The sequence below is a fragment of the Eleutherodactylus coqui genome, chromosome 7 (assembly GCF_035609145.1).
Source record: "Eleutherodactylus coqui strain aEleCoq1 chromosome 7, aEleCoq1.hap1, whole genome shotgun sequence".
Lineage (NCBI taxonomy): Eukaryota > Metazoa > Chordata > Amphibia > Anura > Eleutherodactylidae > Eleutherodactylus > Eleutherodactylus coqui.
In genome coordinates, this window is record NC_089843.1 from 25,908,561 (window position 1) to 26,052,739 (window position 144,179).

The 144,179-nt window shown below is 47.3% G+C and overlaps 1 protein-coding gene across 1 annotated transcript; it reads left to right on the top strand.

The window, feature by feature from the left end:
* Positions 1-31,175: 31,175 nt before the first annotated feature.
* On the top strand, positions 31,176-98,799 carry LOC136573449 (vomeronasal type-2 receptor 26-like). The gene is made up of 3 exons (XM_066574738.1): positions 31,176-32,036; positions 40,607-40,730; positions 97,895-98,799. The coding sequence occupies exons 1-3, from the start codon at positions 31,176-31,178 to the stop codon at positions 98,797-98,799; spliced, it is 1,890 nt and encodes a 629-aa protein (XP_066430835.1).
* Positions 98,800-144,179: the final 45,380 nt, after the last annotated feature.

The following is a 144,179-nucleotide window of genomic DNA, read 5'->3' on the forward strand; positions in this document are numbered from 1 at the left end:
CACATGAGCTTATTTGCGCTGCATATTACACATTAGTAATACACAGGGCTAAAACCAAATTGACTCATATTGGACCATTCAGACCTGTGTTTTTCATGTGAATGTTTTATTCATGTGCATAAAATACCAGCATCTCCTATTTTGGTGTATATTACGCACCAAAATAGCTTAATAAAGTCAATGGGATTGAGTAAATAGCAGTGAATAGACAACACGTGTATAACTGATTCATTCCTGCTGTAGCTTTATCGATTACCAGGCACATATTAGCAAATATCTGATCGAAGAAACCACACTTCTGTTTTTGGAAAATTTGGCCATAGCAGCCATTTTATTACAAACACATTGTAGAGACTGTGGATGTGGAATGACTGTGTCAACCTACCGGGTAGGTGAAGATCCAATCCAGCACGGCTGACAGCCAACCCCAGCGTGGGAGGTAAGATACCAGATGAACAGCCCCATATATGGATAAAAACTAGGAAAGGTATCTTGTCCTTAACTGAAAACCAGGAGAAGGAAACCCCTCCCTATAAGCTGAGGACTTATCCCGATAAGGACGACTCCACAGTCTTCCTCTAGGTGCTGACTTACCCTGGTGGGCCATAACTCCTATAGGACAAAGATAGAACAACAACGGGGAGTGCAGAAACAAAAAAGGAATGAGCTAACAATGATAAACAGAGAAGTGGACAATGGTAATAACAGACCACAGAGTACATGAACAAAGAACACAGAACATAAGCAGAACGCAAGGTAGCACGCTAACTGCCAAAGCAGTGGCTGAACATGAAGTAAAGGGAACAAAGTTTAAACAACACCGCAGCAAGGTCTAAAAGGTCCAGGTCAGCTATATAGGATGGTGATTAGAAAGAAGTATTGGCTGAACAGGAGACCAGAAGCTATTTCCCCTAGGAGTGCCAGAAAAGTGTGAAAATAAGCTCTGGGAACAGAAAGAATGGAACAACGCCCATGTTTGCAAGACACAGAAGCAGAAGATTGTGTCTGACCAGTGCACCTAACAGTACCTCCCCCCTAACGCCCCCTCTTCCACCTGCCGATTCTTTGCAGAAATTTCTGAATCCGACATGGAGAATTGATGTTCTCAGATGGCTCCCATAACTTCCCCTCCAGTCTGTAACCCTTCCAATCCACTAGATAAAAGGTTTTGTTCCTGACCTTAAAATCAAGAATATTTTTCACCTTGAAGATGCTCTCCGAACTTACCCAAGGGGCATCTGGTCTGGGATTTTTGGAAAATGTATTAAGCACAAGTGGTTTGAGGACAGAGACATGGAAGGAGTTGGGGATATGCAGGGAGGGAGGGAGTTGAAGCCTATAACAAACAGAATTAATTCTCTCCAACACTTCAAACGGACCCAGACATTGTGGGGCGAGCTTATAAAATGGAACTCTCAGCCTTAAACGTTTGTATCAAAGTTAGTCCACAGCACTCTTCTGGTCTTTTATGTGTCAGGTGATCAAATCCTTAATGCCCGTCACTCTGAGAGTCTTGAGCCAAAAGACTCCTGCACACAATCCACTATCAATAGAGTGAGTGACTGCATGCCAGGTGTATATTTTCAATATAATTTATGGAGGAATAAATGATATTGAAATTATATGCCTGGCATGCAGTCACTCACTCTATTGATAGTAGCCTTATACGTTTGGAGAAAGGCTACACTTTATCCCCTGGGACAAACTGTGGGGGGGGGGGGGGGGGGGGGGGCGATGCCGGCAATCAGCAAACCTCTTCATGGAAGCGATTGACTTCTCCTGATTAACCTTGGTCTCCTGCCAAATCTTTGCAAAACTCTTTGGTGAAGAAGCTGCTGCTGCAACCTCAGAAGTCGCGGAGATTGGCAGGGGAACTCTGGGTTGATGCCCATATACTATGAAGAAGGGAGAAGTCTTTGTGGAGTCGCTGATGTGCTGATTATGAGAAAACTCCGCCCAGTAAAGAAGACTGACACAATCATCCTGGAGAGCATTGGTAAAATGGTCAGGATCTGGTTGGTATGCTCCACCTGCACGTTAGACTGTGGATGATAGCCCGAAGAGAAGTCTAATGATATATCCATCAATTTACAAAGAGATCGCCAAAATTTTGATGTAAATTGTGCTGCTCTATCTGACACAATATGCTCAGGAAAGCCATGGAGGCAGAAAATGTGATGAATGAATTTCTCGACAATTTGACTGGCAGGCAGCAAACCGGGCAGAGGCACAAAATGGTCCGTTTTAGAAAATCAGTCCACTACTACCCATATAACAGTATAGCCACTGGACAGAAGTAAATCTGTAATAAAGTCCATGGAAATATGCTGCCATGAAGCCTAAGGGCGAGCACCCACTGGCGTTTGCGTTTTCCGCGGGAAAAAAAGCGTTTTCGCGGCGTTTTCGCGGCTTTTCCATTAATTTCCATGGAGAAAAATAAGGACACATATGCAACTGACAGTTCCTATGTTAAAAACGCAAACGCAACGCAAAAAAAACGCCAGTGGACAGGAACACATGTTATCTCTATGCCTGTGCAGGAAAAACGCAAAACGCAAAACGCAGGTAAAAAAACGCCAGTGGGTGCTCGACCTTAGGTATGAAAATGGACACAAGAGCCCTGCATGTCTCAGTTTCTGTGGTTTATACTGAGCGCAGCAGGTACAGGAGGACATGAAATCACAGATATCCTTCATCATGGAAGTCAATTAGTATGGACTGCAAATTAACTTGCTAGTCTTGCGTTGCCCAGAATGACCAGCTAATTTGGAACAGTGACCCCAGGATAAGACACCTCTTCTCCTGGCCTCAGGCATGAACATCTTTCCTGGTGGGATATCCTTAACCCAAAGGGGAACTATGGTCACCAATTTTGCAGGTTCAATTATGAATTGCTGAGCCACTTCAGTGTTGTTACAGTCAAATGCTCTGGATGGTGTGTCAGCCTTAAAGGGGTTGTCCCGCGAAACAAAGTGGGGGTATACACTTCTGTATGGCCATATTAATGCACTTTGTAATGTACATTTTGCATTAATTATGAGCCATACAGAAGTTATTCACTTACCTGTTCCGTTGCTGGCGTCCCCGTCTCCATGGTGCCGTCTAATCTTCAGCGTCTAATCGCCCGATTAGACGCGCTTGCGCAGTCCGGTCTTCTCCCTTCTGAATGGGGCCGCTCGTACCGGAGAGCGGCTCATCGTAGCTCCGCCCCGTCACGTGTGCCGATTCCAGCCAATCAGGAGGCTGGAATCGGCAATGGACCGCACAGAAGACCTGCGGTCCACCGAGGGTGAAGATCCCGGCGGCCATCTTCACAAGGTAAGTCAGAAGTCGCCAGAGCGCGGGGATTCGGGTAAGTACTGGATGGTTTGTTTTTTTTATGCCTGCATCGGATTTGTCTCGCGCCGAACGGGGGGGCTATTGAAAAAAAAAAAAACCCGTTTCGGTGCGGGACAACCCCTTTAATGTTTTGCAAGATAGAAGAGGGAACAGCACACCAGGGATTCTTTAAAAAATATAAATGGCACCAGCTGGTGCTTCCTTTATTTTCAAATCTCCATAAGCAACAACGTGTCGGCCCAGTGTTGAGCCTTTTTCAAGCAAAGAGCGTTTCATTGGGAGGTGATATTGCTGTGCTGCTGGCTTGTTTCATTTGCTTTTTAGCCTTAAAGGGGTTGTCCTGCGCCGAAACGGTTTTTTTTTTTTCAACCCCCCCCCCCCCCCCCGTTCGGCGCGAGACAACCCCGATGCAGGGACGTACAGAAAGCTTACCGGAGCGCTTACCTTAATCCCCGCGCTCCGGTGACTTCTATACTTACCTGTGAAGATGGCCGCCGGAATCCTCTTCCTCAGTGGACCGCAGCTCTTCTGTGCGGTCCATTGCCGATTCCAGCCTCCTGATTGGCTGGAATCGGCACGTGACGGGGCGGAGCTACACGGAGCCGGCATCCTGCACGAAAGGCTCCATAGAAGAAAGCAGAAGACCCGGACTGCGCAAGCGCGGCTAATTTGGCCATCGGAGGGCGAAAATTAGTCGGCACCATGGAGACGAGGACGCCAGCAACGGAGCAGGTAAGTAAAAAACTTTTTATAACTTCTGTATGGCTCATAATTAATGCACAATGTATATTACAAAGTGCATTAATATGGCCATACAGAAGTGTATAGACCCACTTGCTGCCGCGGGACAACCCCTTTAATGTTTTGGTCGGCAGGCCGAAAATACAATATAAAATCAAACCGTGCAAAAAACAAAGCCTACCAAGCTTGACAGGGGTTGATCAATTGTGCAGTCTGAAGATACATCAGATTTTAATGGTCGGTGTAAATTACGATGGTATGCAAAGGTCCCTTCAGCAGATACCTCCAAAATTCCAGAGCCATCTTGATAGTCAGTAACTCATAGTCCACTATAAAGTAATTCTGCTCTGCTGTGGAAAATCACTTTGAGAAAAAAATGCATGTCATCTTCTTGTCAGATGCCCCTTTTTGCAGTAGGACTGTCCCTGCACCCAAGGAAGAAGCATCGACCTCCAGAAAGAACTGCTTTTACAATCTGGCATTTAAATCACTCAGAGATCAAGGGAAAAGGGTATTTACTAGAGATGAGCGAACGTGTTCGTCCGAACTTGATATCCGTGCGAATATTAGGGTGTTCGGGATGTTCGTTATTCGTAACGAACACCATGCGGTGTTCTGGTTATTTTCACTTCCTTCCCTGAGACGTTAGCGCGCTTTTCTGGCCAATTGAAAGACAGGGAAGGCATTACAACTTCCCCCTGCGTCGTTCAAGCCCTATACCACCCCCCTGCTGTGAGTGGCTGGGGAGATCAGGTGTCCGCCTAATATAAAAGTCGGCCCCTCCCGCGGCTCGCCTAGGATGCCTTGTGAGTTAGTGAGGGACAGTGCTGTTTGTACCGGAGCTGCTGTAGGGAAAGAATTTGTAGTTAGTGTAGGCTTCAAGACCCCCAAAGGTCCTTATTAGGGCCACTGATAGCTGTGTGTTGGCTGCTGTTAGCAGTGGCAATTTTTTTTCTTCTCAAAATCGGCTCTGCAGAGCGTTGCACCCGGCATTAGGGACAGAAGTGTTGCATAGGCAGGGAGAGTGTTAGGAGTGAGTGTAGCCTTCAAGAACCTCAACGGTCCTTTCTAGGGCCATATTTAACCGTGTGCAGTACTGTGCTGGCTGCTGTTAGCTGTGCTGCATATTTTTTTTCTTCTCAAAATCGCCTCTGCAGAGCATTGCACCCTCCATTGATACTGCAGGGAAAGAATTGTGTAGGCAGGGCCACAACACAGTTATTATTCATTGAATATACGCAGTGCGGCCTTTTGGTGGAAAAAAACTGAAAATAATTCTATTTGTCCTGCCTCTGTCCATCCTAAGGGCGGTGGACACGTGTCGGCTGCGTGTGCAACGTTTAAAAATCAGACGCACCCAGCTACGTTTTACTCCTGGCTTCGCCATTTGCTTTCCTTAATTTGGAAAAAAAATACCTGCTCTGCCAGAGTTATAATAACTCTGCTACCCTCACGTTCTGTGACACATTAGCAGGGCCACAGCACAGTTATTAAACTTAGATTATTCATTCACTAGAGGCAGTGGGGCCTTTCGTTTTCAAAAAAGGGAAAAAATTATATTTGGCTGCAGTCTTGCGCCAATTTATTTCCTGCCTGTGAAATCAAATCACTGGTAATACAGCATGCTGAGGGGTAGGGGTAGGCCTAGAGGACGTGGACGCGGCCGAGGACGCGGAGGGCCAAGTCAGGGTGCGGGCACAGGCCGAGCTCCTGATCCAGGTGTGTCGCAGCCGACTGCTGCGCGATTAGGAGAGAGGCACGTTTCTGGCGTCCCCACATTCATCGCCCAATTAATGGGTCCACGCGGGAGACGGTTATTAGAAAATGAGCAGTGTGCGCAGGTCCTGTCCTGGATGGCAGAAAGTGCTTCGAGCAACCTATCGTCAACACGCAGTTCTGCGCCGTCCACTGCTGCAAATCCGAATCCTCTGTCTGCTGCTCCTCCTTCCTCCCAGCCTCCTCACTCCACTACAATGACACCTGCTCAGGAGCGGGAACACTCCCAGGAACTGTTCTCGGGCCCCTGCTTAGATTGGGCAGCAGCGGTTCCTCTCCCACCAAAGGAGTTTATCGTCACTGATGCCCAACCATTCGAAAGTTCCCGGGGTCCGGGGGAAGAGGCTGGGGACTTCCGCCAACTGTCTCAACAACTTTCTGTGGGTGAGGAGGACGATGACGATCAGACACAGTTGTCTTGCAGTGAGGTAGTAGTAAGGGCAGTAAGTCCGAGGGAGCAGCGCACAGAGGATTCGGAGGAAGAGCAGCAGGACGATGAGGTGACTGACCCCACCTGGTGTGCAACGCTTACTCAGGAGGACAGGTCTTCAGAGGGGGAGTCAAGGGCATCAGCAGGGCAGGTTGCAAGAGGCAGTGCGGTGGCCAGGGGTAGAGGCAGGGCCAGACCGAATAATCCACCAACTGTTTCCCAAAGCGCCCCCTCGCGCCATGCCACCCTGCAGAGGCCGAGGTGCTCTAAGGTCTGGCAGTTTTTCACAGAGACGCCTGACGACCGACGAACAGTGGTGTGCAACCTTTGTCGCGCAAAGCTCAGCCGGGGAGCCAACACCAACAGCCTCACCACCACCACCATGCGCAGACATATGATGGCCAAGCACCCCACAAGGTGGGACGAAGGCCGTTCAGCGCCTCCGGTTTGCACCCCTGCCTCTCCCCCTGTGCCCCAACCTGCCACTGAGATCCAACCCCCCTCTCAGGACACGGGCACTACCGCCTCATGGCCTGCACCCACACCCTCATCTCCGCTGTCCTCGGCCCCATCCAGCAGTGTAGTTCAGCGCACCGTCCAGCCGTCGCTTGCGCAACTGTTGGAGCGCAAGCGCAAGTACGCCGCCACGCACCCGCACGCTCAAACGTTAACCGTCCGCATAGCAAAATTCATCAGCCTTGAGATGCTGCCGTATAGGGTTGTGGAAACTGAGTCCTTCAAAAGTATCATGGAGGCGGCGGCCCCGCGCTACTCAGTTCCCAGTCGCCACTACTTTTCCCGATGTGCCGTCCCAGCCCTGCACGACCACGTCTCCCGCAACATTGTACGCGCCCTCACCAACGCGGTTACTGCCAAGGTCCACTTAACAACGGACACGTGGACAAGCACAGGCGGGCAGGGCCACTACATCTCCCTGACGGCACATTGGGTGAATTTAGTGGAGGCTGGGACAGTCAGAGCCTGGGACCGCTCACGTCCTACCCACCCCCAGAATTGCGGGCCCCAGCTCGGTGGTGGTATCTGCGGAGGTGTATGCTTCCTCCACTAAAGCACCCTCCTCCTCCTCCTCCTCCTCTGTCTCGCAATCAAGATGTGTTAGCAGCAGCATGTCGCCAGCAGTCGGTGTCGCGCGGTGTGGCAGCACAGCGGTGGGCAAGCGTCAGCAGGCCGTGCTGAAACTACTCAGCTTAGGCGATAAGAGGCACACGGCCCACGAACTGCTGCAGGGTCTGACACAGCAGACCGACCGCTGGCTTGCGCCGCTGAGCCTCCACCCGGGCATGGTCGTGTGTGACAACGGCCGTAACCTGGTGGCGGCTCTGCAGCTCGGCAGCCTCACGCACGTGCCATGCCTGGCCCACGTCTTTAATTTGGTGGTTCAGCGCTTTCTGAAAAGCTACCCACGCTTGTCAGACCTGCTCGTAAAGGCGCGCCGGCTCTGCGCACATTTCCGCAAGTCCCACACGGACGCTGCCACCCTGCGCACCCTGCAACATCACTTTAAGCTGCCAGTGCACCGACTGCTGTGCGACGTGCCCACACGGTGGAACTCTACGCTCCACATGTTGGCCAGGCTCTATGAACAGCGTAGAGCTATAGTCGAATACCAACTCCAACATGGGCGGCGCAGTGGGAGTCAGCCTCCTCAATTCCTTTCAGAAGAGTGGGCCTGGTTGGCAGACATCTGCCATGTCCTTGGTAATTTTGAGGAGTCTACCCAGGTGGTGAGCGGCGATGCTACAATCATTAGCGTCACCATTCCTCTGCTATGCATCTTGAGAAATTCCCTGCAAACCATAAAGGCAGCTGCTTTGCACTCGGAAACGGGGGCGGTGGAAGACAGTATGCCGCTGGATAGTCAGGGCACCCTCCTGTCTATTTCTCAGCGCGTACAGGAGGAGGAGGAGGAGCATGAGGAGGATGAGGAGGAGGGGGAAGAGACAGCTTGGCCCGCTGCTGACGGTACACCGGCTGATTGCCTGTCATCCTTTCAGCGTGTATGGCCTGAGGAGGAGGAGGAGGATCCTGAAAGTGATCTTCCTAGTGAAGACAGCCATGTGTTGCATACTGGTACCCTGGCACACATGGCTGACTTCATGTTAGGATGCCTTTCTCGTGACCCTCGCGTTGCACGCATTCTGGCCACAACGGATTACTGGGTGTACACACTGCTCGACCCACGCTATAAGGAGAACCTGCCCCCTCTCATTCCCGAAGAGGAAAGGGGTTCGAGAGTGTTGCTATACCACAGGACCCTTGCGGACAAGCTGATGGTAAAATTCCCAGCCGACAGCGCTAGTGGCAGAAGGCGCAGTACCGAGGGCAAGGTAGCAGGGGAGGTGCGGAGATCGAGCAGCATGTACATCCCAGGCAGTGCAACAGTCTTTAAGGGCCTGGCCAGCTTTATGGCTCCCCAGCAAGACTGTGTCACCGCTCCCCAGTCAAGGCTGAGTCGGCGGGAGCACTGTAAAAGGATGGTGAGGGAGTACGTAGCCGATCGCACGACCATCCTCGGTGACGCCTCTGCCCCCTACAACTACTGGGTGTCGAAGCTGGACACGTGGCCTGAACTAGCGCTGTATGCCCTGGAGGGGCTTGCTTGTCCTGCGGCTAGCGTCTTGTCGGAGAGGGTGTTTAGTGCGGCTGGGGGAATCATCACAGATAAGCGTAGCCGCTTGTCAACCGACAGTGCCGACAGGCTAACACTCATCAAGATGAACAAAGGCTGGATTTCCCCAGACTTCTGTTCTCCACCAGCGGACAGCAGCGATACGTAAGCAATACGTAGGCTGCACCCGCGGATGGAAGCTCCGTTCTCTCTCACCATCCAAAACGGGGACATTTCTGCTTCATCAATCTGTGTCTAATATTCCTCCTCCTCCTCCTGAAACCTCACGTAATCACGCTGAACGGGCAATTTTTCTTAGGGCCACAAGGCTCACTCAAATAATTTTTCTGAACAATTTTTATAAGTTTCAATGCGCTTAAAAGCGTTGAAACTTTAACTTGAACCAATTTTTCGTTAAACTGGGCTGCCTCCAACTATACTGCTGCTTCAGAATTGTTACTGGGGCCTGTCTTGAGTGCTACTATTGCTGACATGGAACGAAGACTGCGCTCCCGCTATACTGCTGCTTCGGAATTGTTACTGGGGCCTGTCTTGAGTGCTACTATTGCTGACATGGAACGAAGACTGCGCTCCCGCTATACTGCTGCTTCGGAATTGTTACTGGGGCCTGTCTTGAGTGCTACTATTGCTGACATGGAACGAAGACTGCGCTCCCGCTATACTGCTGCTTCGGAATTGTTACTGGGGCCTGTCTTGAGTGCTACTATTGCTGACATGGAACGAAGACTGCGCTCCTCCTATAATGCTGCTACTGATATGTTAGTGGGGCCTGTCCTAATGCTACGGCTGAAATGTTACGAATTCTGGGCTCTGCCTATACCGCTGCTAATGGTATGTCTCTGTGGTGTGGAAACAGAGGCTTCCCAAAGACATGATGGCGGCGAGGCCATTTCCCACCAACGCGGTTACTGTTAAGGTGCATATAACCACGGACACGTGGAGAGGACACGTAGTGCCTCAAAAACATCCCCCTCCTCCTCCAACAGGGAAAACATTCTTGGCAAATGCCTTTGCATTGGTTCGTCTGGTGGCAGTCCAAGAATTTCACCTTTACCGACACAACAAGAGAGCCCCCACACCATCCCCCCGCCATGGCCCACTTAATCCTGGCCGCATTCCGAAAACCAACAAAATACAACCGTGCTACTAGGTCCGCAGTCACCACCACATTACCACCAACGCGGTTACTGTTAAGGTGCATATAACCACGGACACATGGAGAGGACACGTAGTGCCTCAAAAACATCCCCCTCCTCCTCCAACAGGGAAAACATTCTTGGCAAATGCCTTTGCATTGGTTCGTCTGGTGGCAGTCCAAGAATTTCACCTTTACCGACACAACAAGAGAGCCCCCACACCATCCCCCCGCCACGGCCCACTTAATCCTGGCCGCATTCCGAAAACCAACAAAATGCAACCGTGCTACTAGGTCCGCAGTCACCACCACATTACCACCAACGCGGTTACTGTTAAGGTGCATATAACCACGGACACGTGGAGAGGACACGTAGTGCCTCAAAAACATCCCCCTCCTCCTCCAACAGGAAAAACATTCTTGGCAAATGCCTTTGCATTGGTTCGTCTGGTGGCAGTCCAAGAATTTCACCTTTACCGACACAACAAGAGAGCCCCCACACCATCCCCCCGCCACGGCCCACTTAATCCTGGCCGCATTCCGAAAACCAACAAAATACAACCGTGCTACTAGGTCCGCAGTCACCACCACATTACCACCAACGCGGTTACTGTTAAGGTGCATATAACCAGTCTGACTGGGGCATGCAGACACCTTGACAGAATGAATAGTGTGTGGCACATAGGTTCCCCATTGCTATGCCCACGTGTGCAGCTCCTGATGGTGGTGGCACAGGATTATATTTCTCATTGCTTCTGTACAGCATTGTGGGCTATCGCCCCGCCCCTTTTAAAGAGGGTCGCTGCCTAGCCGTGCCAACCCTCTGCAGTGTGTGCCTGCGGTTCCTCGTCATGGCAGACGCACTTCTAAATAGACATGAGGGTGGTGTGGCATGAGGGCAGCTGAAGGCTGCGCAGGGACACTTTGGTGTGCGCTGTGGGGGGGAGGGGGGGCGGTTGGTCAGCATGTAACCCAGGAGAAGTGGCAGCGGAGTGTCATCCAGGCAGTGATTGTGCTTTGTTGTAGCTAGTGTGGTGCTTAGCAAAGGTATGCCATGCTAATGAGGGCTTTTCAGAAGTAAAAGTTGTTGGGAGGGGGGGGGGGGGGCACTCTTGCCGGTATTGTGGCTTAATAGTGGGACCTGTGAACTTGAGATGCAGCCCAACATGTAGCCCCTCGCCTGCCCTATCCGTTTCTGTGTCATTCCCATCACTTTCTTGAATTGCCCAGATTTTCACACATGAAAACCTTAGCGAGCATCGGCGAAATACAAAAATGCTCGGGTCGCCCATTGACTTCAATGGGGTTCGTTATTCGAAACGAACCCTCGAACATCGCAGGAAGTTCGTTTCGAATAACGAACACACGAACATTTTGGTGTTCGCTCATCTCTAGTATTTACCCTTAATCGTAATCGTGTTCAGACTACGATAGTCAATATAGATGAAAGAGATGGCAGCATCCGTGGTGCAATTACAAGTTGATTTTATTCCTCCAAATGATAGTAAACTTTTCGACCCTTTGTGGGTCTTTTTCAAGAAAAAGACTTGAAAAAGACCCACAAAGGGTTGAAACGTCTATCGTTTGGAGGAATAAAATCAACTTTTAATTTCACCATGGATGCTGCCATCTCTTTCATCTAAACTGATTTACAATTGGGGTCCTTTTCTGGATCAGGACCTGCATGGTGGCCATGAATACGTCTGTCTGGCTGTATTGAATTGTGCTGTTGGCATCTTTTCTGTTTATCTCAGACTACAATAGTCAATACAGGGATGTAGCGATCCGTCCTTTTTCTGACAAAGCGCAAAACAGCTCTGGCCCGAGATGAGGACTTAATGATAAACTCTTGCAATGTTCTCCTTAACATTTTCGTCTGTGCGCTGGGTCTCGGGCAGGGAAAGAGGGTATATTTTACCTCGAGGAGGCACGGAACCAGGCACAAGGTCAATTGGGCAATTGTTGGAACAATGTGGTGGCAGACATTCAGCCTCTTTCTTGTCAAAAAGGTCTGCAAAACTATGATAAGGTTCTGGTAGACCCTGGAGGTTAGATGGTAAAGTAACTTAGTAGACAGGATGTACAGGATGCAAGCACTTGTTATAGTATATGGTGCTCCAGCTTAACACTTTGCTGGTACTCGAGTCCAAGGTGGGGTTCTGTAATCTGAGCCACGGCAAAGCTATGAGTGGAGAGCTGTCTGCACCAGACATCAACAGCAGGGAAATCCTCTGAGAATGGAGAGCACCAATCCTCAACTCCAACGGCTCTGTGGCAAACTGGATTGTCTCAGAGAGAGTACTACCATTAACAGTAGTGACCATCAGTGGTTTCTCGAGATGCCGGACAGGAAATCAGTGGCAGTCCACCAAAGCCTGTTGGAGGAAGTTGCTGGCAGAGCCGGAATCCAGGAAAGCCGCTCCTGACACCTGGGCATCAGAAAGAAGCATGGATAAAGGCAAGTTCAGCCTGGGAGAGGAGCAATCCTCACCTAGAGTAGCCTCTCCAACTGACCCTAGACTGAGGAGTTTCCTGGTTTGAGAGGGCAAGCGCAAACAAGGTGACCCTGAGATCCACAATACATGCAAAGGTTCCTAGAACGTCTGTGTGCGCACTCCTCCTCAGATGATCTAAGCTGATCCACCTGTATAGACTCAGGATTGCTAGACTAGGTAGTGGTTGGTGGCGAGAAGAGTGGTCTCTGAAGGCGAGGAGCCAGACAGATTGACCTCCTCTCTTGCATAACTTCCCTGGATCTCTCTTGGAATTGCAGGTCAATCCTTGTAGCCAGAGAAATCAGGGTATCCAAAGAAAAAGGAACCTCGTGACCCGCCAACTCGTCTTTAATGCGACCACCTCAGCTCTGAGGCCAAAGTTAGAAACTGAATAGCATATTGCTCTACAATGAGGTTATTTAGCCGAAGATGCAACAGGGCAGACATATCTGAAGATGAACGACCGGGCTCGTTAAACACCTTTTAAAAGGACACAATGAACAGACCGAGGTTATTAACCAGTGGATCATTGCGTTCCCAGAGGGTATTGACACACACCAAAGCCTGACCTGTAAGATGAGACACTATGCATATGATTTTGGTGCGATCGGATGGGAAAAATTGTGGCAAAAGTTCAAAGTGCAAAGTAAATTGATTAACAAAACCGCAACATTGTCTGGGATTCCCTTCATAGTGAGGTGGTTCTGCCAGGCAAGATCCAGAACCAAAAATGGTATCTGCCAGTGGAGGCAATGGAGCTGTTGCTGCAACAGCGGGGGACCACAGTAACACTATGGCAGGGAAAATATCAGAAAGAGGGGTACTTACATTGTAAAGATATGCCAAAATTTGCTCTTGCCTCTCACGTGGATGCATCATCTCCTGGAATAATTCAGAAAGACCTGTGTGGTTGTAGTCAGCGGGATCAATGGCTGCAGTGCACTGTAAGGACTGTGGATGTGAAACCACTGAGTAAACCTACCGGGTAGGTGAAGATCTGATCTAGCATGGCTGACAGCCAACCCCAGCATGGCAGGTACCAGATGAACAGCCCCATCTCTGGATGAAAACTAGGGAAGATATCTTGCCCTGAACTGATAACCAGGAGAGGGAAACCCCTGCCTATAAGCAGAGCACCTGTCCTGATAAGGACGACCCCACGGTCTACCTCTAGGTGCTGACTTACCCTGGTGGGCTAGAACAACTATAGGACAAAGATAGAACAACACCGGGGAGTACACAAACAAAAAAATAACGCGCTGACAGGAATAAACAGAGAAACGGACAACAGTAATTACAGACCACAGAGTACACGAACGAAGAACAGAGAATATAAGCAGACAGTAAGGTAACAAGGTAACTGCTGAAGCAGCAGCTGAACATGAAGTGATGGGAACAAATCTTTCAACAAGTCTGTTGCAAGGTCAGAAAGGCCCAGTGCAGCTATATAGGATGGTAATTAGAAAAGGAGCATCAGCTGAACAGGACAACAGAAGCTGTTAACCATAGGAATTCTGGAAGAGAGCCAATAAGCTCAGGAAACAGAGAGAATGGGATGACGCCCATGTTTGCCAGACATACAAGCAGAAGATTGCTTCTGACTAGTGCACCTAACACACATTTACATAAATTAACATAAACAAACCCAAATTAACCATCCAATACAAGAGGTAGTCCTTTGACCCCCAACATCTGTCACCTCACCATTTTAAAGGAAATGTATATACCAAATACCTCCAACCGCCTCCAACTAACTCGGAGACTCACTAGCCTTTACAAGACTATACAATCCACCATTTCTGCAGGGACTACCCCCTGTCAGAGCCAAGAGGTGACAGACCGAAGACTAATCATTAGAGATGAGCGAACGTACTCGTCCGAGCTTGATACTCGTTCGAGTATTAGCGTGTTCAAGATGCTCGTTACTCGTAACGAGTACCACGCGATGTTCGGGTGACTTTCACTTTCCTCTCTGAGACGTTAGCGCGATTTTCTGGCCAATTGAAAGACAGGGAAGGCATTACAACTTCCCCCTGCGACGTTCAAGCCCTATACCACCCACCTGCAGTGAGTGGCTGGGGAGATCAGGTGTCACCCGAGTATAAAAATCGGCCCCTCCCGCGGCTCGCCTCAGATGCGTTGTGAGATAGCTGAGGGACAGTGGTATCGTGTTGGAGCTGCTGTAGGGAGAGTGTTAGGAGTTAGTGTAGGCTTCAAGAACCCCAACGGTCCTTCTTAGGGCCACATCTAACCGTGTGCAGTACTGTGGAGGCTGCTTTTAGCAGTGTTGCACATTTTTGTTTTTTTGGTATATCGGCCGTGCAGAGCATTGCGCCCTGCAGTAATAGTCCAGGGACAGAAGTGTGGAGGCAAGGAGAGCGTTAGGAGTTATTGTAGGCTTCAAGAACCCCAACGGTCCTTCTTAGGGCCACATCTAACCGTGTGCAGTACTGTGGAGGCTGCTTTTAGCAGTGTTGCACTTTTTTTTTTTGGTATATCGGCCGTGCAGAGCATTGCGCCCTGCAGTAATACTCCAGGGATAGAATTGTGTAGGCAGGGCCAGAAGACATATATTATAGATTGAATATACGCAGTGGTCCTTTTGAAAAAAATATTTGAAAAAAATCTATTTGGCCTGCCTATCACTCTGCTCAGTGTTCTGGGTCCGTGTCTGCTGGGGGTAGTAGTTCTCCAAATAAATACGCAGCCAGCTAAGTGTTACAGCAGGCTTGCGCCAAATTATTTCCTGGGGTTCCGTAAACGAAGTCAGCCTCCTACCACAGGCCAATAAGCGGCACATTTAATTACAGCGTTCTGTTTCTGCACTACTGCTAATACACCATGCTGAGGGGTAGGGGTAGGCCTATAGGACAAGGACGCAGGCGAGGACGCGGAGGCCCAAGTCAGGGTGTGGGCACAGGCTGAGCCACTGCGGTGGCCAGGGGTAGAGGCAGGGCCAGACCGAATAATCCACCAACTGGTTCCCAAAGCACCCCCTCGCGCCATGCCACCCTGCAGAGGTCAAGGTGCTCTACGGTGTGGCAGTTTTTCACAGAGACGCCTGACGACCGACGAACAGTGGTGTGCAACCTTTGTCGCGCCAAGATCAGCTGGGGAGGCACCACCACCAGCATGCGCAGGCATATGATGGCCAAGCACCCCACAAGGTGGGACGATGCCCGTTCACCGCCTCCGGTTTGCACCACTGCCTCTCCCCCTGTGCCCCAACCTGCCACTGAGATCCAACCCCCCTCTGAGGACACAGGCAGTACCGTCTCCTGGCCTGCACCCACACCCTCACCTCTGCTGTCCTCGGCCCCATCCAGCAATGTCTCTCAGCGTAGCGTCCAGACGTCGCTAGCGCCACAGTTTGAGTGCAAGCGCAAGTACGACGCCACGCACCCGCACGCTCAAGCGTTAAACGTGCACATTGCAAAATTGATCAGCCTAGAGATGCTGCCGTATAGGGTTGTGGAAACGGAGGCTTTCAAAAGCATGATGGCGGCGGCCCCGCGCTACTCGGTTTCCAGTCGCCACTACTTTTCCCGATGTGCCGTCCCAGGCCTGCACGACCACGTCTCCCGCAACATTGTACGCGCCCTCACCAATGCGGTTACTGCCAAGGTCCACTTAACAACAGACACGTGGACAAGCACAGGCGGGCAGGGTCACTATATCTCCCTGACGGCACATTGGGTGAATTTAGTGGAGGCTGGGACAGAGTCAGAGCCTGGGACCGCTCACGTCCTACCCACCCCCCGAATTGCGTGCCCCAGCTCGGTGGTGGTATCTGCGGGGGTGTATGCTTCCTCCACTAAACCACCCTCCTCCTCCTACGCAACCTCTGTCTCGCAATCAAGATGTGTCAGCAGCACGTCGCCAGCAGTCGGTGTCACGCGGCGTGGCAGCACAGCGGTGGGCAAGCGTCAGCAGGCCGTGCTGAAACTACTCAGCTTAGGAGAGAAGAGCCACACGGCCCACGAACTGCTGCAGGGTCTGACAGAGCAGACTGACCGTGTGACAACGGCCGTAACCTGGTGGCGGCTCTGCAGCTCGGCAGCCTCACGCACGTGCCATGCCTGGCCCATGTCTTTAATTTGGTGGTTCAGCGCTTTCTGAAAAGCTACCCCCACTTGTCATACCTGCTCGGAAAGGTGCGCCAGCTCTGCGCACATTTCCGCAAATCCCACACGCACGCTGCCTCCCTGCGGACCCTGCAACATCGGTTTAATCTGCCAGTGCACCGACTGCTGTGCGACGTGCCCACACAGTGGAACTCTACGCTCCACATGTTGGCCAGACTCTATGAGCAGCGTAGAGCTATAGTGGAATACCAACTCCAACATGGGCGGCGCAGTGGGAGTCAGCCTCCTTAATTATTTACAGAAGAGTGGGCCTGGTTGGCAGCCATCTGCCAGGTCCTTGGAAAATTTGAGGAGTCTACCCAGATGGTGAGCGGGGATGCTGCAATCATTAGCGTCACCATTCCTCTGCTATGCCTCTTGAGAAGTTCCCTGCAAAGAATAAAGGCAGACGCTTTGGAATCAGAAATGGAGGCGGGGGAAGACAGTATGTCGCTGGATAGTCAGAGCAACCTCATGTCTATATCTCAGCGCGTTGAAGAGGAGGGCGAGGAGCATGAGGAGGAGGGGGAAGAGACAGCTTGGCCCACTGCTGAGGGGACAGATGCTGCTTGCCTGTCATCCTTTCAGTGTGTATGGCCAGAGGAGGAGGAGGAGAGGGAGGAGCATGAGGAGGAGGGGGAAGAGACAGCTTGGCCCACTGCTGAGGGTACAGATGCAGCTTGTCTGTCATCCTTTCAGCGTGTATGGCCAGAGGAGGAGGAGGAGGAGGAGAATCCTGAAAGTGATCTTCCGAGTGAGGACAGCCATGTGTTGCGTACAGGTACCCTGGCACACATGGCTGACTTCATGTTAGGATGCCTTTCTCGTGACCCTCGCGTTACGCGCATTCTGGGCACTACGGATTACTGGGTGTACACACTGCTTGATCCACGGTATAAGGAGAGCCTTTGTACTCTCATTCCCGAAGAGGAAAGAGGTTCGAGAATGATGCTATACCACAGGGCGCTGGTGGACAAACTGATGGTAAACTTCCCATCCGACAGCGCTAGTGGCCGAAGGCGCATTTCCGCGGCCCAGGTAGCAGGGGAGGCGCGGAGATCAGGCAGCATGTACAGCACAGGCAGGGGAACACTCTCCAAGGCCTTTGACAGCTTTATGGCTCCCCAGCAAGACTGTGTCACCGCTCCCCAGTCAAGGCTGAGTCGGCGGGAGCACTGTAAAAGGATCGTGAGGGAGTACGTAGCCGATCGCACGACCGTCCTCCGTGACGCCTCTGCCCCCTACAACTACTGGGTGTCGAAGCTGGACACGTGGCCTGAACTCGCGCTGTATGCCCTGGAGGTGCTTGCTTGTCCTGCGGCTAGCGTCTTGTCAGAGAGGGTGTTTAGTGCGGCTGGGGGAATCATCACGGATAAGCGTACCCGCCTGTCAACCGACAGTGCCGACAGGCTTACACTCATAAAGATGAACAAAACCTGGATTTCCCCAGACTTCTCTTCTCCACCAGCGGACAGCAGTGATACCTAAGCAATACGTAGGCTGCACCCGCAGATGGAATCATCGTTCTCTATCACCATAAAAAACGGGGACCTTTTAGCTTCATCAATCTGTGTATTATATTCATCATCCTCCTCCTGCTCCTCCTCCTGAAACCTCACATAATCACGCCGAACGGGCAATTTTTCTTAGGCCCACAAGGCTCAGTCATATAATTTTTCTAAACAATTTTTATACGTTTCAATGCTCATTAAAGCGTTGAAACTTGCACCTGAACCAATTTTTATTTTAACTGGGCTGCCTCCAGGCCTAGTTACAAATTAAGCCACATTAACCAAAGCGATTAATGGGTTTCACCTGCCCTCTTGGTTGGGCATGGGCTATTTTTCTGAGGTACATTAGTACTGTTGGTACACCAATTTTTGGGGGCCCTCGCCTACAGTGTAATCCAATTAATTTTTTGCCCACCTGCATTAAAGCTGACGTTACATCAGCTGTGCTGGGCACTGCAATGGGATATATTTATCTACCGCCGGTGGGTTCCAGGGAGCCACCCATGCTGTCGGTCCACACGGAGTTGTAACTGCATGTGTCCACTTCTAAAGAACCTCAGTCTGACTGGGGCATGCAGTGTGGGCCGAAGCCCACCTGCATTAAACATGACATTACCTCAGCTGTGCTGGGCACTGCAATGGGATATATTTATGTACCGCCGGTGGCTTCCTGGCACCCACCCATGCTGTCGGTCCACAGGGACTTCACAATAGGGAGTTGTACCTGCCTGTGTCTATGAATTAAAAAGCCCGGTCAGGTTGGGGCATGCAGTGTGGGCCGAAGCCCACCTGCATTTAATCTGACGTTAGCTCTGCTGTCCAGGGCACTGCAATGGGATACATTTATGTACAGCCGGTGGGTTCCAGGGAGCCACCCATGCTGTGGGTGCACACAGAATTCCCATTGCGGAGTTGTACCTGCCTGTGACTATTTATAAAAAAACGCGGTCTGACTGGGGCATGCAGACACCTTGACAGAATGAATAGTGTGTGGCACATAGGTTCCCCATTGCTATGCCCACGTGTGCAGCTCCTGATGGAGGTGGCACAGGATTGGATTTCTCATTGCTTCTGTACAGCATTGTGGGCTATCGCCCCGCCCCTTTTAAAGATAGTCGCTGCCTAGCCATGCCAACCCTCTGCAGTGTGTGCCTGCGGTTCCTCCTCATGACAAACGCACTTATAAATAGACATGAGGGTGGTGTGGCATGAGGGCAGCTGAAGGCTGCGCAGGGACAATTTGGTGTGCGCTGTGAACACTGGGTCGTGCAGGGGGGGGGGGGTTGGGCAGCATGTAACCCAGGAGAAGTGGCAGCGGAGTATCATGCAGGCAGTGATCGTGCTTTGTTGGAGGTAGTGTGGTGCTTAGCTAAGGTATGCATTGCTAATGAGGGCTTTTTAGACTTAAAAATTGTTGGGAGGGGGGGGGCACTCTTGCCGCTATTGTGGCTTAATAGTGGGACCTGGGAACTTGAGATGCAGCCCAACATGTAGCCCCTTGTCTGCCCTATCCGTTGCTGTGTCGTTCCCATCACTTTCTTGAATTGCCCACATTTTCACAAATGGAAACCTTAGCGAGCATCGGCGAAATACAAAAATGTTCGAGGCGCCCATTGACTTCAATGGGGTTTGTTACTCGAAACGAACCCTCGAGCATCGCGATATTTTCGTCCCGAGTAACGAGCACCCGAGCATTTTGGTGCTCGCTCATCTCTAATGCTATGTTCTCCCTTTACGCAAAACTATATGAAAGACTGAAAGTAAACGATACGTTATCCCAGCCATTCAACATAACGAACGGCACACGCCAGGGATGCCCACTCTCCCCCACATTATTCATCCTCACTCTAGAAATAATCCTCCAAGCAGTAAGACAAAACCCAGATATTAAGGGACTAGAAATCGGCAGTGACTGTATCCAATCAGCAGCATTCGCAGATGACGTGCTATTCCTGATCACGAACCCCATACAAAGCCTCAATAACCTGAACCACATACTGGATCTCTATGGTAGCTTCTCCAACTTAAAAGTCAATAAAAACAAATCAGTTCTACTGAATATATCTCTACCTCCCCACAGAGCCGAAGAAGTGAAGAAAGCTTCCCCATATGTTTGGGCAGAACGCTACAAAGATTATCTAGGTATTAAAATCACAAACAATCTAACAAATCTCTATGAGAGCAATGTGGGACCGTTACTAACAGAAATAGCAACACTTCTTTCTGCATACAACCTGCCTATTATTTCTTGGTTCGGAAGGAAAAACCTCATTAAAACCTACATCTTACCTAAAATCCTATACAAGCTTCAAATGCTACCAATACACAACCCCAAATCCTTCTTTAAGAAAATTAGAACACAATTCTCATGCTTCTTCTGGAAATATAAACGCCCGAGATTAGCATGCTCATTCATGTCCAAGAGTAAGCAATATGGTGATGTGGGGCTCCCTAACATGCTGGATTACTACAAGGCAATAAACTTGAATAGGTGGTTGGACCTAATATCCCCGTTAAAAAAACATAAGTTGAGGGAAATAGCGCATTTAACCTATGGCAACAACTTCCTCAGGGACATGTGGCTCCCCAGCCCTAAAATATAGCGCTCCAAAGGCTTTGACATATTATTGAGAGGCATCTGCGAGACCTGGGACTCCCTATCACACGAACTAGCACCTCCACCATCACCTTGTATGCCCTTAAACTTACTTCCTTTGGAATATTTTTGGGGGACTCTCAATCCATGACTTACAAACTAGGTATACAAATATCAGATGCAGATCTCAAAATAATATTCAAATTCTCCTACGGCATCTCACCATGCGTACGCCTTCAAGAAAACCATTATAAACTGTTATCCAGCCGGTATAAGACCCCCGAGTGGCTCTATACCTACAAACTCTCAGACTCAGGTGCTGGCGTTGCCAAGAGAACCCAGGCTCATACCTACACATCTGGTGGAATTCCAAGGAAATAAAACCTTTCTGGGCAGGAATTGAAAAGGAAATCGCAATAATTCTCAAAAAAGCCTTCCGATTATCCCCAGACATGATAATACTGAGCAAACCGAATAAGACATTTAACCCTCAAAAAGACAAATTCATCTCTTTCATGTTAGCAGCGGCAAAAGCACTGACCCCCCTCTATTGGGGAAGCACAACCTCTCCTTCCATAAAAATGTGGAAAGAAAAGATGGCTCAGCTTCACCAGTTTGAGGAGATCCTTAGCTGGACAAACTCAACATACACCTCCTTCTTAAACATATGGTCCCCTTGGGTAACCTACAGATCCAACACTACAACAAAGACTGAGGCTCCAAGGCTTGGAGTCCCCCCGCCTCAACGTAATCAAATTAAAGTACATACGATTATACACCCAACCGTCCCCCAGTAATCAAGGAACCAGACACACAGGATAAGAGGTTGATAGCTCCCATGACCCTTAGCCCTAAGACATAACCAATTCTCAACCCTGCACAAAATATTTCCCCCGACTGTCAGGGTAATTTCTGCGTACAGCACCAATCAGGCCCTCCCCAATGCCCCGCTGCCGGCGGTAAAGAAGAGACACCACACACGGAGGTCTGGTATAGTTCCTCACACGGGGACATGACTGCGCACTTTATTACAGATTACATGGGATCTTATACCCTTTGGTCTCATAACTAGGAATGGGTGATGGGCTCATTGGCTCAAATTCACCGCATAACCATATATGTAAAGTCCGGATGTCCGGCCTGAGACAGTGAAAGTTATATACGTAGTTGAACAGTCGTTATCTTGATACGGCGCCTCTGGGAAAACAGCCAAGCACGCGGCCTTCGTGTCTGGTTCTGTATCATCTCTGAATTTCTGGACACATCTCTCTCAGCCTTGCAAACTTTTGGAATATCTGATGTAAGGCGACATATAAGTTTTTTTTCTCATTTTAACTTTGAATAGAACTTGCATACAGGTATAAAAGCATAAAAAACATATGGCAATATATACATATACCCTCACAAACCCCCCTAAAAACTTATATGGAGATCGAGCACCAGACCTTGCACTCTTCCTCGGTCGCCTCTCCCTTGCGTCAGGGTTTCCCCACTGCCCGTAAGTCCCTACTCCTAAAAGGGGGGATCCCTACCCCACCTCAGAAGGAGGCCATGGATTCCCTGGGCTTATTTCCGGGCTTCCATACCCTCTATCTGTACAAGTTAACACCCCGCAGAGTGTGCCCTCGCTCGAACCTAAGGTCTTCTGCACTAACCCTAGGCAACTGGGAATTCCACTGACAGTCCATCTTAGGAGATCGGGGCAGGAGCAGTACTAGTACATTTCTCCATTCTTCTGGTAACGTACGTGGTTGGCATTATCGGAACTGGCTCTTCATCTTTTTCAAACAAGGGAAATGTTGGTGTCATATTGTCCAGTCCCTTACTCATACTCTTTTTGATCAAAGGGATAATACACATACAGGAAGTTACATACCCCACCTCTTTCTACTAAAATCATATCCAGGCTACTCTATTTTGGAACGCCATGGATGCAGTGGGCCCTAACTGGTCCGCTAACCCTTGCAAAGCATCCCTGGTGTAGTTTACAAACCTCTGCTGATTGTAATAGATATAATTCATCCAATCTACATTATTAACAGTGACAATAGCAAATAAGGAATTAAAACCTGCTTTAACCTGATTTCTAGAATTAAATTCATCTGGCACCCCCCTTGGCACTCCTATTGCATCTATGTACACATGTGGATCAAAGTTACAACCTGGTGTCTCAACTTATCTCTTAGCACGATGCGTTGTTGGATTGTGTAGTCTTCATATTGCACATTTGATTGTATTAATTTGTTGTGATCCCTGAAACAGGGGGCTAGTGTACAGTAGTCAAAGGTGTGTGTTAGAGGAATTGTACCACATTATAGCATGTAAAGGATATGCAGGATCATGAGTTTTTGCAGTGCAAAGTGTGGATCCAAGTGGGCTTTCCTTCAAGCTTGACTGCAGTTGGGGTGGTGAGCAACATCTGGTAAGGACATTCAAACAGGGTTTCTCTCTCAAACTTTTTCACATAGACCCTGTCACCTGGTTTCAGATTGTGACACTCATCTGTAGGACCTGGGAGAAAAGCAGAGACTACAGAATGCATTATTGACAATTCCTTGGAGAGGCCTATGACAAAATTAACAAGAAAATCATTCCCCAGACTCTGCTACTGAGGCATTTACCCTCCGGAGAAAAAGAAAAACTAATGGAAGACACTCAATTCAAAATTTGCCCGTTTTCTTCATTGCCTTTTGTATCTACTTTCCCACTACTCCGCGGATGGTAGGGTGTGTGAAAAGCCTGGAATATACCCAAAGCAGACATGATGTGTTGCATTATTTTACCTGTGAAGTGTGTACCTTTGTTTGACTCAATCACTTCCGGTACCCCATATCTGCGGATTACCTCATTCATGAGTTTCTGTGCATTTACCTGCTTATTTACTTTGGTAACAGGGTAGGTCTCCGACCTGAAAAGAAATCAACAACAACAAGCACATATTCATACTTCCCAACAAGTGGAAGCTGAATGTAGTCAATTTGCAATCCCTGAAATGGGTAGAGTGGTCTAGGCAAGTGTTATGTGGCAAATTTACTTCTGCCCTGTTGCTTTACGGCAAAGATCATGCAAAATTGGACAAATGATGCAGCAGCTACAGAAAACCCAGGAGCCACCCGTCCTTGCTCAAGCGTCGACTTTATTGCTGCTTTGAGAGGTGCGTCTTTCCGTGCGTCAGCTGGGCCATCATGGGGCACAGGGATTGGGTGGGCAAGTGCTGTTGACTGTTCGCCATACACCGTCCCTTTTTAGTCCATTTTTCCTTTTCTTCCTTGCTGGCTTGTAACTGTAAAGTCTTTAGCATATCAAAGTCCAAAGTTTTTATCAAAGTCCAAAGTTTTGTCAAAGTCCAAAGTTTTTATCAAAGTCCAAGTTGTTAGTCAAAGTCCAAAGTGTAGTCAAAGTCCAAAGTTATTGTTAAATTCTTCTTTTCTTCTTTTCTTCCACGGCTTCAGGGCCGCTGCCTTTGCTGTGTGGTCTGTGATGGCGTTGCCTCTTGTTTCTCCGGTGTAGGAATTGGTGTGAGCTCTCTACTTTGTCAGGTAGAAGTAGGGCCTCCAAGAGACTCTGCACCGCTGCATCATTCTTAATTGGTTGTCCTGCTGAGGTAAAAAACTGTCTGGCCTTCCATATTGGGCCATAATCATGAGCTATGCCAAATGCATACCGGGAGTCAGTGTAAATGTTTGCCGTCTTACCTTCCTCCACTCTACACGCCTCAGTGAGGGCCTTTAGTTCCGCTTCTTGTGCTGCGACATGCGGAGGCATTCTGCTTTTAGGACATCTTGTTGTGTGACCACTGCCTATCCAGTGTGGAGTCGCCAATCACCCTGGGTACCATCTATAAAAAACAACTCAAAATATGCATTGTTAACAAGGGCTTTCAGTAACTTTTTAAAACTTAAATGTTCTTGTTGCATCAATGCTAGACAATCATGCTGGTATTCTATTTCAAAAAGATCAGAACCTTGTTGCAAAAAAAAATTAAAAAATGGCTGATTTGCAATACCTAGATAACCTATGCCTTCTCCTCCCCCCCTTTGAACCAGGGTACTCAATTGGAACAAGAGTACCCGGTTTCAAGGTAGTATAACATTGTAAAAAGATTTGATGGATTCAGATAAGGCCTGTAAAATGTTAGCACCAATAACAGACATGAGTTACATCGGGGCAGAATAATCTACAAACATCTATTAATATTGGAAATGTGATATCCTTTAAGCAAATTCATTATTAATCTGATCCTGCCTGCAATGTCTTATCAAATTTGAGAGAGAAAAAAAAAACTTTTACTAGCTGCTCAAGATCCTCACCCCCTCCCTTGTGGACAAGAGGGATGAAACATTACGTCCTTTACATCATCTAGCTCCACCCCTTCGATACTGGCTGCTTGCGTCTTTTTTCACAGCTTCATTTAAGCTCTACAGTCTAAGCATCCACATCACAACCAAGTAAAGTCTTATGCATGGAGGGGCTTTTATCCCCAGTCAATACCTGCATCACACATTTTACATTCACCACAGCCTGAACACTGGGCATTAACTCTCATCCATCCATGCGCACAAGTCTGCTCCGTCACCCCCTATTGAAGGTGTACCAGTACATACAGATGCACAGACAAAAAAAGTTTGACAAACATACATACATCAGTTGAAAAACATTGAGGTGAGTGCTATAATGTTATAAAGGACATGATTCTATTGAGATGAGATTGTGAATGAGCGCTATTTTTGACAAATTATGTGAAAAAGTTTGAGTGACTGAGACATTCTATACTTCTTATTTACTGAAGCTATTATATGCTATATTAAACGCTGAAGTATTTTAATATGCGTGGGTATCTTTCAGCCCCCCTTGTGACCCTGAGCTTGGAGTCAAGTCTGAAAGCCCCCACCTTTGCAAAATAACTGTTATCTCTCTGCCTTGAGAAGCTAGACTAAGACACTGCAGCTTCAAGTAAACAATCCTTCTCCTCTAAAAGCAAGCTCAGTTAACCATTTGCACACATATATATATACATATATACACACATATATATCCACCTAGTATGGATTATACATATTATACACCTTTTCCTCTCTCTTTGCCAACAAATCACATGTCTTGTAACCTTCCTCTCGACTTTGCTTGTTTCCCATATTTCTCTCCCTACCTAACTGCCAATGTAACCTTCAATAGACACTCTCCCGACACCCTCTTGATCACTTACTGTACTTTCCAACATTTCACTTACGGATACTTTCCTAAACAAATAATGTGTACATACTTAACTTTCTCTGACTGTCTCTCTGTCCTCCTCACTCCAGCACTTTCTAGCAAACCTTGGTCTTTCAAGGCGCCCTTCTTGGTCCTAAAGACCTCCTCCCAGTCACCATGCTGTAATCTACCGTGCGGGTCCTTGTTACACATTTTCATACGTTTTCTTACATTTTACAGATTGGAACTCTTGTCTCTCCTCCACCAATTGATCCGCACGGCGGCAGCCCATAATGGGATCCATCTTCTTTAATAAGGTCTTACGCATATTAGAACAACAACAACAATAATAATAATAATAATAACACGCTCCATAGAGTGCATCCTTCTGACCCGAATTGTTAGCCCCTTATATACTGGCAAAACAACCGAAGGTATCTCCTTCTATGGAACCAGTCTCATAGAGTGCGTCTCCTCCTCAGCTAAACCATTAACAACTAACTAAACTAATACCGAGGGTCCCTTCTTCTATGAGACCTATCTCATAGAGTGCATCTCCTCCTCAGCTAAACCATTAACAACTAACTAAACTAAAATCGAGGGTCCCTTCTTCTATGAGACAAAATGAAAAGTAAGAGAAAAAAAATTCTGCAGATACAACAAACAACCTTCACTTTTGTTAAAACACTACGGACTTCAAAGTACAAATATACTACAGACTAGTTCCTGGGTGAGCGATTGGTGCACTTATCACGGTCAGTGGTCCGTGACGGCAAACCCGAAGCTCACGAGTTACCGTGTAGAACTCTTAACCCAACTCGTCCGGTCACAAAACACAGATGGTCCCTCCCGCTGCAAGACTCTCAGCGTAAAACACAACATAAATATATGCCGGTCTTACCTGGAGTTCTGTGAGTTGATCAGGCTCGGTTTGCAGCAGGACGGCTTCCCCGTGGCGTGGATCCGGGTGGACTGCGCTATACGGCTCCGGTTTTACCGCCCCACCTTTGGGCGCCATTGTCAGGGTAATTTCTGCGTACAGCACCAATCAGGCTCACCCCAATGCCCCGCTGCCGGCGGTAAAGAAGAGACACCACACACGGAGGTCTGGTATAGTTCCTCACACGGGGACATGACTGCGCACTTTATTCCAGATTACATGGGATCTTATACCCTTTGGTCTAATAACTAGGAATGGGTGATGGGCTCATTGGCTCAAATTCACCGCATAACCATATATGTAAAGTCCAGATGTCCGGCCTGAGACAGTGAAAGTTATATACGTAGTTGAACAGTCGTTATCTTGATACGGCGCCTCTGGGAAAACAGCCAAGCACGCGGCCTTCGTGTCTGGTTCTGTATCATCTCTGAATTTCTGGACACATCTCTCTCAGCCTTGCAAACTTTTGGAATATCTGATGTAAGGCGACATATAAGTTTTTCTCATTTTAACTTTGAATAGAACTTGCATACAGATATAAAAGCATAAAAAACATATGGCAATATATACATATACCCTCACACGACGTGATAGAGCAAGCGCAGCTTATGAGACAGCTAGTTAGACGCGCCCTTTGGTGGCTGCCTCTCCGCAATCCCCCGGCGGAGACGCGGCAATTCACCTAGGCTACCTTGGCCGAGATTAGATCTGGCTAAAACTTATGTTACTTGTAAACGGAGGGTGCGACGACTGGCATGCAGTGACACACACCGAGTACCAGGGAGAATGATATCAGGAGCATCAGTTCACACGAAATGTAGGCTGAAGTGAACAACATAAACAAGGGGGGGTCGGGAAACCCGACTCTACCCTATGGACAATAGCGCCACTCCCCCCTCCCCGCTCACCCCCTCTCTCCACCCCCCCTTCCCCCCCCACCTCCCTTGTTAATACTCTTTAAACATTATATAAGGTTATTAAATGTTCTTAGACGCATGAGTGCGTTCATAGAGGGGTGGCATCAGCTCACTCCAGCCCTGCAAATAAAGTTTTCAAGCAAATAAATCTGGATGGAGAGGCTGATGCAACCAGATATCAGAGATAGGAATACCTATGACTGTACCTGTTACAATTTCAAAATAATATGGCTGATCTTTGCAATGTGAAACTTTTACTCTGTGAAATGCACCACTCTGCTGTCGTTTACCCTGTTATATGAAAAACTTTTCAATAAAAGTGAATTAATAAAAAAAATAAAATAAATAAAAGGCAGTCATAGCTATCTTTTGTAGTGATCTGGACTGGCACTACAGAATAAAAGTACTTTACCTGCAAGTTAAGAGCAACTGTTCTAACTACCAGTTCATTTAACAAAGTGTAGTTAGGCTGGAATTCATTTAAAAAGAGGGAGTCAGGAAACTAAAGAGTTAAGATTGTTTTAGGCACCACCGTAAATCAGTTAAGCTGTAACAGGCTCCCTGAGTGAGGAGAAAAAAGGCGGGATTTCCGCTTCATTTTGTATTGCACACTTAGAAATTGATAACAGTGTTAGAAGATGGAAGTGAAGTACATAGGGAGTATGGAGTGTGACAGTAAAGAGGTCATTCGGAGGGGAGAGTAGCCAAGATGGACACAGAGCAAGTGGATAGCCATGTCATAACCCAGCTTCTTCATTATGTAAACTCTCAAGAAATCCTGTGTGCTTCTACTCCTAATTTACCTTGATGCTGAGAGAGACTGTTTGTTTTTTCAGACCTGAAGTCTATTTAAGCCAGCGCTGCTTTCTACCAGACAACAACTTCAGACAAAAAGTAGAGAATCTTCATAGAAGTTTGTGCGTACTAAAGAAACCTTGAGCACAGTGCTTCAGGAATGGAAAAACTGTTTAGTTGGGTTTATAAAGGGTATTTTCTTGTTGGTTATCTCTATATAGCTCTTCCTTAGCCTACATGCTGCTTCCTCAAAGTTTGTTTATCTGTGTTCAAAGTTTTGAATCATGTATATGCAAGTTGTATATGCAATTTCTGGTGCATAAGAATAATGCAGATTACCACGGGTCTGAAAGTAAATGGTGTACCTGCCATTTACCTACATATGTGTGTTAGTCTTATTTTGCTACAAAGCACTATTCATCCAGGCACTGGCGTCACAATTACCTAATTCCATTAGTCATCCAAATCCTGTTGTATATCTTCAACGGTGCATGAGATTACAGAGAGTGCGCTTCACTCATAGCCATTGTGACATGGCTCTTCAGCCACAACTGCTCAGAGAGTGCAGGCCTCTTTCTGCTTGTCGCCCATTGCACTTCTAATATGTTTCTCTGCCTAGCAGCAGCTTCACATAATAAGGGCTCAGTCAGACGGGCGTTTTTTTCGCGCGATATGCACATGCGTCCGGCGATTTTATAAAACCATTGCTTTGCAATGGTATCGGACACATGAGTGCTTTTTATGCGCTCATCCAATAAATTATAGAACAGAAATCGCAGATTCCTGTTCTCTTCTCCATATGCGCTCAATGGGGCCGTTGGCAACAGCGCCAACCCCATTGAGAACATATAGTAGACAAATCATTCTTCTCTGCCACAGCTGTAACAGCTGTGGCAGAGAAGAACGATGTTTGCCCATTGAATTTAATTGAGCCGGCAATACAGCCGGCTCCATTGAAAGCAATGGGCTGCCGGCGAGCGCGGGATGAATTTTCGGGAAGGGCTTAAAAATATAAGCCCTTCCCTGAAATTCATCCAGAAATGTGTAAAAAAAAAAATATACTCACCTGGTCCCGGCAGACGGAGTTCAGCCGCGGCCGGCGGCAGTTCTCCTGAACTGCTCTGAGTAGTATTCAGCAGCCGGGGATTTAAAATCCCCGCCTGCTGAATGAGCTGCCTCTGATTGGTCACAGCCTGACCAATCAGAGGCAACTCTCACTCACACCCATTCATGAGTTCATGAATGACAGCTGAGAGCTGCCCCTGATTGGTCCCTGCGCTGAGCCAATCAGAGGCAGCACTCACTCACCAATTCATGAATTGTATTGCCGGCTCCATTGAATTCAATGTGCTGGACAGTGCTGCACTGCTCCGGCCCGTTTCTATTGAAACACGACTAGGGGCAGTTTTTTTGGGTGATTTTTCGGCCCCGGTCACACGATTTGCGGATGCACATCCGTCATGCGATCCGCAAATCGCGGGAAAAAACGCCCATGTGACTAAGGCCTAAGAGAGTATTTGTGGCTGGCTGATTGACAAGTTCTATAGAGTTGTGAGAGACAAGCTGCCAGAAAAGAGACATGCCAGTAATTCCCTCTGAAGTTCTGTGTTTGTCTCCTTAGCGGAGCCAGAGGATGGAGTTGCAGCAGTCACTGTAAAACATAAAGTAATGCTGCCCGCTGTTTGCATTTCTCTATTTGATATTTGACTGAGCTGTGGGGGACAAACTGACATGATGCTTTTAACTTATCTCCCTCTTTGTAGCTTTAGTGACAAGGGTGTCCCATCACCCTTGTTGTACTCACCCCTACTGTCATGCTGTCAGGGGGCACTGTCAATCAGGAGTTGTGGAAAGCCGTTGCTGCAGTCCTCTCCTCCTGCTGCTCTCAGTACAGAAGATCCATAATCCATGTAGAGAAAAACACATTCAACTTCCTCAGCTGGGCTCTAGCTGCTTTTTTTCTGCATGTTTCTGATAAAAATGCCGATATCCGCATGGTTATAAAGTTGTTGTGTGAGAAGTTACAGCCCGGATACTTTCGTCACACGACCATCCTGCTCCCCGTCTAGACCATGCCCGCTTGGCAAATATTCTCACACAGATTCTGCCCATGTACGACACAGACAGATCTCACATGGAAAATGAACTCATTCCTTTAAGTAAGCTCATTCACATGAGTGTTTTTTTTTTTTTCCTCAGATCAAGTCTCAGTTGGAAAATCGCTGCATGTCCATTTTCATGTGAAACTCGCTATAGAATGGGACATGTAATTTACGGTTTCCGGAATGTCGCACAGTACATAGATGTTGTGTGATGCAATCTCCGTCTGAGACGCTCGGGTAAAACTTTCTGTAGCACATGTAAATATAGCCTAACAGAATATGTTTTGGATTACCGAGGACGTCCTATTAACTAATTGATTGAGAACAGTCTGTACAAAATGATCTTCGTTTTCTTCTGTGTTTTGCAGATCAGCTATGGCGCCTCCGACCCCTCATTATCTGATAGGCTCCTCTATCCACATGTTTTCAGAATGGTCCAAAATATCCACATCCACAATATGGCAATCAGCGAACTGCTGGAGCACTTTGGCTGGACCTGGGTTGGGATTTTAGTATCGGATAATGACAACGGAGAGAATGAGCTGCAGATACTAACAAAGTACATGAGAGAGCGCGGGATCTGTGCCGCCTTCACCGTAACAATTAGAAAGGGAAATGATAATAGGATTTTACAAGCTCTAAACAATCCACAAGTCACCATCCTTATAATGTGCGGGACCTTCTCAGTTTATTTACTTAATTTAATACAATATTACACGTTTATATTTTTGGACAACACCCTCATCTTTTCACCAGCCTGGATCTCTAATTTTCAAAAATACGAAAAAGGAAGGCAATTGATATATAATGGAAGTCTAACAGTGCAGTTTCTATCACCTTTTCCAGGGCTGGAGGATTTTGTAAAAATGTACCGAAAACATGAGGAAATGAACGAAAAAGTATCCTATTTGTCATTGTTAAAGCTTATAGCTACGACTGATGATAATATTTTTATCATGTCAGCCTGGCTCATCAATGATACGGAGAACTACACTGTAGCACATCTGGAGGATTTTCTTTCATCGGGGGTTACCCCAAGACTCTATTCTGCAGTAGAAGTTCTGGCAAAAGCTCTACATGAAATGTTCTTATTTATAAAAGACGAATATGAAGGAAACTCAATAACTGGATTTACACACTACAGACGGAAGTTACAGCGCTACATACAAATGATGAAGTCCTCACCGGATCCAATGAGACCTTCATATTACTTTAATGAGCAGGGGGAAGCCATACATCCTTATACAATCATAAACTCGTTAAATACAAAAGAGGACATACGAGAAGTTGAAGTAGGAAATTATACTCCGTGGGCCGTCAGTGGTGAAAAGCTTCACATAAATCGGCAGTCTATAACATGGAAACACACAAGGGGGGTGAGAAGAGTTATATTATGTAGGTGAATATGTAAATCCTGTCCGCCCTTTAACATCATTATATAGTTTGCATCCTCTTATCATTGAAGATGAGCGAGCACACTCGTCCGAGTTTGATACTCGTTCGAGTATTAGGGTACTCCAGATGCTCGTTACTCGAGACAAACACCACGCGGTACTTGAGTCAATTCCATTTCCTTCTCCGCAACTTTAGTGCCATTTTCTAGCCAATAGACATGCAGGGAAGGCATTACCACTTCCTCCTGTAACCGCCCACGGCTCGCCTCAGACACACACTGGCAGAGTATAGGGAAAGTGCTGCTGCTGATATAGGGAAAGTGTTAGCGTCTTCAAGAACCCCAACAGTCCTTATAAGGGGTACATCTGACCGTGTGTATTACTGTTGTGGCTGGCTGGGAGCAGTTTTGCACATTTTTTTTTTTTCATCTCGGGCTGTGCAGGCCATTTCATCTACAGCGTTCTCAGTCTGCAGTGTATTTTTCAGAATATAGGGAAAGTGCTGCTGTTGATATAGGGAAAGTGTTAGCGTAGGTCCTGTCTTCAAGAACCCCAATGGTCCTTCTTAAGGCAACATCTGACCGTGTGCATTTTAGTTGGGGCCTTCTGGGAGTAGTAGTTCTTCCATTTTTGTATTACGCAGCTAGGCTATCTTCCAGTAATACTTTTTTCTGGCTGCAGTGCCATACAATACCGCTCTCACCGTGAAAGTGCACGCAAATAATTCCTAGCCTGCTGCGAACTACATCATTTATACCGTTCTCTGTCTGCAGTGAATTAGACGCAGAGTGTTGGGGCCACAGCCACTTCTATAGGGAAAGTAATATACACTATACAGTCTGTATCCTCGGTGCAAAAACCCCAAACCTACTTCGTTGGGATACATCTCACCGTTTGCATATTACTTGGGGCCTGCTAGGAGTAGTAGTGCTTCCATTTTTGTATTACGCAGCTAGGCCTGTTTGCAGTCTTCCAGTAATACTTTTTTCTGGCTGCAGTGCCATACAATACCGCTCTCACCGTGAAAGTGCACGCAAATAATTCCTAGCCTGCTGCGAACTACCACATTTATACCGTTCTCTGTCTGCAGTGAATTAGACAGCGGTCTCACCGCTAAACAGTACTGTAACATAACCGGGGCAACTGCAAAGTATTTCAGCTCTGCCGCTGTACAGAGCGTCTCGCAATACCATTTCCGTTCCTGGGGTTGAGATAGCCGCAGTTACCAGCACTATCCAATGGCTTTAGAGTCTTCTCCCACTCCACACAGCCTCTATTATCTACAAGTCTCTGCAAGCAGTAAATTACCCATAGGTATCAGTGCAAGACAGCGGGTTCCTTTTTTCAAGTCACAGCATAGAGCCTTCGCTATCTACAAGTCTCTGTGTGCGGTGTATTAGGCCACAGTTGTCAGTGCTGTACAGTGGGGTAATTTATTTGGACCCTGCTCTATTCTTAATCCGCCATGATGAGGAGTAGGGGTAAGGGTCGAGGACGTGGACGGGGACGCGGACATCCAAGCGAGGGTCTGGGCACAGGCCTAGTTCCCAGCTTCATTTCACAATTCATGGGTCTGCGTTGTCGACCTTTATTATAAACAGAGCAGTGTGAGCAGGTCCTGTCGTGGATGGCAGAAAATGCGTCCAGCAATGTATCGACCACCCAATCTTCTATGCAGTCCCCTATTCCCGGACTAGGGTCTGCAACTCTGAATCCTCTGGCTGCTGCTCCTCCTTCCTCCCAGCCTCCTCACTCCATGAAAATGAGATGTTCTGAGCACGCAGACTCCCAGGAACTGTTCTCGGGTCCCTGCCATGAGTGGGAAAAACTGGTTCCTCTCTCACCTGAGGAGTTTGTCGTGACCGATGCCCAACCTTTGGAAAGTTCCCGGAGTCCGGGTGAGGAGGCTGGGGACTTCCGGCAACAGTCTCAAGAGCTTTTTGTGCATATGAGGATGATGATGATGAGACACAGTTGTCTGTCAGTGAGGTAGCAGTAAGGGCACTAAGTCCGAGGAAGAAGCGCACAGAGGATTCGGAGGAAGAGCAGTTGGACGATAAGGTGACTGACCCCACCTGGTTTGCTAAGCCTATTGAGGACAGGGCTTCAAAGGGGGAGGCAAGTATAGCAGCAGGACAGGTTGGAAGAGGCAGTGGGGAGGCCAGGGGGAGAGCCACGGTCAGAGCGAAGAATCCCCCAACTGTTTCCCAAAGCACCACCTCACAGCAAGCCTCTGTGCAGAGGGCTAGGTGTTCAAAGGTGTGGATGTTTTTTAGTGAGAGCGCGGACGACCGACAAACAGTGGTGTGCAACCTGTGTCGCACCAAGATCAGCCAGGGAGCTACCACTACCAGCCTCACCACCACCAGCATGCGTAGGCATATGATGGCCAAGCACCCTACTAGGTGGGACGAAGGCCATTCACCACCTGCGGTTCACACCACTGCCTCTTCCCCTGTGCCCCAACCTGCCACACAGATACAATCCCCCTCCCAGGACACAGGTAGGAGTGCCTCCCGGCCTGCACCCACACCCTCACCTCCACTGTCCTCCCCTCCATCCAGCAATGTCTCTCAGCGCCGTGTTCAGCTGTCGCTAGCACAGGCGTTGGAGCAAAAGCGCAAATACGCCGCCACGCACCCGCACGCACAAGCTTTAAACGTGCACATTGCCAAATTAATCAGCCTGAAGATGCTGCCGTGCAGGCTTGTGGAAACAGAGGCTTTCAAAAACATGATGGCTGCGGCTGTCCCGCGCTACTCGGTCCCCAGTCGCCACTATTTTTCCCGGTGTGCCGTACCAGCCCTACACCAGCACATCTCCCGCAACATAAATTGTGCCCTCACCAACGAGGACACGTGGACAAGTACTGGCGAGCAGGGCCACTATATCTCCCTGATGGCATATTGGGTGAATTTGGTGGAGGCTGGGACCGAGTCAGAGCCTGGGACCGCTCACGTCCTACCCACACCCAGAATAGCGGGTCCTACCTCGGTGCTGGTATCTGCGGATTTTTATGCCACCTCCTCCAAACCCTCCCCCTTCTCCTCCTCCGCCACCTCTAACTCTCAATTAAAAAGTGTGAGCACGTCGCCAGCAGTCGGTATCGCGCGGCAGCACAGTGGTGGGCAAGCGCCAGCAGACCGTGCTGAAACTACTCAGCCTAGGTGACAAGAAGCACACGGCCCCCGAACTGTTGCAGGGTCTTACAGAGCAGACCGACCTTTGGCTTTCGCCGCTGAGCCTCCAACTGGGCATGATCGTGTGTGACAACGGCCGTAACTTGGTGGCGGTTCTGCAGCTCGGCAGCCTTACACACGTGCTATGCCTGGCCCATGTCTTCAATATAGTGGTTCAGTTGTTTCTTAAAAACTACCCCCACTTGTCTCACCTACTCGGCAAGGTGAGCCGCATCTGTGCACATTTGCACAAGTCCATCACGGACGCTGCCACCCTGAGGACCCTGCAACATTTCAGCTGCCAGAGCACCGATTGCTGTGCGGTGTGCCTACACGCTGGAATTCTACCCTGTACATGTTGGCCAGACTGAACAAGCAGCGTAGAGCAATAATGGAATACCAGCTGCAACATGGGCGGCAGAGTGGTAGTCAGCCTCCCCAATTCTTTACCGAGGAGTGGGCCTGGATGGCAGATATCAGCCAGGTCCTGGGAAACTTTGAAGAGTCAACCCAGATGGTGAGCTGCGATGCGGAAATCGTTAGTGTTACCATTCAGCTGCTTCGCCTGCTGAGAAGTTCGCTGCAAAGCATAAAGGTTGACTCTTTGTGGTTGGAACAGGAGATGGCGGATGACAGTATGTCGCTTGATAGCCAGACCACCCTCATGTCTATATCTCAGCTCGTTTTGGAGGAGGAGGAGGACGGGGAGGAGCAGGAGGGGGAGGAAGGGGAAGAGACAGCTGGACTCTCATCTGTTCAGCGTGTATGGGCTGAAGAGGAAGAGGATCCTGAAAGTCATCTTTCTAGTGAGGACAGCGATGTGTTACGTACTGGTACCCTGGCACACATGGCTGACTTCATGTTAGGCTGTCTTTCTCGTGACCCTCGCTTTAGACGCATTCTGGCCAACACGGATTACAGGGTGTACACTCTTCTCAACCCACGGTATAAGGAGAACCTTTCCACTCTCATTCCCGAAGAGGAAAGGGGTACGAGAGTGATGCAATACCACAGGGCCCTGGTGGAAAAAGTGATGCTAAACTTCCCATCTGACAGCACCAGTGGCAGAAGACGCAGTTCCAAGGGCCAACTAGCAGGGGAGGTGCGGGGATCAGGCAGCATGTCCAGCAAAGGCAGGGGAACACTCTCCAAGGCCTTTGCCAGCTTTATGGCTCCCCAGCAAGACTATGAGGAGGAGGGGGAAGAGACAGCTTGGCCCACTGCTGAGGGTACCCATGCTGCTTGCCTGTCATCCTTTCAGCGTGTATGGCCTGAGGAGGAGGAGGAGGAGGATCCTGAAAGTGATCTTCCTAGTGAAGACAGCCATGTGTTGCGTACAGGTACCCTGGCACACATGGCGGACTTCGTGTTAGGATGCCTTTCTCGTGACCCTCGCGTTACACGCATTCTGGCCACTACGGATTACTGGGTGTACACACTGCTCGACCCATGGTATAAGGAGAACCTTTCCATTCTCATACCCGAAGAGGAAAGGGGTTCGAGAGTGATGCTATACCACAGGACCCTGGCGGACAAGTTGATGGTAAAATTCCCATCCGACAGCGCTAGTGGCAGAAGGCGCAGTTCCGAGGGCCAGGTAGCAGGGGAGGCGCGGAGATCAGGCAGCATGTACAGCACAGGCAGGGGAACACTCTCCAAGGCCTTTGACAGCTTTCTGGCTCCCCAGCAAGACTGTGTCACCGCTCCCCAGTCAAGGCTGAGTGGGAGGGAGCACTGTAAAAAGATGGTGAGGGAGTACATAGCCAATCGTACCACCGTCCTCCGTGATGCCTATGCTCCATACAACTGTTGGGTGTCAAAGCTGGACACGTGGCACGAACTTGTGCTGTATGCCCTGGAGGTGCTCGCCTGCCCTGCAGCTAGCATCTTGTCAGAGAGGGTGTTTAGTGCAGCTGGGGGAATCATCACGGATAAGCATACCCGCCTGTCAACTACCAGTGCCGACATGCTTACACTCTTAAAGATAAACAGAGGCTGGATTTCCCCAGACTTCTCTTCTCCACCGGCAAAGAGCAGCGGAACCTAAAGATTCTTGTCTCTGCAACCGGAGAAATAAGCATTCTCTATCACCGGAAAAAAAGTTGGAATTAGCTTTGTCAATCACTCTCGGATAATATTACTTCTCCTCCTACTCCTCCTCCTAAAACAGCATGTCATCATGCTGAACTGCCAGTTTTTCTGCGGCCCAAAAGGGTCTGCTTATAATTTTTTTACAATTTTTCAAAGTTTCAAAAGTATTATTGAAACTTTTACAGAAACCAATTTTCTTTCACAGGGCTGCCTCCAGGCTCTGTTACAAATTAAGTAACAGCGAGCTGTATCTTTAAAAAATGTTTCTGGGTTTCACCTGCCCTTGCGGTTGAGCAATTCTTCAGGGGTACACTTGTACTCTTGGTACACCAATTTTTCTGGCCCTCGCCTATACTGTTATCTAACTAATTTTTCCGGCCTTCGCCTACACTCATGGTACACCAATGTTTCAGGGGTTCGCCTACACTCTTGCTACAGAAATGTTACAGGGGTTTGCCTATACTTCTGCTACATAAATGTTACTGGGGTCTGCCTATACTTCTGCTACAGAAAAGTTACTGTGGTCTGTTTATACCTTTGCTACAGAAATGTTACAGGGGTCTGTCTATACTATGGGTGCACTAAGTCTTCCCATCGCGGTGTTTTACCTATCTGGCACAAATAATACACTGACTGGCTAGGGCAGAAATGTGGACTGAGGCCAAGGTCCTTGGCGGGGTGAGACTCTACCATGGTTGGGCACTCTGATTTCTTCCTGTGTAATACCTTCTTTTTGCACTGACCGCATAGGCGAGCCCAAGGAACTCAAAGACTTCCCCTTGCAGTGTTGAGCTATCTGTGTGGGGACACATGGATTTCCCATTGCTATGTAAGTCAGGACACTTTGGGTCACACAAGGTGGAGGCTGGGACCGAGCCTGACCTTTGGACCGCTCACGTGCTTCCCACACAGACTATAGCGGGTCCTGGTCCTGGTTTCTTGGCCTTGTAATGCCACCTCCTCCTCCTGCTTGGGGTCAGGGGATCAGCACTGGGCAACATGTATTTTATCCCGTGTTACCACAGTTATCTGAGACACTGGTTTGGGCCAAAGAAGAGGAGCATTACTGAATTAATGAGACGTTCACAGCTGTACTAGCATCGGAGTCCGCTCTATGCCCACGATTGCTGAGCGTGTGTGCAGAGGCCTATGTCCTCGGCGGAGTGAAAGTCTGCCATGTATGGGCACTGTAATTTCATCATGCTTATTACTGTCTTTGGGTTCCTTTGGCTCGCCTATGCTGTGGGTGCACAAAGATTTCCCATAGTGGTGTTTTACCTGTCTGGCACAAATACACTGACTGACTTGGGGAGGGTGCAGAGTGCAGATGGCTTTACCCTTGCGGTGTCGATTTGAGATATCCGACACCTACACAGAATGAATAGTTTTGTGGGCACATGGGTTTTCCCATTGCTATGTAACTCAGGGCACCTTGGGTCACACAAGGTGTTTGCTGTGACCGAGCCTGACCAAGGGCCCGCTCACATACTTCCCACACAGACTGTAGCGGGTCCTGGTCATGGTTTCTTTGCCTTGTAAGACCACCTCCTCCTCCTGCTTGGGGTCAGGGGATCAGCACTGGGCATCATGTATTTTCTCACATGTTACCACAGTTATCTGAGACACTGGTTTGGGCCAAAGAAGACGAGCGTTACTGCATTAATGAGACCTTCACAGCTGTACTAGCATCAGAGTCTGCTTTATGCCCACAATTGCTGAAGGTGTGGGCAGATACCTATGTCCTGGGGGAAATGCAACTACGCTAGGCTGGGACTGTGGAACTTCTTCCTGGTTAATCCAGTCTTTGGAGCGGTGAAAGCAACCGCAACTAATTAAATAAGATGTTCACAGCTGTACTAGCATCAAAGTCTGCTTTATGCCCACGATTGCTGAGGGTGTGGGCAGAGGCCAAGGTCCTGGGCGGAGTGAAAGTCTGCCATGTCTGGGCACTGAAATTGCTTCATGTTCAATACTTTCCTTGGGTTCCTTTCGCTCACCTATGCTGTGAGTGCACAAAGACTTCCCATAGCGGTGTTTTATTGTCTGACACAAATACGCTGACTGACTTGGGTAGAAATGTGGGCCAAGGTCCTTGGCGGGGTGGAACTCTGCCATGTTTGAATCCTCTGATTTCTTCTTGTGTAATACCATCTTTGTGCACTGACAGCATAGGCAAGCCCACGGAACTCATAGACTTTCCATTGCGGTGTTGAGCTATCGAACACCTACACAGAATGAATTGTGTGGAGACACATAGATTTCCCATTGCTATGCAACTTGCGGCACCTTGGATCACACAAGATGGAGGCTTGGACGGATCCTGTCCCTGGGGCCGCTCACGTGCGTCCTACACAGAGTATTGCTGCATTGTGGAGATGTGTAGAAGTGCTGGCATCTGAGTCCCCTTTATGCCCACGTTTTCAGCTCCTGACAATTTTGCGACAGAGGTGGCACAGGATTGGAATGATGATCGATCGTCAATTTATCATCAATTCTCAACAGCATTGTGGGCTATCGCCCACACTTTCAAGGAGGGTCGCTGCCTGGCCCTGCCAACCGGTTCTTCCTCATCCAGTACGCGCTTATAAATAGACATGAGGGTGGTGTGGCTATGAAGCGAGCATGTGGCATGGGGACAGCTAAACGCTGTGCAGGGACACTTTTGTGTGCGCTGTGGATGCAGGATCGTGCGGTGGGGTTGGACAGCAATGCCAGCATGTAAACCAGGAGAAGAGGCAGCGGTGTCACCCGCAGGCAGTGATTGTCCTTGCTTGCAGGTAGTGTGGTGCTTAGCTAAGGTGTGCCTTGCTAATGAGGGTTTGTCCAAAGTAAAAATTGTTAGGGGGGTGACGCCAGACTCTTGCCCCCATTTTGGCTTAATAGTGGGACCTGGGAGCCTGAGATGCAGCCATGCATGCTGCCCTGCCCTTCCCTATCCGGATCTGTGGTGTTTCCATGACTTTCTGAGGTTTTCCAGAGTTTCACAAGTCATGACCAATGCGGAGCATCGGTCCCATACAAAAATGCTCGAGTCGCCCATTGACTTCAATGGGGTTCGTTACTTGAAACGAGCTCTCGAGCATTGCGGAAACTTCGACTCGAGCAACGAGCACCAGAGCATTTTGGTGCTTGCTCATCTCTACTTATCATACATGTGTGTTTTATCTTTGTAGTGAAGGTTCTTGTCTTTTCCTACAGATCCCAGTATCCCGCTGCTCGGACCAATGTTTACCTGGAAGTAGGAAAAAAACTGGAGAAACGATCCATGTCTGCTGCTATGACTGCGTCCCGTGTGCAGAAGGAGAGATATCCAATATAACTGGTATATGGTAGTATGAGCAGTAGGTGATGATGACCGTAATGAGCCAAGAGGATATAAACATGAGAGAAAAAATAAATTTACCTTTTTATAATTACCTGTATTTCTACAATCATTACTAATAAAATGTGTCAGGTCCATCACAATTATAGACAAATAGACAAACATTCTAAAACTAAACTAAAAACAAAGACGTTCTGCCATTCATATATTGTATTGAACACCTTAAATAATCATCCAGAATGCATGGAAAAAGTATGTGAACCTATAAATTTAAAGCAAGCCTGTCACCTCCCTATAACACCATAAAGTTAGTCCTGGTCCTGTTAGGGAGGTGACAGGGAGCTGGGTGATATATATTTTTATACTTACCTGCTCCCCGGTTCTTGTGTTGCTCACCACTGAAGTCACACAGTGAACTGAAATCTCAGATTTCCATGTGTGCGTTCTCCTATAGACGTCTATGGGGGAAAGCATGGAAAGCAATCTGAAAAGAGTATGATTTTTGTGTGGCGCATGGACATCAGTGGCAGGAACCAGGGAGTGGGTGTGTATAAAAAAACATCGCCTGGCTCTGTTACATCCCCTAACAGCACCATAACTTAATAACTTGGTACATGGTGTTGTTGAGGGGTGACAGGATCTTTTTGATAACATATATAATACTTCTATAGCAGCAATCACCACTAAACATGTCCTGGAGGCACAAATAAGATTTGCACATCACTGAGCTGGAACTTTGGATCATTCCATCCTGTAAATGGATTTCAATTCATTAGTATGTCTGAGATATCTGGCATGCACAGCCCTCTCCAGGTAATGCCATATTATCTCCAAAGGGTTAAAGTCATGACTGACTTGGCAATTCCCAAACATAAATCTTATTAATTAGCATTCTTTAGATGTTTTACTTGTGTGCTTTATTTCATGGTCTTGTTACATCACCCAGCATCTCCTCAGCTGGAGGTCATGGACGGCGACCCTTACGTTCTCCTATAAGATGTTCTGATCGGCCCTAGAATTCATTGTTCCCTTAATGATTACAAGGTGTCCATTCCCTGAGGAGCAGAGCAGCCACAAACCATGATGACTTTCTCTTGTTACAGAAATGTAAACCAGCTAGATCAAAATGGCTTCAGCCGCAACTTTTCTTAAAGAAAACAGACAACTCTTTTTGGTTTTGATAAGAATCTGAACTGTCATCCTCTTTCAGTGTATTATATACCAAAATTCATTTAGCCATCTGATACATCACACATAAAGTGATCAATCAAGAATTTGGTAATACTTTGGCACAAATATAATTTTCTCATTTATAGTTATTGAGAAACTGCAAACTTTGCATGTTAAATTACCATTGCTAAATGTCACATATTGTTAAAAGTTCAACCTTGGACATCCTCCTACTGCTGCTATGTCCCATATGCTTAGGAGATTATAAGTGAAGACAACATCCTCCTGTTTCCAAGTATATCTCCCAACTTTAGCCACATAACACTCCATCACAAACTAGAGGAAGGGTCACCCTGACCTAAATTCATGGTGTCTGAAAGTTCTCAGTATTCTTAAAGGGCGCCTAATTTCTCTATCATTTCCCATCTTCCTATCATCATTGAAGCATAGGAGCTTGACCTCTAAGATACCTGTTCTCTCCCTGCCTCAAAGTCTTTCCCAAGATGAACCTGCATTGTTAAGTACAAGGCTGTTCATTGTAGATCACAAGATCCAGAAAAGGTCTTTTTCTTTCCTATACTATATACTATGCTAAAGCCCCATTTACACTGGATAAATTTCGGGCAAACGATGCCCAACACTCGTCCCCGCATATTCCTGTGCTTTTACACAGGAGTGAGTATCACTGGCTCGCTCACAGAGCAGCCAGCAGAGGGCCGCAGCGGCTGAAGGAAATTTCACCCCTCGCTCTCCCGGGCCCCTCTCCATTCACTTTAGCAGTGGTTGTTCAGTACTGAATGGCTGATGTTTACACTGAACATGATCGTTCAGGATTTTATACTGCTTTAAAATCCTGAAGATGATTGTTCAGTTCAAACAGCAGCCGCTCAGTACTGAATGGCCGATGCTAATGTAAATGAAGAGGAGAGGGGGATAGCGAGGATTGAAATCTCCTCCAGCTGCCCCGTCCCCCTACTAGCCGCTCTGTGAGCAAGCCACCATACTCTCTACTGTGCAGCAGCACGGCAGCGAGTACACACACGGACGAGTGCCGGGCATCGTTTGGCCAACATTCGTCCAGTGTAAATGGGCCTTAAAGAATAGTAATAGTGTAATAACATGCACATCCAATATAAGATTACATAGAATTAGTTACATATGTCAATAGTATTAGTAAATGTGACAAAAATGATAATCTGAATAACATTACGTTTTATACAAAAGGTTTCTGGTGATGATAATGGATTTCTAAAATTCATACACTTTTTGACGTCTTTAAAGGTTTCTTTCCGGGTTTAATGCACATGATTATTTGTCAGAAGCAATATTTCTCATAAAATGAGTTTCTGATTCTTAATGTGATCTTTCAATTGAAGTTTTTCCTAAAAAACATTTGCAATTAAACTGGAATTTTTTTAAAGATCATAAGCAAAACTTTTATCGCAAATCGGAAGTACAGCTTGAAGAAATATATGGAATATTCCAGATAGCATTCCACCTAGTCCTTTAACCCATTAACCCTTAACCCTTTTTCCAATCCACTGTCTGACGTCTTCCTACATTCTGATTGAAGCTTGTACAACTCCAATGTCAGAAGACATCCGGCAGGGTAATCTTACCATCTGTTTCCAGCCACTCCACTGTTTGAGCCTCTCTGGCGTGCACACACTGGCTTTAGCCAGCAGATGGCACCGTTGTATAACAGCAAAAAGAGAAAGTCCTTTAGGAAACCTTGAATCCAAAATTGGATTGGAAAGAGTTAATGATGCTGCCTTTTTGTCCCATTTTCGTCCGTCCCCCCCCCGTTTAAAAAAATAAATAAAAATGTAACATTACTTTATTCATCAATGTAACTGTAGGAGGGCTTTTTTTTTTCTTGCAGGACAAGTTGTATTATTTTTTCAGTTGTACTATTTAACGTATCATATCACGTACTGAAACTATTTTTTTTTTTTTAACAATCTCTTTTTATTCAAGAAATGAGTTATCACTTACAATCAAAGAAAATGAATGTACAGAGTTGATGCCGGTGTGAGTTATTCCTGTCCAACCGAGAATTCAGAATTACAGACTGAGAGAGCAGTGAAATAAAGTGAATCAGCCAGCTCAGACCCTCGACCAAGGGTGGGGGGAAAAGGGTGAGGGTTCAGCCGTATTCCAGACAACATTTATTACAGAGGTTTAAGAAAACAGGAATCAGCGCCTACTCACACACAACGATTTTCAAAATTGTGAGATACTTTTAAGTACTCACCTGGTGCTCGGCCAAAACTCCTGCCAAGGAGATTGACCGACACCTTGTATCCGAGCTGGCTTGTAACGTCCCTGGAGTCCCGAATCCGATCACCGGAGAGCGTCTCTGGGGTTTACAGCCGTAATCGGGCTGTTTGCATAACCTCTGGTATTCAATAGAAAAATTTCCCCCGCACTCGTGGGTTCCAGCAGAAAGAGAGGACACAATGTCCGTAAATAACTTTAAATGATTTATTACTTCGTTGCTACGCATTTCTGCGGGATAACCCGCTCTCTTCAGGCATACAATTGAATAACACAGTACACATTTTCGAAACTACTTGGACTCACGAGAGAGCTCAGACGCCGACTTTCGGAGCCGCCCCCTGCATCATGTGAAATGACACGTCATGTCATTAGTCTTTCACAGGTAATGTAACCCTTTACGTACTACTACAATTCCCCATTCATAAAAAGCAGCAAATCATGCTATTTAAGAGTCCGGTTTACTCACTTATACTATTCATTATCTATTATACTTCACAATATCTTTAAAAACATAAATTATCTATAACTATAAATGACTACTAAGATTATTATTTAAAATAGAAATATTGCTATATTCAAATTAAAAATTAATTGCATTTTCCCAATTTTACTGCTATATATCATATATAACTATTAGAGATGAGCGAACGTACTCGTCCGAGCTTGATACTCGTTCGAGTATTAGCGTGTTCGAGATGCTCGTTATTCGAAATGAGCACCACGCGATGTTCGAGTTACTTTCACTTTCATCTCTGAGACGTTAGCGCGCTTTTCTGGCCAATAGAAAGACAGGGAAGGCATTACAACTTCCCCCTGCGACGTTCAAGCCCTATACCACCCCCCTGCAGTGAGTGGCTGGCGAGATCAGGTGTCACCCGAGTATAAAAATCGGCCCCTCCCATGGCTCGCCACAGATGCATTCTGACATAGCTGAGGGAAAGTGCTATCGTGTTGGAGCTGCTATAGTGAGAGTGTTAGGCGTTATTGTAGGCTTCAAGAACCCCAACGGTCCTTCTTAGGGCCACATCTAACCGTGTGCAATAGTGTGGAGGCTGCTTTTTGCAGTGTTGCACTTTTTTTTTTTTGGTATATCGGCCATGCAGAGCATTGCGCCCTGCAGTAATACTCCGGGGACAGAAGTGCTTAGGCAGGGAGAGCGTTAGGAGTTATTGTAGGCTTCAAGAACCCCAATGGTCCTTCTTAGTGCCACATCTAACCGTGTGCAGTAGCGTGGAGGCTGCTTTTTGCAGTGTTGCACTTTTTTTTTTTTTTGTATATCGGCCGTGCAGAGCATTGCGCCCTGCAGTAATACTCCAGGGACAGAAGTGTGGAGGCAGGGCCAGAAGACATATTATTGATTGAATATAGGCAGTGGGCCTTTTCTAAAAAATATTGGGCAAAAAATCTATTTGGCCTGCCTGTCACTGTGCTCAGTGTTCTGGGTCTGTGTGTGCTGGGTGTAGTAGTTCTACAAAATCATTCGCAGCCAGCTAAGTGTTACAGCAGGCTTGCGCCAAATTATTTCATGGCTCTGTCTGGGCTCTGAAATCACCGCTGTGTTGCAGTTAACAGTGCAACACTCTGCAGTTCTGTGACACACTCCAGGGACAGAAGTTTGGAGGCAGGGACAGAAGACATATTATTGATTGAATATAGGCAGTGGGCCTTTTCTACAAAATATTGGGCAAAAAATCTATTTGGCCTGCCTGTCACTGTGCTCAGTGTTCTGGGTCTGTGTGTGCTGGGTGTAGTAGTTCTACAAAATCATACGCAGCCAGCTAAGTGTTACAGCAGGCTTGCACCAAATTATTTCCTGGCGTTCCGTAAGCGAACTCAGCCTCCAACCACAGGCCAATAAGTGGCACATTTAATTACAGCGTTCTGTTTCTGCATTACTGGTAATACAGCATGCTGAGGGGTAGGGGTAGGCCTAGTGGACGTGGGCGCGGCCGAGGACGCGGAGGCCCTAGTCCGGGTGTGGGCACAGGCCGAGCTCCTGATCCAGGTGTATCGCAGCCGACTGCTGCGGGATTAGGAGAGAGGCACGTTTCTGGCGTCCCCACATTCATCGCACATTTAATGGGTCCACGCGATAGACCTTTATTAGAAAATGAGCAGTGTGAGCAGGTCCTGTCGTGGATGGCAGAAAGTGCTTCCAGCAACCTATCGTCCACCCACAGTTCTGCGCCGTCCACTGCTGCAACTCAGAATCCTCTGGCTGCTGCTCCTCCTTCCTCCCAGCCTCCTCACTCCATGAAAATGAGACATTCTGAGGAGCGGGCTGACTCCCAGGAACTGTACTCGGGCCCCTGCTCAGATTGGGCAGCAGTGGTTCCTCTCCCACCAGAGGAGTTTATCGTGACTGATGCCCAACCATTGGAAAGTTCCCGGCGTCCGGGGGATGAGGCTGGGGACTTCCGGCAACTGTCTCAAGACCTTTCAGTGGGTGAGGAGGCCGATGACGATGAGACACAGTTGTCTATCAGTGAGGTAGTAGTAAGGGCAGTAAGTCCGAGGGAGGAGCGCACCGAGAATTCAGAGGAAGAGCAGCAGGACAATGAGGTGACTGACCCCACCTGGTTTGCTACGCCTACTGAGGACAGGTCTTCAGAGGGGGAGGCAAGGGCATCAGCAGGGCAGGTTGCAAGAGGCAGTGCGGTGGCCAGGGGTAGAGGCAGGGCCAGACCGAATAATCCACCAACTGTTTCCCAAAGCGCCCCCTCGCGCCATGCCACCCTGCAGTGGCCGAGGTGCTCAAAGGTCTGGCAGTTTTTCACTGGGAGTGCAGATGACCGACGAACAGTGGTGTGCAACCTTTGTCACGCCAAGATCAGCCGGGGAGCCACCACCACCAGCCTCACCACCACCAGCATGCGCAGACATATGATGGCCAAGCACCCCACAAGGTGGGACGAAGGCCGTTCACCGCCTCCGGTTTGCACCGCTGCCTCTCCCCCTGTGCCCCACCCTGCCACTGAGATCCAACCCCGCTCTGAGGACACAGGCACTACCGTCCCCTGGCCTGCACCCACACCCTCACCTCCGCTGTCCTCGGCCCCATCCAGCAATGTCTGTCAGCGCAGCGTCCAGCCGTCGCTAGCGCAAGTGTTTGAGCGCAAGCGCAAGTACGCCGCCACACACCCGCACGCTCAAGCGTTAAACGTGCACGTAGCCAAATTTATCAGCCTGGAGATGCTGCCGTATAGGGTTGTGGAAACGGAGTCCTTCAAAAGTATGATGGCGGCGGCGGCCCCGCGCTACTCAGTTCCCAGTCGCCACTATTTTTCCCGATGTGCCGTCCCAGCCCTGCACGACCACGTCTCCCGCAACATTGTACGCGCCCTCACCAACGCGGTTACTGCCAAGGTCCACTTAACAACGGACACGTGGACAAGCACAGGCGGGCAGGGCCACTATATCTCCCTGACGGCACATTGGGTGAATTTAGTGGAGGCTGGGACAGAGTCAGAGCCTGGGACCGCTCATGTCCTACCCACCCCCAGAATTGCGGGCCCCAGCTCGGTGGTGGTATCTGCGGCGGTGTATGCTTCCTCCACTATAGCACCCTCCTCCTCCTCCTCCAACGCAACCTCTGTCTCGCAATCAAGATGTGTCAGCAGCAGCAGCACGTCGCCAGCAGTCGGTGTCGCGCGGCGTGGCAGCACAGCGGTGGGCAAGCGTCAGCAGGCCGTGCTGAAACTACTCAGCTTAGGAGAGAAGAGGCACACGGCCCACGAACTGCTGCAGGGTCTGACAGAGCAGACCGACCGCTTGCTTGCGCCACTGAGCCTCCAACCGGGCATGGTCGTGTGTGACAACGGCCGTAACCTGGTGGCGGCTCTGCAGCTCGGCAGCCTCACGCACGTGCCATGTCTGGCCCACGTCTTTAATTTGGTGGTTCAGCGCTTTCTGAAAAGCTACCCACGCTTGTCAGACCTGCTCGGAAAGGTGCGCCGGCTCTGCGCACATTTCCGCAAGTCCCACACGGACGCTGCCACCCTGCGCACCCTGCAACATCGGTTTAATCTGCCAGTGTATTGACTGCTGTGCGACGTGCCCACACGGTGGAACTCTACGCTCCACATGTTGGTCAGGCTTTATGAACAGCGTAGAGCTATAGTGGAATACCAACTCCAACATGGGCGGCGCAGTGGGAGTCAGCCTCCTCAATTCTTTTTAGAAGAGTGGGCCTGGTTGGCAGACATCTGCCAGGTCCTTGGAAAGTTTGAGGAGTCTACCCAGGTGGTGAGCGGCGATGCTGCAATCATTAGCGTCACCATTCCTCTGCTATGCCTCTTGGGAAGTTCCCTGCAAAGCATAAAGGCAGCCGCTTTGCGCTCAGAAACAGAGCCGGGGGAAGACAGTATGTCGCTGGATAGTCAGAGCACCCTCCTGTCTATATCTCAGCGCGGTGAGGAGGAGGAGGAAGATGAGGAGGAGGGGGAAGAGACAGCTTGGCCCACTGTCATCCTTTCAGCGTGTATGGCCTGAGGAAGAGGAGGAGAAGGAGGAGGAGGAGGATCCTGAAAGTGATCTTCCTAGTGAGAACAGCCATGTGTTGCGTACAGGTACCCTGGCACACATGGCTGACTTCATGTTAGGATGCCTTTCTCGTGACCCTCGCGTTACACGCATTCTGGCCACTACGGATTACTGGGTGTACACACTGCTCGACCCACTATATAAGGAGAACCTTTCCACTCTCCTTCCCGAAGAGGAAAGGGGTTCGAGAGTGTTGCTATACCACAGGACCCTGGCGGACAAACTGATGGTAAAATTCCCATACGACAGCGCTAGTGGCAGAAGGCGCAGTTCCGAGGGCCAGGTAGCAGGGGAGGCGCGGAGATCAGGCAGCATGTACAGCACAGGCAGGGCAACACTCTTTAAGGCCCTTGACAGCTTTATGGCTCCCCAGCAAGACTGTGTCACCGCTCCCCAGTCACGACTGAGTCGGCGGGAGCACTGTAAAAGGATGGTGAGGGAGTACCTAGCCGATCGCACGACCGTCCTCCGTGACGCCTCTGCCCCCTACAACTACTGGGTGTCGAAGCTGGACACGTGGCCTGAACTCGCGCTGTATGCCCTGGAGGTGCTTGCTTGTCCTGCGGCTAGCATCTTGTCAGAGAGGGTGTTTAGTGCGGCTGAGGGAATCATCACAGATAAGCGTACCCGCCTGTCAACCGACAGTGCCGACAGGCTAACACTAGAGATGAGCGAACGTACTCGTCCGAGCTTGATATTCGTGCGAATATTAGGGTGTTCGGGATGCTCGTTACTCGTAACGAGCACCACGCGGTGTTCTGGTTACTTTCAGTTTCCTCTCTGAGACGTTAGCGCGCTTTTCTGGCCAATTGAAAGACAGGGAAGGCATTACAACTTCCCCCTGTGACGTTCAAGCCCTATACCACCCCCTGCTGTGAGTGGCTGGGGCGATCAGATGTCACCCGAGTATAAAAGTCGGCCCCTCCCGCGGCTCGCCACACATGCCTTGTGAGTTAACTGAGGGAAAGTACTATCGTGCTGGTGCTGCTGTAGGGAGAGCGTTAGGAGTCAGTGTAGGCTTCAAGAACCCCAACGGTCCTTCTCAGGGCCACATCTACCTGTGTGCAGGCTGCTGCTAGCAGTGTTTTTGTTTCTCAAAATCGGCAGTGCAGAGCATTGCACCCGGCATTAGGGACAGAAGTGGTGTATAGGCAGGGAGAGTGTTAGGAGTGAGTGTAGCCTTCAAGAACCTTAACGGTCCTTTCTAGGGCCAAATTGAAGTGTGTGCAGTACTGTGCTGGCTGCTGTTAGCAGTGTTCCTTTTTTTTTTTTTCTAAAAATCATCTGTGCAGAGCATTGCACCCTCCATTGATACTACAGGGACAGAATTGTGTAGGCAGGGCCACAACACAGTTATTGTTCATTGAATATACGCAGTGGGTGCTTCCCTTTGCTAAAAAGGAAAAAAAATTATATTTGGCCAGCCTGTGTCAGTCCTAAGGTCTCCGTGTACGTGTGTGCTGCGTGGACAACGTACAAAAATCAGACGCAACCAGCTACGGTTTACTGCAGGCTTGCGCCATTGTCTTTCCTGACTGGCAAATACCTGCTCTGCCAGAGTTAATAACTCTGCTACACTATAGTTGTGTGACACTTTTTGAGGGCCACACCACAGATATTAAACTTCTTGTTCATTGAATATACGCAGTGGGTGCTTCCCTTTGCAAAAAAGGAAAATAAATTATATTTGGCCTGCCTGTGTCAGTCCTAAGGTCTGCGTGTACGTGTGTGCTGCGTGGACAACGTACAAAAATCAGACGCAACCAACTACGGTTTACTGCAGGCTTGCGCCATTGTCTTTCCTGACTGGCAAATACCTGCTCTGCTAGAGTTAATAACTCTGCTACACTAAAGTTGCGTGTGACTTTTTCAGGGCCACACTACAGTTCTAAAAGTTATTGTTCATTGAATATACGCAGTGGGTCCTTCCCTTTGCAAAAAAGGAAAAGAAATTATATTTGGCCTGCCTGTGTCAGTCCTAAGGTCTCCGTGTACGTGTGTGCTGCGTGGACAACGTACAAAAATCAGACGCAACCAGCTACGGTTTACTGCAGGCTTGCGCCATTGTCTTTCCTGACTGGCAAATACCTGCTCTGCTAGAGTTAAAGGGGTTGTCCCGCGCCGAAACGGGTTTTTTTTTTTTTTTAACCCCCCCCCCCCCCCGTTCGGCGTGAGACAACCCCGATGCAGGGGTTAAAAAAACAAACCGGAGAGTGCTTACCTGAATCCCGGCGGTCCGGCGTCTTCATACTCACCTGCTGAAGATGGCCGCCGGGGTCTGCTCCCTCCGTGGACCGCAGCTCTTCTGTGCGGTCCATTGCCGATTCCAGCCTCCTGATTGTCTGGAATCGGCACGTGACGGGGCGGAGCTACACGGAGACGGCATTCTGCACGAGCGGCCCCATTGAAGACAGCAGAAGACCCGGACTGCGCAAGCGCGGCTAATTTGGCCATCGGAGGGCGAAAATTAGTCGGCTCCATGGGAACGAGGACGCTAGCAACGGAGCAGGTAAGTAAAAAACTTTTTATAACTTCTGTATGGCTCATAATTAATGCACAATGTACATTACAAAGTGCATTAATATGGCCATGCAGAAGTATATAGACCCACTTGCTGCCGCGGGACAACCCCTTTAATAACTCTGCTACACTAAAGTTGTGTGTGACTTTTTCAGGGCCACACTACAGTTCTAAAAGTTATTGTTCATTGAATATACGCAGTGGGTCCTTCCCTTTGCAAAAAAGGAAAAGAAATTATATTTGGCCTGCCTGTGTCATTCCTAAGGTCTCCGTGTACGTGTGTGCTGCGTGGACAACGTACAAAAATCAGACGCAACCAGCTACGGTTTACTGCAGGCTTGCGCCATTGTATTTCCTGACTGGCAAATACCTGCTCTGCCAGAGTTAATAACTCTGCTACACTATAGTTGTGTGACACTTTTTGAGGGCCACACCACAGATATTAAACTTCTTGTTCATTGAATATACGCAGTGGGTGCTTCCCTTTGCAAAAAAGGAAAAGAAATTATATTTGGCCTGCCTGTGTCAGTCCTAAGGTCTCCGTGTACGTGTGTGCTGCGTGGACAACGTACAAAAATCAGACGCAACCAGCTACGGTTTACTGCAGGCTTGCGCCATTGTCTTTCCTGACTGGCAAATACCTGCTCTGCCAGAGTTAATAACTCTGCTACACTATAGTTGTGTGACACTTTTTGAGGGCCACACCACAGATATTAAACTTCTTGTTCATTGAATATACGCAGTGGGTGCTTCCCTTTGCAAAAAAGGAAAAGAAATTATATTTGGCCTGCAGGCTTGCGCCAATTTATTTCCTGCCTGGGAAATCAAATCACTGGTAATACAGCATGCTGAGGGGTAGGGGTAAGCCTAGAGGACGTGGCCGAGGACGCGTAGGCCCAAGTGAGGGTGTGGGCACAGGCCGAGCTCCTGATCCAGGTGTGTCGCAGCCGACTGCTGCGCGATTAGGAGAGAGGCACGTTTCTGGCGTCCCCACATTCATCGCCCAATTAATGGGTCCACGCGGGAGAACTTTATTAGAAAATGAGCAGTGTGAGCAGGTCCTGTCCTGGATGGCAGAAAGTGCTTCGAGCAAGCTATCATCCACCCACAAATCTGCGCCGTCCAGTGCTGCAAATCCGAATCCTCTGTCTGCTGCTCCTCCTTCCTCCCAGCCTCCTCACTCCACTACAATGACACCTGCTCAGGAGCGGGAACACTCCCAGGAACTGTTTTCGGGCCCCTGCTTAGATTGGGCAGCAGTGGTTCCTCTCCCACCAGAGGAGTTTATCGTCACTGATGCCCAACCATTCGAAAGTTCCCGGGGTCCGGGGGAAGAGGCTGGGGACTTCCGGCAACTGTCTCAAGAGCTTTCAGTGGGTGAGGAGGACGATGACGATGAGACACAGTTGTCTTGCAGTGAGGTAGTAGTAAGGGCAGTAAGTCCAAGGGAGCAGCGCACAGAGGATTCGGAGGAAGAGCAGCAGGACGATGAGGTGACTGACCCCACGTGGTGTGCAACGCCTACTCAGGACAGGTCTTCAGAGGGGGAGGCAAGGGCATCAGCAGGGCAGGTTGCAAGAGGCAGTGCGGTGGCCAGGGGTAGAGGCAGGGCCAGACCGAATAATCCACCAAGTGTTTCCCAAAGCACACCCTCGCGCCATGCCACCCTGCAGAGGCCGAGGTGCTCTAAGGTCTGGCAGTTTTTCACAGAGACGCCTGACGACCGACGAACAGTGGTGTGCAACCTTTGTCGCGCCAAGATCAGCCGGGGAGCCACCACCAACAGCCTCACCACCACCAGCATGCGCAGACATATGATGGCCAAGCACCCCACAAGGTGGGACGAAGGCCGTTCACCGCCTCCGGTTTGCACCGCTGCCTCTCCCCCTGTGCCCCAACCTGCCACTGAGATCCAACCTCCCTCTCAGGACACAGGCACAACCGTCTCATGGCCTGCACCCACAGCCTCACCTCCGCTGTCCTCGGCCCCATCCACCAATGTCTCGCACCGCACAGTCCAGCCGTCGCTAGCGCAAGTGTTTGAGCGCCAGCGCAAGTTCGCCACCACGCACCCGCACGCTCAATCGTTAACCGTCCACATAGCCAAATTTATCAGCCTTGAGATGCTGCCGTATAGGGTTGTGGAAACGGAGTCCTTCAAAGCTATGATGGCGGCGGCGGCCCCGCGCTACTCTGTTCCCAGTCGCCACTACTTTTCCCAATGTGCCGTCCCAGCCCTGCACGACCACGTCTCCCGCAACATTGTACGCGCCCTCACCAATGCGGTTAGTGGCAAGGTCCACTTAACTACGGACACGTGGACAAGCACATGCGGGCAGGGCCACTACATCTCCCTGACGGCACATTGGGTGAATTTAGTGGAGGCTGGGACAGAGTCAGAGCCTGGGACCGCTCACGTCCTACCCACCCCCAGAATTGCGGGCCCCAGCTCGGTGGTGGTATCTGCGGCGGTGTATGCTTCTTCCACTAAAGCACCCTCCTCCTCGTCCTCAACCTCTGTCTCGCAATCTAGATGTGTCAGCAGCAGCAGGACGTCGCCAGCAGTCGGTGTTGCGCGGCGTGGCAGCACAGCGGTGGGCAAGCGTCAGCAGGCCATGCTGAAACTACTCAGCTTAGGAGATTGGAGGCACACGGCCCATGAATTGCTGCAGGGTCTGACAGAGCAGACGGACCGTTGGCTTGCGCCGCTGAGCCTCCAACCGGGCATGGTCGTGTGTGACAACGGCCGTAACCTGGTGGCGGCTCTGCAGCTCGGCAGCCTCACGCACGTGCCATGCCTGGCCCACGTCTTTAATTTGGTGCTTCAGCGCTTTCTGAAAAGCTACCCACGCTTGTCAGACCTGCTCGTAAAGGTGCGGCGGCTCTGCGCACATTTCCGCAAGTCCCACACGGACGCTGCCACCCTGCGCACCCTGCAACATCGCTTTAATCTGCCTGTGCACCGACTGCTGTGCGACGTGCCCACACGGTGGAACTCTACGCTCCACATGTTGTCTAGGCTCTATGAGCAGCGTAGAGCTATAGTGGAATACCAACTCCAACATGGGCGGCGCAGTGGGAGTCAGCCTCCTCAATTCTTTTCAGAAGAGTAGGCCTGGTTGGCAGACATCTGCCAGGTCCTTCGAAACTTTGATCAGTCTACCCAGGTGGTGAGCGGCGATGCTGCAATCATTAGCGTCACCATTCCTCTGCTATGCATCTTGAGAAGTTCCCTGCAAACCATAAAGGCAGCCGCTTTGCGCTCAGAAACAGAGGCGGGGGAAGACAGTATGTCGCTGGATAGTCAGAGCACCCTCCTGTCTATATCTCAGCGCGTTCAGGAGGAGGAGGAGGAGGATGAGGAGGATGAGGAGGAGGGGGAAGAGACAGCTTGGCCCACTGCTGACGGTACCCATGCTGCTTGCCTGTCATCATTTCAGCGTGTATGGCCGGAGGAGGAGGAGGAGGAGGAGGAGGATCCTGAAAGTGATCTTCCTAGTGCGGACAGCCATGTGTTGCGTACAGGTACCCTGGCACACATGGCTGACTTCATGTTAGGATGCCTTTCTCGTGACCCTCGCATTCAACGCATTCTGGCCACTACGGATTACTGGGTGTACACACTGCTCGACCCACGCTATAAGGAGAACCTTCCCAGTCTCATTCCCGAAGAGGAAAGGGGTTCGAGAGTGTTGCTATACCACAGGACCCTGGCGGACAAGCTGATGGTAAAATTCCCATCCGACAGCGCTAGTGGCAGAAGGCGCAGTTCCGAGGGCCAGGTAGCAGGAGAGGTGCGTGGATCGAGCAGCATGTACAGCCCAGACAGTGCAACAGTCTTTAAGGGCCTGGCCAGCTTTATGGCTCCCCAGCAAGACTGTGTCACCGCTCCCCAGTCAAGGCTGAGTCGGCGGGAGCACTGTAAAAGGATGGTGAGGGAGTACGTAGCCGATCGCACGACCATCCTCGGTGACGCCTCTGCCCCCTACAACTACTGGGTGTCGAAGCTGGACACGTGGCCTGAACTCGCGCTGTATGCCCTGGAGGTGCTTGCTTGTCCTGCGGCTAGCGTCTTGTCGGAGAGGGTGTTTAGTGCGGCTGGGGGAATCATCACAGATAAGCGTACCCGCCTGTCAACCGACAGTGCCGACAGGCTAACACTCATCAAGATGAACAAAGCCTGGATTTCCCCAGACTTCTCTTCTCCACCAGCGGACAGCAGCGATACGTAAGCAATACGTATTATGCACCCGCGGATGGAAGCTACGTTCTCTCTCACCTTCCAAAACGGGGACATTTCTGCTTCATCAATCTGTGTCTAATATTCCTCCTCCTCCTCCTGCTCCTCCTCCTGAAACCTCAGGTAATCACGCTGAACGGGCAATTTTTCTTAGGGCCACAAGGCTCACTCATCTAATTTTTCGAAACAATTTTTATATGTTTCAATGCTCTTAAAAGCGTTGAAACTTTAATTTGAACCAATTTTTCGTTAAACTGGGCTGCCTCCAGGCCTAGTTACCACTTAAGCCACATTAACCAAAGCGATTAATGGGTTTCACCTGCCATCTTGGTTGGGCATGGCCAATTTTTACTGAGGTACATTAGTACTGTTGGTACACCAATTTTTTGGGGCCATCACCTACAGTGTAATCATAGCAATTTGTATGTTCTTCACCTGCACTCATGGTACAGAAAGGTGTGTGGGGTTGGCCTACACTTTAGCTACATAAAAGTAACTTGGGCCTTGGCTATACTGCAGCTACTGAAATGGAACGAAGACTGCGCTCCCACTATACTGCTGCTTCGGAATTGTTACTGGGGCCTGTCTTGAGTGCTACTATTGCTGACATGGAACGAAGACTGCGCTCCCACTATAATGCTGCTAGTGATATGTTAGTGGGGCCTGTCTTGAGTGCTACTATTGCTGACATGGAACGAAGACTGCACTCCCGCTATAATGCTGCTAGTGATATGTTAGTGGGGCCTGTCCTAATGCTACGGCTGAAATGTTACGAATTCTGGGCTCTGCCTATACCGCTGCTAATGGTATGTCTCTGGGGTGTGGAAACAGAGGCTTCCCAAAGACATGATGGCGGCGAGGCCATTTCCCACCAACGCGGTTACTGTAAAGGTGCATATAACCACGGACACGTGTAGAGGACACGTAGTGCCTCAAAAACATCCCCCTCCTCCTCCAACAGGGAAAACAAACATTCTTGGCAAATGCCTTTGCATTGGTTCGTCTGGTGGCAGTCCAAGAATTTCACCTTTACCGACACTACAAGAGAGACCCCCCACCATCCCCCCGCCACGGCCCACTTAATCCTTGCCACATTACGAAAACCAACAAAATAAAACCGCGCTACTAGGTCCGCAGTCACCACCACATTACCACCAACGCGGTTACTGTAAAGGTGCATATATCCACGGACACGTGTAGAGGACACGTAGTGCCTCAAAAACATCCCCCTCCTCCTCCAACAGGGAAAACAAACATTCTTGGCAAATGCCTTTGCATTGGTTCGTCTGGTGGCAGTCCAAGAATTTCACCTTTACCGACACTACAAGAGACCCCCCACCATCCCCCCGCCACGGCCCACTTAATCCTGGCCACATTCCGAAAACCAACAAAATAAAACCGCGCTACTAGGTCCGCAGTCACCACCACCTTACCACCAACGCGGTTACTGTTAAGGTACATATTACCAGTCTGACTGGGGCATGCAGAGACACCTTGACAGAATGAATAGTGTGTGGCACATAGGTTCCCCATTGCTATGCCCACGTGTGCAGCTCCTGATGGCGGTGGCACAGGATTCTATTTCTCATTGCTTCTGTACAGCATTGTGGGCTATCGCCCCGCCACTTTTAAAGAGGGTCGCTGCCTAGCCGTGCCAACCTCTGCAGTGTGTGCCTGCGGTTCCTCCTCATGGCAGACGCACTTCTAAATAGACATGAGGGTGGTGTGGCATTAGGGCAGCTGAAGGCTGCACAGGGACACTTTGGTGTGCGCTGTGGGGGGGAGGGGGGCGGTTGGGCAGCATGTAACCCAGGAGAAGTGGCAGTGGAGTGTCATGCAGGCAGTGATTGTGCTTTGTTGGAGGTAGTGTGGTGCTTAGCTAAGGTATGCCATGCTAATGAGGGCTTTTCAGAAGTAAAAGTTTTTGGGAGGTGGGGGGCCCCACTCTTGCCGGTATTGTGGCTTAATAGTGGGACCTGTGAACTTGAGATGCAGCCCAACATGTAGCCCCTCGCCTGCCCTATCCGTTGCTGTGTCGTTCCCATCACTTTCTTGAATTGCCCAGATTTTCACACAAGGAAACCTTAGCGAGCATCGGCGAAATACAAAAATGCTCGGGTCGCCCATTGACTTCAATGGGGTTCGTTACTCGAAACGAACCCTCGAGCATCGCGAAAAGTTCGTCCCGAATAACGAGCACCCGAGCATTTTGGTGCTCGCTCATCTCTAGCTAACACTCATCAAGATGAACAAAGGCTGGATTTCCCCAGACTTCTCTTCTCCACCAGCGGACAGCAGCAATACCTAAGCAATACGTAGGCTGCACCCGCGGATGGAAGCATCGTTCTCTATCCCCATCAAAAACGGGGACCTTTTCGCTTCATCAATCTGTGTATAATATTCCTCCTCCTCCTCCTGCTCCTCCTCCTGAATCCTCACATAATCACGCCGAACGGGCAATTTTTCTTAGACCCACAAGGCTCAGTCATATAATTTTTCTAAACAATTTTTAGACGTTTCAATGCTCATTAAAGCGTTGAAACTTTCACCTCAACCAATTTTTATTTTAACTGGGCTGCCTCCTGGCCTAGTTACCAATTAAGCCACATTAACCAAAGCGATTAATGGGTTTCACCTGCCCTCTTGGTTGGGCATGGGCAATTTTTCAGAGGTACATTAGTACTGTTGATACACCAATTTTTGGGGGCCCTCGCCTACAGTGTAATCAAATTAATTTTTAGCCCACCTGCATTACAGCTGACGTTACATCAGCTGTATTGGGCACTGCAATGGGATGTATTTATGTACCGCCAGTGGCTTCCTGGCACCCACCCATGCTGTGGGTCCACAGGGAGTTGTAACTGCATGTGTCCACTTCTAAAGAACCCCAGTCTGACTGGGGCATGCAGTGTGGGCCGAAGCCCACCTGCATTAAACATGAATTTATTACCTCAGCTGTGATATGCAATGGGATATATTTATGTACCGCCGGTGGGTTCCAGGGTGCCACCCATGCTGTGAGTCCACAGGGAGTTGTAACTGCATGTGTCCACTTCTAAAGAACCCCAGCCTGACTGGGGCATGCAGTGTGGGCCGAAGCCCACCTGCATTAAACATGACATTATTAACTCAGCTGTGATGGGCAATGCAATGGGATATATTTATGTACCGCCGGTGGCTTCCTAGCACCCACCCATGCTGTCGGTCCACAGGGACTTCACAATAGGGAGTTGTACCTGCCTGTGTCTATGAATTAAAAACCCTGCTCCGGTTGGGGCATGCAGTGTGGGCTGAAGCCCACCTGCATTTAATCTGACGTTAGCTCTGCTGTCCAGGGCACTGCAATGGGATACATTTATGTACAGCCGGTGGGTTCCAGGGAGCCACCCATGCCGTGGGTGCACACGGAATTCCCATTGCGGAGTTGTACCTGCCTGTGACTGTTTATAAAAAAACGCGGTCTGACTGGGGCATGCAGACACCTTGACAGAATGAATAGTGTGTGGCACATAGGTTCCCCATTGCTATGCCCACGTGTGCAGCTCCAGATGGAGGTGGCACAGGATTGGATTTCTCATTGCTTCTGTACAGCATTGTGGAATATCGCCCCACCCCTTTTAAAGAGGGTCGCTGCCTAGCCGTGCCAACCCTCTGCAGTGTGTGCCTGCCGTTCCTCCTCATGGCAGACGCACTTATAAATAGACATGAGTGTGGCGTGGCATGAGGGCAGCTGAAGGCTGGGCAGGAACAGTTTGGTGTGCGCTGTGGACACTGGGTAGTGCGGGGGGGGGGGGGGGTGTGTGGTTGGGCAGCATGTAACCCAGGAGAAGTGGCAGCGGAGTGTCATGCAGGCAGTGATTGTGCTTTGTTGGAGGTAGTGTGGTGCTTAGCAAAGTTATGCATTGCTAATGAGGGCTTTTCAGAAGTAAAAGTTGTTGGGAGGGAGGGGCACTCTTGCCGCTATTGTGGCTTAATAGTGGGACCTGGGAACTTGAGATGCAGCCCAACATGTAGCCCCTCGCCTGCCCTATCTGTTGCTGTGTCGTTCCCATCACTTTCACAAATGGAAACCTTAGCGAGCATCGGCGATATACAAAAATGCTCGGGTCGCCCATTGACTTCAATGGGGTTCGTTATTCGAAACGAACCCTCGAGCATCGCGAAAAGTTCATCTCGAGTAACGAGCACCCGAGCATTTTGGTGCTCGCTCATCTCTAATAACTATCATTCATCCTTAATCAAAATTATATATATTTTTTTCTTTTTCAAATAGACCTCCTTCAATCTAAAAATAATTATTTTTATAAATACCCGAATAATTTATAAATACATTATAAAAATTCCATTCTAAAAATTACCATTTATATTATATTAATACTCCTATAATTCTCAATTATTTATATCCTATGTTTATTCTATTTTTATATGTACCCATTTGTGCTTCATAATTTAATTAACCCTTTATAATTGCCTCTTTACAATTCTCATCTCCTCTCATTCAGTGGAATCTCTTTCATTCAGATTTTTTCTAGCACCTCATTAAGCCCTGTGGGTTGCAGTCTGGAGTTTGTAGATCCAGAACATCTCTTTGCGTTTTAGTTCGTTCATTGATTTACTTGTTATCTGTTCTAGTGGCGTGATTTTCAGAGTTCTAGATTGACATTTATGTTGGTCGGCAAAATGTCTGGATACACTGTGTTTTGTGTATCCCCGTTTTATGTTATATTTATGATTGGCTAATCTTGCACGTATCTAAAATAATAGGATAGTTTTATATACTATCGGGGCTTTTGAAGAGAATAATATTTTAGATAATAGGATAGTTTTATATAAAAGATACATAGATGAAATTTTAATTATATGGGACGGAGAAACAAAAGAATTAGAAGAATTTACAAATCATCTCAATTGTAATGATCAGAATTTAAAATTTACTGTTAATATAGATAAAAAGAAATTAATATTTTTAGATCTTGAACTCCATTTGGAAAATAATGAAATTTTTACTGTTATGCATTTTAAAAAGGTCAACAGCAACAATTATATTGATTTTACAAGCTGTCATGCCCGACATTGGAGGACCAACATTCCCTACGGGCAATAGAAGAGAATTGGAAGGAATTGCACAAGAACTGAAGATTATGTCTAACAATCAGATATTTTAAAGAAATTTTTTTTAGAAAAACAGTATCCTAAATCCCTTATTAATGCAGCCCAAAATAGAGTAATGATAGAAAGAGATAACAATATAAAAAAATCCCCGATAAAAGAAAGGCAGAAACAAAATAATGTATATAAAAAAACATCCTTTATAACTATATATAACAACCAGTCAAACAATATAAGAGGTATTTTAAAAAAACATTGGCCCATTTTACTTAACGATCCCGTTTTAGAAACCGATCCTAGATTAATTTTTAGAAAAAATAAAACATTACAAAACATCATTGCACCCTCTAAAGCCGAATTGAAAAACAAAAGTAAAAACAAAAAAAGTCCCCTTACAAAAATAGGATCAGAAAAAGGAGTTTTTAGATGTAATAAAATCAGATGCAAGTGCTGCATACACATGCAACAAAAGAGAGATATGTTCAAACTTAATATAGAAGGGAAAGATGTTGTTGTTCAATATAAAAATAGACTAAATTGTGACAGCACTCACATTATATATCTATTAGAATGTGAGTGCGGTTTAAAATATATTGGAAGAACAAAAAATGCAATACGTGCAAGACTAGCTAATCATAAATATAACATAAAACGGGGATACACAAAACACAGTGTATCCAGACATTTTGCCAACCCACATAAATGTCAATCTAGAACTCTGAAAATCACGCCACTAGAACAGATAACAAGTAAATCAATGAACGAACTAAAACACAAAGAGATGTGTCATTTCACATGATGCAGGGGGCGGCTCCGAAAGTCGGCGTCTGAGCTCTCTCATGAGTCCAAGTAGTTTATAAAATGTGTACTGTGTTATTCAATTGTATGCCTGAAGAGAGCGGGTTATCCCGCAGAAATGCGTAGCAACGAAGTAATAAATCATTTAAAGTTATTTACGGACATTGTGTCCTCTCTTTCTGCTGGAACCCACGAGCGCGGGGGAAATTTTTCTATTGAATACGAGGAGTTATTACAGAGGTTTACATTTAGAATAATTGGCGGAGTTATGAAGCGTCTGTAGGCGAGCATCCCCGCCCCCGTCTCAATGGGGCTTCATCCAAGTGTCTAGCCTCCGGGGTAGGGGGGGGGGGGGACACTGGATGACAAGATCCTGTGTATCATATCGGTTGGTTGCAGCCATCCACCCATGCCACAATATCACGGCAACACTGTAAGCAATGGTATGAAAACAGGACATAAAGAAAAAGAACTAGGTCATCGAGAGGAACAAACGAGTGAAAGTACTGTTGTTAGATAGTTTTATACGACACCCCGTTGAAAGATTAGAAGGCTACTTTATGTTGTTTATTCCTTCAGGTATGTGCTCCACGGCGACCAGAGTTCGAGAAACAATGCCCTTGTGTTGGATTCCCATGCAGCTAGTTCCTCGAACCTATAAATTTGTAATATCTTATCTTTCCACTGTGCTATCGTAGGAATTTAATTCAATTTCCATAAGGGTGGGATAAGGAGTTTTGCTGTGATTAAGATGGTGGCGAGGCAACGTCTCGAGGGTGTGAACTGTTTCAGAGGTTTCCAGAGCAGGACTTCCTCAGGGGAGAATGTGTAAGAAGAGTTACAAATTTTGTTTATCTGGTTTGTGATGTTTTGCCAGAAAGGTTTGATTTGTGGGCAGTGCCACCATATATGTAGCAGGTTTCCTCTGTCCGAGTCGCTTCTCCAGCACCTGATTATCTCCTGTGGGTGGCTATTATGTTGTTTTACTGTTTGTGATTGGGTATGTGGATTTTATCTGTGTGTATATAGTTCTGGGGGGTCTGTGTTTTCTTTTATGCTTGATAAAGATCCTATTTATGCGGATCGAACTGTTGCAGCAATGTCTTGATGTTGAGGAATAAAATTGCAACTTCGTAAGAAAACCCTGGAGTGCTGATCTCATTATAACTATATGGACTTCTTGCTATTTTGATCCTTGGGTCCGGATCACTGTTTGGGATCGTGCACCTACAAGCCTGAAAGTGCTTCTTGGATTGGCTGGACGTGCTGCTTCTTACATACACCTTTTCTCTGGCTTATAAGGACCTGGAGAAGCGTGTACCCATGACGTCTATGGATCTATCCATCCATCTGGAGGGGGGACTTCTAGATACCTCAATACCATTTGCTTATTCCATGGAAGATGCAGACCGTATATTGTCCAGGAATGAGTCGGATTCTTCTTTACTTAATGATCCTAATATTAGGTCAACACAGCGCAATTGTGAGTCTGTTAATCGAAAATTAATCTCTTTGAAATTACATGCAATCATATTACAGGAATACTATAGTGTCAAGCGTATCCCCAGAGGCCTACGGCCTCATATTCAACCTACTCTCATGGCACATGATGCTGAATGCTGTGCTTGCGTTATTAGCATTACCAACAAGTATGCTTTTGATCTCATTTTGCTAAATCTTGAATTCCTACAGAAGGAGATTGGTGTATATACTGAAGCGGTGGCTAAGGCTGAGCAGGAGCTACAGGCACTTATGCATAATGATGACTGGCAAGCTTTCAAGAAGAAAATGGATGAGTCCCTTTCTAGATACAAGTCTGATCTTGAAGCCACTAAATGCAACAAGTGGCAGAGGTATCTGAAAGACTATCAAAGTGGATTTGTTTTTGGGTGGCAAAACCCTAAACGCAAACCAAATTCCCCAAGGAGAGTATCACGACCAAGGGGTAGAAATAGAACCTTCGGACATAGGAAATTTGGGCGTCAATCTCCCTCTTTTACCTCTGAATCTGCTGATGAAGTTACACGTGATGACCTAAATACAAGGGATAAAGCGTCCTCTTCCACTGCTTCCGTCTTCTTTTTTAGAGAAACATCCACCAGCGAGAGGTCGTGGTTATCCACGTATAAGAAATCGTCGAGGAGGCGGGGAGGGCACAAACACCGTCACACCAGAAGGGAGGAGCAGGAGAATTCCAACATGCTCGAGCTCCCGCATGCCGACGTAGGAGGTGAGACTATTTCTGATACGTCTCTTATTATTAACATTTCGTCGAAGACTCTTACTAATACTGAACTGGAAGTCCTTTCAAAAGGACTCACATTTTGTCCAAACAACAAAGCTGATTAGTTTAGTATCGAACTGGACTGTAAACGCTTTTTTCGTTTGCTTAATCTTAAATGCTTCTTTTCAGATACAAACAGTTCCATTGCTCAGGAGGGTGAGTGTTTAGACCACAGTGGTTGTTACACCTCTAGAGAGCTGGTTTTACGAGTCAAAAGCTCGTTTAATCCACCTTCTAAGGATGCGGCTATTAGCACGTATAGCAAATTGGTCAATAATGACATTAAAAGTCTGAAGAGGGCAACTAGAGTAGGTAGATCTTCTAACCTAACTAGTGGTGATTCCACCATAACAATCAGACCGGCTGACAAAGGGGGTGGGGTGGTGGTTATGGACACGTCCAGCTACCACCGTGAAATAGTTTCACAGCTCAGTGATCTTGATGTATATGAGCCACTTAGTGCCAATCCCACCCAACAATACCATACTCAGTTGAATTTGGACATTGAGGAGGCTGTTTAGAATGGAATTATAGACAACAAATTAGCGAGCTTTTTGTGTCCCAAACATCCAATTTTACCTATTTTGTATACCTTGCCAGAAGTGCATAAATGTCTCCAAGAACCACCAGGACGTCCAATAATTTGGGGCCGGGGCTCTCTGTTCTCCAATGTGTCCATGTTTTTGGATAAAGTCTTGAAGCCACATGTGGAGAACAGCAAATCATATATTTGTGACACCACATCTTTCTTGCATAAAATACAAGGTATGGAAATTAATGAGAGTTGCATCTTGGGCTCATTTGATATGGTAACATTATATACGATCATTGATCATCAGCTTGGATTGGAGTCTGTTAGGTGGCATCTGGCGAGATCTCAGCTGACGGACAACCAGTTGAATTTTACGTTGAGCTTGCTGGAAGATGTGCTTTGTAAAAATGTTTTTACATATAACGGCAATTTTTACAGACATCAACGCGGGACAGCCATGGGGTCAAACATGGCCCCAAATTATTGCAACCTTTTTCTCGCACATGTGGAGGAAACGTTCATCTATACCTTCCCTGCCTGGACCTTTGTCCAGGCTTGGTGGAGGTATATTAACAATGTATTCTTCGTTTGGAGGGGCTCTGAGGAGGATCTCAAGTCCTTCCACGGTGAACTTAATGGGCTTGTGCCTTTCCTTAAGTTCACTGTTACTTACTTCCATGAGGAGATTCAGTTTCTAGATGTTAAGATCATCAAGAATGGTGATAAACTTCCCGACATGTATCGTAAACCAACTGACAAAAACAATGTCTTGAACTACTCGAGTTTTCACTCTCCGGGTACTTTGAGATCCCTTCCATGGAGCCAAATGCTCCGTGTGAGGAGGATAGCTGATGTCAAGTTTTTGGAGACCAGGTTGGAGGAGATGGCAACTTTTTGAATCGGGGGTACCCCAGAGATATAGTACAAGGGTACAAAAACTCAGTAAAAGATAAAACAAGAGGGGAGTTACTATCTGCTAAGAAACCATCAAGAAGTCTTAACCGCGTTCCCTTTGTTACCACGTTCTCTACAATTGGTCAATCAGTTTCTAATATTCAAAGAAATCACTGGCATATTTTATCTGTCAGTCATCCTGGTATCCAGGAATTCCAGGAACCTCCACTAATGTCATACCGGAGGGGGACCAATATTCGGGATAGTGTGGTATGTACCAACAGAATAGTCTCTCACGGTATGCATGACACTACGGTTACCCATAGGAGGGGATGCTTCCCCTGTATGGCTTGTGCATCATGCGGCAATTTGATAAAGGGGGATACCTTCACCCACCCAAGAACGGGCCGCAGGTATCAAATAAAATGCCTTTTTTCGTGCCGCTCTGCTTATGTGATTTACATGATAGTCTGCCCATGCGGGATGCTATATATTGGAAAGCCCATGATGGAGATACGTCAGTGTATCTCCAAGCACAAGAGCACAGTGCGCACGAAGAATAAAGATGTTCCTGTTTCTAAGAATTTCGTAGAAGCTGGCTACACAGTAAGCCAGCTTCGCTTTCGAATTCTAGATGAGGTACGTTAGTCCCCTAGGAGAGGAGATCGGGAAGGCAAATTAAAATTCCTCGAGTTAAAATGGATTCACGAACTCAATACTTTTACGCCTGAGGGGCTAAATCTGGAGTTCAATGTGACACCATAGATCTAAGCATATTTTTGCTACATATGAACATGTGTTGAATTTGATTGCATGTAATAATATTGAAATGTGTTCAATGTGACACCAAACATCTAACCATATTTTCGCTATATATGAACATGCATTTAATTGCATGTAATAATACTGAATTGCGCTAGTATTATCCTCCTTTATTACGCAAGTTGTGAGTTGCATTATGGTATATACTTATGGGATCATGATTTTAATTCTGTATTTTTTATGTCCACAGGTGGTGGTCTGGGACCAGGACTATGCAGCGGGCTTATATGTGTTTTTTTCTAAACATGTGGTTTACATTATAATTTTTTTGTTATAATAAAAAATATTGAGCATTAATGTGTTGCAGCACATCTGTTCTGTTTTTTCACCTTTTCTGACCTGTTTTCAGCTATTGGCCAGATGTCTAATATAAGGGGCATTAAATTATGTGATGTGGGTTAATAGAAAATCCTTGTGTCAGACTTCTCTAATATCCTCGTTGTGTGTTAGAATGGCAGGTAAGGGTTAATGAGCTTTATATTTGCTCACTTACAATCATTTAACTTCTCCCATGTTTCAACATATGTTGGATTTAGGTAGTGGAAAAATACACATAAATGGGGTGGAGCTATACCTATTTGTGTAGTTGATATGTTGCCATTGATTAGTGGGATTATTTCTATTTGCTATATATTCGGCATAGGGGCTCCTCCTGGTGAATTGTATCTGATACCCACGCTATGGTGGGGTCTGCGCATACGCAGGTGAGACTAGCTGTCTGTCTTTGAGATGGGCGGAGCTCCTGATGACAGGTATAGTGATGCTCCCTTATAACATCATCGGCGCCTACGTGGTAGCGCTCTCGGCCCGATTAAGGGCATAGACGTGCTCCCTGACAGGACGGAGGCCGTACAACGTCAATGACGCCTGCAGTATACTTGGTCGGCTCAGTAAGGGCATGGGCAGTTTCCCTATTGGATAGTAATGCACGCTTGCTCCGTAGAGACCTTCAGACGCCGCTGTAAGTAGCACGTTTATACAATATACTATCTGCTTAACTTTTTGTCAGGTGCTGCAATCTGCTTGTTTCTCCTATTGTGTTTCTCATCAGCTGAGCTGCATACTCCTGGCCCAATGATTATCTCCTGTGGGTGGGTATTCTGTTGTTTTACTGTTTGTGATTGGGTATGTGGATTTTATCTGTGTGTATATAGTTCTAGGGGTCTGTGTTTTCTTTTATGCTTGATAAAGATCCTATTTATGAGGATTGAAACATCGCAGCAATGTCTTGATGTTGCGGAATAAAATTGCAACTTCGTAAGAAAACCCCGGAGTGCTGATCTCATTATTACTATATGGACATCTCCAGCACCTATCAGACTGTGTGGCGTTGAGTTTAGAGAGCGAGGTCGGGGTCTTATACCATCGGGTTAGTAGTTTGAATGAATTTTCCTGGGTGCGTACACATTTTGAGAATCCATGGGAATTCGTCAATATTCTCCTGGTCTCCTCCCTGTCGAAGGTCGTCCCTAATTCTCTCTCCCATACTCTAAGAAACCACGGCTTGTCAGACGCGACGTTCAGTAATGGGCCATTATAAAAATGTGTCATAAGTTTCTTTGGTCTCTCCGGGAGGGCGAGATATGTTTTGAGCCAAAGCAGGTCTCGCAGTCCACCCTGGTACTTCTCTTGGAATTTTTTAAGTGAGGAGTAGATGCCCGAGTTTTCCAGGAAGTTTAAGGGGTGATTTGGTAAGAGCGATTTAATATATGAGGGGTTATTTATTTTTACTCCATTAATAAAGTCTTGGACTGTCAGAGGATTCAGTTTCGCCTAAGTGTTGGTTGTTTTTTTTAGCTTATTAGCTATAATAGAGGGGACCAGTGATGCAGGTGTCATTGGTGCTAGCTTATGTTGGTCTCCGCTATCCACTCTAATGGAGCACATAACTTTGACTGTGCCTCTTAGTGTCGGGCTGAGTGTTTGTTTTTTATATGAGAATTTACTGTTGGTCCAGAGGAGGAATTGTCCATTTTGATCTAATAATGTTCTTTCTAGGTTAAGTGAAGGGGAGTCTAATCTGCGATCGACTAAGTTAAACCAACTAGCCATGTGAATCGCTTTGTAATATGTGAGTATATTTGGAAGGCCAAAACCTCATTGTGGTTTCTTTTGTGTCAAATATGAGGATGCTAGCTGTGGTTTCCGTTTATTCCAGATAAATGTCTGGAAAACTCGGTGTAAGCTAGAGAAGAAGTTGCCAGGGATTTCTATCGGGACTGTTTGCAAGACATAAAGAATATGTGGGAGGATGTAAGTTGATATCAGGTTTTTCCTACCCAGCCATGACAAGAGAGGGGTGTTAATATTATGTAGCTGGCTTTGTATTTTTTTGAAGGAGAGGGGGAAAGTTCATCTTGTAGAGGAGACAAGGATCTGTAGTTAAAGTGACACCTAAATATTAAATACTGGATGTGGGCCATTTAAAGGGAAATACTTTTTAAAATATTTTTAGTCTTGTTGGTGGGGGCTGAGATGTTTAAAGCCTCTGATTTCTCATAATTAGAGATGAGCGAACGTACTCGTAATGAGTACTTACGCACCCGAGTACCGCCATTTTCGAGAACTTCAGTACTCGCGCGTAAAGATTCGGGGGGCGGGGAGAGGCGGTGCGGTGCGGGGGGTAGCAGCGGGGAACAGGGGGGAGCCCTCTCTCTCTCCCTCTCCCCCCCACTCCCCGCCGCAACCCCCCGCGCCGCCACGGCGCCCCCCGAATGTTTTCGCCCGAGTACGGAAGTACTCGAAAATCGCGGTATTCGGGCGAAAAAGGGGCGGGGCCGAGCACGTTCGCTCATCTCTACTCATAATTAATTTTAAAATTTGAGATTTTTCTAAATTGTTCGAAAATTACCACGATTGCAGGGAAGGCCCCCTCCGGGTTGGTCATGAGCACTAGTAGGTCATCTGCGAATGCAGCTGCCATATGTGTGAGGTTCCCGATGTTTAACCCCAGGATATTTGGGTATTGTCTGATTCACTGGAGTAGAATTTCCATGACCAACACAAAAAGGGTAGGGGAGAGTGGGCAGCCCTGCCTGGTCCCATTGGTGATGGCGAAAGACTCCGGCAGAGTTCCGTTTATTTGAAGTCTAGCTGTGGGAGCTGTGTACATGCTGAATATGGCCTCTATGAACTGATTTGGCAAGCCAAACTTCTGTAGTGCAACTCTCATAAAGCTCCAACTCACTCTGTTCCCGCATCTGTTCCCAAAAGGACCAGCGGGATTTTGTTAAGTTTGGCGTGGTGGATGGCATTAATAATGCGGGATGTATTCATTTTCCCCTCTCTTCCTGTTACAAAGCCCACCTGGTCTGGGTGTATTAATTTAGGGAGTAAAGGTGAAATACGTTGAACTAACAGTTTTGCCCAGATCTTGAGGTCTCTATTTAATAGGGAAAAAGGCCTATAATTGCCACACTGTTCTGGATCTTTTCCTTCCTTTGGGATCAGGGTGACTAATGCTTCCAAGGCTTGTTTGGGTAGGTTTCCACCTGTCAGGAGTGTATTACATAGATTTGTAAGGTGTGGGATAAGTATTTCAGAGAAAGTTTTATAGTATAAAATTGGTAGACCGTACGGCCCTGGACGTTTTCCATTAGGGATGGATTTAAGGATTTTCTCAACCTCAGGGAGGGTGACTGGGGTTAACAGGTTGGCTTTATCGTCCTCAGTTAGGCTGGGTAGATTAAGGGTCTCTATGAAAGATTGAGTTATGTTGTTAGGATTTTTATTTCCCCCTCTGTGATTGCCACTGGGAAGGTTGTATAGATTTTTATAGAACTTTTCAAATTCTGCAGCAATGTCACTAGTAGATTCTGCAATATGGCCTGTTGTTGTTTTTATTTTGTGAATGAAGGCTTTTTCTTTTTGTTTCTTGATGAGGTTAGACAGTGTCTTGGAGTCTTTGTCCCCGTGCATGTAGATTTTATATTTAGAGAAAAGGAGAGTCTTCGCTGCCTTAATGTTAAGGGTGTTTTTTAGTTTGTCTCTAAGGCCCTTTAGTTCTTGGAGTTTGTCGCTTTTAATGAGTGTTTATGAATTTGCTCTAGGCTGGATATCTGTGCTAGCAGGGAGTCTATCTCTTTCTCTCTTTGTTTCTTTACTCTCGTGCCCAGAGCTATCAATTCCCCTCTAATAAAGGCTTTATGGGCTTCCCAAAGGGTTGGTGTAGAAACATCTGAGGTATCGTTTATCTCAAAGAATTCTTTTAATTTTCTTGATAGTATTGAACAATGGTGTTTGTCGCTTAACAATGTGCAGTTCAGTCTCCAGGTCCATTCCCTAATGGCGAGGCTATGTATGGGGATCGAGACTGAAACCGATGCATTATCTGAGATTGTAATTTGGCCAATGTCTGCATCTCGGGCGTTTTGGATGTGTTTACCATACACTAGGAGGTAGTCTAACCTATGGAAGGTTGTGTGTATGTGAGAGAAGTACGTGTATTCTGTGTCTTCGGGGTGTAGTGTCCTCCATATGTCTTATAGATTCAACTCAGATAGGGTAGCCCTGAGTCTACGTATATGCTTGTTAGTGACTGATGGAGTAGTAGATGTAGTGTCCCTGGAGGAGTTAAATACTAAGTTAAAGTCTCCATCCACGACTGTGAGCCCTTCTGCAAAGTCTGCAAAGTTTGACAAAGTGCGAATGAGCCACGGGACTTGGTTGCAGTTTGGGGCGTAGAGGTTAGCAAAGGTCACTTTGTTATTTGCTATCGTGCCTTTAAGAAAAATGTACCTACCATATGGGTCTATTTTCTGGAGTGTAGGTGTTAAGGGGATATTTTTCCCTATTGCGATGGACACTCCTCTAGAAGCGGATGAATATGTTATATGGAACCATTGATTGTATGTATGTGTGGGGAGTTTTGGTATGTGGTTGTGTTTTAAGTGGGTTTCTTGAAGGAATACTACTTCAGATTTTAGTTTTTCCAGTAGTGACATTATTTGACTTCTTTTTTCAGTGGTGTTCATCCCTCTTAGCCATAGTGTGTATGTGTTATGTTGTACGCATTTGAAATCTGTTTGTAATTCTTCTACTCTCAGATGTCCCAACTCGATGAGCGAACAATAAAAACTTTTAACAGGTCTCGCCACTTTATGTGGTGAGTAATGAGGTCTACAGAAACCCAGGTGTGGGTAGAGCCACCAAACAATATATGAGCTCCTCACTGCAAGGACTAAGCCAAATGCATAGAGGCTCGACTTAGGTGACAAATCCCACCTGCGTATTTGGGGGGGTGGCTGGACACACTCGATTGGTTCTAGTAGACCACCGAGACTTAATAGTAAAGAAAAAAAGATTGTCTTTAAGCAAATTTTGCAGTGAGTAATTTAACATGTAATGCCAAACATTGCCTATTATTGTTAACACAGACCGAACTAAGCTGTACATGGGCAACCTGTTAACGATGTGACAAAAATCAACCTTCGTTTGAGGAAAAACCTGTCCCGTTGGCCGGGCGTCCCGTCACCGCTCGCGCCCCACTATGGAGAGCACTTCTGTGGGTTCGGGGGCCCGGGGCCCACAGGAGGGCCCTCCCAAAAAGAGAAACAGAATTAGTACAATGACCTTCCACCCACACCCGCCCCTTCTCGTGATCCAGCCGCTAGCGGCCGATCATGACTCACGAGTCTCTGGTATGTTTGGTAGCGTCCTCCGTCTCTTCCACAGTAACTATATAGTCTTCCATCAGGTTGTGATGGCTTGTTCTTGGCCTAGAAGGTTAGGAGAAGTAAGAGAAATGAAGGAAGGGAGAGAGAGGTAAAGAGAGAGGAGGCAGGTGCAGAGAGCCCGAGCCGGTATCTTCAGATCGAGGGTGTTGCCCGTCCATTTGAAAGTATTATGGTTAATTAGTTGTTGAAGGGTTGAGACATCCTAGTTGACTTGAGTTTTGAGCTAATCTTCCAGTCCTCTGGTTTTCGAGAGTTGAGGGATCGCTTGTTGACTTTGTACTGGTAGCCAGGAAGGGATGTCGATCGGTGAAATGTCTAACTTTTCCCAGGCTTTGCTTAGGTCTTCTGGGGTTTGGGTGGTAATTTGTTGTCCTTCTTTGAAGGTAGCTAGGCCAAATGGGAACAGCTATTTCACAGAGAGTTTTTCGCCCTTATGGCATCTGTTAGTGGTTTGAATATGCGCCTTTTAGCTAGTGTGCTTGGTGCTATATCCTGGAAGATCAGTATTTTGTTTTCAAATAGTATGTCTTGGGTCTCTCGTGCTTTTCCAAAGATAGCTGCGGTATCTACGTAACTGAGTAGCCCACATATGACATCCCGTGGAGGAGCTGAGGCAGTGGGTCTGGGCCGGAGGGCTCTATGTGTACGTTCGATGGTGATGTTATCCACTCTCTCTTCGCCCAACAAGGAGCTGAATATTTGTATAGCCATCTATTTAAGGGCCTCTGGTGCAGTGGACTCTAGGAGGCCTTTTATTCTGATGTTTTTTCTCCTGCTCCTGTTCTCTTGGTCTTCCAAGAGGAAGAAGGCTTGATTAAGATGGTCTAGTTGGGTAAGTAAATTGCTCTGCACTGCCTCGCTGTGGTGGAATAATTCCAATTGAGAGTTCTCTAGGTCGTCTACCCTGCGGCCTATGTGTTTGACATCTGTTTTGATGTCGGCGAGTTCCTGCAGGACTGGGGGGAAAGCTTTGGTCAGTACTTTTTTGATCAAGGACCGGGAGATCGGGCCTCTGTCTTGTTCTTCATCTTGGTCCGAGTGTACTGACCCACAATCCCTATCAGATTCGATCAAATTATGGTCAGTCAGGGCTTCGTGCATAGTTTTTGGCCTCTGTGCCGCGGGCGAGTGGTGCTTTTTCTTTAAGTATTTATCCATGTCTAGTTGGCTTTTGTTAAGTTTAGGTGTGCCTGCTGCGTCTCTGCTTTTGTCTCTGTTAGTTTTAACCTTTTTGAGGTCAGTTCGTGTGCTGGGTTCTGCTGAAGTCTTGGTGGTATCTACGTAATTGTTAGTTAAACATAGCGGCCTTCTTGTGGTATTTTTGTAGCGGAATTCATCTTTAAGCTCACAGGTGCGGGGGAGAGAGATTCCGCTTCTCAGATAAAATGTTGTATAGTAATTTTTATATAGATGGTTGCCAGGAGGTCTCAGGTGTTGTATTGGTTTTAGTCCCAAGATGGCGTTTAACTAGAGGCAAATGGCGTCTTGCGGGCCTAAGAGGCTGTGTTGTGCTGTTAATAGCCTGCAGGGATTATTAAGTGCACTGTGAGTTAATATACACCCCTGCCTCTGTGTGTTACTGACAGGCTGGTATGGAGTGAGCTTGTTTGTACACTGACCTGTTATAACCACCAAGCTACGGTCAGCGGCGTCCAGAGCAGGGAGGGAGTGGGGGTGAGAGGTCCTCTACAGTCCTGTTTTGCACCCCGCGTCAGGTGAGTTAAGGGAGATATCGCTTCAACCCTCAGGGGACACGGCTCCGGGTCCCGACGGCGGTGTCTGACACAGTAAGCGCAGGGAGGAAGCAGGGGATCCCCCTACAGTCCTGCGCCGGCTGCAGCCGTAAGTTAGGTGAGGAAGGGGTCGCTGCTTCCTCCTGCAAACTTGGCCACCAGTGCACACAGGCTCTGCGCACTCCACGGCTCACAGCCGACACGTCTCGGCAGTTGTGCGGCGTCCCTGTTTCTCGGCGGCGCTGCAGGCACAGAGAGGGAGTGCTTCCGGGACCTCCACGGGCACAGCAGAAGAAGGTGGCCACGCCGCGGCTCGCAGGCAGAAACACTCACCCGGCCCTGGTGTCCTCCGCAGGTCCGCTCGGAGAGGGGGGATGCCACCGAGGTGACCTGAAGTTGCAGTTCTTTGGTGCCAGAGGACCAAGCTGAGGAGATGGGGGGGGGGGGTGGTGAGAAGGGGATCGCTGTAGGCCGCAAGTCCTTTTTGCCTGCCGTGAGACTCTGGAGTTCCCCAATCTCTCGCAGGATAGCTGAGGGTCTTCCTGGTGTTAGATGGGTTGATTCCTGTATTCTTGTGTTCACGGTAGCCGACTTTCTGGCATTCCACCATCTTTCAGTGCGTCTTGTTTCTATGGTGCACAAACTGCAACAAAAATGACAAGATAACTTTATTCTATGGGTCAGTATGATTATTCTGATACTAAATACATCATTTTTTGGTGTACTGCTTTTATTTTTTTTTAAAGATATTTACATTTTTTTTTTATTCTTTTCTGCCACCATGTTCTGTGCACAATAACTTTTTTTATTTTTCCATCAACGTAGTTGTGCGATGGCTCATTCTTTGTGATGGTACTATTTTAGAATACATATGACTTTTTGATTGCTTTTTTTTTTTTCAAATCAAATTTTATTAAGGTTTTCACAGAATATACAGGGGATAGACAATAACTTCTACAAAGGCAGATCTTCCACCGGACCATAGTCCGCCACGTGACAACGTTCCAACAAGGTATCTCCGCTACATACACAGTAATCTCCGCTAGGTAAACCATACCAATATTAACTAATAAAGTGCCCAAACAGGGGAACTATGTCGTCCCGCGCCGGCATAGACATAACATACACTTTTTGTTGTCTGCACTAAATAAGACGAAAAGAAACAGACACACACAGAGACACCACAGTGGGGGGCGGGAGGGGGGTAGGGGGGGGGTAGGGGGGGGGTAGGGAGGGGAATGAGTCGGGGTCCCGTCATGACAGTGTTCGGAGGAGATCACGTCTCACACATCCCATGTCGCCGCGGATCTCACCTCTCGCCACGGAGCCCACGTCACAATGAATTTATCGTAGGTATTATTTGACCAGCTGTGTAATTCCTCCAGGGAGTATAGACTATCCACTCTCTCCCTCCAGAGACCCAGCGATGGAGGGGCACTCTGAAGCCACAAGCGGGGAATCAAGGATTTGGCTGTATCTATTAAAAGGGCTACTAGTTTGTTCTTTTTAGGATGAAAGTTTCTATTCGGTCTCCACAAAAAAACCAGGTCCGGGGTAAGGCAGACACCAGGCGCCACTTTTTCAATGGTTTCCCCCACGCCCCTCCAGAAGGGAGTTAAAACCGGACACTCCCACCATATGTGCAGGTATGAACCCGTCTCCCTCTTACATCTCCAGCAGGAGTCATGAGGGGAGAGCTTATGTTCAAATAGCCATTGTGGCGTCCGATACCATCTGACCAATAGCTTATAGTGGGCCTCTTGTGCAATTACGCAGGGGGAGAGGCCAAAAGACGTATCCAAGATCGTCCTGGTCTCCTCCTCCGTAAGCCGGATGCCCAGCTCTTTCTCCCATGATGTAAGGAAGGCAGGTTTGTACGATTGGTAAGGGGAGATAAAGGTTCTACGAATAAACGAGATCTTTTTATGTGAGGTTTTGTTATCCGCCCAGGACCTTTCGAATATAGTGCGGGGTCTTGTGGACTTGTACTTTCTAAGAAATTCTTTAAAGAAACCCGCTAGTTGGGCCCCCTCTAGGAAGGATAAAGATTCCGTAGGGAATAGTTTTTGAGGGATCGTCGAGGGGGTCAGATGTGAAAGCTCTTGTAATTTGGCTACCGAGATTGATTTACATTTACTCCATACCGGCGCCCGGGGTCGGTCTCCCTGTGGGATCATTATTCTGGGAATTACGTCTAAGGGGAATATAGGTGAGGGAGACGGAGCTAGCTCCGTTCGGAGCTTATCCCATACCTCGCAAGGTCCTCTGAGAAGGGGGTTAAAGGATCTCGCCCGAAAATGGGCGCTGGAGGGAACCCATATGGCCTCCGATAGGGGGACATTACTATGTTCTACCATCAATCTTGAAAGTAGTTCGTCGTGCTCCAACCTAGAAAGGTCCCACCAGTAGCGGAGATGGGCTGCACAGTAATACTCGTAGAGGTTGGGGAGATCCACTCCCCCTTCCCTCCTCCTACGAGTCATCAGACCATGCGCCAGTCTCGGTTTCCTCTGTTTCCAGACGAATGCCGAAAAGGCCGCGCGCATAAGTTTGAAAAATTTTGTGGGAAGGTGAATAGGGAGCATTCTGATTTTGTAGAGTATTAGTGGCAGGATATATGTCTTTATGATATTCTTCCTCCCCAGCCAGGAGATGTAGGGGATGTCATAGGATTTGAGGAGTCGCTTGACCCGCGCGATGAGGGGGACAAAGTTAGCGACATAAAGGTCTTCCGCCCTTCTGGTCAACTTAATCCCCAGGTAATCCAAATGGGTAGATGACCACGAAAAAGGGGAATTTCCCCTTAGCTTGTCAAATTGCTTTGGGGGAATGGAGACGTTCAGCGCTGTAGATTTCGAGAAATTAATCTTGAAGTTGGAGAGCAACCCAAATTCCTCAAGCAGCTCAGAGAGTCTGGGGAGACTCTTCTGGGGATCCGTGACCACAAAGGCAATGTCGTCAGCAAATGCCGCCGCCGAGATTTGCCGTTCTCCTGCCCGCAGGCCCACAATCCCTGGATCCTGTCTGACCCTCTGGAGAAGGGGCTCCAAAGATAAGATAAAAAGCGAGGGGGAGAGGGGGCATCCCTGCCGAGTGCCATTTCTTATGAGGAAGGGAGGGGAGAGGATCTCGTTTATTTTCAGTCTAGCATGGGGGCTACCGTATAACGAGAAGACCGCACGTGTGAACTGTGCCGGAAGGCCGAAGGAAAGCAGCACTCTCTCCATGTACAGCCAGTCCACTCTATCAAAGGCCTTTTCGGCATCTGTACCTACTATAGCGAGTGGGATCTTATGATGTTGGGCGTATCTGGCCGCATGGAGGAGTCTGATACAATTGTCTCTCCCCTCCCTTCCCTTAACGAAGCCAGCCTGTTCCGAATCAATCAGTCCAGGCAAAAACGGCTCCAATCTTTTTGCAAGTAATTTAGCCCACAGCTTCACATCGAGATTGATCAGAGATATGGGGCGGTAGCTACCGCACAATACAGGGTCCTTATTGTCTTTAAGGATCAATGCAATATGAGCTTCTTGGGACTGCCGCGGCAGGGACGCCCCCCCTAAAAGGTCATTAAACAAGAGAGTCAATTTTGGCTTTAATATGGGGAGGAAGACTTTGTAGTATTGAATCGGAAGGCCGTCCGGCCCCGGGCTTTTATTGGGGGGGCTCGAGGCAATTAGCGCCTCCACCTCCTCCTGCGAGACTTTAGTGACCAACCTCGCGGCTTCCTCAGGGTTTAATTTCGGCATATTTAGTTGTTCTAGGAACCTGTCTATGGGGGCCGCAGGGTTCTCCACCGGGGGTGTATTATGTGTGTCTTGGAGGTTGTACAGATTCGCGTAGAACCTCCGGAACTCCTCTGCAATGTCTCTGGAGGTAGTCAAGGTCGTCCCAGAAGGGGATTTAATCGCCCTGATTTGGTTTTTTGCCCTAGCTTTTTTAATCAGCGAGGACATGAGCTTACTGCCTTTATTTCCCTGGGCATATATCTTGTGCCTGAAATGTAGCTGATTTTTGTTAAATTTTGAGTTAAGCAGAAGTTTCAAGTCTGCTCTTGCTGCCGCAAGATCAGCCATGTTCTGTCTCACTTGGGAAAATTTCGCAGTCAACTCCAATCTGGCGATCCGCGAGAGTTTCTCATCAATAGCTTTCTGTTTTTTTTTCTTGATACGTGAGCCCAGGGCAATAAAAAGGCCTCGCATATAAGCCTTATGGGCTTCCCAAACCAGAGGTGATCTGGACCCTTCTGTTGAGTTGATACAGAAAAACTCTTCTAGATGTTTTGATAGGTATTCTCTATCCTCTATATGCTCCAGGAGGGAGGCGTTCAACGACTATCTCCATTCCCTGGCAATTGGCTGGGGTAGATGAAGAGACGTATGCACCGGGGCATGATCGGAGATCGTCATCGAATCAATACTCGAGACGATCAGGGACGGAAGTAGGGAGGAGGAGACCAGGACATAATCTAACCTCTGGTATGAGGAGTGCACAGCGGAGAAAAACGAAAAATCTTTAGAGGTGGGGTGTAAGGTGCGCCAGGTATCTACCAGACCCATTTCCTGAAGCCGCTTGCCCAATCTTTTCAGCTTACCTTGGGATATGTGTGAACGACCCGAAGAGGAATCTAACGTGGGGTTGAGTGTGACATTTAAATCGCCCGCTAAGATAATCTGGCCTTCGCTAAAGTGTTTTAAATTTTCCAGCTGCTTGAGCAACCATGGAATCTGCTCCGTATTTGGGGTATACAAATTAGCTAAAGTAATTTTTGTGTTGTTCAGAGTGCCCTTGATGAACAAGACTCTGCCCTCGTCGTCCCTAAACTGAGCCTCCTCGACAAAATTAATTGTCTTATGAAGAAAAATGGAGACCCCTTTCGAGGCAGACGAGGGATGAGTGCAATGGAATGCCCTGGGGAATGACTTCCCCGGTAAGGAAAAGGTTTTGTTACCTTTGTAGTGGGTCTCCTGGAGGAAGAGAATCCCCGTCTCGTACCTCCTCAGAAGCAGCTCGAGGCTGTGGCGTTTGGAGGGAGAGTTAAGACCTTTGGCGTTGAAGGAGGTGAGACGCAGTCCTTTCATGACGAAGTACCTGTGTTAAATATAGTAAAGAGGGAATGTAAGATAACCACACAAATAAAACAGTTGCACAGAATACAATAAGCTTCTTTGGCGTTTTCTTTCGCGATGAACAGCCAGGAGGCAGGAGATGAGATGGGAGGCGGGAGGGGAGATACGGTGGGGAGGGGAGAGAGAAACACGTAGGTGGGGGATACACACAAATCAAAAGCAACAAGGAAACAAATACTGCAAAGAGAAACCCCTGTAGCGGAGCACCGCTAACAGAGGAAACTTAGTTGAGTGTGCCCCGGGGGGGGGGGGGGGTCCGTAGACTCCTCCCTAGGGCCCGCTCTGGGGGCAGCTTACTGAGATCCCAACAAGCAACGGCACTGATGGGATGTCAGCGAATTAGTTACGGCCTGGACGGTACAGGCCCCACAGCCCATTCCGCGAGTGGTAAAAGACAAGTAACCAACCAACATAGGAGCGAATAGTCTCCTAAACTTGCAGAAACGAAAAGAATAAACGTCCTGCAAAGCATGCACATGACCTTCCACAAAAAAAAAAAAAAAAAAAAAAAAACCCGTCTGGGTGATGCGATATACAATACCAAGTCCCGGAACCGGAGCATTGTGTTGACCTGAAAACGAACCGACTAGCAGATCCTCAAGAAGCTCCACAACAGTCTAGATACCGCTCACCTCCAGACGTGCGATGTATTGGTCTGTAGACGCAAAAGATTAGCAGGACAAAGAAGAAGACTGTAATTAACCGACCGCCACAGGGCCCTCCCCTAAGCCACTCACGTACTGATCCCGAGGGGGGGAAAAGCCCTGCGGCTTGTCCAACAACAGAAGACAGAACAGGAGAGAACACTCTCCTGGCATAGCAAATCACGGATCCTGTTTGGGTTTTTTCTTTTTCCCCTTAGGGGATTTTGCGCCGCCCGCTAGCAGCCTGTCCCCTGGGTTCTCCAGTGGTTGGAATGAAGGAAGGTCCGGAAGAGGTTGCCAGTTGGGAAGTTCGATCGGGTCTAACTCCAGGAGGGACCATAATTCCCGCATCTCTTCTTGGGTGCGGATATTGACCCTCTTGCCCTTGATGGTTGCGCCGATGCCGAAAGGGAATAACCACGCGTACCTGATTTCCCGGTTTTTCAGGACTTCCAACAAGGGACGCAGGGCGCGACGCTTTGCTAACGTGGAGGGCGCCAGGTCCTGGAAGATCGAAATAGGCGCGCCTTCGAACTTCAAGTCCTTGAAGGATCTGGCCGCTCTGAGGACCGCGGCTGCGTCCGGAAAGGATAATAATTTACAAATAACGTCCCTAGGCTGTTCAGCGGTCCCGGACGGCGGTCTTAGGGCCCGGTGTATCCTTTCCACGCAGATGTTGGACGCTCTTTCCTCCCCCAGCAACACAGCAAAAATACCTTTGGCGACTTTATCAAGGCATTCATTCGCATAAGATTCAGGAATGCCTTTAAAGCGCAGGTTATTACGCCTGTTCCTGTTTTCTAAGTCCTCTTGAAGCAGCAGCGATCTATTCAAAAATAGGTGCTGTTCCTTTAAGACTTGCTCAACTTGCAGAGAGTGAGAAATGATGGCTGCAGAGGAGGACTCCAGATCTTCCACTCTGTGCCCCATTTGCTTGAATTCCTCCTTGATCTCTGCTAAATCAGCACTAATGGGGCGCAGAGCTTGTGCAATCAGGTTCCTCATGAACCCTCTGGATACAGACTCACCGTCCTCCTCCTCCGAGGTCTGATCTCCATCTTCTCCATGGCTGAGAGCGGGAACGAGCGCTCGTGCCGGCGCCATCTTCACAGGGGGCCGCGGGGAGCGGGAGGAACGATCTTTAAAGAATCCTCTCATGTCTGCCTGCGTTCTGGACGGACGAGGAGTGCCCTGCAGGTCAGTGCTCTTCTCCTTGGAAGTTTTGCCCATGTTTTCTTGCGGCTGGAAGCTTTTATTATGTGCTGTGGGTGCCTGTTTGTAGGAGCGCAGCTCTCAAGCAGCCATTGCGCTCGGCGTCCAGGCTCCGCCCCCTTTTTGATTGCTTTTTATTGCATTTTTGCTTAGAGACAGGGTGACCAAAAGACGTTCACTGTGCGGGGTAAATAGTAGCATTAGTTTGATAGATTGTATTTTTGTTTTATTATTTAGATTTTTTTATTGTAAATATGGCATAAGGTTTTTTTTTCTTGAATTCTTGTTTTTTTTAATACTTTGTAAAATTTTATTGTTCTTAGTTTTACTTTATTTTTTTTTTGGCCCCAGAGGAGACAACAACCTGTGATGCTTTGATCACCTCTGTAGTATGTTGTAATGCCGTAGCATTACATCGTACTGTGATTGGGTAGGCAGTCTATCAAGCCCCCTCATGGGGATGCTTGACAGACATTCTGCTAGGACAGCCTTGAGGCCTTTCAGAAGTCCCTGGTTGCCATCATACTCACATGGCTCTTTGTAAGCTCATTGCTGGGGGGCCATTTGGGACCCCTAAATATCGTTCAGGGGATTAAAATGCTGCTGTCAGAATTGACAGCAACATTTAAAGGGTTAATAGTTATGATCAGCCTAGCGGCTGATTGGAGCTGTGGCTGCTGAAAGTCGGCACCCGCGCTGTATGAGGAGGTATCATCCAATGATTTTTTTTTCATACATACACCAATGCTGCATGAAATAAGTGCATGTACTATAGCAGGATTTAATATACAGTGCTTGGTCCTGGCCCTTTAATTTGGGCTGATAGTAAAAAATATGGTGCAAGATTAAAAACTCTGCTTCTGCAAACAAACAGAAGTAAGTCGGGTTGTCAGCTGTTAGTCACAGCTGAGAACCCAAAGGAGGAGGAAGAAGTGGTTTTTAACCACTTTTGCCTTCTCCTTCCCCTGGTACAGAGTGCTCGATGAGCGCTATATAATAAGTTAAAGATGGATTTGTTTCTTCCACTATGCAAGCCTGTGATCACGTGACAGCAGAACTGCAGGGTACTAGCAGACCCTGATCAGCTTCATTAGTGACTGTTATTACTAAAAAGGGATGTTTTCTTCTGTAACTGGGGCTCCTATAGATATCCCAGCTACAGAGGAAAAATGTAAAAAAAAAAAATAGAAACTAAAAACATGGGAATGCCCCCCAGTTGTCTTAAATGACGCCATAGGGATATAGATAGTAAAAAAAAATAATTACATAAATAGGTAAAAAGAAAATAACCCAAAGTCGACACCAACCAAGACTGTTGCCGTATGTACCCTGCAATCCCAAACCATACATATTATATATCCAAACATCCAAAATAAAATGAGGTACACATTCCCGTACTTTATTTTAGCGTAAATATATTTAAAAAAAAAAAAATTATTGTAAATGCTAAAAAAAACTTTTTTTTTTGCTTTTTACCCCCAATAAAACAAAAAAAACATTGAAAAGGTCAGTGAAAAAGATATTTAAAAAATAGCCCTATGGATTGCTTCACACGAGCGTGTTTTTATGCATGCATACGTGCGCACAAAAACACGCATTTATAAGCCACAATGCATTTCCTATGGTGTGTTCAAATGTCCATACTTTGCAGGTGCGTGCTTGCAAAGATTGGACATGCGTGTACCATAGGGAATAAACCCATTGTTTTCAATGGAGGTCTGTGCAATTGTTTTCAATGCTGGTCCGTGCAATGGTTTCAATGGAGCCACGGCTGCCGGCGGCTCCTCTAAAAACAATGCTCTGCTGGCACCCTTGCATTCTTTTTCAGGGAAAGTCTTTACATATAAGCCCTTCCCTGAAAAACAAGAAATTTAGTGTAAAAAAAAAAAAAATAAAATAAAATATAAACTTACCTATCCGCAGGGATGCAGAACACATCTGCCGCATGCGGCAGATGTTTCCTTTATCCCTGCTAATAAAAAGAATTCCCTGCTGCTACATCTGCCACATCTGTGACAGATGCAGCAGAGGAATTCTTCTTTTCCCTAAAGCAGCTGTCACACATGACAGCTGCTGTAGAGAATCCTGCTGCCGACATCCCCGTCATTCGATTTCAGGGAAGGGCTTTAAACAAAAGCCCATCCCTGAAAATCCAATAAAAGAAGTGTAAAAATTTTTTTAAAAAGCATACTCACCTTCCTTCAGCTGCCGGGGCTCAGCAGCGTTACAGCCGGGGACAGTGCGAGAAGTCGCTGCTGAGCCCCGACAGCTGAAGGCAGGTGAGTATTTCATTTATTTATTTTTTTGCACTATTTTAAATGGCTTTTTAGGGAAGGGCTTATGAAGCCCTTCCCTGAAATCCATTGACGGCTGCCACGGCTAAGCAACGACTTCTCGCGCTGTCCCCAACTCTGTATCGATGCTGCTCTATCAGCATGCTGGCATTTAAAATCCCCGCCTGCTCGTAGCTCTGATTGTGATTGGCTGAAGTGCTCAGCCAATCACAGGCAGCCCTCGACGAATAAATAACAGCATTCATTCTGCGAGAGCTGTCTGTGATTGGCTGAGCACGTCAGCCAATCACAAACAGCTCTTTCAGCAGACAGGGATTGTAAATCCCCGCCTGCTAAAAGATCAGCACTAGAAATCCGGGGACAGCTAGGAGAAGACGGGGCTGAGCCCAGCAGCCGAAGGGAGGTATGTTTTTTTTTGTGTGTTTTTACAGTACTTTTACTTGATTTTCAGGGAAGCGCTTATATTTAAAGCCCTTCCCTGAAATCAATTAGCAGCAGAATCCTCTACCGTAGACGACATGTGTGACAGCTGCAGCAGAGAATTGAAGATGTGGCAGATGTAGCAGCAGGGAAATCTTCTAACTTCATGCGGCAGATGTGTTCTTCATCCCCTCGGGGGTCACAGCAGCGGCGGAGAGGTAAGTATTTTTTATTTTATTTTTTTTACATTTTTCATAATATTTTTATTCAGGCTGCAGTGCCGTACAATACCACTCTCACCATAAAAGTGCACGGAAAATATTTCCTAGCCTGCTCTGAACTACTCGATTTATACCGTTCTCTGTCTGCAGTGAATTAGACATAGAGTGTTGGGGCCACAGCCACTTCTAGAGGGAAAGTTATATACACTATCCAGTCTGTATCCTCTGTACAAAAATCCCAAAACTCCTTCGTTGGGCTACATTTGACCATGTGCATTTTATTTGGTGCCTGCTAGGAGTAGTAGTGCTTCCATTTTTCTATTACGCAGCTAGGCCTGTTTGCAGCCTTTCGTAATATTTGTTTCTGGCTGCAGTGCCGTACATTACCACTCTCACCGTGAAAGTGCACACAAATAATTCATAGCCTGCTGCGAACTACTCCGTTTATACCGTTCTCTGTCTGCAGTGAATTAGACGCAGAGTGTTGGGGCCACAGCCACTTCTAGAGGGAAAGTTAAATACACTATACAGTCAGTATCCTCTGTGCAAAAATCCAAAAGCTCTTTCGTTGGGCTACATCTAACTGTGTGCATTTTACTTGGGGCCTGCTGGGAGTAGTAGTGCTTCCATTTTTGTATTACGCAGCTAGGCCTGTTTGCAGCCTTTCAGTAATACTTTTTTTCTGGCTGCAGTGCCGTACAATACTGCTCTCACAAGGAAAGTGCACTCAAGTTATTCCTAGCCTGCTGCGAACTACCTCATTTATACCATTCTCTGTCTGCAGTGAATTAGACAGTGGTCTCACCGATAAACAGTACTGTAATATTACCGGGGCCACTGCAATGTATTTCAGCTCAGCCACTCTGCAGAGCGTCTCACAATACCATTTCCGTTGGTGTGGTTGAGATTGCCGCAGTTACCAGCACTATCCACTGACTTTAGAGTCTTCTCCCACTCCACATAGCCTCTATTATCTACAAGACTCTGCGAGCAGTTAATTACCCCTAGGTATCAGCGCAAGACAGCTGTTTCATTTTTTCAAGTCACAGCATAGAGCCTCCGTTATCTACAAGTCTCTGTGTGTGGTGAATTAAGGCCCAATTGTCAGTGCTGTGCAGTGGGGTAATTTATTTGGGCCCTGCTCTATTCTTAATCTGCCATGATGAGGAGTAGGGGTAAGGGTCAAGGACGTGGATGCGGACGCAGACGTCCAAGCGAGAGTGTGGGCAAAAGCCAAGTTCTTGGTCCAGGTGAATCACAGCCGGCTGCTGAGGGATTAGGAGAGAGGCTAGTTTCTGGGGTCCCCTGCTTCATATCACAATTTATGGGTCTGTGTGGTCCGTGGGTAGAAGTGTGAGCAGGTCCTGTCGTGGATGGCAGAAAATGCATTCAGCAATGTATCAACCACCCAGTCTTCTATGCAGTCCACTACTCCCGGCTTAGGGACTGCAACTCTAAATCCTCTGGCTGCTGCTCCTCCTTCCTCCCAGCCTTCTCACTCCATGAAAATGACATATTCTGATGAGCAGGCAGACTCCAAGGAACTGTTCTCTGGTTCCTGCCATGAGTGGGAAAAACTGGTTCCTCTCTCACCTGAGGAGTTTGTCGTGACCGATGCCCAACCTTTGGAAAGTTCCCGCAGTCCGTGTGATGAGGCTGGGGACTTCCGGTAACTGTCTCAAGAGCTTTCAGTGGGTGAGGAGGATGATGATGATGAGACACAGTTGTCTGTCAAATAGGTAGCAGTAAGGGCAGTAAGTCCAAAGGAGGAGCGCACAGAGCATTCGGAGGAAGAGAAGCTGGACGATGAGGTGACTGACTCCACCTGGTTTGCTAAGCCTACTGATGACAGGGCTTCAGAGCTGGAAGCAAGTGCAGCATCAGGACAGGTTGGAAGAGGCAGTGGAGTGGCCAGGGGTAGAGGCAAGGCCAGAGCAAAGAATCCCCCAACTGTTTCCCAAAGCACCTCTGCGCGCCATGCATCCGTGCAGAGGACTAGGTGTTCAAAGGTGTGGATGTTTTTCAGTGAGAGCGCGGACGACCAACGAACAGTGGTGTGCAACCTGTGTCGCACAAAGATCAGCCGGGGAGCCACCACTACCAGCCTCACCACCCCCAGCATGCTCAGGCATTTCATGGCCAAGCACCCCACAAGGTGGAACGAAGGCCGTTCAGCGCCTCTGAGTCACACCACTGCCTCTTCCGCTGTGCCCCAACCTGCCACACAGATCCAATCCCCCTCTCAGGACGCAGGCAGAAGCACCTCCCGTCCTGCACCCACACCCTCACCTCCGCTGTCCTCGACCCCACCCAGCAATGTCTCTCAGCGCAGCGTTCAGCTGTTGTTAATACAAGCGTTGGAGCGAAAGCGCAAATACGCCGCCACGCACCCGCATGTACAAGCTTTAAACATGCACATTGCCAAATTAATCAGCCTGGAGATGCTGCCGTACAGGCTTGTGGAAACGGAGGCTTTCAAAAACATGATGGCGGTGGTGGTCTCGCGCTACTCGGTCCCCAATCGCCACGATTTTTCCCGGTGTGCCGTCCCAGCCCTAAACCAGCACATCTCCCGCCACATTAATTGTGCCCTCACCAACGTGGTTACTGGGAAGGTCTACTTAACCACAGACATGTGGACAAGTACTGGCGGGCAGGGCCACTATATCTCCCTGACGGCACATTGGGTGAATTTGGTGAAGGCTGGGACCGAGTCAGAGCCTGGGAACGCTCACGTCCTACCCACACCCAGAATAGTGGGTCCTACCTCGGTGCTGGTATCTGCGGTGGTTTATGCCACCTCCCCTACACCCTCCCCCTCCTCCTCCTTCTATGCAACTTATACCCCTCAATTAAGAAGTGTGAGCAGCACGTCGCCAGCAGTCGGTATCGCGCGGTGCCGCAGCACAGCAGTGGGCAAGCGTCAGAAGGCCGTGCTGGAGCTAATCAGCTTAGGTGACAAGAGGCACACGGCTCCTGAACTGTTGCAAGGTCTGACAGAGTAGACCGACCTCTGGCTTTCGCCACTGAGCCTCCAACCGGGCATGGTCGTGTGTGACAACGGCCGTAACCTCGTCTTCAATCTGGTGGTTCATCGGTTTCTGAAAAACTACCCTCACTTGTCTGACCTGTTTGGCAAGGTGCGTCTGCTCACATTTCTGCAAGTCCACCATGGACGCTGCCACCCTGAGGACCCTGCAACATCGGTTTCAGCTGCCAGAGCACCGACTGCTGTGCGACGTGCCCACACGCTGGAATTCTGCGCTGCACATGTTGGCCAGGCTGTATGAGCAGCGTAGAGCAATAATAGACTACCAACTCCAACACGGGCAGCGTAGTGGTATTCAGCCTCCCCAATTCTTTACCGAGGAGTGGGCCTGGATGGCAGATATCTGCCAGGTCCTTGGAAACTTTGATGAGTCTACCCAGGTGGTGACAGGTGATGCTGCAATCATTAGCGTTACCATCCCGCTGCTATGTCTGCTGAGAAGTTCGCTGCAAAGCATAAAGGCCGATGCTTTGCGGTTGGAACAGGAGACGGGGAATGAGAGTATGTCGCTTGATAGCCAGACCACCCTCATGTTTATATCTCAGTGCATTTTGGAGGAGGGGGAGAAGGAAGAGACAGCTGGGCACACTGCAGAGGGTACCCATGCTGCTTGCCTTTCATCTGTTCAGCATGTATGGGCTGTGGAGGAGGAGAAGGAGGAGGATCCTGAAAGTCATCTTCCTAGTGAGGACAGCCATGTCTTGCGTACTGGTACCCTGGCACACATGGCTGACTTCATGTTAGGATGCCTTTCTTGTGACCCTCGCGTTAGACGCACTCTGGCCAACACTGATTACTGGGTGTACACCCTTCTCGACCCACAGTATAAGGAGAACCTTTCCACTCTCATTCCCGAAGAGGAAAGGGGTACGAGAATGATGCAATACTAAAGGGCCCTGGTGGAAAAAGTGATGCTAAACTTCCCATCTGACAGTGCTAGTGGCAAAAGGCGTAGTTCCGAGGGCCAAATAGCAGGGGAGGTGCAGAGATCAGGCAGCATGTGCAGCGCAGGTAGGGGAACACTCTTTAAGGCCTTTGCCAGCTTTATGGCTCCCCAGCAAGACTGTGTAACTACTCCCCAGTCAGGGTTGAGTTGGAGGGAGCACTGTAAAAAGATGGTGTGGGAATACATAGCCGATTGTACCACCGTCCTCCGTGATGCCTCTGCTCCATACAACTATTGGGACATGTGGCACAAACTTGCACTGTACGCCCTGGAGGTGCTGGCTGGCCCTGCTGCTAGCGTCTTTTCAGAGAGAGTGTTTAGTGCAGCTGGGGGAATCATCACGGACAAGCTTACCCGCCTGTCAACTGCCAGTGCCGACATGCTTACACTCAAAGATGAACAAAGGCTGGCTTTCCCCAGACTTCTCTTCTCCACCGACGGAGAGCAGTGGTACATAAAGATTATTTTCGCTGCAACCGGATAAATAAGCATTCCCTATCACCGGAAAAAAAATTTGGAATTAGCTTTGTCAATCACTCTCGGATATTAGTCCTCCTCCTCCTGAAACATCATGCCATCACGCTGAACTGCCAATTTTTCTGCGGCCCAAAAGGCACTGCTTACAATTTTTTTTACAATTTTTCAAAGTTTCAGAAGCATTGATACTTTAACAGAAAACAATTTTTTGTCACAGGGCTGCCTCCAGGCTCTGATGCAAATTAAGCAACAGCGAGCTGTATCTTTAAAAAATATTTCTGGGTTTCACCTGCTCTCTTGGTTGAGAAATGTTTCAGGGGTACACTTGTACTCTTGGTACACTAATTTTTCTGGCCATCGCCATACTGTTATCTAACTCATTTTTCCGGACTTTGTCTACACTCATGGTATACTAATGTTTCAGGGGTTCGCCTATACTCTTGCTACAGAAATGTTACTGAGGTCTGCCCAAACCTTTGCTACAGAAATGTTACTTTGGTCTGCCTCTACTTTTACTACAGAAATGTTACTGGGTCCGCATCTACTTTTTCTACAGAAATGTTACTGGGGTCTGCCTATACTTTTACTACAGAAATGTTACAGGAGTCTGCCTATACTTCTGCTACAGAAATGTTACTGGGGTCTGCCTACACTTTTACTAAAGAAATGTTACTGGGGTCTGCCTATACTTTTACTACAGAAATGTTACTGGGGTCTGCCTATACTTCTGCTTAGGAAATGTTACTGGGGTGTGCCTATACGTTTACTACAGAAATGCTACTGGGGTCTGCCTATACTTTTGCCACAGAAATGTTACAGGGGTCTGCCTATACTTCTGCTTTGGAAATGTTACAGGGGTCTACCTATACTTTAACTACAGAACTGTTACTGTGGTCTGCCTATACTTCTGCTACAGATATGTTACAGGGGTCTGCCCAAACCTTTGCTACTGAAATGTTACTGGGGTCCACCCATACCTTTGCTACAGAAATGTTACTGAGGTCCGCCTCTTCGTTTACTACAGAAAGATTTCTGGGATCTGCCTATACTTTTGCTACAGAAATGTTACTGGGGTCTGCCTATACTTCTGCTACAGAAATGTTACAGGGGTCTACCTATACTTCTGCTACAGGAATTTTACAGGGGTCTGCCTATACTTTTACTACAGAAATGTTACTGGGGTCTGCCTATACTTCTGCTACAGAAATATTACAGGGGTCTGCTTATACTTCTGCTACAGAAATGTTACAGCTGTCTGCCTATACTTCTGCTACAGAAATGTTACTGGGGTCTGCCTATATTTCTGCTACAGAAATGTTACTGGGGTCTGCCTATACTTGTGCTACAGAAATGTTACTAGGGTCTGCCTATACTTGTGCTACAGAAATGTAACTGGGATCCGCCTCTACTTTTACTACAGAAATGTTACTGGGGTCTGTTTAGACCTTTGCTACAGGAATGCTATATACTATACTATGTGAGCACTAAGACTTCCCATCACGGTGTTTTACCTATCTGGCACAAATAATACAGTGACTGACTAGGGCAGAAATGTGGGCCGAGGCCAAGGTCCTTGGCGGGGTGAGACTCTCCCATGGTTGGGCACTCTGATTTCTTCCTGTGTAATACCATCTTTGTGCACTGACAGAATAGGCGAGCCCAAGGAACTCAAAGACTTCCCCTTGCAGTGTTAAACTATCTGTGTGGAGACACATGGATTTTCCATTGCTATGTAACTCAGGGCACCTTGGGTCACACAAGGTGGAGACTGGGACCGAGCCTGACCCTGAGCCCGCTCATGTGCTTCCCACACAGACTTTAGCGGGTCCCGGTCATGGTTTCTTGGCCTTGTAATGCCACCTCCTCCTCCTGCTTGGGGTCAGGGGATCAGCACTGGGCATCATGTATTTTCTCCCGTATTACCACAGTTATCTGAGACACTGGTTTAGGTCAAAGAATAGGAGCATTACTGCATTAATGAGATATTCACAGCTGTACTAGCATCGGAGTCCGTTCTATGCCCACGATTGCTGAGGGTGTGTGCAGAGGCCTATGTCCTCAGCGGAGTGAAAGTCTGCCATGTTTGGGCACTATAATTCCTTTATGTTTATACTGTCTTTGGGTTCATTCGGCTCGCCTATGCTGTGTGTGCATAAAGACTACCCATAGCGGTATTTTACCTGTCTGGCACAAAGACATTGACTGACTTGGGTAGGGTGCAGAATGCAGATGGCTTTCCCCTTGCTGTGTCAATTGAGGTATCCGACATCTACACAGAATGAATAGTCTGTGGGCACATGGATTTTCCCATTGCTATGTAACTCACGGCACCTTGGGTCACACAAGGTGTTTGCTCGGACCGAGTCTGACCAAGGGCCCGCTCACATACTTCCCGCACAGGCTACAGCGGGTCCTGGTAATGGTTTCTTGGGCTTGTAAGGCCACCTCCTCCTCCTGCTTGGGGTCAGGGGATCAGCACTGGGCATCATATATTTTCCCTCGTGTTACCACAGTTATCCAAGACACTGGTTTGGGCCAAAGAAGACGAGCGTTACTGCATTAATGAGACGTTTACAGCTGTACCAGCATCGGAGTCCACTTTATGCCCGCGATTGCTAAGGGTGTGGGCAGAAGCCTATGTCCTAGGGGAAATGCAACTGTGCCAGGTGGGGCCTTTGGAACTTGCTCCTGGTTAATCCAGTCTTTGGAGCGGTGAAAGCAAATGTAACTGATTAAATGAGATGCTCACAGCTGTACTAGCATCGAAGTCCGCTTTATGCCCACGATTGCGGAGGGTGTGGGCAGAGGCCTATGTGCTTGACGGAGTGAAAGTCTGCAATGTTTGGGCACTGAAATTGCCTCATGTTTAATACTTTCCTTGGGTTCCTTTGGCTTACCTATGCTGTGAGTGCACAAAAACTTCCCATAGCGGTGTTTTACTTGTCTGACACAAACACACTGACTGACTTGGGTAGAAATGTGGGCCGAGGTCCTTGGTGGGGTGAAACTCTGCTATGTGCTCTGATTTCTACTTGTGTAATACCATCTTTGTGCACCGACAGCAAAGGCAAGCCCAAGGAACTCAAAGACTTCCCATTGCAGTGTTGAGCTATCTAACACCTACACAGAATCAATTGTGGACACATGGATTTCCCATTGCTATGCAACTCGCGGCACCTTGGGTCACACTAGATGGAGGCTGGGACCAAGCCTGACCCTGGACCCACTCACGTGCTTTCCACACAGAGTATTGCTGCATTGTGGAGATGTGTAGAAGTGCTGGCACCTGAGTCCCTTTTATGCCCACGTTTGCGGCTCCTGACAATTTTGCGACGGAGGTGGCATGGGATTGGAATGATGATCGAACGTCAATTTATCATCAATTCTCAACAGCATTGTGGGCTATCGCCCACACTTTCAAAGAGGGTCGCTGCCTGGCCCTGCCAACCCTCTGCAGTGTGTGCCTCCAGTTCCTCCTCATCCAGTACGAGCTTATAAATAGACATGAGGGTGGTGTGGCTATGAAGCGAGCATGTGGCATGAGGGCTGCTGAACGCTGTGCAGGGACACTTTTGTGTGCGCTGTGGATGCAGGATCGTGCGCGGGGGTGGGGTGGGGGTCGGGGTTTAACAGCAATGGCAGCATGTAACCCAGGAGAAGAGGTAGCGGTGTGACCCGCAGACAGTGATTGTGCTTGGTTGGAGGTGCTTAGCTAAGTTGTGCCTTGCTAATGAGGGTTTGTCCAAAGTAAAAATTGTTAGAGGGGGGGGCACACTCTTGCCGCTATTGTGGCTTAATAGTGAGACCTGGGAGCCTGAGATGCAGCCCTGCATGCTGCCCCTCCCTTGCCCTATCCGTTTCTGTGGCGTTTTCATCACTTTCGTAGGTTTTCCAGATTTTCACAAGTGAAAACCTAAGCGGAGCATCGGTCATATACAAAAATGCTCGAGTTGCCCATTGACTAAATGGGGTTCGTTACTCGAAACGAACTCTCGAGCATCGTGGAAAGTTCGACTCGAGCAACGAGCACCCGAGCATTTTGGTGCTCGCTCATCTCTAATGCTTACATTTTGAGCAAGATTATTAACACCAGACACAATGTGTCTTCCCTTGAGGGGGTTCATACCTTTGTGCACCTTAGGTAGCAGATAATACTTTAATAAAGAATGCAGAAAGCGGCACACTAACATACCACGTTCATTGGTAGTGGGAAGCTTTGAATCCTTGCACACTCACCAACAGATCCCGACCCAGGATCAATATCATCCAATCGTGCAAAAAAAGGTTCAGGAGCAGCAAATAGGTGCAAAATAAAACATCCCCCAAGATCCACGATGTTGCTTTATTGTAATCCACATATATAAGGAAACAACATTTTGGCTGGTGCAACCAGCCTTTGTTCAACTTGAAAAAGGCTGGTTGCACCAGCCGAAACGTTGTTTTCTTATGTATGTGGAATACAATAAAGCAACATCTTGGATCTTGGAGGATGTTTTATTTTGCAACTATTTGCTGCTCCTGAAACATTTTATGTGCTACCTAATTGTGCAAAAAAAGGGACTACTCTGGGGGCACAAGGGAGCATAAATCTTTGTTTGGCTTCATTGATGTACCTCAATTCTAGAGCATTAGATAAAAGGTTCAGGAACGGAATAGTGGGATCAACATTCAAGATGGAATAACCGTTTTTATCGGCAAGGAGCTGTTTACATAGCCTGACGTATTGTTCTCTGTCCAATGCCACTATATTTCCCCATTTATCCAAAAGTTTAATAATTATAGATTCACAGGATTCAAAATATTTCAATGAGGCCTGTTCGGTTAGTGATAAGTTGGAGTGCTTGTTGTGGGGTACATTGAGGGTTTTGCGTTCTTTCGCGACCATTCTCTCAAAGATGTCTAAATCTGGGCAGCTGAGAGGAGAGGGATTTGAAATATTGGGAGGCTTGAGGTCAGTGAAGGGGCTGTCACGGGGAAAACATAGAGCTTCGTCCTCAAGGTTTTCAAGTAAGACCATGGATATCATTGGGGTGGAGGCTAAGTTCTGTAAGGTTTTTCCGGCGCTGGATTATAGCCCAGGTGTAGTAGCCAAGCCAGACTGTAAAGTAGTCAAGTGGAAGCCGGGTTGTTAGCAGGTAACATAGTATGTTAGGCTGAATGAAGACAATGTCCATCTATTTCAGCCTGTTTCAACCCCCCTTGTTAGTCCAGAATCAATACTTAAGATCTTCAACCCCACTGGTCACCTAATGTCTATATCCTGTAATATCATAGCATTCTAGAAAGACATCTAGACCCCTTTTAAATTCCTCTATCAATATTTTTTCCCCTCTGCATTACCACTACCTCGGGCAGAGAATTCCCAAGTTGCACTGCTCTTACAGTAAAGAGCCCCCTTCTGCATTGGTGATGGAACCTGCTTTCTTCTAGACTTACACTACCGTTCAAAAGTTTGGGGTCACATTGAAATGTCCTTATTTTTGAAGGAAAAGCACTGTACTTTTCAATGAAGATAACTTTAAACTAGTCCTATCTTTAAACAAATGCACTATATACATTGCTAATGTGGTAAATGACTATTCTAGCTGCAAATGTCTGGTTTTTTTGTGCAATATCTACAAAGGTGTATAGAGGCCCATTTCCAGCAACTATCACTCCAGTGTTCTAATGGTACAATGTGTTTGCTCATTGGCTCAGAAGGCTAATTGATGATTAGAAAACCCTTGTGCAATCATGTTCACACATCTGAAAACAGTCTAGCTCGTTACAGAAGCTACAAAACTGACCTTCCTGTGAGCAGATTGAGTTTCTGGAGCATCACATTTGTGGGGTCAATTAAACGCTCAAAATGGCCAGAAAAAGAGAACTGTCATCTGAAACTCGACAGTCTATTCTTGTTCTTAGAAATGAAGGCTATTCCATGCGAGAAATTGCTAAGAAATTGAAGATTTCCTACAATGGTGTGTACTACTCCCTTCAGAGGACAGCACAAACAGGCTCTAACCAGAGTAGAAAAAGAAGTGGGAGGCCGCGTTGCACAACTAGGCAAGAAGATAAGCACATTAGAGTCTCTAGTTTGAGAAACAGACGCCTCACAGGTACCCAACTGGCATCTTCATTAAATAGTACCCGCAAAACACCAGTGTCAACATCTACAGTGAAGAGGCGGCTGCGGGATTTTGGGCTTCAGGGCAGAGTGGCAAAGAAAAAGCCATATCTGAGACTGGCCAATAAAAGAAAAAGATTAAGATGGGCAAAAGAACACAGACATTGGACAGAGGAAGACTGGAAAAAAGTGTTGTGGACGGATGAATCCAAGTTTGAGGTGTTTGGATCACAAAGAAGAACGTTTGTGAGACGCAGAACAAATGAAAAGATGCTGGAAGAATGCCTGACGCCATCTGTTAAGCATGGTGGAGGTAATGTGATGGTCTGGGGTTGCTTTGGTGCTGGTAAGGTGGGAGATTTGTACAGGGTAAAAGGGATTCTGAATAAGGAAGGCTATCACTCCATTTTGCAACGCCATGCCATACCCAGTGGACAGCGCTTGATTGGAACCAATTTCATCCTACAACAGGACAATGACCCTAAACACACCTCCAAATTGTGCAAGAACTATTTACAGCAGAAGCAGGCAGCTGGTATTCTATCGGTAATGGAGTGGCCAGCGCAGTCACCAGATCTGAACCCCATTGAGCTGTTGTGGGAGCAGCTTGACCGTATGGTACGCCAGAAGTGCCCATCCAACCAATCCAACTTGTGGGAGATGCTTCTAGAAGCGTGGGGTGCAATTTCTCAAGCTTACCTCAACAAATTAACAGCTAGAATGTCAAAGGTGTGCAATGCTGTAATTGCTGCAAAAGGAGGATTCTTTGACGAAAGCAAAGTTTGATGTAAAAACAATGTTATTTCAAATACAAATCATTATTTCTAACCTTGTCAATGTCTTGACTCTATTTTCTATTCATTTCACAACGCATGGTGGTGAATAAGTGTGACTTTTCATGGAAAACACAAAATTGTTTGGGTGACCCCAAACTTTTGAACGGTAGTGTATATCAAATGTTAAAAGGACAGCTCCTTGATTGGACCTCCACTGTCTATTCCTTCTGCAATCCTCTTGTTATCCACCGATGATGGAGAGCAGTATGTACAACATGTGAAATAGGAATAAGAATGTAGTTGTGTATGCGCTCATGCAGAGGACAAGATGAAAATATGAAAATGATTGTAGGTACTCACTTGAGGGGGGTGAAGGTGCCCCTGAGTGTGTGGTCATTCAGGGATAAACCTCCTCCCCTGGTGTCCCAGAGTCACTTGTCAATCTCTTAGATGGATGTTATATCCTAAAAATTCTTTTCAGCCGAAGTGCTCAAATCTTCATTTAATTCCAAACACTTCAGACTATATCCTATAAAAATTCCTCATACAAGAGGCACAAAGTCCAAACCTCCTGCAAGAGGTCACCCATCCTATGCAACACGTTTCAACCAGCGTGTGGCCTTTTTCAAGCATATTAATAAACATATAAAACACAGTTCTTATATAGGTATTGTACTACTCACCGGGAGTGTCACGGTGCTCTGCTACTCGTAGCTCTCTGGTGAAGTGGAGCCTAGGGCGGCAGTACGTCTCCGGTCACCATGCTGGAACGCATGACGTGCATTCCACTGGAGCGTGATGACATCATCCCGTCTCCCCCTGAGCTGATTGTGAAAAAAACTTTATTTACAATCTTCATCCCTCTATGCAGACAGTAGGCTTAGAATTTCATCAACTTGCCTAAGTAAATTTAAAAAAAATACTGCTGTTCTTATGATTGTATGGATCTTGTTTGAAAGGAAATGTTATTTATATGCAACTATATGCTCCGGGGGACGTCCGGTAATGACATTTCACCTTCCATCACAACCATATACAAACTTTTCACTTTCTCAAATAGATACTGCATACATATTGAAAAAAAACAGAAATGTGTGTGTGTGTATGTATATATATATATATATATATGAAATACCTATATGCTATGCCAACTCTTCTCTATAAATTCATAAGTGGATTCAGTCTTACTATCTACTATACCTTTTCTGCATATGGAGATGTGTTTTGTATAGTATTATATTTTAACTTTTTATTTTATACATATATATAATATATAAAATATATTGCCACGAGATATAAAAATTCCATATATAAAAATATTAGCTGTGCTAGATAACCTTTTTCTTCAAATCTGATTTTTTAAGACATCAGCCTGTTCCTCACACAGTTTCAAAGACGAACAGTTCCTCCTAATACGTCTAAACTGTCCGTATGGGACATTTACCTTACATGATTTGGCATGACCACTGTTGAAATCCAAAAAACTATTCATTTCTGTTTTTTTAAATTGAGTTTTTGTAAGAACATTTATTTCCTATTTCCGAATATAGTTCCAAATCTAGGAAAACCATATTTTCCTTACTGATACTACTCATAAAAGTTAAAGGAGATGTCCCGCGCCGAAACGGGTTTTTTTTTTTTTAAACCCCCCCCCCGTTCGGCGCGAGACAACCCCGATGCAGGGGTTAAAAAAACCACCCGCACAGCGCTTACCTGAATCCCGGCGCTCCGGTGACTTCTCTACTCACCGCTGAAGATGGCCTCTTCCTCCGTGGACCGCAGCTCTTCTGTGCGGTCCACTGCCGATTCCAGCCTCCTGATTGGCTGGAATCGGCACGTGACGGGGCGGAGCTACACGGAGCTACACGGAGCCCCATAGAGAACAGCAGAAGACCCGGACTGCGCAAGCGCGGCTAATTTGGCCATCGGAGGCCAAAAATTAGTCGGCACCATGGAGACCAGGACGCTAGCAACGGAGCAGGTAAGTAAAAAACTTTTTATAACTTCTGTATGGCTCATAATTAATGCACAATGTATATTACAAAGTGCATTATTATGGCCATACAGAAGTGTATAACCCCACTTGCTGCCTCGGGACATCTCCTTTAAGTTCTGTCGACATAGTTGAGTGAAGGCTGAATTTGTGTGCTACGTCCTGTTGTTTCCGTTGGTACCATTGTTGCATACAATTGACTTTTTGATCGCTTTTTATTACATTTTTTTCTCTGAGATAGGGTGACCAAAAAAGTGCATTTCTGGCGTTTATTTTTTCGGACCACGTTCATCGTGCGGGTAAAATAATGCATTAATTTGATAGATCGGACGCAGTGATACCAAATACATATTTTTGGTTTAATATTTTTATTTTTGTATTGCAAATATGCCAAAAAGGGGGCTTTTTGAACTTTTATAACTTTTTTTTTATCAATTAGTAAAACGTTTTTGTTCTTATTTTTACACTTTCTTTTAGAACTCCTAGATGACCACAACCAGTGATGCTTTGATCGCTCCTGCAGTATGACGTAATGCTATAGCATTACGTCATACTGCTTTTTGACAGGCAGTCTATCAAGCCACCCCACGGGGATGGCCTGATAGGCAGTCTGCTGAGGCAGCCCTGGGGTCTTTTAGAAGGCCCCCCGCTGCCATGACACCTGCATGGCTCCCCCGACCTCACCGTGTGGGGGGGGGGGGGGCGTACTGGACCCCCGAACATTGTTCTGGGGATTTAAACGCCGCAGTCAGAATTGACAGCGGGTGTCAGCTGTAATAAACAGCTGATGCCAGCACTATATGGAGGGAAATAGCTGCACTATCTCCCTCCATACAAATCCTGCAACAGCAGGACGTAAAAACACTATTGGGCCGTCACTAAGGGGTTAAATGCCTAAAGGTCTAGATCATGTTTGTAAGTTTATTTTGCAGCTATAGGCAGCACGGTTTAGATATGTGTATGGGTACAGTAGGAGGGTGGGAGGCCGAGCTAAACTTTTGCATCGGGCCCTTGAGCCTTTAGCTACACCACTGATATATATCATGAACACGTTGGTGCCCCTGAGCTTAATCAGCTTGTCACTGCTGATCAGCTACCTGCTTTCACGCAAGAATAGGCAGCTAACAGTTTTGAGAGTGTTAATGGGGTCCACATCCTCAACAAAGGAGTCAACACCCCCAAAATGGTTAGACACCTGCTCAGTGGTAGTTTTAGCCCTATTACATGGATCAATATAACAGACAGATAGACAGAAAAAAAAAAAATAACATTTAATATATTATGAAATATTCCTACAGATGCTGAGAACTGTATTAAATGCCAAAGTGATGAATGGTCTAATGAGAAGAGAGACCGATGCCTGCCCAAAGTCCTGGACTTCATCTCTTACCAGAATGACACAATGGCTTCTGTATTTTCCAGTGTTTCTGTCTTCGGATGTCTTGTGACTGGCTTCATATTTGGAATATTTATCTTCTACCGGGACACTCCTATTGTTAAAGCTAATAACCGGAACCTGAGTTATCTCCTCCTGCTCTCCATCATCTTCAGCTTCCTCTCCGTCTTCTTGTTTCTTGGTTGTCCCAGTGATGCAACTTGTAGATTACGGGAAACTAGTTTTGGGATTTTTTTCTCAGTAGCAGTCTCTTCACTTCTTGCTAAAACTGTTATGGTTTGTGTTGCTTTTAAGTCCACCACGCCTGGAAGCCCATGGAGAAAATGGTTGAGTGTGAAACTGCCCTATACCATAGTGCTGTTGTGTTCATCTATACAAGTTGTAATCTGTGTTATCTGGTTGTCTATTTCTCCCCCATTCCGGGACCTGGACACTCAGTCTTATTCTGGGAAAATCATCATTCAATGTAATGGAGGATCAGATATCTGCTTCTACTCCATGTTGGGTTATATGGGGATCCTGGCAGCAGTAAGCTTTGCTCTGGCTTTTATGGTGAGGACATTACCGGATAGTTTTAATGAGGCCAAGTACATCACCTTCAGCATGCTGCTGTTCTGCAGTGTCTGGATCTCCATGATCCCGGCTTATTTGAGCACCAGAGGAAAAACTATGGTGGCGGTAGAGATATTTGCAGTAATGGCGTCCAACAGTGGACTTTTAGGTTGTGTGTTTCTTCCAAAATGCTTTTCCATTTTGTTTAAATCTGAAATGGATAGAAAAACTGATCTTCTGGGGAAAAGGAAGTAAGGTTATCAAAATATTTCCCCTGATAATAGAGTAGTACATTGTGTACATGTCTCATCAAACCACCCACTTCCTGGGAAAATGACAGGTGCCCAGCCACTTATCATATCTCCTCAACTTCCCCCTCACCCTGCAGTAGTGGAGGTGGCCCCACGCTTAAGCTCATTAACCCACCCCCATCCCTGGAGTAGTGATGGCCCCACCCTATGACTTATCAATATTCGCCTGACTCAAGAGTTATTCCTTTCCCACACTGGAGCCTTCCCTATTCTCTCCACCACCCTCAATTGTTATTATATTAGCTGCAGTGTGAAAATTCACACAGAACACTATTAAAGTTTAAAATCTTCATTGAATGATCACAAGTATATAACAGGCATATAAAAGTGTGTGAAACTATGCATGTTAAGACATGCTTTCTTTCGATAGATACAGGGTCTAGAATTTATAGGCAAACATCAAATAATATATATATATATATATATATATATATATATATATATATATATATATATACACATATTTGTCCCGACTGTGGCTTTGAGTTGTATTATGTACAAAGTCCAGCATGTTAGATCTTGGAATAACAGAGTCCTTGTAAATAAATCTCCTTTTAATCATTCCACATTGTAATATTTCTGTTCTGCAACAGTCTGTTTTTTGGAACAGTGTGGTAAGTCTATATGCAATAAAACAACACTGATTTCATCACAAAACGGGTTATTCATATCCTTGGATGCGGTCATCCCTTTTTACCCTTACTAGTTTAATGCTGCCTAAGCCTGCTAGTGCAGAGAGGACTTTGTGTGATGCCGTCCGGCATAAAAATGTGTGTGTGCAATGCCCACGAGTGGAAAAAGAGGTCCAATGCACACAAGTACCTCTGAGAGCGGTTTTATAGGCCAAGAGTAAAATGTTTATTCCACAGTTGGCAAGACTGTTTATTTCATTGTGCCAGGACTCTAATCATTTGCATATCTGCCTGAGATGTCACTGCATGCCGAGTTTTGCAGCAAAACAACAATTCCTTACTCCTCACACTTTTAGGTGCTTGATTTAGTTGACAAGGAGTATATAAACAGTAAAGTATGGGGAAAAGCTGTTCCAATTACATAGACAAGTCAGTGCTCCCTCTGCATGGAGAAAAAAACGTCAGTCTGAAGAGATGAGCAGGCTTCCTTTCTGTAAGGGCTGTGAATCAAGGGAGCAGTCACCTCAGGAATTGGTTTACGTGGCAACAGTAAATAGAAAAAACACATTGCTTAAAGAGACCTTTTTCACTTTTCACAAGGGTCCCTGGATGAAAAGCTGATCACAAAGTGTCCACCTGCTGGGACCCCAAATGATCAACTGCAGTTAGAGATGAGCGAGCATACTCGCTAAGGCAAACTACTCGAGCGAGTAGTGCCTTATGTGAGTACCTGCTCGCTCGTCTCTAAAGATTTGGGTGCCAGCGGGGGGCGGGGAGCGGCAGGGGAGAGCGGGGATAAACGGGGGGGGGGGGGGATCTCTCACTCTCCCCCCCCCCCCCCCCCCGCTCCTCTCTGCTCACTCCCACAACTCACCGCTCTCCGCTCTCCCCCCCCCCCCCCCCCCCCGGCACCCGAATTTTAAGAGACGAGCGGGCAGGTACTTGCATTAGGCACTACTCGCTCGAGTAGTTTGCCTTAGCGAGTATGCTCGCTCATCTCTAACTGAAATCTGTGAGGAAACACTGCAGCAAGTTCCTGCAGCTCCAACATAGGGAAAATTAAGTATTACACACTGACCATTTATGTCAGTGTGTTATCTGTGGTTTTTTTCCCCCTACAGAACAGAAAATGTCAGACGATTAAGACCATGATAAATGTAGTTGATTAGCAGCACTATGAGATGCAAATGAAAATGGTAAACTTTATTTCTCCATAAAACTAAGGACACAACATTTCGACCACTCACTGGTCTTTCTCAAGCTCCTACGTAATACTGAACAAACACACATTAATATACACTTAAAATAATCATAGAGTGGCAGCAGGTGTGAGAACAACAAGTCAACCAATCAAAGCCGCTGACCACCAGAAGTTAATTCTATCAATACCTTAAATTAGGGTAAAGTTTCATCCCAGGGCATGGTCGGCAGTTCCACTATCACTCCATCATGTGTTAAATGTCAGCAGGTACTTCATTACAGCTGCACATAATCGGAAGCCGCCTTGTGTCATCAAAGTCACATGATCAGAGTCACATGGGCAACTTCCTCCAAAAGCATCATGTGTCAAGGAAAGACCAGCGCAAGCATACAGATCTATCACAGATCTGTGCATCATCGTGGTCACATGATCACGGTCACATGAGTGGTTATAAATGGTAATAAATATGACAGAGAGAGTGCATAATGCGCACAGGCACAGTAGGCACTGTCAGGCAATGCGAAAGGTAAATATGACTATTTAATGACACCTGAGCCAGTCAAAGATCCTCTATGTTCTACTACATTGGGAAACACCTTCTCTGCATTGGAGTGCCTTGGACCCAGCATGTTTTATTGAAAGCACATGACTGCGGTCATATGACTAATGTTAAAAAGTGTCAAGCAACACCGTTGCCATAGCAACATTGCACAATAATATAATAATAATCTTTATTTGTATAGCACCAACATATTCCTTAGAGCTTACAAAGACAGGAGGAATGCAGAAAGACAAAAGTAAAAAAAAATCAGAACCACAGTTACATATAGTAATCAGTTGATGGAAACAATAGGGGTGAGGATCCTGCTCCAAGGAGCTTACATGCTACAAATAATGAGGTGATACAGAAGGTAAAGGGGCTGAAGATGTGCACGGTATGGCGAGGTGGAGAGTGAGGTATGCTATACACATGAACAACGGTCAGATGTTCAGCCGTGTAATCGCAGGATTGGTATGACTGCAGGGGCTGTTGATGGTGGCTGGCAGGGATTGCAGCCAATAGGTCAGGTTTTGTGAGTCCCGGATTGCTCAGAGAGACTTTGGTAGTGTGTTCCAGAGGACTGGCGCTGCTCTGGAGAAGTCTTGTAGGCAGGAAAGTGAGGTTTCGAATTAAAGGGGCGCTCAGTCTGGTTTTGTTAGCCCGGGCTCTCCGCTCTGCTGGGTGATGGATTGCGATGAGGGAAGCAATGTAGGGTGGTGCTGCATTGTGGAGGGCTTCATTAATGAAGGTAGTCAATGTAAATTTAATTCTTTTTTTTAATTGGCAGCCATTGCAGTGACCGGCACAGGGCAGTGGGGTCCAAGTAGCGGCCAGAAAGGAAGATGAGCCTGGCTGATGCATTCAGGATGGATTGGAGAGGGTAGAGTCTGGCGCCGGGGGTAGGGGCACAATCAGCAACAAGTTGCAATAATCGAGACAGGAGTGGATGAGGGCAATGGTGAGTGTTTTTAGCGTGTCCACAGTGATAAAAGAGCGGATTCTTCCAATGTTCTTGAGGTGCAGCTGACATGTTCGGTCAAGAGATTGGCTGTAAGGGGTAAAGGAGAGATCGGCATTGAATATGACCCCAAAGCAGCCGGCATGCTGTCTGGGAGTTATAGTGGCACCACACGCTGAGATGGAGCTGTCAGGATGAGGTCAGTTTTAGAGAGGTTTAGTTTTAGGTAGAGAGAGGATATAGTGTTAGAGACAGCGGACAGACAGTCGGTGATGTTTTGGAAGAAAGGTGCAGAGATGTCACAGAAAGAGTTGTATAAATGCGTGTCTTCAGCATAGAGGGGGTATTGGAGGCCAAATCTCCTGATGGTTTATCCAATAGTGGCTGTGCAGATGGAGAAAAGGAGGGGGCCAAGGACCAAGCCCTGGGGGACCCCAACAGCAAGGGGAAGAGGAGGGGAGGTAGAGCCAGTAAAAGAGACGCTGAAGGAGGAGTAAGATAGGTCGTAGGAGAACCAGGAGAGAGCAATGTCCTTTAGGCCGATGGAGTGAAGCATGCTGAGGAGGAGTTTGTAGTCAACAGTGTCAAATGCTGAGGGGCAGAGCCTGGACGCCGAGCGGTATGGCTGCCTGAGTACTGCGCTCCAACTAAATGGCACCCACCGAGCCTCATAGCAGCGGTAAATACCGAAGAAGATGGGAAAGACAGCTAAAGAAAAGGGCACGGACCTGCAGTGCACCCCCCGACCGGCCAAAACGCAAGTAGATGTGCAGCGCTTCTTCAAAGAACGATCTGCTCGTTCCCTGCGGCCCCTGTCTAAGATGTCGCCGGCACGAGAGCTCGCTCCTGCACTCAACCATGCGGAGGAACAGGAGCTGCTCTCAGAGGGAGAGGATAGTGAATCCGTTTCTAGAGGATTCATGAAGAACTTAATCTCGCAAGCCCTGCGTCCCATCAGCTCTGACTTGGCAGAGATAAAAGAGGAATTCAAGCAGCTGGGGCACAGAGTAGAAGATTTGGAGTCCACATCTGCCGCCATTACCTCACATTCTATGCAGCTGGAACAAGCCTTAAAGGAGCAGCACCTTCATCTAAATAGAACTCTCCTACTTCAAGAGGACCTTGAAAATAGGAATAGGCGCAATAACCTGCGCTTCAAAGGCATTCCTGAATCCTGCGCTAATGAATGTCTTCTAAAAGTCACCAAAGAAATTTTCGCCGCCTTACTGGGAGAGAGCGTCTACCATAAGTATCGAAAGGATCCATCGGGCCCTCAGACCCCCACCTGGCATCGCCGAACCCCCCAGGGATGTTATTTGTAAGCTACTTTCCTTCCCTGACACTGCGGCAGTCTTGAAAGCAGCCACAACACATACAGATCTGAATTATGCGGATTCCTCAATTTTGATCTTCCAGGATCTAGCGCCCTCCACCTTAGTGAAACGCCGGGCCCTGCGACCTTTGCTCGAGGTCCTTAAATCACGGGAGATAAGATACGCCTGGCTGTTTCCTTTTGGCATCAGTATTCCCATCCAAGGCAAGAAATAGAATATTCGCACCCAGGAACACATGCAAAAACTTTGGGGGCTTTTGGATATTGACCCAACTGACCTACCAAATTGGAAACCGCTTCCAGATCCGCCTCAGTTCCAACCACTAGAGAGCCCAGGGGACTGGCTGGTGGCCCCAAGGGTAAAAAGAAGAAGCCCAGACAGGACCTGTGAAGACCGATCATCACGGAGTTTACACCTCCTGTATTTTGACATCCCTTAATGGAAAGGGCCCCCCAGGCAGCTTTTACACCTTCCACGCTGCCGTCCCGTCTAGGGGGCCTGTTTTCGTTTTCGTTTTCATTTTCATCTGCATTTCTATTTGCCTCTCTTCCCATCTTAACCTTTTCTTTTTGCAGCTTGAAAAGGTGTGAATATGGAGAACTCTAGTTCTAAGATTCCTGAGAGCTCCTTAAGGGAGCCTGAAGATCCGTATTCTCTCCATCCTCCGGCACGACTACCCGCGTCTGGTGACATGTTATTTTCAACATTTTGTCTATTGCCGGCCTTTAATTAATACTGCCGATCACACTGCATGTTTCATTGAATGTTTACCGTTATTAACTTGTATAGTTCGGGCATATAGCCCTGTTCTCTCTTGTGTAGGACACGGTGGGTGCCTGTACTGTCCAGGCCGTAACTAACACTCTGACCTCCCGACAGAGTCAGTGGCTCTGTGGAATCTCAGTAGACTGCCCGCCGGGTGGACCCGAGAGGGGAGTCATCGGACCCCTTCAGGTGCACACAAACAAGTATATTTCCCACCAGCAGAGTCTTCTGCTGAATTGAAGTTTAGCTTTTCATTGCTAATAAGATTTGTGTTTGTCATTACCCCCCCCTCCAGCCTTTCCTCCCTCCCTAGCCTTACCTTTCCCCCTTTACCTACCCCTCCCTTTCCAAATCTAAGAGCCGCTTGAGAGGAAGTCAGCGGGTGCGACCCTCTCTAACCTATTTGCTGTCATCGTGCTTCTCTCTCATGCTTACCCATTCTCATCCTTAGCACAGGAACCCCACCATGAGTGGACTACGTCTCACGTCCTTTAACGTCAAGGGACTTAACTCGCCTGCGAAACGACATAATCTTGAGCTGCTTCTGAAGAGGTATGAATCTAAAATTCTCTTCCTCCAGGAAACCCGTTTTAAGGCAAACAAATTCTTTTCCCTACCAAGAAAGCTTTTTCCCAAAGCGTTCCACAGCACTCACCCCTCGTCGGCCTCGAAAGGGGTCTCCATATTCTTCCATAAAACGATCAATTTCGTTGAGGAGGCGCAGTTTAGGGACGACGAGGGTAGAGTCCTTTTCATAAAGGGGATCCTGAATAACACAAAATTGACCTTTGCTAATATTTATGCACCCAACACAGAGCAGATACCCTGGTTGCTAAAACAACTGGAAATTCTGAAACACTTTAAAGACGGTCAGGTAATCCTGGCTGGGGATTTCAATGCCACCTTTAATCCCACTTTAGACTCCTCCTCAGGCTGGTCTCAAATTTCCCAAAGCAAATTGAAAAAATTGGGCAATCGGCTGCAGGAACTTGGTTTGGTGGACGTATGGCGCTCTCTACACCCTACCACAAAAGACTTCTCATACTTCTCCTCGGTACACTCCTCTTTTCAGAGGTTAGATTACGTCTTGGTCTCCTCTGCTCTCCTCACATCCCTGATCAGAGCGGACATAGATATAATGACGATCTCCGACCATGCCCCCGTCCATGTGACTCTACGATCACCTCAACCCCTTCCTAGGGAATGGAGATGGTAACTCAATATATCACTCCTCGACTAAATGGAGGACAGGGAACACTTAGCCAAATTATTAGAAGAATACTTCTGCCTTAATTTAACGGAGGGATCGGAGTCCCCGATGGTCTGGGAGGCCCATAAGGCCTATATGCACGGCCTACTGATAGCCCTGGGTTTACGCATTAAAAAACGCACACAAAAAGCTATCAACGAGAAGCTTTCACTAATTGCCAAATTAGAGCTGACAGTGAAATTCTCACAAGCAAAACAAAACCTTGCCAAACTCACGGCAGCTAGAGCAAAGTTGAAGCTGTTGCTCAACTCTAGATTTAATAAAAACAGCTCCATTTTAAGCACAAGATATACGCCCAGGGCAACAGGGGCAGCAAGCTTATGTCCGCACTAATTAAAAAAGCTCGGGCAAAAAAAACAGATTAGGGCTATTAAATCCCCCACGGGTGGGACTCTGACCACTTCGAAAGATATAGCAGAGGAGTTTCAGAAGTTCTATACCGGTCTATACAACCTCCAAAACACCCAGAATCCGCCCCCTTCAGAGAACCCCACCGCCCAAATTGACGAGTTCCTCCGTCGGATTGATATGCCGAGCCTGGACCCGATAGAGGCCTCCTCCCTGGTCGCGCAGGTCACACAAGATGAGGTTGAGGCACTGATAGTCTCCAGTCCCCCCAACAAAAACCCGGGCCCAGATGGTCTCCCTGTACAGTTTTATAAAGCCTTTCTCCCAGTACTAAAACCTAAACTAACAGTCTTGTTTAACGACTTAATGGGGGGGGGGGGGGGCATCCCTGCCGAGGCAATCCCAGGAAGCCCACATCACCTTGATCCATAAGGATAACAAGGACCCGGAATTGTGGGGGAGCTACCGCCCTATATCTCTTATCAATCTAGATATGAAACTGTGGGCCAAGCTGTTAGCGAAAAGATGAGAACCCTTTATGCCCACACTAATTAATGTGGAGCAGGCTGGCTTTATCAGAGGAAGGGAGGGGAGAGATAATTGCCTCAGACTCCTCCATGCAGCTAGATACGCACAAAACCACAGGATACCCCTTGCCTTAATAGGTACGGATGCCGAAAAGGCTTTTGATAGGGTTAACTGGCTCTACATGGAGAGAGTGCTGCACCACTTGAACCTACCAGCACAGTTTACTCAAGCAATCTTCTCTCTTTATGCTTGCCCCCATGCAACACTTAAAACAAACAAGATCCTCTCTCCTCCCTTCCTCATAAGAAACGGCACCCGGCAGGGATGTCCCCTATCCCCTTCCCTTTTCATCTTGTCTTTGGAGCCCCTGCTTCTGAGGGTTAGGCAGGACCCGGGAGTGAGGGGTCTCTGTATTGGAGACCAGCAGCTATCAGCAGCAGCTTTTGCTGACGACATTGCATTCCTAATTACCGAACCCCAGAAGAGCCTACCCAGACTCTCGGAGTTACTCGAGGAGTTTGGCGTGATCTCAAATTTTAAGATTAACTTTGCAAAGTCAACAGCTTTGAACATTTCCATACCCTCAAAACAATATGACATGCTGAGAAACAACTCACCCTTCTCATGGTCATCCTCCTACTTGGAATATCTCGGTATTAGACTAACCAAAAAGGCCGAAGATTTATATAATTCTAACTTCATTCTGCTCATCGACCGGGTCAAACGACTCCTCAAATCATACGACGTCCCTTGCGTGTCTTGGTTCGGGGTAAAAAACATTATAAAAACATATATCCTACCTATTATATTGTATAAGATCAGAATGCTTCCCATTCACCTCCCTACCAAGTTCTTTAAATTGATACGGGCGGCCTTTTCGGCTTTCGTGTGGAGGCAGAGGAGACTGGCGCACAGCTTAATGATTAGAAGGAGCACTGAGGGAGGCATAGACCTCCCTAATCTCTATGATTATTATTGAGCTTCCCATCTCCGATATTGCTGGGATCTTTCTCACTCTGAGAGTGATAAACTACTCACAAAAGTGGTGGAGGGTTGTGGTAGGTCCCCTTTGATTGAGGCCCTGTGGTTCCCTGTGAGCTCACACTACCGGGCCAAGACCTATAACCCACTCCTCAGAGGCCCGTGCGAGATATGGGACAAGCTTAGAGGGGTACTTGCCCCAGCTCCCTCCCCCATTCTTCCCCTGTCCACCATCCCTAAGATCCTTAATCCACAGCTAAGCCTAAACTCGGCCTCGGTCTGGAGAAAATTCAAATCGCTCTCCATAGCCAATATACAGTCTCTCGCTCACGTCGCACCTCACACAATTCTACCAGACCTCTGACACCATTCAAGAGGGCTTGGTCAGAAAACAAACCCTCCCACAAAGAAACTCCTTCGTACACAAAAACTTCATCTCCTCCCATCAACCTTATAAACCAGCATTCCTCACTTCCTGGGAGGGCGAGCTGGGCATCCGACTCACAGCCGAGGAGACTAAATCGATCTTGAATACCTCCTTTGGTCTATCTCCATGCGTTTTAGCCCAGGAGGCACACTACAAACTGTTAGTTAGGTGGTATCGGACCCCCCAATGGCTACATCAACATAAGCTCTCCTCCCAGGAAGTCTGTTGGAGATGTAAAAGGGATGTAGGTTCATACCTGCATATTTGGTGGTCCTGCCCGGTTGTGGTCCCCTTTTGGAAGGGAGTTGGAAAAGTCATACAAAAAATCGCGCCAAATATCTCCATCTCCCCGGACCTTGCTTTCCTTTGGAGGCCGCTCAAACACTTTCATCCCATAAGAAATAAGTTGATCGCCCTACCACTGGATGCTGCCAAATCCTTAATCCCCCGTCTTTGGCTACAAAATACCGCACCAACGATGGCTCAGTGGAGGGAGAGAGTCGATAATCTATACTCTTTAGAAGAAAATACACAGCTGGTCGAACAACACCTATGATAAGTTCATCATGACATGGGCTCCTTAGCGTGAGGTGAGAGTTGAGGCGGTGTGGGACGACTGAGACGTGGTTCCTATTCCCCTATACCGCGACAGCTGGCTCACCATACTTACCTCCTTTCCTTTCTCCTTTTCCCTGTCCTGGTTCCCCCCCTCTTGCCCCTTCCTTAAGTTTATGTTGATATTATAGTTGATTTCTCTCGGCCTTGTGAAGGTGTAATGAAAAGAAGACTGCTGAGAAGAATTTGATTAGAGGTTACACAATTTTGCTCTTTCTGTACAGCAATAGACTGTGTAGGCCATGTAAACCGGAGACCGTTACGTATGTTTCTTGACACCCGATGTACGGGTGTTTGTACTCTCTGGACCAATAGGCCTTTGATATTGGTCTGTTTCGTGATACCCCTGTACAATTTGTTAAAACCACAATAAAAATTTGATTTGAAAAAAAATAAACTGTGTCAAATGCTGCAGAGTGGTCGAGGAGGATCAGTAGGGAGTAATCGCCCCTCGATTTGGCTGTCAGGAGGTCATTTGACACCCTTGTAAGGGCAGCTTCTATTGGGTGTAGGAGTCGGAAGCCAGACTGTAGGGGGGGGTCAAGAAGAGAGTTCTCTGATAGGTAGCTTACAAGGCAGGAGTATTACCAAGCATTCTAGTAGTTTGGAGATGAAGGTAAAATTAGAGATGGGTCAGTAGTTGGCAGCATCAGTCGCATCAAGAGTTAGCTTCTTTAGCAGTAGGGATATGATGGCGTGTTTGAAAAAAGAGGGACAGATGCCAGAGATCAGAGAGAGGTTGAATATAGTGGTGAGATGGGAGATAACCACTGGCGAGAGGGACCGGAGGAGGTGTGAGAGGAGAGGGTTGCTAGCGCACGTGGAAAGCAATTTGGTACTTCTTCTTCTGCCGTTGGTCTGAAGTAAGCAGCCAGCTCTTCAGCACTCAGACCTATCACCGGGGACTGCAGTTTAGGGCTGAGAAGGGAGTGAAAAGTATCAAAGAACAGTTTAGGGTTGTGCGATAGTAAGGAGATAAGAGAAGTGAAATAAACTTGTTTGGCATGGTGGAGGGCGAGGTTGTAGGTTTTGAGCATGAATTTGTAGTGGAGAAAGTCCGCGGACATTTGCGACTTTTTTTTACAGCCTTTCAGCACTTACTCAAGCACCGACGGATGAAACACGTTTGAGGCGTGAGCCAGGGTTGTTGAGGTCAGCATCAGATGGCTTGAGTCATGGGGGGTACTGTTTCATCCAGGGCATGTTTAAGAGCAGTGTTGTAGTGTGTGGCAGTCAAGTTGGGCAGGAGAGGAGAGAAATGGGGGACAGAGAGGACTGTAGGGACTCGGCAAAGTTCTGAGTGTGAACGGCCTGATGCTTCTTGCAAGTATGGTAGGTAGGAGGGTCTGGAGCTATGTTAGGAAGCTTGACAGAGAAAGAGAGGAGGTTATGGTCAGAGAACGGGAGAGGTTAGTTGATTAAGTGGGAAGCAGAGCAGAGCCGGAGGAGGACAAGATCAAGAGTATTGGACCAAAAAGTATGTGGAAGCCATGAGGAAGGCCATATGGGCCGAAACGTCGCTATCTGTGTAATGGGGGAATAAAAAGTATTTTTGCACTTTTGCTAATCCGCCTATGCTGCCGGTCATTTTCACTTTATGGACTGCAACTTTGGACCTTAGGTTCTTTTTGGTCCAGACTCGGCTCTGCATTAAGTTGCCTGGAGAGATGAGCGAGCACCAAAATGCTCGGGTGCTCGTTACTCGGGACGAACTTTTCGCGATGCTTGAGGGTTCGTTTCGAGTAACAAACCCCATTGAAGTCAATGGGCGACCTGAGCATTTTTGTATATCACCGATGCTCGCTAAGGTTTTCATTTGTGAAAATCTGGGTAATTCAAGAAAGTGATGGGAACGACACAGAAACGGATAGGGCAGGCGAGGGGCTACATGTTGGGCTGCATCTCAAGTTCCCAGGTCCCACTATTAAGCCACAATAGCGGCAAGAGTGCCCCCCCCCCTCCCAACAACTTTTACTTCTGAAAAGCCCTCATTAGCAATGCATACCTTAGCTAAGCACCACACTACCTCCAACAAAGCACAATCACTGCCTGCATGACACTCCGCTGCCACTTCCCCTGGGTTACATGCTGCCCAACCCCCCCCCCCCCACGACCCAGTGTCCACAGCGCACACCAAATTGTCCCTGCCCAGCCTTCAGCTGCCCTCATGCCATGCCACACTCATGTCTATTTATAAGTGCGTCTGCCATGAGGAGGAACCGCAGGCACACACTGCAGAGGGTTGGCACGGCTAGGCAGCGACCCTCTTTAAAAGGGGCGGGGCAATAGCCCACAATGCTGTACAGAAGCAATGAGAAATCCAATCGTGTGCCACCTCCATCAGGAGCTGCACACGTGGGCATAGCAATGGGGTACCTATGTGCCACACACTATTCATTCTGTCAAGGTGTCTGCATGCCCCAGTCAGACCGCGTTTTTTTATAAATAGTCACAGGCAGGTACAACTCCGCAATGGGAATTCCGTGTGCACCCACAGCATGGGTGGCTCCCTGGAACCCACCGGCTGTACATTAATGTATCCCATTGCAGTGCCCATCACAGCTGAGGTAACGTCCGATTAAATGCAGATGGGCTTCGGCCCACACTGCATGCCCCAGTCAGACTGGGGTTCTTTAGAAGTGGACACATGCAGTTACAACTCCCTGTGGACCCACGGCATGGGTGGCTCCCTGGAACCCACCGGCGGTACATAAATATATCCCATTGCATTGCCCATCACAGCTGAGGTAATGTCGTGCTTAATGCAGGTGGGCTTCGGCCCACACTGCATGCCCCAGTCAGACTGGGGTTCTTTAGAAGTGGACACATGCAGTTACAACTCCCTGTGGACCGACAGCATGGGAGGGTGCCAGGAAGCCACCGGCGGTACATAAATATATCCCATTGCAGTGCCCAACACAGCTGATGTAACGTCAGCTGTAATGCAGGTGGGCTCCCACATGGTTATGGGCTCATAACCATATATGGAGAATGCATGCTTGGCCGCTTTCTTAGAATTGAGTGGGTGATTCTTTGCACTGGAGTTAATTGAATACGTGATTTTCTGTACATAAGCCAGAAGCGCCATATCAAGATATCGACTGTTTTCACTGTCTCAGGCCGGAAATCCGGACTTCCCATATATGGTTATGAGCCCATCACCCCTTGCTGGTGATGAGACAAAGGGTATAAGATCTCATGTAATCTGTAATAAAGAGGAGCCATGTCCCGTGTGAGAAACTATACCAGACCTCCGTGTGTGGTGTCTCTTCTTACCGCCGGCAGCGGGGCAAGTGGGGTGGGCCTGATTGGTGCTGTACTTAGAATTACCCTGACACTTCGGCCCACACTGCATGCCCCAGTCAGACTGGGGTTCTTTAGAAGTGGACACATGCAGTTACAACTCCCTGTGGACCGACAGCATGGGAGGGTGCCAGGAAGCCACCGACGGTACATAAATGTATCCCATTGCAGTGCCCAACACAGCTGATGTAACGTCAGCTATGATGCAGGTGGGCTAAAAATTCATTTGATTACACTGTAGGCGAGGGCCCCCAAAAATTGGTGTACCAACAGTACTAATGTACCTGAGAAAAATTTGCGCATGCCCAACCAAGAGGGCAGGTGAAATCCATTAATCGCTTTGGTTAATGTGGCTTAATTGGTAACTAGGCCTGGAGGCAGCCCAGTTAAAATAAAAATTGGTTGAGGTGAAAGTTTCAACGCTTTAATGAGCATTGAAACGTATAAAAATTGTTTAGAAAAATTATATGACTGAGCCTTGTGGGCCTAAAAAAAATTGGCCGTTCGGCGTTATTATGTGAGGTTTCAGGAGGAGGAGCAGGTGGAGGAGGAGGAGGAGGAGGAATATTATACACAGATTGATGAAGCAAAAAGGTCCCCGTTTTTGATGGGGATAGAGAACGATGCTTCCATCCGCGGGTGCAGCCTACGTATTGCTTAGGTATCGCTGCTGTCCGCTGGTGGAGAAGAGAAGTCTGGGGAAATCCAGGCTTTGTTCATCTTGATGAGTGTAAGCCTGTCGGCACTGTCGGTTGACAGGCGGGTACGCTTATCCGTGATGATTCCCCCAGCCGCACTAAACACCCTCTCTGACAAGACGCTAGCCGCAGGACAAGCAAGCACCTCCAGGGCATACAGCGCGAGTTCAGGCCACGTGTCCAGCTTCGACACCCAGTAGTTGTAGGGGGCAGAGGCGTCACGGAGGACGGTCGTGCGATCGGCTACGTACTCCCTCACCATCCTTTTACAGTGCTCCCGCCGACTCAGCCTTGACTGGGGAGCGGTGACACAGTCTTGCTGGGGAGCCATAAAGCTGTCCAGGGCCTTAGAGAGTGATCCCCTGCCTGTGCTGTACATGCTGCCTGATCTCCGCACCTCCCCTGCTACCTGGCCCTCGGAACTGCGCCTTCGGCCACTAGCGCTGTTGGATGGGAATTTTACCATCAGTTTGTCCACCAGGGTCCTGTGGTATAGCATCACTCTCGAACCCCTTTCCTCTTCGGGTATGAGATTGGAAAGGTTCTCCTTATACCGTGGGTCAAGCAGTGTGTACACCCAGTAATCCGTAGTGGCCAGAATGCATGTAACGCGAGGGTCACGAGAAAGGCATCCTAACATGAAGTCAGCCATGTGTGCCAGGGTACCTGTACGCAACACATGGCTGTCCTCACTAGGAAGATCACTTTTAGGATCCTCCTCCTCCTCCTTCTCAGGCCATACACGCTGAAAGGATGACAGGCAAGCAGCATGTGTACCCTCAGCAGTGGGCCAAGCTGTCTCTTCCCCATCCTCCTCATCCTCCTCCCCCTCCTCCTCCTCCTCAACGCGCTGAGATATAGACAGGAGGGTGCTCTGACTATCCAGCGACATACTGTCTTCCCCCGGCTCTGTTTCCGAGCGCAAAGCGTCTGCCTTTATGCATTGCAGGGAACTTCTCAAGAGGCATAGCAGAGGAATGGTGACGCTAATGATTGCAGCATCGCTACTCACCATCTGGGTAGACTCCTCAAAGTTTCTAAGGACCTGGCAGATGTCTGCCAACCAGGCCCACTCTTCTGTAAAGAATTGAGGAGGCTGACTCCCTCTGCGCCGCCCATGTTGGAGTTGGTATTCCACTATAGCTCTACGCTGCTCATAGAGCCTGGCCAACATGTGGAGCGTAGAGTTCCACCGTGTGGGCACATCGCACAGCAGTCGGTGCACTGGCAGATTAAACTGATGTTGCAGTGTCCGCAGGGTGGCAGCGTGCGTGTGGGACTTGCGGAAATGTGCGCAGAGCCGGCGCACCTTTCCGAGCAGGTCTGACAAGCGTGGGTAGCTTTTCAGAAAGCGCTGAACCACCAAATTAAAGACGTGGGCCAGGCATGGCACGTGCGTGAGGCTGCCGAGCTGCAGAGCCGCCACCAGGTTACGGCCGTTGTCACACACGACCATGCCCGGTTGGAGGCTCAGCGGCGCAAGCCAGCGGTCAGTCTGCTCTGTCAGACCCTGCAGCAGTTCGTGGGCCGTGTGCCTCTTATCTCCTAAGCTGAGTAGTTTCAGCACGGCCTGCTGACGCTTGCCCACCGCTGTGCTGCCACGCCGCGCGACACTGACTGCTGGCGACGTGCTGCTGCTGCTGACACATCTTGATTGCGAGACAGAGGTTGCGTTGGAGGAGGGTGCTTTAGTGGAGGAAGCATACACCGCCGCAGATACCACCACCGAGCTGGGGCCCTCAATTCTGGGGGTGGGTAGGACGTGAGCGGTCCCAGGCTCTGACTTGGTCCCAGCCTCCACTAAATTCACCCAATGTGCCGTCAGGGAGATATAGTGGCCCTGCCCGCCTGTGCTTGTCCATGTGTCCGTTGTTAAGTGGACCTTGGCAGTAACCGCGTTGGTGAGGGTGCGTACAATGTTGCGGGAGACGTGGTCGTGCAGGGCTGGGACAGCACATGGGGAAAAGTAGTGGGAACTGAGTAGCGCGGGGCCGCCGCCGCCATCATACTTTTGAAAGACTCCGTTTTCACAACCCTATACGGCAGCATCTCCAGGCTGATAAATTTGGCTATGTGCACGTTTAACGCTTGAGTGTGCGGGTGCGTGGCGGCGTACTTGCGCTTGCACTCAAACACTTGCGCTAGCGACGGCTGGACGGTGCGCTGACAGACATTGCTGGATGGGGCCGAGGACAGCGGAGGTGAGGGTGTGGGTGCAGGCCAGGAGACGGTAGTGCCTGTGCCCTGAGACGGGGGTTGGATCTCAGTGGCAGGTTGGGGCACAGGGGGAGAGGCAGTGGTGCAAACCGGAGGCGGTGAACGGCCTTCGTCCCACCTTGTGGGGTGCTTGGCCATCATATGTCTGCGCATGCTGGTGGTGGTGAGGCTGGTGGTGGTGGCTCCCCGGCTGATCTTGGCGCGACAAAGGTTGCACACCACTGTTCATCGGTTGTCTGCACTCTCAGTGAAAAACTGCCAGACCTTTGAGCACCTCGGCCTCTGCAGGGTGGCATGGCGCGAGGGGGCGCTTTGGGAAACAGTTGGTGGATTATTCGGTCTGGCCCTGCCTCTACCCCTGGCCACCGCACTGCCTCTTGCAACCTGCCCTGCTGCTGCGCTTGCCTCCCCCCCTGAAGACCTGTCCTCAGTAGGCGTAGCAAACCAGGTGGGGTCAGTCACCTCATCGTCCAGCTGCTCTTCCTCCGAATCCTCTGTGCGCTCCTCCCTCTGACTTACTGCCCTTACTACTACCTCACTGATATACAACTGTGTCTCATCGTCATCGTCCTCCTCACCCACTGAAAGCTCTTGAGACAGTTGCCGGAAGTCCCCAGTCTCCTCACCCAGATCCCAGGAACTTTCCAAAGGTTGGGCATCGGTCATGAGAAACTCCTCAGGTGATAGAGGATCCATTTTTTCGCACTCAAGGCCGGGACCCAAGAAGAGTTCCTGGGAGCCTGCCTGTTCTTCTCAATGTGTCATTTGCTGGGAGGGAGAAGGCTGGGAGAAGGGAAGAGCAGCAGTGAGAGGATTCAGGGATGCAGCAGTGGACTGCGTAGAAGACTGGGTGGTGATGGTGGATAGTTTGCTGGATGCACTTTCTGCCATCCACGACAGGACCTGCTCACACTGCTCAGTTTCTAATAAAGGTCTACCGCGTGGACCCATTAATTGTGAGATGAATCTGGGGACCCCAGAAACTTGCCTCTCTCCTAATCCCGCAGCAGTCGGCTGCGATACACCTGGACCAGGAGCTCAGCTTGTGCCCACACCCTGACTTAGGGCCTCCGCGTCCTCACCCGCGTCCACATCCACGTCCTCTAGGCCTACCCCTACCCCTCAGCATGGTATATTACGAGTAGAGCAGAAAGAACGTTGTAATTAAATGTGCCACTTATTGGCCTGTGGTTGGTGGCTGACTTCGCTTACGGAACGCACAGCAGAGCCAGGAAACAATTATGCGCAAGCCTGTAGTCAGACCTAGGTGCGTATGACTGAGCTACTGGAATTCACAGGGCAGAACCAGTCAAGTGGCCAAAGGCCAGTGGTAAGCCTTAAGTATTTTGCTTCAATTTTATAAAATGGTGAGGTGAAAAACCAGACAGACACCGTATGCAGCGTATATATGTATACTCTTTCCCTCTGGCGGGGTGGCGGCGATCATGTAACGGACACAGCTAAGCAGCTAAGCCAGGAAACAATTATACGCAAGCCTGTAGTGAGACCTAGGTGCGTATGACTGAGCTACTGGAATTCACAGCGAAGAACCAGTCAAGTGGCCAAAGGCCAGTGGTAGGCCTTAAGTATTTTGCTGCAATTTTTTAAAATGGTGAGGTGAAAAACCAGACAGACACCGTATGCAGCGTATATATGTATAGTCTTTCCCTCTGGCGGGATGACGGCGATCATGTAACGGACACAGCAGAGCCAGGTAACAATTATGCGCAAGCCTGCTGTAACGCTTAGCTGGGTAATAATGAGCGACTACTACCCCCAGCAGACACGCAGTAAACTGTAGACGGTCACAGGCTTAGCTGGGTAATAATGAGCGACTACTACCCCCAGCAGACACGCAGTAAACTGTAGACGGTCACAGGCTTAGCTGGGTATTAATGAGCGACTACTAGTACCCCCAGCACACTCGCAGTAAACTGAAGACGGTCACAGGCAGCCCAAATATAGTATTTTTTTCCAATTTTTGGGAAAAAGCCCACTGCCTATATAGCCTGTATATGGATTTCCCTGTTGGAGGATGACTGTGGTTATTGAAAGCACAGTGCAGCCAGAAAAAATGATGCGCAAGGCTGCAGAAGGCTGCAGTAACACCTAGCTGGGTAATAGTGAGCGACTACTACCCCCAGCAGACACGCAGTAAACTGAACACGGTCACAGGCAGCCCAAAGATTTTTTTTGCAATTTTTTTGAAAAAGCCCACTGCCTATATAGCCAGTATACCTCTTTCCCTGCCTCACCAGTACTGCCCCTATACTCAGTAAAATGACTGCAGACTGAGAACGCTATGGTCTGCACGCCCGATATACAAAAAAAAAATGGGCAAAACTGCTAAAAGCAGCCTCAACAGTACTGCACACGGTCAGATGTGGCCCTAAGAAGGACCGTTGGGGTTCTTGAAGACAAAGATAACAGCCTAACACTCTCCCTATAGCAGCTACAGCAGGACGGCACTTTCCCTAATGTCTCTCAGCGTGCATCTGTGGCGAGTCGCGGCCGGCCCCAGTTTATATACTCGGGTGTCACCTGATCTCCTCAGCCACTCACTGCAGGGGGGTGGGATAGGGCTGGAACTTCACAGGAGGAAGTTGTAATGCCTTCCCTGTGTTTCTATTGGCCAGAAAACGGCGCAAACTTTTCTGGGAAGAAAATGGAAGTGACTCAAACACCGCGTGGTGCTCGTCTCGAGAAACAAGCATCTCGAGTACCCTAATGCTCGAACGAGCATCAAGCTCGGACGAGTACGCTCGCTCATCTCTATTTATGACACAATCAATGCCCGTGCCAAATTTCAAGTTTCTATTATACCAACAAGTGAGAGAATTAGATTTCGAACGTAAAATGTGGACACTAATTCTTTTGTGCTTAGAATTGAAGAATCGAGATGGGACCCATTAACTTTTCCTATTTATGACATAATCAATGTTCATGCCAAATTTCAAGTTTCTCTGACATCGGGAAGTGAGAGAATTAGATTCCGTATTTAAAATTTCAATTCTTTTGCGCTTAGAATTGAATAATCGAGTTGGGACCCACTAACTTTTCCTATTTATGACATAATAATTAGAGATGAGCGAGCATACTCGTCCGAGCTTCATACTCGTTCGAGTATTAGGGTGTTCGAGATGCTCGTTACTTGTAACGAGCACCACGTGATGTTCGAGTTACTTTCACTTTCTTCCCTGAGAAATTTGCACGCTTTTCTGGCCAATTGAAAGACAGGGAAGGCATTACAACTTCCCCCTGCAACGTTCAAGCCCTATACCACCCCCCTGCAGTGAGTGGCTGGCGAGATTAGGTGTCACCGGAGTATTGAAATCTGCCCCTCCCGTGGCTCGCTACGGATGCATTCTGACATTAGTTCAGGGAAAGTGCTATCGTGTTGGAGCTGCTATAGGGAGAGTGTTAGGAGTATTTTAGGTTTCAAGAACCCCAACGGTCCTTCCTAAGGCCATAAATCTTCTCTATATGCGCTCAATGGGGCTGGCGGCAGCAGCGCCGACCCCATTGAGAACATATAGAAGACAAATCCTTCTTCTCTGCCACAGCTGTAACAGCTGTGGCAGAGAAGAACGATGTTTCCCATTGAATTCAATGGAGCCAGCAATACAGCAGGTTCCACTGAATGCAATGGGCTGCCGGCGATCGCAGGATGAATTGTCGGGAAGGGGTTAAATAGAGAAATCGTAGAGAAATCAATGCTCTGCCGGGAACCAGGAGGGAGCAACAGCCTGCAGGAGCGCCGCAGAACGTCAGAAGAAGTAAGTAATGATTTTTATTCTTTGCTCCACTGTATTGCCGGCGTATAAGGTGACAGTTGGGGGGTCGTCTTATACGCCCCGTCGCCTTATACGCCGGTATATATTTTTATTGTAACACATTTCTGGATGAATTGCAGGGAAGGGGTTATATATTTAACCCCTTCCCGACAATTCATCCTGCGATCACCGGCAGCCCATTGCTTTCAGTGGAACCTGCTGTATTGCTGGCTCCATTGAATTCAATGGGCAAACATCGTTCTTCTCTGCCACAGCTGTTACAGCTATGGCAGAGGAGAACGATCTTTACGCTGACAGTGCGGGGGGGGGCACTCTTGCCGCTATTGTGGCTTAATAGTGGGACCTGGGAACTTGAGATGCAGCCCAACATGTAGCCCCTCGCCTGCCCTATCCGTTGCTGTGTCGTTCCCATCACTTTGTAGAATTGCCCAGATTTTCACAAACGAAAACCTTAGCGAGCATCGGCGATATACAAAAATGCTCGGGTCGCCCATTGACTTCAATGGGGTTCGTTACTCGAAACGAACCCTCGAGCATTTCGAAAATTTCGTCCCGAGTAACGAGCACCCGAGCATTTTGGCGCTCGCTTATCTCTAATAATAATCAATGCCCGTGCTAAATTTCAAGTAAGAAAATTAGATTACGTCTGTAAAATTTGGACACTAATTCTTTTGCGCTTAGAATTGAATAATCGAGTTGGGACCCATTAACTTTTCTTATTTATGACATAATCAATGCTCGTGCCAAATGTCAAGTTTCTATAACACCTGGAAGTGAGAGAATTAGATTCCGTATGTAAAATTTTGACAGCTAATTCTTTTGCGCTTAGAATTGAATAATCGAGTTGGGACCCATTAGCTTTTCCTATTTATGACATAGTCAATGCTTGTGCCAAATTTCACTTTTCTATGACACCGGAAAGTGAGAAAATTAGATCCCGTACGTAAAATTTGGATGCTAATTTTTTTGCGCTAAAATTGAATAATCGAGTTAGGACCAATTGGGTTTTCCTATTTATGACATAATCAATGCTTTGGCCAAATTTCATGTTTCTACGACATCGGGAAGTTGGAGAATTAAATTATGTACGCAAAATTTGGACGCTAATCCTTTTGCGCATAGAATTGAATAATCGAGTTGGGACCCATTAGCTTTTCCTATATATGACATAATCAATGCTCGTGCCAAATTTCACGTTTTTATGAGACCAGAAAGGGAGAAAATTAGATCCTGTAAGTAAAATTTGGATGCTAATTTTTTTGCGCTAAAATTGAATAATCGAGTTGGGACCAATTGGGTTTTCCTATTTATGACATAATCAATGCTTTGTCCAAATTTCATGTTTCTACGACATCGGGAAGTTGGAGAATTAAATTCTGTACGCAAAATTTGGACGCTAATCCTTTTGCGCATAGAATTGAATAATCGAGTTGGGACCCATTAGCTTTTCCTATTTATGACATAATCAATGCCCGTGCCAAATTTCATGTTTCTAGGACACCGGAAAGTGAGAAAATTACATTCCGTACGTAAAATTTGGACGCTAATTCTTTTGCGCATAGAATTGAATAATCGAGTTGGGACTAGAGATGAGCGAACGTACTCGGATAGGCACTACTCGTCCGAGTAATGTGCCTTATCCGAGTACCTCCCCGCTCGTGCTGAAAGGTTCGGGTGCCGGCACGGAGCGGGGAGCTGCAGGGGAGAGCGGGGAGGAACGGAGGGGAGATCTTTCTCTCCTTCTCTCCCGCCCGCTCTGCCCCGCTCCCCGCTGCGACTCACCTGTCAGCAGCGGCAGCTCCCGAACCTTGCTGCACGAGCGGGGAGGTACTCGGATAAGGCACATTACTCGGACGAGTAGTGCCTATCCGAGTACGTTCGCTCATCTCTAGTTGGGACCAATTAACCTTTCCTATTTATGACATAATCAATGCTCCTGCCAATTTCTAGTTTCTATGACACCGGGAAATGAGAGAATTAGATTCCGTACGTAAAATTTGGACGCTAATTCTTTTGCGCATAAAATTGAATAATCGAGTTGGGACCTATTAGCTTTTCCTATTTATGACATATTCAATGCTCGTGCCAAATTTTAAGTTTCTATGACATTGGGAAGTGAGAGATTTAGATTATGTACATAAAATTTCGACTCCAATTCTTTTGCGCTAGTATTGAATAATCGAGTTGGGACCCAATTACTTTTCCTATTTTGGAGATAATCTATGCTTGCGCCGAATTTCATGTTTCAAGACATCGGGAAGTTGGAGAACTTTTGACGAGTCAGTCAGTCAATCAGTGAGTGAGTCAGTGAGTCAGTGAGGGCGTTCGTCTTTATATATTGTGAGACGGTGACCGGCAAGGTGCTGGAGGGCAGGTATGTGTCACCTAGGATGCTCTCCTAAGCTGCCTTGGGGAGCGCTTGGGCAGATGCGTGCCACCGAGCAGCCTGGGCTCGGTGGAGGAAGCCGGCAGTATAGTGTTAGTAGCATTAAGCCACTAACACGCTGTAGTATGTAAGTGGCTCCAAGCCACATAATCCGGGCCGGCTTTTCCTGGAGTGACCAAAGTGAAGGGTGGGATGGTCACTCCCACGTACCAGGTGGGGCTGGTACCAGGCTTTATAAAGCCTGGGCCTACAGGGCCAGGAGGAGAGCTGAGACCTTTGCAGGTCTGAGAGTCCTGGCTGGCTGTGTGCAGGAGCTATTTGGTTACCAGTGTGTAGACAGGGACGCTACATGTATAGTAAGTGCTCAGACGAGCAGGATTTACGTTATGTTTGCCTGATGTTAAGGGCGAGCACCCACTGGCGTTTGCGTTTTCCGCGGGAAAAAAACGCAGCGTTTTCGCCGCGTTCCCCGCGTTTTTTCCGCCCGTTTTCCGCGGCGTTTTTCGCGGCGTTTTCGCGGCGTTTTCGCGGCTTTTCCATTAATTTCCATGGAGAAAAATAAGGACACATATGCAACTGACAGCTCCTATGTTAAAAACGCAAACGCAACGCAAAAAAAACGCCAGTGGACAGGAACACATGTTATCTCTATGCCTGTGCAGGAAAAACACAAAACGCAAAACGCAAAACGCAGGTAAAAAAACGCCAGTGGGTGCTCGCCCTAAGGCCTGTATTTTGCTTTTGTTTGCTTGGAAATAAACCCAGACAAAGCCTGGACTAAAGACTTTATCCTATGTGTCACTGTCTCTGACTGCTTATGCCGAGGTTGCTACCGATCCTAAACGCTAATCCCTCACATATGGTGTTTGGATGCGGGCAGCGGTCTTAAAGAGACATACACCAATTAACGGACATTTTGCTGCAGCAGCTGGAGAACCGTTGCTAAGGGCAACCGCCCAAGAGAGATTGACTGGAGAGTGCTGTAACCCCCATGTCCTGGGTGAAAGCTGCAACGGCACAGCCATCTGCTACTGCCAAGATGGAGGAACTGATAAAGCAGCTGGTACAAATGAACGTGCAGCAACAGCAAGCGTTGGCCCAGCAGCAACAAGTGGCGGCAACCCAGCAAAAGATCCATGAGGAGGCCATGAGAGCTCAGGCCGAGACTAATGCTCTCCTGGCGCAAAGTGTGCAGAGGTCGTCTGGTTCGCTCCCCACCACCCGTACCACGGTACAGACGGCCTTACAAAAGATGACGGCCACCGATGACATCGAGGCCTATCTCGCGGTCTTTGAGAGAGTGGCCGAGAGGGAGAAGTTACCGGCGCCTCAGTGGGCTGAGGTAGTAGCGCCTTTCCTGACGGGAGAACCCCAAAAGGCCTACTTTGACCTCGGTGAGCAGGATGCCAAGGACTATAATAAGCTCAAAGGTGAGATCCTGGCACGCTTGGGCGTGGACACCCATGTGCTGGCCCGACGCGTACACGCCTGGACTTTCGCAGACGACCTACCAGCTCGCTCCCAGATGTATGACCTGCTCCACCTAGTGAGAAAGTGGCTGCAGCCGGAGGAGGCGTCCCCGGCGGAGATCGTACAAAAAGTGGTTCTGGACAAGTTCATCCGCTCGTTGCCCCCCGCAATTCAGCGCTGGGTGGGACAAGGGGGTCCCCAGGATGTGGGCCAACTCGTGAGCCTCGTCGAGAGGTATAAAGCCACGAAGGACTTACTGCAAGCCATGCCTCTTCGACGTTCCAACCCCGGGAACAGCAAGTCGGCCGGAGCACCTGGTAAGACTGTTCCATATGTAAGGGGTGTCAAAAGTGTCCCCAGGGGAAGCGGCTCAGAGGGGGATCGTTTGGGGCAGAGGAGGAGCCCCAAATGGACATTCGGGTCCCGGGTAGAACCCCAAGGAGACCGGGCCCCCATACGATGTTGGCGCTGTCATGAGCCCGGGCATCTTGCTGCCAACTGTCCCCTCACTGTGGAACCCATGGACTGTGACTCTGCCCGGCGGAGGTCGATGTTCGCACGGCCAGTATGTTCTGCAGAGACTGTGTCAGAGACTGATCGACCATTATGTCACCTAAAGGTGAATGACTTTGCGGTGACAGCTCTACTGGACTCAGGGAGCTTGGTTACGCTGGTGCACTCCAGCCTGGTCGATCCCACAACCTTCACCAGCCATCGCATGGGTGTTGTTTGTGTGCATGGGGACACCAAGGAGTATCCTATTGCCCTTGTACGACTTGATACTCCGTGTGGACTTGCCACCCATGAGGTGGGCGTCGTAAAATCCTTAATGCACACCGTAATCCTCAGGAGAGACTTTCCCCTATTTTGGGACTTGTGGCGACACCGAGGGTCATCTGCAAATAAGGCTCATGATAATGCAAATGTGTCTGATGTGTGTCCAGAACCGTTTGACCTTGAGGGTACGGTTCCAGCAGTAGGGGTGACCCAAGAGAATGGAGATAACTTTCCCTTAACAGTATTGGCGGGTGAGACGGAGGTACAGGATGAAGTAGTTGCTATGCCTGACTTAGAGGTCTCACGTGCCAATTTCGGAACTGAGCAGCTCCGAGACCCCACCTTAGTAAAAGCTAGGGAAAATGTTAAAGTGATAAATGGGGAGCCTCAATTCCCAGGGGCTGATACTGTGTTTTCACACCTTGTAGTCAACCAAGAATTGTTGTATCAGGTTGACATGGTCCGTGGGGAGGTTGTGGAACAGCTGGTGGTACCTCAGGCCTATCGTAGGATGGTCTTAGACCTGGCGCACAAGCATGTGCTGGGAGGTCATCTCGGGAGCGAAAAGACTAAGGAACACATCCTTCAGCGTTTTTTCTGGCCGGGGGTACATGGTGATGTAAAACGTTACTGTGAGTCATGCCCGGAGTGCCAGATAACAGCTCCTATGCCCCATTACCGGAGCCCCTTAGTGCCCTTGCCCATCATAGAGGTGCAGTTTGAGCGGATCGCTATGGACCTAGTTGGGCCCTTGGTAAAGTCTGCCCGGGGTCACCAACATATATTAGTGGTTGTAGACTATGCCACCCGTTACCTCGAAGCCGTTCCTTTACGCAATACGTCATCCAAGGGTATTGCAAAGGAACTACTTCACATGTTCTCCCGCACGGGCATACCAAAAGAGATCCTGACAGACCAAGGAACCCCTTTATGTCAAAGGTCATGAAGGAATTGTGTAAGCTGCTGAATATTAAGCACTTACGGACGTCGGTGTACCACCCACAGACGGATGGTCTGGTTGAGAGATTTAATAAGACCCTAAAAAGCATGCTAAAAAAGGTAGTCAATAAGGATGGGAAGGACTGGGACTGTCTGCTGCCATATTTAATGTTCTCAATCCGTGAAGTCCCACAATCCTCCACTGGGTTCTCTCCCTTTGAATTAGTGTATGGTAGACATCCCCGAGGGCTCCTTGATGTAGCTAAGGAGACCTGGGAGCACGAGTCCACCCCCTACAGGAGTGTTATTGAACACATCTCCCTCATGCAAGATCGAATTGCGGCGGTCATGCCCATTGTTAGAGCACACTTACAGCAGGCTCAAGAAGCCCAAAGTCGGGTATATAACAGGTCCGCCAAGGTGAGAACCTTCAACCCTGGGGATCGGGTACTAATGTTGGTGCCCACCCTAGAAAGTAAATTCCTAGCAAAATGGCAAGGGCCCTATGAAATAATCGAGAAAGTCGGAGAGGTAAACTACAAGGTGTACCAGCCAGGTAGGCGGAAGCCAGAACAGTTGTACCATGTAAACCTAATTAAGCCATGGAAGGACAGAGAAGCCCTGACTGCAGTGAGCAACCCCCATGGTGGGGTCCCAGAGGTGTGTGTATCAGGGTCCCTGTCCAAATCCCAACAACAAGAGTCGAGGGAATTTATACAACGTAATTCAGATGTGTTCTCTGATATACCAGGGCGTACTGGTGTCATAAAACACGACATTATAACTGAACCAGGGGTAAAGGTTCAGTTAAAACCGTACAGGGTTCCAGAAGCCCGCAGACGAGCCATCTCAGAGGAGGTCAAGAAAATGCTAGACCTCGGAGTAATTGAGGAGTCGAAAAGCGAATGGTTCAGCCCTATCCTGCTGATACCAAAACCTGATGGCTCTCTGCGCTTCTGTAATGACTTCCGGAAGCTAAATGACGTGTCAAAATTTGATGCATACCCAATGCCGAGAGTGGACGAGTTAATTGAGAGACTGGGTCATGCCAGGTACTTTTCCACTCTCGACCTTACTAAAGGCTACTGGCAGGTTCCCCTTACAGAGAGCGTGAAAGAAAAGACTGCGTTTGCCACACCAGAAGGGTTATTTCAGTACATCTGCCTACCCTTCGGTTTGCATGGAGCCCCAGCAACCTTCCAAAGATTGATGGATATCATACTCAAACCCCATCGTCAATATGCGTCAGCATATTTAGATGATATCATCATCTTTAGCGAAGACTGGGACAGCCATCTACCCAAGGTACAGGCAGTACTGAACTCCCTTAGAAAAGCAGGGCTCACAGCAAACCCAAAGAAGTGCGCCCTGGGTCTTGAAGAAGCACGATACCTGGGGTATATAATAGGTAGGGGTATTATAAAACCCCAGATCAATAAAGTTGAAGCCGTTCAGGCCTGGCCACAACCCACAACTAAAAAGCAGGTGAGAGCCTTTTTAGGCATTGTAGGGTACTATAGGCGGTTCGTGCAAAACTTTGCTAGCATAGCAGCGCCCCTAACAGACTTGACCAAGAACAGTAAGTCAGTCATGGTCAAGTGGAACCCTGACGCAGAAAAGGCGTTCCAAGAATTAAAACGGGCCCTCTGTAGACGTTCAGTGTTAGTCACACCCAATTTTAAAAGGGAATTTATTGTCCAAACAGACGTGTCCGATGTGGGACTGGGAGCAGTTATGTGCCAAGGAGTAGAGGGAGAGGAACATCCCGTAATTTATCTGAGCAGGAAGCTCACGCCACCGGAAAAAAATTACAGCATCGTTGAGCGGGAGTGCCTAGCCATCAAGTGGGCTCTGGAATCCCTAAAATACTACCTGCTAGGTCGGCACTTCAGGCTGATCACAGACCACTCCCCCTTAACCTGGATGTCACAGGCAAAAGAAAGAAATGCCAGAGTCACTAGATGGTTCCTGACCCTTCAAAATTTTAGCTTTTCGGTAGAGCACAGGGCCGGAAAGCTACAGGGCAATGCCGATGCCTTATCAAGGACACATTGCATGACGGCGAAAGGTGTCCGACCCCACAGACTCGAACAGAGGGGGCGGGTATGTGAGACGGTGACCGGCAAGGTGCTGGAGGTCAGGTATGTGTCACCTAGGATGCTCTCCTATGCTGCCTTGGGGAGCGCTTGGGCAGATGCGTGCCACCGAGCAGCCTGGGCTCGGTGGAGGAAGCCGGCAGTATAGTGTTAGTAGCATTAAGCCACTTACACGCTGTAGTATGTAAGTGGCTCCAAGCCACATAATCCGGGCCGGCTTTTCCTGGAGTGACCAAAGTGAAGGGTGGGATGGTCACTCCCACGTACCAGGTGGGGCTGGTACCAGGCCTTATAAAGCCTGGGCCTACAGGGCCAGGAGGAGAGCTGAGACCTTTGCAGGTCTGAGAGTCCTGGTTGGCTGTGTGCAGGAGCTATTTGGTTACCAGTGTGTAGACAGGGACGCTACATGTATAGTAAGTGCTCAGACGAGCAGGATTTACGTTATGTTTGCCTGATGTTAAGGCCTGTATTTTGCTTTTGTTTGCTTGGAAATAAACCCAGGCAAAGCCTGGACTAAAGACTTTATCCTATAAATCTTGAGCAGGTAAGACATTAATTGGCGTAGTCCGACAGGATTTTGTTGTCTTTTGGTAAGGGTGCATTCACATGACCGTATATCGGCCGCGTATTCCCACCGGCCGATATACGGCATGTCTCTCTGCAGGGGGAGGAGGCTGGAAGAGCCGGGAGCAGTGCTCTGAGCTCCTGCCCCCTCTCTGCCTCCTCTCCGCCCCACTGCACTATTTTCAATGAGGAGAGGCGGGGCAGGGGCGGAGCTAATTCCCGGAAACTTAGCCCGTCCCCATTCGGCCTCATCTCATTGCAAATAGTGCAGGGGGGCGGAGAGGGGGTGGAGAGGAGGCAAAGAGGGGGCAGGAGCTCAGAGCACTGCTCCCGGATCTTCCAGCATCCTCCCCCTGCAGAGAGAGACGCTGTATATCGGCCGGCGTGAATACCCGGCTGATATACGGTCGTGTGAATGCACCCTAAGGTTGTATAATTGTATAATTTGGTATTGTCACAGTGTTTCTCAGTGCACAGGGAATAGCTGGGAGCAGTATCAAATTTTTGGCCCATTGCCAAGGGGTTCTAATGATTATAACTTTGCTTTGGTAAGTGATAAAGTAATAATAGTTATTACACATTGATAGTCGCAGTAAGTAGTCCTTATTGAACCCATTGGCACGTTGCCAAAATTTTATAAGTTCTGTAACTTTAAGGCAGGACTCGGGAAATTGGTGCCAGTTTGCAGGGTGGTGTCTCGCAGTAAGGGGGACCTCTGTGAAAAATTTCACCAATTGGCATTTTGCCAGTAAAGACAAAAATATGTTTACAAAAAGAACCAAAAAAGATAAAACTAAACAGAAAATAGACATCCTCGGCTGGTCCGAGGGTCCCTATGATATATTAGCTCAGGAGTTGATGCATAGTGGGCTTGCAGAATCATGGGATATTAAGCTAAAAGATTCAGAGCCCCTCAATGTTGTTAAGGTACTCGAGGGGACCCCTGCCAAGGCAGGTGATGCAGTTCTGTTGGCTAGGAGAAATTGGGTATTGGCCTCAGCCTATAGGAATATCCATAAGTAGAAGTCCCATCTAGTAAGAAAACTTAATCAGGCGGAACAAACGTTAGTAGAATCTGAAGGAAAGAGAGTGGTGTTGGGATGTAACCAAAAGCTGATAAAGGATAAATTAGAACATTATCAGAATATTGCAGAAAAGGCTGTTGTAAAAGTTGCTCAAAATAAATGTAAGAAACGTAAAGGTAAAGTTGATAAGCGAAAGGTATCGAAAGTTATAGCTTCTGCTTCTGTGGACTGGGACCCAGATAAGTGGGATGGAGACTTATGGGATTCTTCATCTGCTTCGGGGGAGGAGGACTGGCATACGTGGGATTTGGAAGACCCACCCAATCCAACAATTGATCCACCCGCTTTAAAACGTGCCTAGCCCATTAGCAGAAAGAAGGAAACTACTGAATATGGACCCGATACCCAGCCTATCCTAGGTCATGATGGGCAAAGGTTGCCCAGGTATGATGATCAGGGAAACTATATGTACGATGCCGATGGGAGACTGTTGGTGCAAGAAGAATTGGTGCCACATAATTGCACCAGGCTTACCCTAGAGGATTTTTCTCAGTCAGAAGTTGATGATATACTGAGTAGAATTAGGCAAATGCCTGGGGAATCTGACATACCATGGTTTGTCCGTCTATTTGAGGACGGGGCGACTGGGGTGATGTTGGATCCAAAAGAAGCAATGAGATTTGTTACTCTAACTAGAGATCCAGTTATCAGTAGGAATTTTAGAGAATACTTTCCTAATCATCAAGGAGAAAGTGGTACTTCCCTGTTTAATATAGTAACCAATGGGTTTCTTAATAAATTCCAGACAGAGGCAGACATTCCAATCAATGACAAACCTTGGTAAACCATCAGGGATGGCATTGAAAGGTTGAAGGAGGAAGCTATGAGGGTCTCACTAATTATATCATCAAGCAAATGGATGACTATTTGGAGACTCGGCTGACAGCAGGAATTAGAAATCGCTTAATTAAGACTGCACCTCCGGCTTATAAAGCCGTGATGATGACCTTACTTTTATCCATGACTAATGAGCCAATGTCTGCGGTCGTGGCTAGAATGCGGGAATTGCAAGATATGGGTAACTGGGATAGAGAGGAAAAAGCGAACAGAGCGTGATAGGTCTAGGAATCCTAGTTCCCAGGGGACTGGTGATTCAGGAGTGCCAAGGGTATCTCGTATAGATATGTTTCAGGCTCTGCTGAAGCTGGAGTCTCCAAGGACGCCATTGATAGAAAAAATACAGGTGATTTGTGGCGTCTTTATAAACAGAAGGTATTATCCAACAAAAAGGTGGATAAAAGGGAAGATTCAGTGGCCCCAAAAACGTCTAAAAAGAAAGAGAAGCAGGTCACTAATTCAGAGCCTAAGAAATTAGAATGGGAGGACTTTCAAAAGATCTATCCATGGAAGGAGATGGCTGCAATGGTAGCTACCAAAGTGCAGGACCTCCGCTCCTGGAGGAATCAGATTCTGATTCCGCATAGGTAGCAAGCCAAGCCCCTATCTGGGTTAGGCGGGATGACAGACCCTACGTCCCGCTAGCCATACATTGGAAGGGGGGTAATGTCCAAAGGGTCCCAGCTTTAGTAGATACAGGGGCGGAGGCTACTCTGATTTATGTATACAGAATTCCTGGAGGTCACAAGGAAATAGGAGAAACCATTAAGGATTTGGTCGATGCTGGGGTTGTGAGGCCTACAACCACAGCATGGAACAATCCGGTATGGCCTGTGAAGAAAAGTGATGGGTCTTGGAGGATGACTGTCGATTACAGGGAGTTGAATAAACCAACACCTCCCTTGACAGCAGCTGTACCAGACACCATTACAATTGTGGAGCAGATCCAAAGTCACAGTGGACAATGGTATGCTGTGTTAGATTTGGCACAAGCCTTCTTCACAATTCCAATAGAAGAAAACGCACAAGATCAGTTTGCCTTTACGTGGCAAGGACGTCAATATACGTTCACTCGATTGCCACAAGGTTGGATACATAGTCCAACCATCTGTCACCGGACGGTGGCAGAACATTTAGATGAGTTTGATTTACCATGAGAAATGCGGTTTACACATTATATCGATGATATAATGATTCAGTGACCGGATGAACAATCTGTAAAGAAACAATTGGACAGATTGTTACATCATATGCGAGAAAAAGGATGGGAAATAAATGATAGCAAGGTACAGGGCCCCTCTCAGACAATGAAATTCTTAGGAATTCAATGGAATAAGGGCCATAGAGAGATCCTCCCTAAGGCAAGGCAGAAAATCTTAAATTTTCCCACCCCGAAAGACAAGAAGGAAACACAATCCTACATATGATTGTTTGGATTTTGGAGACAACACATTCCGCATCTGGGGCAGCTTCTTGCTCCTCTTTACAAGGTGACTTGCAAGAAGTACGAGTTCACGTGGGGAGAGGAGCAACAGGTTGCGTTTGAGGCAGTAAAAGAAGCGATACAACAGGCCGTAGATTTATGGCCTTTACAAGACGGTGAGATAGAACTTCATGTATCAGTTCAGCATATGTATGCAAACTGGTCCTTGTGGCAGAAGCAAGGGGGCAAAAGAGTGCCACTGGGCTTGTGGAATCGAAAATTGCCAGATGCAGGAGAAAAATACACTCCACTGGAGCAACAGCTGTTGGCATGTTATTGGGCCCTGGTGGATACTGAACAATTGACAACAGGACACATAGTCCTTCTGAGGGCGCAAATACGCATCATGAGCTGGGTATTATCTAATCCAAAGTCCAACCGGATAGGACATGAGCAGGAACAGAGTATCATTAAGTGAAAATGGTACATCTCGGAAAGAGCTAAGAAAGGTGAGGGGGGATAGCTGCTCTGCATGAAAAGATAGCTGATATCCCTCCAGATGGTCAGGTTACACCAAAAGCACAAATGGAGGAATTCCCAGTAAAGTGGGGAAAACCTTACTCTGAGTTGACAGACTCCCAAAAAGAGCATGCTTGGTTCACGGATGGTTAGGACAAGTATATCAGTGGAAGGCGTAGATGGAAAAGGGTAGCCTTTAATCCAAAATTGGACAAGACGTTGGTCATGGAGGGGGAGGGTAAGAGCAGTCAATATGCAGAACTTTGTGCGGTATTCTTAGCTCTGAAGCAGGAACAAGGGCAAGAATGTCATTTGTATACGGACTCATGGTCAGTTGCCAATGGTTTGGCCACTTGGATCATGGGATGGAAGAAGAACAATTGGAACATTCATAGTAAGGAATTGTGGGGGAAGGAGCTTTGGCAAGATATAGAGGAATTCATTAGAAGTATCAAAAATACTGTGTTTCATGTTGATGCTCATGTCCCTCTTGACTCATTGGAACGTTTATTTAATTCTCAAGCAGATGCGGCAGCATCGATCTCTGTTGCCGTACAAGAACCTGACAAGGAAAAGGAAGCATGGCTTCAAGGTACAGCTGTTTGGGCTCACCAAAAAAGTGGACACTTGGGAGAGAAGGCCACTTACAGGTGGGCACAAGAAAGAGGTATCCCATTGACAGTGGACATGATCAAACAAGTAATTGCGCAATGTCCAGTATGTCAACATGTTCAAAAACGAGAAGTGCCTCATACAGTAATGGGACACATAGCGAGAGGCCAGTTGCCAGCGCAGATTTGGCAGATGGATTTTGTAGGGCCGCTCCCTGAGAGCAGAGGATGTAAGTATATTTGTACAGCAGTAGATACATTCTCAGGTCTGATGGTGGGATTCCCGTGTAAAACAGCAACACAATGGAGTACTTTATGTACTCTGGAAATTATTACCCAGTATTATGGGACTCCCCTGCAGATCCAGACAGACACTGGTTCACATTTTACCGGTAATCAGGTAAAAGAGTATGCCAGTAAAAACAACATAGAGTGGGTATATCATATGCCCTACTATTCACAAGCCGCGGGTTTGGTGGATTGAATGAATGGGTTATTAAAATCTACCCTGAAGACGCTTACTGAGACCGACAAATATGGTCAATGGAGAGATAATCTCACTGATGCCTTACAGATTATCAACAACAGGCCCATCACTGATTCCATGACACCCTTAATGCACATGCTAACACCCAATCTCAGCATAGATGTAGCTAAGGTAGAGACAATCTTATACTGGAAAATTAATGCAGATGCGCAGGCACCTTATAGAGCCACCCCTGCAGGGCTGGATCTATAGGCTCTGGATACGGCGGTGATAGCCCCGGGAAAGGTAAGTACTATTCCCACAGGAATAGCACGCAAGATCCCAGAGAATCACTTTGTGCAGATAGCTACTAGATCAAGTTTTGGTCTGAGAGGTGCAGTGGTCCTAGGGGGGAGTCATAGATGCGGATTATCAGGGAGAAATTAAAGTAATCATGATAAATTTAGGAACAGATCCTCTGATAATAGGGAAAAAGGAGTGCATGACACAGCTGATTTTAATACCAGTGTATCTGACACAAGTGGAAGAAGGGTCGGCCCCCACTGAACTTACAGAGAGAGGAGATAAAGGTTTTGGCTCAACTGACGTTACTAATGTAGGGGCCAAAATATGGGTTCAGAATCACCAAGGACCACCCTCCCCGGCATAAGTTATTGCTGTGGGGAAAGATCGAACTTTGCTCATTATACGACCCGGGGTAGAGAAATGGGAATATGTCCCACAAGAAAAGTGCTATTTGCGGGAATAATGCTTGTTTCCTTGCCTTCTCTAGAATCACATAATCATTTTTGGAATCCTTGGCGTCATGTGTTTGGTGTTCGCAGTAGGTGATGCGTGGACGCCAGGGATCCGCGTCAATGAAACCGAAAGGAATGACTATTCGTGGGGCTGGAGGAATTCAACCCGAACAAGGAAACAAGACAACTACACTTGTGAAGCCAACCAGAAATGTTATATCGTGAATATTACCTTTGATGGGACTATCTGGAGTGGAATTCCATTATCGCATATAAGTTCGACGTACCGTCCTACATATGCAACGCATAATGCCACGGGACGAATAAACATTACATCACTTGTAAACGTGTCATGTTTTCAGAGACCAAAAGAGTTGCCATATCTCAATTACTCCCTGGTGAGGCAATATATTCAGAATTGTACAAGTATGGGAGTGCAGTTTTCATTTCCTTTGAATGAGACAGAAGTAATTACATGTGGGAATGCAATGGAGATCCAGAATCGGACCATTTGGGGCCAGTTCCTGGTATTCGTGAACATTAATGCTTCTAAAATAGATCCTGGACATATAAAAAGGGTTCCATCTACTTGTCGCCAGGTGGGGCGAGACGTTCAAAAGACTGTTATACAAGCCTCCGTGCAGTTTCCACCATCAAGGACTTGTTCTACCAAGCGTTCCAGTCGAGCTTGGTATGATACCTTACTCGGAGGTTACGGAGCGCTTACTGGGACTATTAATGGCTTTGATATAGAGACTTTAGCTAATCGAATCCATAACGCGGGAAGAGGATGCCCACTATATGGCAGCCTTTTAGTATGCAAACAGATGTGGACACAATAATGCTTGATTTGCAAGATGCATCTAATAGGTTTTCATATGAATTTAGTTCTAACATATCTAACTATGTTAATTGGTCAATATGTACCTTGCAGACTATTTATCAGCAACAACAAAAGAACACACTTCAAACTATGCTCATGACTGGCAATGAGCAGGTGTGGAGGACCGTGTTCAATCAGACTATAACTGAGACTGATTGGATACAGTTGGAGGCTCAAAAAATGGTTTGCAATGATACATTATGTAAAGGGACCATATTTATATACAATGTTACTAAAAAGAGTGTGATGTGTAAGTTTATAGTTCTCCCCTTACTTATAGGTGTTCCGGAAGATATGCATTTCTGGGTACCTAGATTTAACGGGATTTACATTGATGAGCAAAATAGAACTCATGACTTATCATTGCGTGATGATACGTTAGAGGGGACCTTATGTAAGGTCCAATCGGCTGTTTATGAACCATGTTTATTACAAAATACAATCAATGTATGTGAATGGACTGTGCTGCCACTCACTTGTAAAATGATGGTTGAAATAGCCCCACAGGAGGTATGTTTGGCAAGTAATTATCCTGTTGTACCTGAGATGGTTGTCCCATTTTCAGGATGCTTGCGAAACATATCGGCACTTGTTTGGGAAAATGAGACCTTTGTGTTATTACCCGAACAAGACAAGACAGTGGCTGTCAATTGGCAACCACTGCCTCTAAATGTGTCAAATTGGGATTTGAATTTGACTAAATTTAAAAAGTTGTTAGAAGACACAGAAGAAGTACAACAACATATTAAATGGCTTAATAAATCTTTGGCAACGCATATTGTAAGTACTACTGTAATAGCAGGCAAAATTATAAAAATGGGATCGGCTATTGCTGATGCCACGTCACACCATTGGTATGACATCTTTATGGGATATTCATCATCTGCACAAACCACTCTTAATTGGCTAATACATGTTGTTTTGGTATTGGCTATAGTAGTAATACTTTTATCGCTATGGAATTGTTTCATGGCATATAAAGTATTCTGTAGAGTATCATAAGCTAGTGACCATATAACTATTTGTCTGTGATACGGACTTGGGTCATTATAAGTTTAATAAACTTTTGAACTGGCCTGAACATCCTACTAAAACTCTGTACAGGTGCAGGATATTCCAGATAAAACCAGTTAGAATGACTCATAGTCGCGGGATGTTGCAAAATAATAGAATCCAGATGTGAATAACTTCATAGAGACATTATGCACTGGAATATTGCCAGAGCAGTACTGAACGTGCGTAAAGCCTGATCAGTTATATAACAAATTACGTGTTTATCATACTGCGCAGAAGCGGATATTTTATATAATCAAAGTAGTATATATAAGGGGGGATTTTCAGGGGAACGATGGGACTCAACTTGTGGCCTAGCAGATGTGCTGGCGTTTTCCCGGATTTCTCCTACCAATCGTACCCGGAGATCCCCCGATTGTGGACTGATGCTACTGATGTATTGATGCTTATCTTTTTTACACATATGATCTGCATGCTTTACATGTTAATTAACAGTTTCACCTAAATTTATATACTAAAGAGTAAATAAACTCATGTTTTATATCTGTTTTACCTCAAAACTGTCTCAGTTTGCTTAGTTTGTATGCTAATGAGGCTGTAGAATAGCTAAATCTTAAGCAGGTAAAACAGGCCACAATCCCCCCAAAATGAATAGCCCCTCTATGTAGATTTGCATAATGTTAGCAAAAACTGAGTTTTGTGGCCCTTGAGGAGCTAACACACTAGAAATTATAATAGTTCGCCAATTTAACACCATGTGGGTGCATTCACACGAATGTATATCGGCTCGGTTTTCACGCCGAGCCGATATACATCGTCCTCATCTGCAGGGGGGGAGGATGGAAGAGCCAGGAGCAGGAACTGAGCTCCCACCCCCTCTCTGTCTCCTCTCCACCCCCTCTCCGCCCCTCTGCACTTTTTGCAATGAAAGGAAGCGGGACAGGGCGGGGCTAAGTTCCGGGGCTAAGTTCCGGCTCCCTCCATTGCAAATAGTGCAGAGGGGCGGAGAAAACCGAGCTGATATACGTTCATGTGAATGCAGCCTTTTGGCGTAAATGACAGGAGCCTCTTAATGCTGGGCAAGCATAATATTTGTATAAAACACGTCGGTATATCATTCGGAAAAACGGCGCTACATACGCGAAAAAAATTATCATGCCTCACTATTGGCCACATTACACCAAATATCCGACAAAAGCCAGATACATGTTTGGAGAGCATAGAAAAAAACAGAATAGTTATGAGCGATTACATAGTCGCTTTTGCGTAGGTATTATTGGTGTGAATTTGCGCGTTGTTAATGGCTTATTCACATGGGCCTCTTTTACCTCCACATTGGGTGTGCAAAAACCATGATTGTGTCGGAAATACCGATAAAATGGGGATTGTTGCATTGCTGTTAATCTTTTAAATTCCCCAGGCTGGTTAGGGCTCACAAAATACTGTTCAAACGTATGCCCCTGTGAATAAGCCCTAGCATACTGTATATTTCTCTGCTCGCGTGGAAGGTGCATTTAACAAACAGACCTAACACCATAATTGTCGTGCTTTTAACTGACTTGAGAACATGGCGCTGCACGGTCGTTAAATACATGCGCCCCGTATCTTTCACGTTATAACAAATAGTCGCATATGCCTTTCTGCGTTTGAGGGCCATGGTTATTGCCATGTTTCTGGGCGAAGAGGTGCACATGTAACTGTTGTGTGTTGATCTTTTAGCACACTTCCTTATAATGTTTATCAGTGTGGTTTTACAGTGCATTACAGCCCAACAAATCATTTGTACAAGAGTACAATCTGTTGGTTTGTATTTTAACTTATTGGCACACATAACATTATTTCAGCACATTCACATCTCGTTAGGGGCTGACGAGCTGCAGCTGAGTCAGACAAAGGTGTGATGTTCTTGGCTGTGAGGGGCGCATTGGACAAGCCCTAGTTGCTTTTTCAATTTAACTTCTATCCATTTTGGCTGGGGTTATATATTTCTCTGATTATACGGGCATCTCAGAGCTATTTTGTGCCTTCAGAGATATGTCGACTGTGGATGATCATCTTTTTGGCTTTTTGCTCTTGCTTGCTACAGATGAGTTGCCTGAAACTTCAGATGATGTGCTAAGTGACCTTCCAAGTGGTGAGCCTACTACTAGGAATAGTGGAGGGCCGCTGAGGAGAAGTAGGAGGACTAGGAGGTTCTGGGTGCATCCAATGTTGGCTCAGCGTGCTAGTGTCAGCCAGTTCCACACGCTTTATGCGGATTTGCGGCGATACCCTGAAAAAATGGTATCGTTCTGCCGCTGAACTGTGGCTATGTTTGACGAACTTCTTGAGGTGGTGCGTGATGGTCTTACACACAGAGATAACAACATGCGGGAGAGTGTCTGTGCAGAACAAAGACTTCTGTTAACTCTGCGGTAAGTGTATGATTTGCACACAATACACCATACTGTATATGTGAGAATGTTAGTGTAGCATTATAATTGTCTAAAGTTTTTGAACTATCCAGTTGCAGTGATGTTCTGGTTGCACTGCATGTTCCGGGGATCATGTTAGCGCTGTTTTCCATAAGGCCGCTTGGGAGCTTGCATTTCATAAAGGACACAACGTTTTCCCTGTTTGTTATTTAGATCAAGTTTTGCATGGAGTTAGAGCCCCCGCGTTGACCATGGTGCGCTTTGATGTAGTGTTGCTATGTGCACTTTAATACAGACCTCATACAGCCTTTTAACATGCATGCAGGGTAATAAGAGGAAAAAGATGGAATGTCTGTCAGAGAGCTGGATGCACCAAGGCAGACGTCCATGTAACTGTATTAAAACACATGTCATTTTTGTCGCACAGTGGGCTAATGCTCTGCCCCTTTTTAGCGTGACCGTTTAAAACCCTTGGCGCTTGCATTGAGTGTTAGCTTAAAGGGATTGTCCAGGCATATGGTTATTGCCTCAGCAACCTCACTGTCCAGCATGCCATTGCATTTCCATGTCATATGGCTGGACAGCCCCTTGAAGGGCTTCTTCAGACTTCCGTATCTGTGCTGTGTATTAACGCTGGCCGATATACAGTCTCTCTCTCTCTAGGGGGAGGATGTTTTAAGTGGCAGGAGCTATCTTCAGAGCTGGCGCCCCCTCTCTGCCCCCTCTCCACCCCTCTGCAGTATTTCGAAAGGGAGTATTTGGGTAAGGGGCGGGGCTAAGTAACGGGAGTTAGCTCCAGCCCCATCTTGCATCCCCTCATTGCTCATAGTGCTGATGGCCGTATAGGCCATGGAGAGTTGTCGGAGAGGTGCCGGCAGCACAGATCACTGCTCAAGCCTCTTGCAGTATCCTCCCCTGCTGAGAGGGACGCCATATATCGGCCGTGGTTAATATGCGGCCCATATACAGCCGTCTGAATAAGCCCTAACATACAGCATGTGTGGCTAACATTATTACAGACACCTAGTCCACTCACGCTACCAATTGCTAATTTGTTTGTTTGTCATTGGTTTTTTGAACACTTGCATTTTTTCTCTTCTCTCTTTGATTCCTGGCCACTGGGAATTCCTATGCTTCATTGGAACTTGGTTTTTTGATGGCCAAATGCACCATTCGTGGACTTGTCCGGCCTACATGTGACATAATCTGCCAGCATCTGGTACCTGTAGTCATGCCACCGCCCTCCACGCAAGGTTGCCAGGACATTGCCGACCGGTTCATGGTTGCTGCCAACTTTCCAAATGATTTTGGGGCCATAGATGGCAAGCTTATGCGTGTTCGAAATCCGGCCAACTCTGGCTTGCGGTACTTCAATTAACGCCTTTTCTTTTCTGTGGTACTGTTGGCAGTGCCTGATACCCAATATTGCTTCCGCCTTCTGGACATAGGGGCGTTTGCTAGTGCTGCGGATGCACAGATTTTTGCCTCTTCAATTATGGGTAGGCGGGTGATGGCTGGCCAACTGTCTCTGCCGGCCCCCTGCATTCTTTTTCAGGGAAGGGCTTTACATATAAGCCCTTCTCTGAAAAAGAAACATTTTAGTGCAATACCAAAAAATTTACAAAAAAAAATTACCCCTCCACCCCTGTTGTGACCCCCGGGGGCATGAAGAACACATCTGCCGCATGCGGCAGATGTTTCCTTCACTTATGCTAGTTAAAAAAATTCCCTGCAGCTACATCTGCCACATTGTGGCAGCTGCAGCAATGGGAATTCTTCAATTCTCCACCGCAGCTGTCACACATGACAGCTGCGGTAGAGAATCCTGCTGCTGGAATCCCGTCTATGGCTTTTCAGGGAAGTCCTTCATAAGCCCTTCCCTGAAAAGCCGTTAAAAAGAGTGCAAAAATGTATATAAAAAAAAAAATCTCTTCAGCTGCCGGGGCTCAGCCGCCACTTCTGGCGCTGTCCCCGACTCTGTAGTTCTGAGCTATCCGCAGCCGGGGATTTAAAATTCCTGTCTGCTGGTAGCTCTGATTGTGGTTGGCTGAAGTACTTCAGCCAATCATAATCAGAGCTACCAGCAGGCGGGTATTTTTAATCCCCGGCTGATGATAGCACAGCAGCGCTAAAGAGCCAAGGACAGTGGCAGAAGTCAACGCTGAGCCCCCGCAGATGAAGGGCGGTGAGTCTCTTTTTTTTTTTTTTTTTTTTTGCTTTTTAAATCACTTTTACTTGATTTTCAGGGAAGGGCTTATATGTAAAGCTGTTCCCTGAAAAACAATTCAGTGAGGTTATGTGTTATGGAGGCTAGCACTGGAAACAAGGCTCTTGGAAGACAAGGCTTCCCGTGAAGTGTCCACATGCCACTGGAACCTGAAGTGGCTCCTTTTGCTTACCCACTCGACACTTCATGGGAAGATGCTTGTTTCTGAAAAGACAAGTCTGCTCACTTGTCCTACATCCTGGAGACTGCCCCTACTGCTCGTAGACAGGAAGGTGATCGTCGGACGACGGGGGTGTAACCTGCTGGAGTAGTAGGCTGCGGGTCGTTGGTGCCCTCCGTGCTGCTGTGTGTCCATTGTTCTCATTGCAGTAGAGCCTGAAGGGTTTGCTGTAGTTGGGCAGGCCCAGGGCTGGGGCTGCCAAGATGGCTACTTCTGTAAGTTGGAAGGGTTCTTTCTTGAGATAGTCATACAGCGGCTACATCAGCTGCGAAGCATTCACAGTCCACGGTCTACAATAAGAAACAAGTCCTAGAAAGGTACGTAGTTTAGAGACAGAAGCGGGTACCTTAATGTCCATAACGGCAGGTTTACGGTCCTGGGTGAGATGACGAGCTCCTGACGTGAGACAATATCCAAGAAAAGTCACAGATGAACAACAAAACTGGAGCTTCTTCTTTGACGCCTTACATCCGTTCTTTATAAGGAAGTGAAGAGAGATTGAAGCTTCTACGCATGTGGCTTTGTCTGGAGCATAGAGCAAAAATCAACGTATCACAACAAAACAACAGCCTGTGATTCAGGTTGCCAGCCTTCTAACACTTGACCCATGAGCTGTGAGAACAGGGAGGGTGATATCTGAGCTCCCTGCAGCATCACAACCCAGGTATATTGCTTGGCTATGTATGAAAGCAAACAAATACCTACTGTCTTTTATACAGAGGAATAGGGAAATACATGGCAATGGGACTCCTGAGTGTGTTTAGATTGTAACAATTTAGCCATATACTCAGCAAAAGTTTGATCTGCATCTTCACTTGATCACACTAAATTGAGGTAGTCTATATGGTTTCCCATACAACATTTCAAATGGACTTAACCCTTCCTTGTTAGGTGTAATGTGCATGCTGAGTACTGCTAAGGAAAGGCAATATACCCAATTCCTACCTGCCTGGTCCATAACCTTTTTCAGTTTATTCTCTAAGATTCCATTATGTTTTTCTACCAGCCCTGCTGACAATAAAAGACAAACAAATTTTTTTTTAGAATAGTTTGTAAACCCATAGGCTGTGAATACTTTAGATATGAGTGCTACCATCCCCCCTGTTGAGACATGACACAGGCCATGGCTCAAAAGTGCTCCATATCTAAAGAAAGATTTATGTAAAAAAAATTTTTTTTTTCTCTGTGGAGATGTACAACCCATCTTTTTGTAAGCTCCTTTGTCCACCCAATGTTTTATTTCTTCTGGTGGGGCATATGCTTGCATGTCTTTGAGTATTTGAATGTCTAACATTGGTGTTTCTGACACATGCATTAGTGGTGTTAATGAGGCTCTTTTAGCAACCTCATCGGACTTCCTGTTCCCTAAAGAGACAGGATCCAGGTTTCAGATGTATCATCATAGGGGTACATCCAATTTCCCTATGCCTGTCTTGGAGGTGGCCCACAATTTGTCAGGACCTGCAGAAAGCTGAGTTTCTGCAGCAGCTGTCAGGACAAACACATAAGCCGGATCCACCAAGAGAGCAGTTAGTTTACAAAACTCTTCTGAAGAGGCACCTGAAGTCTCAACCCGTACCGATCCATCCGGTGAGAATTTGATGGATGCAGATAGGGCTTGTAATATTTCAGTGCCAATAACAGAGACATGAATTACATCAGGGCAGAATAATCTACAAACATCTATCCACATTGGAAATGTGATATCCTTTAACCCCTTAATGACATGGCCTATTTTGGCGTTGAGGACCAAGCGATTTTTGGTATTTTTCCATCTCCATTTTTCAAAAGCCATAACTTTTTTATTTTTCCGTCGACGCGGCCGTATAAGGGCTTATTTTTTGCGTGGCGAGCTGTAGTTTTTATCGGTGCCACTTTTGGGTACATAGACTATATCATAAAACTCTTATTATTTTTTTTATGATAACAGGGAGAGAAAATGCAACAATTCTGCCATAGATTTTTTTTTTTTTTTTTTTTTTTACAGCGTTAATCATGCAGCATAAATGAAGCACAAAATTTTTTCTGCAGGTCGGTACGGTTACAATAATACCAAAATGCTTATATTTTTTTTTAGGTTTTTACATTTTTTTGCAATAAAAACCCTTTTTTTTGGAAATCTTTTTTTTTCTCTATAGCTGCATTCAAAGTCCTGTAACTTTTTAATTTTTCTATGTACGGAGCTCTATGAGGGCTTATTTTTTTGCAAGACGAGCTGTAGTTTTTGTTGGTACCATTTTGGAGATGTACGACTTTTTCGATCACTTTTATTGCATTTTTTGTGAGGCAAAATGCTAAAAATTAGCATTTTGCCTCTGTTTTTTATCTTTTTTCTTTTACGATTTTTGCCGTACAAAATAAAAAGTGTGTTTAACTTTTTGTACACGTCGTTATGGACGCGTCAATACCAAATATGTGGCGTTTTAATTTTTTTTTTACCTTTTTTTATGCTAATATTAGAAAAAGCATTAAAAAGGGGTTTTTTACATTTTTTTTTAACATTTTTCTTTTTTTTACATTTTTCTTTTCTTTTTTTTACAGTATTTGAGTCCCTCTAAGGGACTTGCAGCACTATGCCTATGATCGCTGTCATAAGGCATGGCAGAGCTACTGCTCTGCCATGCCTTATTGCTTATACAGCGATCATAGGCATAGGCAATACAGGACGCCAGTGTCTGGCATCCTGTTGCCATGGTGACAGGCCGGGCTCTCGCGATGACATTGCGAGAGCCGGCCGGAGACACAGAGGGAGCGCGATCCCTCTGTGAACTCTTTCCCTGCCGCGATCTAACAGCGGGGGGCGCATCTCCGATGCCTCCCCGCTGTTGCAGCGGGACGCCGGCTGTGACTGACATCCGGCTCCCGCTGCGGGATAGCGTGAGGTCAGTCACGATCTCGCGCTATCCCGATGACGTACCGGTTTGTCATTTTGCGCGAAGTACCAGCCTGCCATGACGTACCAGTACGTCATTTTGCGCGAAGGTGTTAAGCAACTTCATTATTAATCTGATCCTGCCTGTAATGTCTCATCAAATTTGAGAAAAAACGTTCCCTGACTGCCCAAAATTCTCAAACTCCACCTCCCCTTTGTGGACAAGAGAGGGATGACCTGTTATGTACTTTTACATCATCTAGCTTCACCCCTTTGTTTCTGTTCGCATGCTTCTTCATGCTTTCATTTGAAATCTACAATTTGCAAGGGGGGGGGGGGAATTTTTTTTATCCCCAGTCAATATCTGCATCACACATTTTACATTCATCACAGCCTGAACACTGGTCATTAACTCTCATCCATCCATGAGGTCAAGTCTGTCTCTTTCACACAAATGTTAATAAGCCTTTGATTCTACACACACACAATGTTTACTACTGTTACAGAGTTCTAAAAATTGTGGATATACTGCACCAACCAAACTAGCTGAGGACAGTCACTGAGCGGTTAGTAGCAGATTCCTCAGATAGATGGACTTTAGACAGGGAAAGGGGAACTGACCCTTGGCTGCAGGGAGAATGGCCAACCCCTACCTATAAGCAGAGTGATTGCCCTCATAAGAGCAGCCCTGCGCTGGAACCCCGGGTCTGACTATCCCTAAAGGGGTGAAACTCAGGACCAGAAGGAACTGTCAGCAAACAAATGCAGCAAAATACACATATATACAGAACTGGTAACCATGTCAGCTCAAAAAGCCTATAGGAGACTCGCAGAAGCATGAGATAGTTCACACAGGCACAGCAGGACATACAGATTTGCCTGAACACAGGCACAACACAGGGAATGCTGAGTGTAATGAACAAACATCAATTGAAAGGCATTAAAGTGCATCAGTTCAGCTTAAATAGGGTTGTAATGACTAATGAACCCCTCAGGTGAGCTCAGAAGGAAAGAGGTGGGTAACCATTTCAGTGTTGGACAAAAGCAGACAGGGAAAGCAGAGGGACGCTAGCAAATGGCTGAGTGTAATAAACAAACAAAGGAAAAGTTACAGAAGTTCTACAACCGTCCTCATTTTGCATGCAAAAGGCATGTAATCACTACCACCTCTCTCTGAAATTCATATTATCAGGGAGAGCAGCAAAGAGAAGAAGAACATTCAAACTTTAACTGTTTGTAATACTAGAGATGTACAACAGATTTCACAGCAACCACGATGTCCCTAATATTTTCCCATAATAGAAACACCCATTTAGCAGTTATACATATGTCCAACCAATCACAGGACTGACATTTACACAAAGAACAGCAAAAACATACCTTAAAATTCCTATCTTTCCTATTTTTAAGACAGTATAATTCACTGGATTCATTATGGGTTCTATTTAAATCACGCAAGAAAAGGAATAAGATTTACAGAATTAGTCTCTCGCACTACACCTTTCTATTGGTTCTCTTTTCTATGAGGAGGGGGCTGCTCCCACAGCTCCAGCTCCTCGCAGCACACATTCCTTCTCTCACTAAAACCCCCACCTTTTCAAAATACTCATGCTGTTTCACAAAGAGATAACAGTCAAATAGCTATATTAGCACTACAACATGAATTAAAAGAGGTATATCCCTCTGAATGTCCAAGTAGAAATATGAAGAGAATATGAAACACAGACTTAACAAAGTTGTTTCAGTTTAACTACAGGGAATAGCTAAACACATAAAGAAAAACATATGCCAAGAGCTTCTGAAAGCGCATCGTTTTCTGCATTTTTAACTCTGGTATTCTTAAAAGCCCCCACAGATGTGAGTGGGGTATAACTTTCTTATACTTGTCTGAAGGAGACCAAAACGTACAACAAAAATTAGATCACATAACATCAAGACATACAAAACAAACAATAATGGTTATTTGTCACATAATTGTCCACAGATTCTGCATGAACTTGCTTCATGTCACAGGGGGACACAGACTATAAAATTCTGACAGACTGATAACCCATTACTGCCGTATCTACACTTGCCTTAATCCATCTGTCTAACATACTTTTATCCAACCTTCGTGACTATCTCTGAATCTTTCCCAAACTACATTCTCTC

What these genes read in the sequence shown, in the direction of transcription:
- LOC136573449 (XM_066574738.1), top strand. Translation starts at nt 31,176, where the DNA reads ATGGTCCAAAATATCCACATCCACAATATGGCAATCAGCGAACTGCTG. An exon ending in AGGACATACGAGAAGTTGAA is followed by an intron (nt 32,037 to 40,606) that starts GTAGGAAATTAT and finishes CTTTTCCTACAG; the next exon opens with ATCCCAGTATCCCGCTGCTC. An exon ending in AGAGATATCCAATATAACTG is followed by an intron (nt 40,731 to 97,894) that starts GTATATGGTAGT and finishes ATATTCCTACAG; the next exon opens with ATGCTGAGAACTGTATTAAA.